Here is a 144,179-nt window from a genome sequence, read left to right as displayed (position 1 = left end):
ATTATTGCTTGTGCTGATGTCGTTATCACGTTTAATATACAATTATTGTTTATGGAAGCTAAACCAAGTTTTTTTAAATTTTAATTTATGCCTTTTTTGCCTTATTTATTTATAAGAAACATACTGAGTGCTTTGAAGAGAAGTTTGTTAACGTAGTAGTATGTATGTGGACTGGTAAAGGAAACAGGAACTAACCTACAACCTTCTGGCTGGTATGTATGCGGCACTGTGCTCACACAGTCCGGGCCTGAGTCCATACACAATATGGTATAGACTTAAAAGGTTGCACTTGATGTGGATGTGTGTTTTTTTTCAACTGAACTTACTGGGGGTCATTTATAAAGTTCATGCAGTGCATATTTATTTGCAAATTGTTCTATTGCCCATGTTTTTCCTAAATGCTAAAATATTGCATTGCTGTGCCCGTCTTTCCAGTTTTTTGCGAATTTGCATTGAGAATAAATTTTCCCAAATGGCTCGCAAATGAGACAGGTGTTTGCGTGAGTGCGCCCACTGGGTTAGGTTGTTGTGCATGAAAATAGCGTGGACAGTAACTTAAATTTGCAATTTGTGAAATTGTTTTGAGAATATTGTTGTGGCGTAATTCAAACGCAGAGTGTGCACGTAATATTCGCAATGCAATTTTTGTCATATTTAAAAAGCTCTTATAGACATTGGCAGTGTGAAAAAAAATTTGCACACGCTTATTCCACTTTATAAATGTAACCATGTGCAGGGCAAATATATTCACTGTGCAAACCAAACTGCCCTGAGCAGGCTGACACCATGAATGATCAGAAAAACAGAACGTGAAAAGGAACTATGGCTTCTCTGCCCTTCCTTAACTGCCAATGCACCATGCACTCAGTGTCGGACGGGGCTGCCAGGTGCCCACCAGAAAACCTTAGGCTGAAGGCCCACTTTCCAAACTATTATACCTCCTCTCCTCACTCAACCACTTTATTCTCCTAGTCTCTTTTCTCTAAATCCTACACTCTATTCTTCAATTTAAGCCTCTTTGTTCCCATAAAGAAATAGGGAATGACCATGAAATAGGCCAAATGGCTAGAAGTAAGAGGCCCACTGACACCTGGGCCCACCTGAAGTTTTCCTGGTATCCCGGTGGGCCAGTCCGGCACTGCGTGTTCTAAAACCAGCCTATTTCCATAATACAAAGAGATCAGTCAGGATCATTTGCCCTTGTCTGGCCCTCCAGTCATGAAACATGTTTAACCCAAACCTGCATCAGCCTTGGCTTTCCCTCCTTTATCTGCAGTCATAGAACATGCTAAACATTTTTCTCACATATTGGTAGAAACATTAACAATACATTGATAAACCTTTAAAAGTATAGATAATAAAGAAATTACCTTATCACCTGTGACTATGGGATTCCATTGTAACTGCACCCTTGTCTCTTCCACCCTGTGATAACGACCATGCATGTTTGGGCAATCAATAAAGGAGAATCCCATTGTGATTAATTGTTCATCACAAACTAATATATGTCACTAAATAGGTAAGGTGTCTGAGATATCAGAAATAATGTTATTAGGTATTATTAGGTATCTCCTAATGCAGGGAAGGATAAAACAAAAGCTTCACAGATCCATTGACAGATTGGTGTCATTTTAGCAATGGGTTTGTGATTAATTCCATGGGTTCATTTAGATATTCTGGGAAATGTTGCATAGGAAAAAAGTAGCGTAGTGCTCAGACCTGCAATCAAAAAATAACCTAATAGATGTTATCACACTATTTGCTTCTGAAGTGGAGGGTTATGGCTACCACGGTCCCCAGACTTATGGTCCACTCATATAACTATACTCCCAGTATGCATAACAATAAGGGAATTGGGGGTGGGAGGTTTACCATCAGCAAACTTCTGAAACTATTTAAAATTTAGAACCTTGCATGCAGGGCTGCCATCAGAAAACACGGGGCCCCGTACAACAAAATATTCTGGGCCCCCTTGTCCCCGCCCCAGCATGACCCAAAGCCCCACCCCAGATCCCACCCACATCACATTAAAAAAAGCCACACATTCATCATAGCTAAAATACCCCCCCTAAACAAGTTATAAAAAACAAGTTATAAAAAGCCATTTGTGGTTAGCATGTCCCTACAAGTTAAAAAAAAAATTGGTGGCTAGCCCCCCTTCCACAAGTAAAGAGAAAAAGTGGCCAGTGCCCCCTATAAGTTAAAAAAAAAAACATTGCTGGCCAGGGCCCCCCTTAAGTTTAAAAAAAAACATTGGTGTCCATGGTGCCTCATAAAAGTAACACAAAAAACATTGGTGGTTAGGGGTTAAAAAAAAAAAAAAGACCTGTTTTAAGATGACTGCTAGCAGTGACGTTCCCTCACTAGCATTCGACCTGTCATTGACGAGGAGGCACGGGATCAAACGGAGAAACTATCCAATAAGCGCCTGGTTGAGTAAGCAAGTGGGAAGAGGCAGGTTTGTGACACACCTCCGCTGCTATTGGTCAGTGTGCCGTCTCACACAGGCAGGCAGAAATGCTGTGAGACCTGTGCTGCAGAGATGGCAGCGGAGTCGTGCCTGTTAACTCTTTTCCGGCTGCTTCTTTTGAAGGGCCCTGCAATCCAGGTAGTGTAGAGCGGCCGGGCCCCCCTTCACACTTTCAAGACTGCCGGGCCCGGTACAGCTGTACCCGCTGTGCCCCCCTGATGGCGGCCCTGCTTGCATGTAACGTGTGGTGTTTTGCTTTTGAATACATTAAATTGGATCTCCATCCAAAACTAGAAAATTCAAACAAAACTTTTATTAAAGATTTTGAATTATTTTCACATTATTAGTCAATGTAATTGCTATTAAAAGCAGTATTTTCTGGAGCTTTCATAAACTTCACAGGAGTCAATTCTCCTCAAGGTCTTTTAATCAGCTGACTTGCAACATTGTTTCAGGATCCAGACATGCTGAGTCTGTAACCAGTTAAACATTTTATCAAAGGTAGTGATGGGCGCATTTCGCCAAAATATATTAAAGTCTATGGGCGTAAATTTTTTGTTTGACGCGCAACAATTATTTTTCCCCCATAGACTCATAGACTGGAGTCTATGGGTGTCATTTTTGCATCGAAACTCTGCGAAAAATTTCGCTCATCACTAATCAAGGGTTAACTCATGCAGGGTGCAATAGTTCAGCAGCATCATTTTATTTAGAAAGCATCTAATCTCATCTCCAGCTCTAAAGGGTTAGTGACCCAGTTAATACAAGAAAATACTCCAATGAGCATTGCACCTGACCTGTGTAAATATGGCTGCATGTTTTTGGTTCCTGTAATTGGAGTTGGACGTTTTTCTAGAACCAAACAACTATTTAAACCAGCAATGTGAATTACAGTCTGATATTGGGAAACCAACATTTTGAGCTATCTCTGTATATTAGAGAACAGCAAGATGATTGACTGCATGCTCACATCTGTACTTAAGTTTGGCTACTATTTAGAGCTAGGGGACACAGTGGGAAAAATTTTAAAGGGTTTAGATGCCCTTTCATTTTTAAGTGCCAAGCGCATAAGTAACACTATGTTGCCCTCTAGCAGGATGTTTGTAGAGTTTCCTCTTGATGGTGCTGATGGTTTACTGACTTCACTTTGTGATTTACCGTGTAACAGTAAACATCCATGTGCTGGGCTAAACTGGTGGGCCCAGGTGTCAGTGGGCCTCTTGCTTCTAACTATTTGGCCTATTTCATGGTCATTCCCTATTTCTTAGGCTTAATAATGGAAGAATAGAGTATAGTAAGTAGATATATAAGACTAGAGGAATAAAGAGGTTAAGTGAGGAGAGGAAAAATAATAGTTTGGAAAGTGGGCCCATGGTCTAAGGTTTTCTGGTGGGCCACTGGCATCCCAGTCCGACACTGGGCTCAAGGTCCTTGAGCTCGAAACATGTGTTGGTAATAAAACACGGTTGTAGCAGCTAGTACTGCTTCAGTGGCTTTTCTCTCAGTAACTCCATATTATTTGCCTAATTGATGCACGTGAAGTGGGGGAATAGACTGAGATTGAGAGGCTAATAATTATCTCCAGAAGCGCAGTCACCTTCATAGTGCGGTACTTTTTTGTTATTTTGTAATTTTACCTGCACCCAGGCATGCTGTGTTTTTGTTTGGTGAGTGCTCCTCCATGTTCCATATATATAAAGCCTTTTTATAAAAAATAGATTTACATAGTGTGTCATTGGATAATCCCACATTCAAGCACTGCCATTTTGAGTACTGTAGTCCACCCTTACAGGAGTCACTTTGCTCACACACAAAGCAAGGGCATACATACATTCTAGGTTACATCAGCCAATGAATGAACAGAGCTATGTCTTGTACTCCCACACTTCCTACTACAGTTAGAACCTGCATTATATCCTGTCAGGTGTTCAGCGAGTGAAACACACAGTGGGGCTCATTTATAAACACTGGGCAAATTCGCACCTGGGCAGTAACTCCTAGCAACCAATCAGTGATAAGCTTTTTTTGAACACTGGAAGCAATCACCTGATTGGTTGCCATGGGTTACTATCCAGGTGAAAATATGTCCAGTGTTTAGAAATAACCCCCAGTTATATCACAAAATGGCAGCTCAAAGTAAAAATTGGCACACAATAGGATATAGATTATACTTTGTTTTCATTGAAATGTGCATATTTTGGTTGAATAATGATAGCAGGTGGTTTGCATCCAAGTGATTGGCAGGAGGCGCAACATGCACCATTAGCCTTTAAGTTCTGCTTTTGAACAATGGCTGATACAGTGTTCCTGTTCAGTTATACTTCCTATACCCTCTAGTGCTTACCTTTTTCCCTGCCCCTTTTCTCAGAGACTATGTGAGTGGCATGTGGGAATCTGTGGGAAACATCAACCAATGAGTGGAAACATTAGGAAAACAGCGACTGAACGTGATGGACTGTTAGTGAACCGAATAATGGTGCAGATTATGTATCTCCACGAGTGTTCCCTTTCTAGCAGGGTTTATGTGATTTGTATCTGATTTGTACATGGAAGCAGAACACTTTCTAGTGCAGTGTTCCCTAGCAAAACAAAAATGACACAGCAGCTTGTTTTGGCGCTCACCCATCAATACTAATTATGCCAATTAAGCAATCCCTGTGAGAAGTACTGTATTTTTAAAAAGCTCCTGTTCCCAAAACAATACTAATGCAATGAGCTTTTCACTATGTAAAAAAACAACAGTATCACAGCTATTATTTTGCATTCTTAACCAACCCCACTATTGCTGAACTGCAAACTCTTGCACCTTCTATTACACCTTGAGAATTTTGTTTTGTAAATATGCATATATATTTATGAAACAAAGAACACAAGACCTCGGGCCAAGTGCTTTTAGACAGGACTTTTTAGGTGACTTCTAAAACTCTCCTATTTTGAAGTAGAATAGGTGTATTGTTTCTAACGTATATAGTTTGTCATATCACATAAGTGACATCACAATTCCTGACTGATGACATAAATAAGCCAGAACTTTTTGGTAGGGAATCATGCTTTTATACAGGTCATGGAACTCAGAGGTGACTTCTGATATTGTGATATTTTACAACAAGGGGTACATTATTTTTTATAATACATTGGTTTCAGTGAATCAAGTGGCACAGATTACATTATTATGTACTGATAATAAAAGTACCGTTTATCATCTGCAGGATACTCATGGCTTTTGTCTATTATATAGTGAATAATGTAACCCCTATTTTAAAATATAAGGATATTATAAGTTACAGAAAAGTTCACAACCATATAAAGGCTGAGTATAATTTCTCCCAATATAGCATCTTCAGATATCCTGGAGGTGCTGCTCTGATAATATTAGTTCCTATTGTCTATTGACCATAAAAATCATGTGGTACACTTGCTATATTAACAGTGACATGTTTACTTGTTTTAGAACTCATTTACCAGGACCACCTACATCCTAAGGCTTAAGGTCAATGGCAACAGTTATACAAGACCTGAGCAGTACAATTTGCTTCAAGGTTGCCCAGCTGCATTTAAGGACAATAAGGTCTGCAAGTCGGAAAACACATTATCAAGAGTTACTGTCACCATCCTTCCCTACTATAACTCACACCCTTATTCTTACACCACTAAAGTAAATAGAGCAACACCTTTAAAATCAACAATGTTAATACATTAACAGAATTTCTGTTATAAATGTTCCAACTGTAACATTTAAAAAATAGTTTTGACTTTGTGTAATGTCAAGTATCATGGTTAAACATGTGTTGTTATTTGAGGAGTATACCAGATCTCTCTTATGGCGAGACCACACAGATTTCCTACATCCTGGATCAGTTATCTTAAAAGCACTTAGGCTATTACGTGCATGTACAACGACTGATTGTATCTATACAGTATTTGCTACAATAGGGGCATTTTGTGCATTGTGTGTGCATACCTCCCAACTATCCCATTTTCAGAGGGACAGTCCCTCTTTTGATAGCTCAACCAGCAGTCCCTCGTTTATACTGGAAAGTTCCTATTTTCTCTGCACTGAACAGCCAGAAAAAGAAACAATGTTTCTAACTTAATTGGCTTTTGGCAGAGAGCCCAGAACAGCCACATCAGCAGGTAAGATACTTTTGTAACAATTTAGTGATAATTGGCTTTGCTAAGACACTTCGGGGGTTATTTATTAAAATCCAAATGCCAAAACCCCAAAAAATAAATTTACCATAAAATCCAAATTTTTTGTGAAAAAAACCCTCAAATATTTCGGCATTTATTATACCCTGAGGATAGAAAATAAAAATCTGAAAATCCGGGATCTCAGACCTGCCAAGGTTGTTTATTAGTCAAATAGAGAAGTCCCGAAGATATCTGTGTCTTGTGCAAAAATCCAAAGATTTTGGGTTTTTTTGGGCAAAAATCCGAAAAAACCCCCAATTTTTCAGGTGGAAAATCAGAAAAATTTGTACGATTCCAATTTTCAGATGATTTTCATGATTTGTTTGAGTTTTTCCCGAACTGGAAATTTTCAGGAAAATGTATTGATAAATAAGGGGAAATAACCCATGATTTGGTCAGAGTTTATTCCAGAAAACAATGAGATAAATTTGTATTCTGATAAATAACCCCTATGTGTGATTTTGCAGAGGCAATTCTCACTATTGTTTATGGCAGGGTATTTTGTAGCCACAAAAAGTAGCTGCTACTTTTAGCTCTGTTTTAGCTCTGTTTTTTATAATTATACCAAATGTAGTATTAGAATATTATTAGTTACATGGAATGATAACATATTGATTAATACTTAAATATGAATTATTATTAAATACTTGCTAGCCTTATTTCAATAGATTACCTGATCTCTCCAATGGTGAGACCACACAGACAACCTATATCCTTGCTCTGTTATCTTAAAAACACTTCGGCCATTGCATGCATACACAATAATTGATTGCATATGTTTGAATAGGGGTGCCTACATTGTGGTTGTCTGGGATGATAACTATTGCCCATTCTTTTCCCTGCAATTATATATGTGTTACTTAGGAACTTAAAAATGCTGCTACATGCCCCAGATCACTTTAGCTCTAAAGATCTAAACCATGTTATCTGACAACTTTCATTATCACCTGAGCCATTTTGGGGGTTCATTCTAAAAGGCAGTTAGGGTAAGGTGTTGGATGACTTCTTATTCCGAAAGACTTTTGTAAGTCCAACCTGATGGTCAGTTAGGGTCAGATTATGCAGAATGCATATAAGAATTATTTGTTGCCCTGTATAATTTTGACAACAATTAGCTCTGATTGAAGTTTGGCTGATCACCTTGCCCTACCGAACAAGCAGAGAAAAGTGGCATTCTTATGCTGGAGTTGTCTGCCAAGGTCTCATCTCAATGGGTTGGGACAATGGCAAGGTCATAATTAAGCGGGACACAGATTTCTTTCACATACACTTATTTGACATATGAGCATTTGGACCATCCTTGTGGATCCCCTTGGACAATAACTGTAGAAAAACGGTTGTGCTAAAATTCCTCACATGCTATAAGCCATATAAGCAAATATTAATAGAGGTGTCTACTTAATAAACCTATTGTATTTTTACCTCGTTATTCTGTTCCAGACACGTAAGACCAAAGATGATGAGCAAACAAGTTTTTGTGCTCTCAGAATGAATGTAAATTTACAAAATCAATATTGCCTTGTCAAACTTCTTGCAAGGTTCACATTCCAGGGATGTTATCTCTAAGTAGTATAAATCAACAGTTAATCCAGATATATTATAGTTCAGACATGGTGTTATAGAAGTTTGTATGCTTAGCAGGAAATAGATAAATCTAGATAAGTCTGGATAAGGGCCATCTCAAGTGCTAAAACTCCATGCGCTTAGAGGTCTGGCTCCCTTACAACACACCAATTATTTACTGTAAGCCAGCTCCCATACAATATCTGCAAGTGCCACTTTAATATAGTCAAATAATTTATACGAGAATAAAGTACTTTAAATTGGTTTTTATTTAAGTGTTTCACATTTTCACTACAGTAGTTTAATTAGATATTATTTTGAAAGCTTGAACAAAGAGAAGGAGAGGTAAGAATGTAATTATAGTGCTTAAAATTGCACTTAAGGGCATTCAATCAGATATTTGCTTTCAGATAGAAGGCCTGTTCTGTATTGTTGATTGGCACCTAAAAGCCAGAAGAAATCCTGGTTGGCCCTTCAGGTGATTTGTGGCAACGGTAACCAACGGGTGAGGCAGTCTGGTGCAGCCAGGAAGATGGGCCCTTGGATTGAGTTTTTACCAGTTGGCCTCAGGTAACCCAGTCCAATCCTGCCAACAAGGCACAGGCATATGGGACTAGGTCTCTTCTTTCTCCTTCTGCATTTAACTGTAGTTGCCCTGGATGGAGGGATAGGATAGGCATAGCCATTATAGCAGGTGGAAATGGCCACTGTAAGGTATGATACAAACAGTACCACTTTCAGCAGTGCACAGGCCTGGACTGGCAATATGTAAGTTCTGGCAAATGCCAGAGGGACTGCTGATTCCATGTTTCGGCCTATGTCTACTTGAAATGTCAGAGCCTATTTTGAATCCCAGTCCAGAAGTGCTAATGCCATACATGCAGCCCCTACAGTTGCAGCTCAAATACTACTTAAAGAACCTGCCTACAGCTTTAAACACTAAAACTCAATTTAAAAGTAAAAAAAAATACATTAGTCTCTGCCCTTGCAGATATATAATTAGACAAAATGTGATGTCATTTGGGATGAACATGACACACAACCTCATGACATGCCTCCTTCCCAAGAGATAACAATGCAGTAAAGAAACACATAAGAAGCAAATGCTAAGGCAAAATAAAAGGGTAGTTTGAAGAACAATGGCCCTGGCTGGTCAATACTCAATTCCAAACACTGAATTCCCACAGGTAGGGATCATGTCTCCTAATTCTGTGGCTGTTGCAGTCCTATGGGCATGTTATGGGCATGTTATTTGTCAGATACTTATTAGTGAGTCCACATAATGCACAATAGGGAAAACTTGAAGCACAAGGTTATAAAGGCTTATTCCTGCAGAAGGGAATGGGCAGGTGCAGGTGTGTGCCCTTTCCACCATACACATATCACAATAAGGAATAATAATAGCCAAGACTTAATAATAATAAAAATAATATTCCCATTTTACATTCAAATGCTTGGAAACAAAATGGCAGTCTGTGTTTTCTAAATACATTGTTTTGCTATGTTACCAGCATGATCCATTTCTGCATTCACTCATAGCAGTGTACAGGGACTTTTCCAGTGCACATGTTCCAGGAGTTCCCAACCTGTCTAAAGAGTTTTTATGTCAGCCTATGAATTCGCAGTAGGCAATAAAAGATGAAATGTCACAAGTTTCATACCGCCCTTCAGTAGTTTGAGAGGCAATGTCAGAAAATTATTTTCATGGATTGGAAAGTGATAGGAAAATCAGTGCTTGGTGATTTGTGTATTGCTGTGTGTATGGAGTATGTAATGTGTGGGAATTGTAGGGCAAATGAGCATTTGTTTGTGGGTCATAAAATATAAAGTACTTTCCTGCAAAAATAAATGCAAGCAGGGACAAAAATAACAGTTATTGGGTCCCACAGAAAAACTTTTTTTAGGCCCCCCTAACGTTAGGTAATGCTTATCTGTCAGTGACCCACTGAGCTACCTGCACCTAGTGGGCCCCCAGCAGTTACAGGGTCTGCTTCCTCTATAGTTACACCCATGACGGCAGAATTGCAGATTATTGGCAGTGTAACAACAGGATGCTGCGTGTGAAACAATGGTGGAATGTTTTTGCATGTAAAATGAAAAAAACAGTTTGAAGCCATGGAGCTGCCAACTCCTGATAGGATATTCATGAAGACAACTGAGAAGAGGAAGGTTCTAAAACTGGAAACGCTACATGAGGGGTACCTGGGAGTTTCATAAGCATTTTAGAATCAGTTAGTTATAATTAGTGATGAGTGCAATTTTTAGGCAGGTTTCACCACAAAAAGATGCCCATAAACTTCAATGCATTTGGCAAGTTTTTCGCAGTTTAAAGTGGAAAGGGTTAGATTCGCCCATCAGTATTCAGCTAAGAAGCAGTAAACCTGGGCAAATTATATGTCTTTATTATATTACCAAAGAGATTAATAGAACATTAATTAAACCAATGATCCCCAACCAGTGGCTTGTATGCAACATGTTGCTCACCAACCTCTTGGATGTTGCTTCCAGTGGCCCCAAAGCAGGTGCTTATTTTTGAATTCCTGGTTTGGAGGCAAGTTTTGGTTGCAAAACAGAGCCTCCTGTAGACTGCCAGTCCACATAGGGGCTACCAAATGGCCAATCACAACTTTTATTTGGCACCCCCATTAACATTTTCCAAGCTTGTCTTGCTTCCCATCAATTTTTACATATGAATGTTGTATTCAGGTAAAAAAGGGTTAGGGACAGATTTATACTATAAGGAGTATTTAGCTAAACCAGTAATAGAAGAATTTAGGTTGATTTCTTTTCAGTCCTCCACACAAAGCGTCATTGCAAAACCTTTGTTACTATTGATTAGATGTTTGCCAACTTCTTCAGCGCTAGCCAACGAGAACATGGAGTTTGTGAGCCTGGGATCAAATAAAAACTGGTTCTGTCTTGACACTGACAGAAACTAATAGTGTCTTTGCAAATGACCCTCCCAGTGGTCCAAGTGGAATGTTTTTAACTGAAAACATTGTGTGTTTAGTTAATCGCTAATTAAACTTGTCATTATCTGGAGCTGTAGTCTGGTGTCAAATATACAATATGTTATTTATAGTACACTGGTCCCAATCTGATCCTTCTCAACCCAATCCAACCCAGGCCCCTGAGAAAGGCCTTGACGAGCCCAATCAGGGACAGGAAACCCAGCCAAGTACATAGGTACTGGGCCATGCTGACCCTCACCCAACCTGAATCCAAAGTTTAATACCAATGTTTCATAAATAGTACATTTATACATACTGATGAAATCACTGTGACAGCATATATAAGAATTAGTGCTCTTATTAGCAAAAATATAACTACAACTAACTATTCCTTAGGAGAGTCACTGGCCATCCAGCTGTGGTATAACTGATCACTGATTCTAATTGCTAATCAAATAAAATATCAAATGAATGCAAATTGGACATAATTAATCATATGTTAATACAATTAAGTAAACATATTCAGGGCAGATGGTTTATTTCTCTTAAATATCTTACAAAACAAGTAAAAAGGAAGACATGATTTAAAAGAAATCTAATATCAGTAAGAAAAAAATATTGCATAAGTAAAAAATGTAACGTTTGTGTAAAAACACAAATCTGAGTGCATCAAATTTTACATACATTAAGGCACAACAAAGGTCACAGAAGAAGACACATAAAATCAATCTATAAGATTGACTGGCATAATGAATGAATGATTGTCACACAAACTAACACTAACTATTACTTGGAGCTGAGTTCTGTCAACAATCCAATTTTGCAAAAAATTGAATTATTTGGATGATCTAAAAAAAAAAGTCACCATTTTTTCCAGTTTGTTTTATGAAATTCAGTACTCTAGAGCAAGTGAATTCCATTATTTATTGTGGAAGGCTAAATGAATTCTCCGGTCTAGGGGGGCTGGTAATATAATTATGGTAAATAAAAGCCACGGAGAACCTGTAAAATATATATGTAATAATGTATCCACTGAATATAAGAAGTCACCATGGAGTTCCATGACCATATAAAGGTACAAAGTCACAGCCCAAGTGCTTTTATACAGATCATGGAATTCCAATGTTCCTTCTAACCTCATATTTAACAACAGATAATAAATTATATATCCAACTGTCATTTATAAGACTAGTAGGAGTCTTGCAGTTCAGTGACTTCTAATAACCTTTTATCTGTAAATTAAAATGTGCCACAGTATGCTTTCTATTCTATACAAATACAATGAATCCGTGGATAAACTGTAAAATACATTCTTTATATTCTATACAAATGGCAGCCGTGGATAAATTGTAAAATGTATTCTTACATGATGCGTTGTAATATTATCGGCTATAATAAACACAATATTGCTAGTCATGCAAATCACTGAAACATGTTTCTAGAAACTATATATATATATATATATATATATATATATATATATATATATATATATATATATATATATATATATATATATATATATATATATATATATATTGATAGAACTTGGTTATTTGTCCTGTTAACATAAGTGGATAACCCATTGGTCTATGAATGTATTTCAGAACTCACCCTGGATTTCCCTGACTTGCATAGCCTAGGCTGCAGTTTTTACCCACGGAATTCCTCCAAGGCTTCTAATATTCTTATAATTTACAGTAGGGGGTACATTATCCCTTATAATACATGAGTGATACTCAGAGTTCCGTGTATAACTCAGCCTGCAATCTTATGTCTTTATATGGTCACAGAACTCCTCAGTGACATCTAATATCCTTCTTATTTACAGTAGAGGTACATTATCCCTATATAATTTACAATACTGCATACACATACCCCTATATAAATTACTGAAGTTTTCTATATATTCATGTTTAGAAAAAACTAAACACAAGTTAACAGAAGTTAAACTGATTTTATGTAGTATATTGTGGAAAAAAATATTATATAAAATATATTAACATGAAAGGGGAAGTGCACCTTCCCTAAAAATGATGGTGACAATTGTATGAAACTAAGAAAAGTCAAGCATGAATAGAATAGTCAGTGGAGAATCTTTTTGCATTGATTAGAAGAAACATTGACATGTAATGTATATCTCCCCTTTAAGTTCTGCAATTTTTGTTAGTGAGACCCACATTCAGCTTTTCGCTTTTTTACCCTAAATGCACTATTAGGGATTATATTTTGCTATAAATGTTTAGCCATACAGGAAACCTTATCACTTGGAACTACCATGGCCAGCCCACACCAAATTCTGGTCATAGTTTTGCTTGGCTCAACAACCAGTAAATTTCCAGTGAATAATCTCCCACACCTGGAAAGGTTCCTGTTTAACCCAGCAGGAAAGTCTGTAAAGTCTGTATTATTTAGTGTATCCATGATTTCTTTAACATTTGTTAATAAATGTTTGCACTGCTGTACATTCAGAGAGGAGATTTGTTCTTCTCCGCCCAATTCGTTCAAAATCTACTCCTGTCACATTATTCAAGTTAAATTAGTGTTCAAATTGCATTATGTCTAATCTAGCAGTCATAGACGTAGGCCATGTCCAACAGTAATCCACTTGTACAACCCAACCCAAACTGGCACACTTGTCTTTCTTGGCTATGTCACTGCACATTCTTCAAGTATATCAAGTCACAGGAAGCAAAGTTTCATAAAGTGTCTTATCCATCTCTGGTTATATCCAGATATGCTTCATGGCTTAAGTAAGAGGAGTAATAATACGGCTGAAACCATGATGATGGAGTAAGAGGTGGATCTACAAGCATCAGATTTTCTATATGAATTCATGACACTAAATATGGCATTGGTGTGATTCGTTGGAACCTCCACATTGCAGATCGCCCCTTCACAGCAGGACACACATTCCTATGGATAAACAAAATGTTAGTGATTGGGTGGAAATGTGTTCGCTTTATTGCTTGCCAATATCTATGAGGGTTTTAAATGCTAAATTGTGTTGCTTTGCCAGATATTTGCAAAAATACACAAGCCTTTAGGTCAAAAATAGATCCTATGGTAATCAATTCATCAATTTCTGGGGTACCTAACCCTCAATTTCTCATTAAAAAGGGCCAGATATAGTCAGGCAGCTGATTCCAGACCATAATTCTGTAGAACTGTAGACACTATGCCCCAACTGCCCTTGAACAGCATTGACTTATTGAAGCCCATATGCTGGGCCACACAGTGCCTTAGTCAAGAGCCACCATTCAAAGAGGCAAACTAAACTACTGTGCACAGGGGTGCTTCGCCAATGAGGCGAGTTGAGGCTGTCGCCTCAGGCAGCAGCGCCCCACTAGGTACCAGGGGCCGCAAAAATGCTGCTCCTGGTACTTTAAGAGCGAATTTCCGGGGGAGGGGGGGCAGCAGTAACTGCTGCTGCCTCAGGCGGCAGAGGGGCCAGGATCGCCCCTGACTGTGCATCAGGGTTATCAGGGAAGACGACTAGAAGAAAGCCAACATCTTACATCTAAAGGTGGCCATACATCGGCAGATTAAAGCTGCTATCAGTCCTTTAGACTGATCCCCTGATCGATATCAGGCCAAAAATTGGCCAGATATCAATCGAGGACCGTCTCAGATAGCTGTCCTAGGGCCGAACGTTTGGATTAACCACGATATCGCCCTGCCGTTAGTTGTCATATCGGGTTAAAATACGCTTGTTTGATGAATGTATGGCTTTACTAGGAGAACACACTACTGTATTTCAGATACTCACCTGAACTACAAATATGCTGGAGATGGAGCTCAACATGCCAAGAACATGAATGAATGGCCATCAAAATAAAAGGGAAAGTAAATAGTGGCCACTTTAACTCAAGTACCTTAATGACATATGTGATATGGCAAATAGTCTGAGCAGTCAGTTACTTAACCCAACAGACAAACCTCAAAAGCTTTTTTAAACAATTAATAATATGCAGGTACTGGACATGGGTATTTCTAACAATATAAACAACATACAGTAGTGTTTGTCTTACTGCCACCCCTTTTATTTATTTTTCCTGCAAAATATTTACTGCCAGTGACAACAAAATCAATTCATTTTTTTTAAAGGGATACATATATTCTATTTATAACTAGAGTTTACTAGAAGAGTGCAGCTATTTGTGCACATAGTACATTTTTTATCTGCATACTTTCATTTATATATGAATTGCAGCTCCCCTATGTCCATAGGTAAAAGTGATAGTTGACAACTTTAATAACCCCATAGAAATGAATAGACAAATCTCTTACTGTATGCCCTGAATCCATGCGATGGTGACACCCCAGACTGTGGCATTCTTCCTTCATGGCACATTTTTTAGTCACAGACATGCTCTTTCCGTGGCTGTTAAAGTGGTGCACAGTCTTGCAGAAATGAGTGTCTAAAAAAAAACAAGGTTTTTTGACTGTAATTTCCATATTTATTTGTAGGAATCATTTTGGTGTTAGAATCAGCTGAGAACAAAAAAATTAAATACATCAGGGTGGTACATCACCATAGTGCAAATGGCCCAGTACTCCAAGGTAGTGATGTGTGAGCCAACCCAAAGCCCGCGGGACCTGCAGGTTTACCCGCAGGTTGGGTGAAAGTTGAGTTTTTCTCAATACACACATCACTACTCCAAGGCACATTTACAATTATAGATCTGGGTATGAATGTTACATGGGGAGGGCATATTAAGGGAGAGTAAATATTGAGGGAGAGATCAGGGTAATACCTAAACCAGAATAAGGCTGTGGTCTAAACTTCCCCCTGTCCCCAGGATTTTTATATTCACTGTGGGAGGAAAGGTAATCAATGCTTATTAATGACCACATGGACAGATAAAGAAAGCTGTATATTGTAAAGTATAACAAAACCAGCATAATCAATAAGGTGAAGTTTATTATTCATAAGGAACTGGAAAAAGACATTACTCATCATCATTAATAATGAGAAGTGAATGTCTAAATCAGTAAGATTAATCTTGCACATACATCTGTATTGTCCTATTAATGTAAATTAAGAATTATTTTTAACATGTATTTATAGAGCTCCAACATATTGGGCATTGCTGTATCACCTACTAAACAAATAACTATTGAGACTATAATATAAAAAAAAAGCCAGACTGTGAGGATATTTGTTTAGTGTTTATTTCTGAGAATATATTTCATACATACGTTGTGGGCACCATTTGTCTTCTGCCCAGCGGTTGCAGTGATAATTATCTTTAGCTTTCTCACAGGTGAAACACTTAAAGCTGTTCGGGAATGGTGTGGCTGGAATTAGATATACATGTTTATGGAACAGATGCCAATCATAAGCCAATAGATGACACTGAACATATACAGTATACTTTAAACAGTTGGTACAACCAATGACTTGATATACATTTTTCTTTATGATACGCTTCTTGCAATAAGAAAAATAGAAGGAAAAAATTTACGTACGATCTAAAGAATGTCTGACTTGATCATGGTTGACATTCTTGGCAAATACTCTGCTTCTGACCAGAATGAAGATCAGGAAAACGCACACCACAACCAACTGGGATACCAGCATGCTTGAACCTATGGAAGGAAAATAATAAGCTTTGGATTAGGCAGGCTAGCATGTTCCACATATTACTATAATACATTATTGAAGTGTTAGTTAAAGCGTGATTAAAATTGAAGATCAGACCCAGTTTGGCAAGCCAAAAATTCTAGCAAATGCCAGACGCTGCTATAGATCAGTGCTTTATACTGGGCCTGTGTTTGGCCCTCAGATGAGCTGATGAGGCTTGCTGTTGTGTCTGTGTGTGTGCAATACTACATCTGCAGCCTTCAGCAGGCATGTTGGTCATCATTGACAATCGACTGAAAATGTCTATCATTTTTTATCTCCTAAAGTTCCCCTCTGATGCTGCAGGCTGAAGATAAATGCCTTTTCTGCTCTATTGCAAATTGTAGCCACACAATTAGTCTGATCACTGGTTCCCCAGCTGGTTGACTCTTGAAACCAAAGGTGCCCAAAATCCTGGCACATAAATTATAGATTAAATTATCGATTTATAGATTTCTATAAATTATTCTTTCTGTACCGTGAAAGATCTGCTTTTTCACACCAGAACACCAGATGGGTATATCTTCTCCCTTTGCTTGATCAACCAGTGCAAAGGCTGATATGAATGTCTGGCCCTTGGGCCAATGAATGCATCACATTGCAAAAGTTATTGGTCACTGACTGCATTCGCAGCCCTGGGCTGATGGGATTTTTCATTTTGTAAAAAGAGAATAAGCCTTGATCAAATAGGGATTATCATGGGACCATACATGGACTAAGTTGCAGCTCCTACAGTGCAACTCACCACTTACTATCTGCCCATATGAGGGTACATTTACACACCTAATAAAAGCCTGCATCAAGGCTAGTAACCCAGGGTAACCAGTTAAATGTTTGTTTTAAATAGGTGACCAATAGGTGCTTCCAACTGACTGCTATAGGCTAGAAGACCTGGGGCAAACTTTGCAGTTATTCTACATAACCCTACTCAGCCCCATGCATTAACTAATTAGCTATACCCTATTCCACATTCACTGTTCTGGTCCTTGAAGGAAAACATTATCCTCTATTGTTCTGAGGTGTCTTCATACAAAATTTTTTGGCAAAGAAAACAAACATCCAAAAATTGATTTGACCTTTGGGAGCTAGTGTGTGTTCCCTGTGTAGGATTAAGCACACTTATTCAGTTATGTAAATACCTGGTATATTCATGGCCAAGACCTGAGGTCTTGTGCTTTTATACAGAATTACTGGGAAAGCTTTGCTGCCTCTAGGCGCTGGGTGAGAAATGCACAGGGACTGAAGAAATCTTCCAAAAGAATATTTTCGGAACACTTTCAGGTTTGGCAAACTCGTGAGAATATACTCAATCTGTAGATTAGAATCATATGCACAAACTTCTTGTATTTTTATCTATACAAGATATTTATGGTGTCTTTGATTGGTGATCACCCGGTAACTTCCATATTTCCATTAGATAAGGGGTTCCCTTTCTGTCTCTATGGGAAACAGGGTGGAACTGTTGAAAAATGTAACATTAACTATTGTGTGTACTTCATTGGTTAAGCCTTATGGTGTTTTGGAAAAAAATATAGATAAATAAGGGGGTAACAATTATGAATAAGCAAATATTGTCAGTGGGATTAATCTTTGGCAAGTAAAAAAAAAGAAAAAGAAAATACAAAGCACCTGGAAACAAGAAGATATATGTTTTTTTAAAAGTGAACGACTCCTTTAACTCGAAAACTACTCCCACTGGACTCCCAAGAAGAAAGCGGTAGAGGATCGCTCCGTGGTGCTCACTGGTATAACCCCAGGCCGGTGCAGTTTTATGCTGATAGGAGCACCGGCCCGGGGTTTCAAGTAAGACAATACAGTCACTTGGGGGTGCCTAACATTTGGCAACCCTAAGTGCAGGATGTCTTTCCTTCTCCTTAAAGTGTCAGGACTAGACTAATGTTTCAAAAGGTAGAATCTAAAATTCAGGCAGTGTCGGACTGGGATGCCAGGGGCCCACCTTAAAATGAGGGACCACTTTCCAAACCATTATACTTCTTCTCCTCACTCAACGTCTTTATTCTCCTAGTCTTTTTTCTCTACATACTATACTCTATTCTTCCATTATTAAACCTCTTTGTTCCCATAAAGAAATAGGAAATGACCATGAAATAGGCCAAATGGTTAGAAGCAAGAGGTCCACTGACACCTGGGCCCCCCGGGAGTTTTCCTGGTATCCAGATGGGCCAGTCCGACACTGAATTCAGGGATGGAATTCCAGTGTTAAGGCACACCAAGATATAAAGGTTTAAGACAAAAGGAGGCAGTGGGTATGGATGGTGTGAAAAGAAGGTGGCTCTGAGAGGAGTGGAGGAGACGGCCAGGAAAGTACAAGTGAAGAAATGTAGTGATGAGCAGAGCAGCGAAGGGCTTGAATGTAGCATAAAGATTTTATATCTTATTCTTGGCTTTACAGGCAGCCATGATAGGACTTTTACATGGGGTTGAACAGGTTCTCTATTAGGAGAGAGCAGAGATCCTAGCAGCTAGGGTTGCCACCTTTTCCGGAAAAAAGCTACTGCTAGTTGATACCCCTCCATGGTTCAGGGGAACCATCAGGATAAGAAACAATGCTCAGAACCACCTTGTGTGCCACTGCCTTTAGGAGAAGTCAAACAAATTAAACTTTGTCCAGTACAGCAGGCTCGGACTGGCAATCTGTGGGTTCTGGCAAATGCCAGAGGGGCTGCTATAAGGTCCCATAGAAAGTCAGTATTTAGTGGGCTGGTGGGGACTGTTTGGGCCTCTATGTGGGCTTATTGGGCCTCTGTGTCCCTGAAATGCCAGGGCATATTTTAATTCTCAGTCTGGACCTACTGTGCAGTGATGTTTATTTCTTCTCATCTCACCTGGAAGTGTTAATGCCAGCTTGCTAACAATGTTTTTCCATTCTAGATAATGAGCTGTAGGCCCCTATTAGCAGAATGATGCCCATGGCTGCAATTAGCCTTCCTGATATATAGTCCAGTTTCTGCTGATGACTAAGGTCAAAGTTTTTTTTTTGAGGGGGTAATATTTCCCATCTTGATAACACTCACTTGGAACAAAAAAGAATAGTGAAGTGAAGCATAGCCGCTACTGCTTGGATTCTGTTGGAGTGGAAATCGAAACCATTAGGAAGGCTGGCGTGGCTTATATCTTATCTTCAGATTGAAGGGGAGGACATTAGCTTCACAAAGGGGGGAAAGAAAGGAGCCGCTCGCCACAAAGGGTCTAGCGAGCAGGACATCAAAGTATTTCAACAGCAGAGAATTTATTAAAGGCAAGTCCAGAGTTAAGGATATTACTATTCATTCCTCAAATATCTCTCGGTCCCCCCTGCGAGCCTTTTTTGTACCAATGACCATTATGTACTGTACGGCAGCCCTACTACTGTCTTTCATTTTCTCATAGAAGGTGGGCTGGTGGAAGCAATTCCCCAAAACTCAGGTTTTTTTTACATTTTCTAGTAATCAGTAATATGCCCCCGCCCCATTAATAACATTGCCATTGTCTCATTTTCTTATTTGTTCCAGTTAAAATACTAGTTGACAACATTATACACAGGTGCAAACAACAAATAAACTGTTAAAAAAGTGAAAGCACTAACCTTTGGGCAATTTGAAAGCTGCACTTACAGGTTATGATTGGCTCTGGTCAATTTAACTGATAAGGCTCATGGCACATGGGGCATTAAAGTAATTTATAAATGTATGCCTTCTCAAAAGGACGCAATGGAGAGCACATATTAATGCAAAACATTAAAGTACTTATGTCCAAACTCGCTCTTGCACTTCTACCTGGTTGATATGTATGGTCAGCTTAAAGGGAATGTCAACCCAAAAATTCATTTTTTGCCTAATGAAAGAAAACATACTTTGCAATATACATCAAAGTGTACATAAAAAATATACAATTCAGTGTAAAAATAAAAACTGGGTTAACAAATAGGCTGTGCAAAATAAAAAATGTTTCTAATATAGTTAGTTGGCCAAAAATATCATTTATAAAGGCTGGAGTGAGCGGATGTCTAACATAACACTGCTTTTCAGCTCACTAAGAGTTAGTCAGCGACTTTAAGGGAGGCCACACGGGACATAACTGTTTCAGTGAGTTTGTAATTGATCCTTAGCATGCAAGTCAGATTCAAAAGCAACAGATATGACCCATGTAGTGTTGTGGCTGTTATGTTAGACATCCAGTCACTCTGGCCTTTATACATAACATTTATGTCTTATTAACAATATTAAAAAAATTTTTTTTTATTTTGCACATCCATTCTGTTTTTCCCAGTTTTTATTTTTATACTGAACAATTCCTTTAATTACAAATTTTCTTTGGTTTTCAAGTTATTTGTATATGTATTGCTATTGAAAGCAGTGCTTATTCTTTTTTATTCTCTGCCCTGATGCGTCAAACTGTTGAAACAATGTAAAGACAAGGCAGCTGATCGACAGACCTGTCTGGGGAACCAAGACTTTTGCAACATTGTTTAAAAATTAACAAGCAGGAGTCAAGGAAATGCTGCTTTCAATCGCAAGTGTTTTTACAAGTAACTTCAAAAGCACTGATCATGTGTAATAACCGTATATATGAACGTTGTTTAGAATTATATTTTCTTTTAGTAGGCAAATTTTTATTTTATGGTTGACTTGCCCTTTAAGTGATGCCCAGACACAATTATGCCCCAAAACTTCAACTTCAAAGGCTATGCCATGGCTTGCATTTCACTGTTGCTCACCAAAGGAATAATTGGAAATACCCTAGCTATGGAATCAGGCATGAGCTCAGAGAATGCAACCTGTAACTAATCCCACTGTTGTTAAACTACAGCTTTCATCCCTTGTAGTTACAACAACAGCTGGAGGATGCTGACGTTGACATTTGTGAGGCAAACTTATAAAAAAAGTATTTATGCTTCCAGTCCAACTCCATATTAGAACTGATGTGACCGTTGTATGCACAGCTGTACTCAGTGGTAGAGTTGTTGCCTTGCCAAGATGTAATGTGAATATACATGTGTGTAACTATCCCAGCAGGTGTCAGGGAACAATCAGCTACTGTGTGTCCCTCCACACAAATCCACAGGAAGCATTAAACTTTATTACAGGAACAGAACTATAAAATAGGCTATCAGGGCCTCATCTCTCTTTCATTGTCTTTGCCCGACTATAAAAAGACCCACTTTCAAGTAAAATAATGGTGGAACATCTGCATCCAAAACAATATATTTTTATTTATTTCTTCCCAAGCAAATGCAATGTTCATAGCAAGGTAGAGGTAAAAAATAACCCCATTACTCCAATATACATTCAATTTACTTTGCCAGTGGTTTTAAAGCTATTTGTAAATATCATTGCTATGGAAAGCAGTATCAGACTGGTTATGGTTCAATTGTTCTTTGGACTTCTTAAAAGTAACACAGTAGCATAGATAGTAAGTTAGGTTGAAAGAAGACACACGTCCATCAAATTCAACCTATTAAGCAGAAGCCAGCTCTTTAGAAGACCTGGAGAACTGACTTCTGCTACAATGTTTCCAAAGTCAGAACCAGAGAACAGAAAAATGAATACTGCTTTCATTAGCAATTACATTTACAAGTCAGGCTTGACCTGTGAATTCCTATAGGAAATCACCTGGAATCTCAGCAGCTTTCTGGCCATACACCCGAGAGCGGGGAAAGATTTACAGAGAATTGACTAGCAATATGAGAGGGCCATAAATCTGCAGAAGTCTGCTGTGTGTGACATGCGGTCTTCCCACAGGTCACCGGTAAATTAATACAATGGAGTGATGGAGGCTTGTGCCTTGTGGCCTCTTGATCTGCAGACTAAAGAGCCCTAAAGCATCTGTGTTGTGTGTACTGGGGACCACCTGATACTCCAAATATATTGCCACTAGCTCAGGGCTGGGACTGGAATCACGATTAATTGAAGAGAGGCCAAAGGTTAATAGTTTAGCACATTTAGGAAAGGGTGGGCACCCAAGGTTATCTGCCCTGCAATCTGTGTGAGCAGAACAAATTCACTGTACACGTATAACAAGTAAAAAAAAAAAAAGACAGCATTAAAAGGACATTATATAGAAAACAATAAACACTTTGCAAGGCTTCTCTTTCCAGTAACATGTCTCTAAGATCCTATGTTCTAAGGCAGTGATACCCCAACCAGTGGCCCATAAGGAACATGTTTCTCTCCAACCCTTTGGATGTTGCTCCAGGTTGCCTCAAAGTAGGTGCTTATTTTTGAATTCCTGGTTTGGTTTGCATAAAAACCATTTGTACTGCCTCCAGTAGGATGCCAGTCCAAATAAGGGCTACCAATAGCCAATTACAGTCCATATTTGGCACCCCCAGGAACTTTTTGCATGCTTGTGTTGCTCTCCAACATTATTCACATTTGAATGTGGCTCATGGGTATAATAAAAAAGGTTGTGGACCCTGTTCTAAGGTAATTCCTTTATAAGTATCTTCCACCATCCATAAAGATGTCTCTCAATACAGTCTTTGCATAAAGTCTATACGTAGTTTAATGTGTGCCATTAGCCTTAAGGTGGCCATACACGGGCCGATAAAAGCTGCCGACAGACCGTGTCGGCAGCTTATTGGCCCGTATATGGGGCCCCCGACAGGCTTCACCGATCAAGATCTGGCCGAAAGTCAGGCAGATCTCGATCGGATGGGCCGAAAAATCCCTTCGGATCGCGGCCGCATCTATTCGTTGATGCGGTCCCGCGATCCGACCACCCGTTTCCCATGCGTTAGGATCCGATCGTTGGGCCCTAGAGCCCACGATCGGATCAGCCCGATATTGCCCACCTCAAGGTGGGCATATCGGGGAGAGATCCGTTCGTTTGACAAAATCGCCAAACGATCGGATCTCTCAGTGTATGGCCACCTTTAGCAGTGCAGTGGTTGCAGGAAAGGTCACGAATGTAATTCTATTGTGTCTGATCAGAATCAGTTTTCCAGAGCTCTTGCATAGCTCATGAGCATATTAAATAAGATAACAACAAAGAAAGCCTTTAGTCCAAACACTTTTTAGCAAGATAAGTGAGTGACAAATCATGGGTCAACACAAAAATCTGTAGCCTTCACACTTTATCAGAGGAATGTCAGGGGCTGAGTGTCAAAACACAATCAGATCAATCTTGTCAGGGGCACAGAACAACACCGGCAAACGTGTCACTTACTGCTTGTTATCTCATCACTGGGTTTGCTCTAAAAACACTGCTACGGGGAGGCACAAAGCAAAATAAGTGGCGGTTGGGAGAATTCGGAGATTGGGGTAGCTGTGGGAAGGAGGGGAGAAAGTGCACAGTCATGCAGGGAGGACAGGGTGAGGGCACAACATTGAGGGATTAAACATAGAGTGCAAAGTGTATTGCGGGAAGGCAAGTTTTGAGGCAATGGCTCATCAACAGCAATTGACAGTCTCACCGGTGGCTTTGATTAGTGACAATATTGTATATACAGATAGGTATACAGACATAAGCCATAGATCTGGGTACAGCTTCCTGAAATGTCTGCTCTCCCTTCCTTTCCATATAAGTGAAGAACATCCATGCACCAGAGGACCTGTCCCCACTTAACCTAGGTTTTCCCTGACACTCCATTCACAGGCAGCGAATACAGTTTGCGAGGGCTCCTATAACATCATTACAACAAGAGGTAGAAACGGGGTCACCTTAATGAGCGGGCTGATTACATCTGCTGGTTTCCACTGGAAAATTGGTTAAGCCACCAAGCATTCAGTGGCCATTTCTTAGTCTTCCCCTGAACAAATGCAGCCTTTGTGCACACCTGACAGAATCTGAGACTCTTTCATTCTGTTGGTAATATGCTCAGAAGAAACAGTCTCAGGTATCAGCGCTTGGAGCATTCCTTTTTGGGAACCCTGGGACTTGCTGACTACGATGTCACTCTGCCAAGTGCATTCAGGCTTGTCTCTATTGACGTTCATTACTAACAGCATAACCAGCGCCGCTACTTTTACTGAGCCGCGAATGAGCTTCCAATAAAGTGGGAGTCTTGCTACAACACCAAAAGGAAAGTACAGTTAGGCCTAATTAACTTCACAAAATGGTTAGTCTCTCCTGTCACTACCAGGCTTGAAATTGGTCCAGATTTTATCAGCCTCAAAAAGTCACTGGTAAAATGAGAGCAAAGAATCATACCTGCAAACAGTCTATAAAGGAATGGCGTTACTCCATTTAATTTTTGGCAAGGTTTTTGTTGCTTCAGATTTCATGTTAGTGTATTATAAAAGTTCTGTGGTTTTCTTTACTCTGCCTTAGTTATGCCTTATCTCTTTCACAGTTTGCAGATAATTGTGTCACAGATATCCCCAGAACACAGTGATTACAAGCAGTGTCGGACTGGGACACCAGGGGCCCACCAAAAATACCTTAGATCAGGGCCCACACTTAGTACTATTTTTCTTCCGCTCCTCACTCAACCGCTATTGTCCTATTCTCTTTAATTTACATACTGAAATCTATTATTCCATCTATTTAGCCTCTTTGTTATCATGGAAATAGAAAATGGCCATGAAATAGGCCAAATGTTTAGAAGCAGGAGGACCAACCAACACCTGGATCCACCGGGAGTTTTGCTGGTAGTCCGACACTGATTACATGCATGTTGCCACTAAATCTTGAAAGCCTAGACCTTTGTGGCATTCTCACAAATGTGGGCCTATCATTGGGTATGCTCGGAGGACAACTAGGTTACTTCTGAGTCAACCAAATGCTATGCTACTACCTGGTCAATAGTTGTTCAATACAAGAAACTGTAAGCCTGGCCACCTATTGTGCCCTATATCCAACAGAATCCAACAGTAAGTGGCTGCGTCTCAAGTGTAAAATACCCGATTCCCTGACTGTGTGGGAACCATGTGGGTGTCCCTTTGGAAACCCAAGTAAAATATGGGCTCTAATCTGGAATTTGTTCACCCACTCCCTCCCATGCGCAGGCAGAACCTGCAAGCCCAATCAATTACACCTTCAGAATATCTTGGGAATAATATGCTGCACTTATCCATTGAGGACAAATAGAAAAGGGGAATTTAGTGGCCCTGTGAAAGCAAATTCCAGAAACCTTATTTGCCTGCTTGAGCGAGCAGATATAAAATCCAAACATTTAACTCTCAGAACAAAAACAGGTTTTCCCTTCGCGAACAGTTGGTCCATTCACATCCTCGCACACCTGAGAGGGATTAAATTGTACATTTGAATGAAGATGAATTATTCATTATATAAAGAATGTTCCCTGCAAGGTGAGAGATCGCTTGCACAACAGAAGTTGGATACAGTTTTCATTCCTCCCAACACAGTGGCTGTCATGTTTACAGATGCAGTCGATTTGAATTTTTGACCCCTCAAGTTATTCGCGGTACAAGGATCGATGCCAAAAATTCAAGCTGAATGAAGCAGTCACACTTACAAGGGCCCCACGTATTTTGTTTCCAGCCTGATTAATACTTTCCTAAGAAGCACTTTCTTTTGTCATCGTTACAGCTGGGAAACTGATGCAGAGGAACAGTCCATAGTGCCTTGCTGTATCGTTCTACAAAGGTATTTATCCCATAGCTTGTTTTGATAGAGAGGAGACATTTTCAGACCCAGGTTACCCCTTGAAATTCTCCTCTGGGGTGTTAAACACATACCACTGCCTCAATGCTATATAAGTGTAAATGTAAACATTATACATATATAATCCCCATTTTAAACAACTGGCCAAGTTGCTGTCTTCTTTGGACAGAGAACATGATGTCCAGGACTACAAGTAATAGCATAATTAATTGATTTTCTCCATACTGCAGTATGTATAATTAAGCAGGGCTCTTGGTGCATTGAGGTCCAAGATTTAGACCAATCAAGGGCACTGAATATATATATATTAGTATATATAATAAAAATTAGCCAAGCAAAGCGAAGTTACGCTAGTGATGCTTAATTTGCATACGGCGCCAAATTAAAGTTACAATGAAGGTATATGTAGCAGCACTACACAAGCCTGGGAAACCTTCAAAACAGCAAATAAAATTTTTATTTTGCCCTACACATGTGCCCACTGTATGGTTAAGGTGCCATGAGTTAGGAAATATAGGGGGAAGGAGGGTAGCCCCAAAAAATTTTATGATCTTTTTCAGCCTATCACCCATAAAAAAAGAAAAAACACCACCGTTTTTTGGGACTTAGAAAAATTTTTAACTTTTTTTGAAGCAATCCCTACCTACTCTATTGCACTTCGTCTGGTCTGAGGTGGCAAAGGAAGTCTGGCGTAAAAGGTAGCGTTCAGAAAAATGCGCACGTCAGTGAATTTGCGTAGTTACGTCCATTGCGCAAATTCGCCAGGCGTAAGGGTGCGAAGTAAAACCGTTAGTGTCCGTTAGTGAATCTGCAAATTAACGTAAATGCGATACGCTAGCGAATTAACGCTAGCGTTAGGCGCTTCGTCCTTTAGTGAATTTGCCCCAATCAATCATAGCTAAGAGGAAAGACTGGCCAAGTTGGGGTTGTTCACGCTGGAGAAGAGGCGCTTAAGGGGTGATATGATAACTATGTATAAATATATAAGGGGATCATATAATAATCTCTCTAATGCTTTATTTACCAGTAGATCTTTCCAGCTGACACAAGGTCACCCATTCTCATTAGAAGAAAGGAGATTCTGCATAAATATTCGGAAGGGGTTTTTTACAGTGAGAGCTGTGAAGATTAGGAATTCTCTCTGAATCAGTTGTACAGGCTGATACATTAGATAGCTTTAAGGGCTATTCCACACGGGGAGATAGCCACGCGTTTGCGGTCGCGGCGACAAAGCGCCGCGCCAGACGCCGCGACCGGCGCAGCCGACAGTTTTGTATGGGCGCCTATGTAAAAACGCCTGTGCTAACCACACGAGGCGATGCGCTTTTCAACAGTCGCCTGAAAATGCCTCGCCAGGCGCTTTGTCGCCGCGACCGCAAATGCGTGGCTATCTCCCCGTGTGAAATAGCCCTAAGAAGGGGTTGGATGGCTTTTTAGCAAGTGAGGGAATACAGGGTTATGGGAGATAGCTCATAGTACAAGTTGATCCAGGGACTAGTCTGATTGCCATCTTGGAGTCAGGAAGGAATTTCTTCCCCTCTGAGGCAAATCGGATAGACTTCAAATGGTTTTTTTTTGCCTTCCTCTGGATCAACTAGTAGTTAGGCAGGTTATATAAAGACTTAAAAGGTTGAACTTGTGGACATATGTCTTTTTTCAACCTAACTTACTATGTTACTATGCTTGTTACTACTATGATGACTGCTTTTTTAAAATATGATGGCTTGCAGGGAGATTAGTCGGCGGACTGGCTATGCATGTAAATATGTCAGTAAGGAACATCATATAGTTACATAGTTACATAGTTAAATTGGGTTGAAAAAAGACAAAGTCCATCAAGTTCAACCCCTCCAAATGAAAACCCAGCATCCATACACACACCCCTCCCTACTTTTAATTAAATTCTAAATACCCATACCTATACTAACTATAGAGCTTAGTATCACAATAGCCTTTGATATTATGTCTGTCCAAAAAATCATCCAAGCCATTCTTAAAGGCATTAACTGAATCAGCCATCACATCATCACCCGGCAGTGCATTCCACAACCTCACTGTCCTGACTGTGAAGAACCCCCTACGTTGCTTCAAATGAAAGTTCTTTTCTTCTAGTCTAAAGGGGTGGCCTCTGGTACGGTGATCCTCTTTATGGGTAAAAAGGTCCCCTGCCATTTGTCTATAATGTCCTCTAATGTACTTGTAAAGTGTAATCATGTCCCCTCGCAAGCGCCTTTTTTCCAGAGAAAACAACCCCAACCTTTACAGTCTACCCTCATAATTTAAGTCTTCCGTCCCTGCACGTCTCTGCACTCTCTCCAGCTCATTTATATCCCTCTTAAGGACTGGAGTCCAAAACTGAACTGCATACTCCAGATGAGGCCTAGATGAGGCCTTACCAGGGACCTATAAAGAGGCATAATTATGTTTTCATCCCTTGAGTTAATGCCCTTTTTTATGCAAGACAGAACTTTATTTGCTTTAGTAGCCACAGAATGACACTGCCCAGAATTAGACAACGTGTTATCTACAAAGACCCCTAGATCCTTTTCATTTAAGGAAACTCCCAACACATTGCCATTTAGTGTATAACTTGCATTTATATTATTTTTGCCAAAGTGCATAACCTTGCATTTATCAACATTGAACCTCATTTTCCAGTTTGCTGCCCAGTTTTCCAGTTTAGACAAATCACTTTGCAAAGTGGCAGCATCCTGCGCATGGAACCTATAGTTCTGCACAATTTAGTATCATCTGCAAAAATAGAAACAGTACTTTCAATGCCCACCTCCAGGTCATTAATAAACAAGTTGTAAAGCAAGGGACCTAGTACAGAGCCCTGCGGTACTCCACTAACAACACTGGTCCAATTAGAAAATGTTCCATTTACCACCACTCTTTGTAGTCTATCTTTTAGCCAGTTCTCTATCCAGGTACAAATACTATGTTCCAGGCCAACATTCCTTAATTTAACCAGTAACCTTTTGTGTGGCACTGTATCAAATGCTTTAGCAAAGTCTAAGTAAATCACATCCACTGCCATCCCAGAATCGAGGTCTCTACTTACATTATCGTAAAAAGAAATTAAGTTAGTCTGGCAAGATCTATTACGCATAAAACCATGCTGGCACAAACTCATAGTATTATGATTTGCTATGAAGTCAAGTATCTTATCCTTTATTAACCCTTCGAAAAGCTTTCCTACCACTGACGTCAGACTAACTGGCCTATAGTTTTGAGGCTGAGAACGGGATCCTTTTTTGAATAGAGGCACCACATTAGCAATTCGCCAGTCTCTCGGCACTATGCCAGATCTCAATGAATCCTGAAAAATTAAGTAAAGAGGTTTGGCAATCACAGAGCTAAGCTTGCTAATTACCCTGGGATGAATACCATCTGGCCCTGGACCTTTGTTAATCTTAACATGTTCAAGTCTCTTTTGAATTTCTTCATGTGTGAACCATGCATCATTAGTTGTATTACTAGAATTGGGACTGTTAAGAAGGAAACCTTCACTTACTGGTTCCTCATTTGTGTAGACAGATGAAAAATATGAGTTCAGAATCTGCGCTTTTATTTTGTTTTCATCAACCAGCTGACCCCCCTCTGATAGTAAGGGTCCCACCCCTTCCTGCTTCATTTTTTTACTATTAACATATATAAAAAATAATTTTGGATTTTTTTTACTGCTTGCTGCAATATCCTTTTCTATAGCAATTTTAGCTTGCCTTATAGCTTCTTTGCATGATTTATTGGCCTCCTTGTACCTTATAAATGTTTCGGCTGTACCAGCTAACTTGAAAGCCTTAAAAGCACGTCTTTTCTTACCCACCTCAACACCAACGCTTCTATTGAACCAAAAAGGTTTTGCTTTGCAACGACGTTCCTTGCTTACAAGTGGAATATACTGACAAGTATATTTATTAAGCAGCATTTTAAAGACTTCCCATTTTTGTTCTGTGTTTAACCCTGTGAAAAGCATTTCCCACTTAATATGTTGCAGAGATGCCCTTATACTGTCAAAGTTTGCACGTCTGAAATTTAGTGTTTTAGTTACTCCCTTACTCTGCAACAGAATCTCAAAGGAGACCATGTTATGATCACTATTCCCTAAATGCTCACCCACACAAATGTTAGAGATGAGTTCAGTATTGTTAGTTATTACAAGCTCCAAAAGAGAGTTATTCCTAGTAGGTTCTTGAACGAGCTGGAATAAAAAGTTGTCATTCAGCATATTTACAAACCTACTAGCTTTTTCTGTCTTAGCAACCCCATTACCCCAGTCAATGTCTGGATAATTGAAGTCACCCATAGCAACAACTTGACCCAGCTGTGAAGCCGCTTGTATCTGCAAGAGCAGCTGGGCTTCATACTCGACACTTATACGAGGTGGTTTATAGCATACACCAATGATAATTCTTTTTGTTACCTTTTGCCCAGTCAAAATCTCTACCCAGAGTGATTCTACACCCTCACCAGTGCCAGCTATTGGTATTTCTTTAGCGCATAGCTTTAATTCAGGCTTTACATACAAACACACTCCTCCCCCCTTTTTAATCCCTCTGTCCCTCCTAAGAAGGGTGTAACCATTTAAATTCACAATCCAGTCACATGTTTCATCCCACCAGGTCTCAGTGATACCAATTATATCATAATTTTTAGAGCATGCAATTAATTCTAGGTCTCCCATTTTACCTGACAAACTCCGTGCATTTGCCAGCATACAGCGGAGGTTACTACTTTTACTTTTGAAATGTGCATTACTTAGTGAAGAATTATACGTTAAGTTAGTATTATTCTGTTTTCCTTGTAACAAAGGGACCTCCTTAGCTGGTAAACTGTATGCCCCCCTCACTCCTCCCCCATGACCCCTTACTAACCCCACTGCCCCGTCTACACTAGCTTCCCCATAATCCTTTATATCACCCACCCCCCCCTTGCCTAGTTTAAACACTCCTCCAACCTCTTAGCCATTCTTTCCCCTAGCACCGCGGACCCCCTTCCATTGAGGTGCAAACCGTCACGGCTGTATAGGTTGTACCCCAACGAAAAGTCAGCCCAGTGCTCTAGGAACCCAAACCCTTCCTTCCTGCACCAAGACTTTAGCCACGCATTTAGCTCCCTAAACTCCCGCTGTTTTCCTAAACTTGCACGTGGCACAGGCAAAATTTCAGAAAAGATTACATTGGAAGACCTTTCCTTGATCTTAGAGCCTAGATCCCTGAAATCATTCTTTAAGGTCTTCCATCTACCATTTATTTTGTCATTAGTACCGATATGCACTAAGACAGCTGGGTCATGCCCAGCCCCACCCAATAATTTGTTGTCCTTATTGTTTAATCAACATCATCAATATGCCATATTCCTCCTGTATCTCTCTTTTACACTTGTTTTTTTTTTATTTCTTGAACTGTTATTTCCCCTTGTCTGTACTACGTCCTAATCCTCTGCAAAAAGTGCTGCACATTTTTAAGTACCAATAAAAATAAAGAGATATAGTAGTTTTGGGAAAGGTTAGATCTCAGTCAGGAAAAGCCACTCTAATTTATTATTTAATTGTGTTGACATTGGAAAGTATTACTTTCAAGAAGGTAACTTATAAAAACTGAAAGCTCTGGTGCATTAAGCAAATACAGAAGGGGGAGAAAGCAAACCCAGCTTTATTCTCCTGGCTGTTTATCTGGGTTGTTTTACCCACAAAAGAAACCTTTTCATGATTTAATTATACCAATGTTTACTAAGAGAGTTTTCCCATAAATCTAAGGGTAAATAGGAAAGAAATTACTATGAAACGTGGGACTCTGAGTTGTGGCTTTGGTGGGGGAGGAGGGTGCTCCAAATAAATTCCTGTCAATAGGAACAGAAGGGAAAAAGTATTTTTATTAATATGGCCTACAATTAGGCAAGGCATTGGCATACTGTATGTTATTCCTTTAAATATTTGAATTTTGTTGCCAAAGTTACAATACGACATGACTTTAAAGCAATGCCATATGCATTTGTGCAGGTGTACATACATCAATACCATAAAATAAGACCTATAAGAGGATGCCATATTGCTTTTTTGCAGAGCAAGAATAAGGTATCAGCCACAGACTCCAGTAAGGAAAATGCCATATTATGATGAAAATAAATAAATAAAAAATGACTTAGGGGCCGATTCACTAAGAGTTTAATATCGAGGGTTAATTAACCCTCGATATTCGACTAGGAATTAAAATCCTTCGACTTCGAATATCGAAGTCGAAGGATTTAGCGCAGATAGTTCGATCGAAGGATAATTCCTTCGACCGAACGATTAAATCCTTCGAAACGAACGATTCGAAGGATTTAAATCCAACGATCGAAGGAATATCCTTCGATCAAAAAAAGTTAGCCAAGCCTATGGGGACCTTCCCCATAGGCTAAAATTGACTTCGGTAGCTTTTAGATGGCGAACTAAGGGGTCGAAGTTTTTTTTAAAGAGACAGTACTTCGACTATCGAATGGTCGAATAGTCGAACGTTTTTCACTTCGAATCCTTCGATTCGAAGTCGTAGTCATAGTCGAAGTAGCCCATTCGATGGTCGAAGTAGCCCAAAAAAAACTTCGAAATTCGAAGTTTTTTAACTTCGAATCCTTCACTCGAAGTTAGTGAATCGGCCCCGTAGAGTCCCCCTAACCGTTGGGAAGAAGATTTTTTTCATTAACAAATATTAAACTTGATTGTCAATTTGGCTTTCATACTTCTAGGCACCCTACAGGCACCATGTCTGTTCTCTTTATAAGGCAAAATACGGCAAAATGAAATTATTAATCTGCTGGTTCCAGGAACATCCCACACATCAGTTTGTTACAATAGAGTAGAAACCTCACTTGCTCTGGTTTAGTTTGTGTAACTGAATCTCATCGTTCCGAATGGGTGTCCTCATCTAGGCCAGGGTTTGGGTGTGACCAAATAGCATAGAAGGGAAAGCAAGAAAATACTTGATGGGAGACTGAAATTCCATGGGTATTGCATGGCTGATTCATCATCTATGCACCCAAAAAAGACATTTATGGCTGGTTCAACTGAAGTGCTGAAAATACAGATCTGCCAACAACATACATATACTGGTGTAGCCAACTGTAAAAAAGTACAATTTGTCCCAGGGGCCTTTGAGTTTGCTTTCCAAAAAGCTAAATTGTGGTCTTTATGTGCAACCAGCATTGCACTGACCCATCTAAGTCAGGGGTTTCCAAAATATGAGGCTGGTATCACTAGGCTTGAAATAGAGGATAGGGTCTGAATCTGAAGGTCAATTAGGCAGGGTTTTGGGTGAAGATGCTAATTGGTAGTCTCAACTAAACTGCACATGCATCAACTTGATGGGCAACTCAAATATTGCACCTGAAAGAACAACTAGAGGATTCTGAAAACCCCTGGTCTGTTTAAAGAACCCTAAAATGAAACCTAATGTGTTAGTGACACCATCAAAGCCATGGCTATTTGCCAGTTTGTTCTTCTATAAATCCCCCTGTTAACATGATCAGTCATCCGTTACCCTGTGACTTCCTCTCTTTGATATATGCTATGTTCAGGTAGCAGTTGATGACCTTACTAAGGGGAAAGGTGACCAGTCGGTTAAGAACATAATGAGGAAATGTGAGCCTCACATGACAGACAAAGTAAGAATATTATACAGTAATATTGGAATGTTAAATAAAAGCTACATGAAAAAAAATATATTTATGATAGAGCCTGGATATAACCCATGGAACTGATTGCCAGGGCATTATGGCATGTCATTAACTAAACTAGTTTTATTCACAAAACCAGAGCAGAACCAGATAACAGAGGTTTGAATATTTGTCAATGTTAATGAATTCAGTTTATTTAGAGGCAACTTATGTCTGTGGCATAAAGGACAGTATATAGGCAAGACAGGGTGTACTTTTCCATAGCCTTCAACTTTGTGCACAAAAAAAGAGCATTACACACAAAAAATTTTATACTTACTGCCTGTACAAATCTACTTATATTGCAATGCCTAAGCACAAACAGGAGCAATATAAATGAAACATTGAAAATAAACAATAATAATATTGAAAATAAATACATAATTTCTATATAAAGTTCAGTAAACATTTTAAATGAGGTCCCTGCACTTCAGAGCACTGCACCTTGATCTACAAAACCTGGGCCAACAGGTGCACTGGCACAAATAAAGACACATATACGCACATTCAAGTGCTTTCTTTGTATTTAACATTTTAGAGGGGTTTTCGCCATATTTTGGTGTGCACAGCTGTTTAAAAATATAGAAAATTAGTATTACCCCCCTCCCCATTTATTCCAGCAACCACTTGAAAACATTAGCTAAAGAATTTTCAAGCAATAATTGCCTGTGCCAAAAATGCGACTAGGGTGTAAGCGATTCCCATAGAAATGAATGTGGTCAATTCTGAAAAAAGTCTAAAAAAACGTCTGAATATAACTAGCTTTCTGAGAGACTGATCTGAAATTTCAAGCAAATTCTCTTGAAAAAAAAACTTCTAAAGTTGAAAGTGCTCATAATTTCTTTCAATGAGTCCTTTGACATCATTTGAACAAAACCTTTTCTTCGTCCCACATAAGAATTCCCAGCTTAAATTACATCCAAGCTGGGACCTTTACCGTTGCCATATATACAGCAGCCGCGGGAAGTATTTTATGACATGGCTACTGTATAGAATGGAACTGAATTTCAACAAAGGTGTCAATTCTATTAAGAGGAAGTAGGAAATGGTATATGTGTGACTAGACGGTCCCCATGAATAACTGAAAGAATGTGAGAAATATTTGCTTAATTGCATGAGTAACAGGGCTGTCATTGGCTGGGGAGAGACCTTCAGTTAACAATCGATGCTGGAAGTTGCACTTCAACATAAATTCAGGGCCACAGGTTGGGAACCCTGACTAAAAGGAAAATTCAGCAGCAGAGCAACACATGTCACATGGTACAGGACCACAGTTATTGGAGACAAAAGGTGGCTATACACTTGAAGATTAAAGCTGCCCTTTAGACCAATTTGGCAACTTATCCGCCAGTGTATGGGGGCTTCCAAGGGGTCTCACTGATCAGTATCTGGCCAAGATCTCAATCGGGGAGGTTTGAGTTTTTTGGCGATCGAGGACCACATCGGCTTGTTGATGCGGTCCTCATCCCGTCGGCACCCAGTCTCTTCATTGTGATCTGATCGTTCAGCCCTAAAGCCAAACATTCGAATATCGCCCTGCCGTTGGTGGGCATATCGGGGAAAGATCCGCTCGTTTGGTGTCCTCGACAAACGAACATTGCCACCTTAAGAGTTTTATTTATTATGCTGTGTAAAATGAAATTTGCCATAAACAACAGTCTAAAAAGTTGTGTAAAATAAATGGCAAATCGATCAAGGTGTGTTTCCCTTTATGGAATACGAACGCCAGATTTCCAGAAGTTACTTAGAGAAAATTTGCATAAAAAATTACGCCATTTTTACGCAGCCGTGTCTGGAGATGTGTGGTGAATTATTCCACTGTTTTTTACACCGCATAATAAATCTGCCCCTAAAGCTGCTCAGTATCACCTCTACCTTAGCGAGGGGTTATGTCCCAAAATATTATGCATGTTTAGTCTCTTATAACTGTACCCATATGCCATGACACTTTAGGATTTTAGGGCACCGGTTTATATAAACGGCATAGGTGACATATTTGCCTGCTCATGTGCTCTATGACTGGTAAAAGTATGACTGTAAAAATGACCATGTTGTGATATTGTTGCCACCATGACTCCTTTCCTATATTCTACCTACCTACACCAGCTCCTTTGAGATTTGTCACCTAATGTGGCACCCCAAAAGGTCACTCATTTTACACCCTCTAAAAGCAACTCTGAGTGGTTGGGATAGAGTTTGAGAGAGATTACAGGCAATTGACAGCAGATGGGGGGGATTACAATCAACTATAGAAGGGGGGCAACAGTCAATTGTATATGGGTGTTTATTTAAGATAGTGGGTCACAACAATAAATGAATCTAAACTAAAGGCAGGTGAGTAAAAGCAGAATGTTTACAAGCGTTTGTAAGTCATTGCAGTGCAGGTAATTAGTTGTCAGAGCAACCACGAGACTTTGTGCAGAAAAGACCTCCCTATTGTTTGCACTGCTTTCTCTCCAAGGCTCTGATAAATGGTTTAACTAAGTTGACGTTTTAAAAAGAGCTGCAAGATAACAAAATCATGAGAGGTCAAGAGGGGATAGGTACACATATAGGGAGGCAATATCTGTAGTAAGAAGAAGCTTTAAATTTAGATTCACTATTTCATTAAATGGCAATGGCTGCTCCATCTCCTCACTTTGGTGTGCATTGGCCTCACTATTGGTGGCTTGGTGAGCATTCACTTTCACTCACTAATGACTAATGGGTCATGTGAGTTTCACTTTAATTAGTTACAATCACACAAGAGGGGGCGTATCGGTGTAGGTCAGATCTCAAACAAGGGCAAATACTAGAAATCATGTAGCATCTGTTACATTAAAAGGCCACTGGCACTGAAAATGATGGTGTAGCCCTTTAGTGAGGCATAACTATATAACCCCATGTACAGACTGTCTCTTATTTTTACCAAATTTCAATATGCCCAGTATTTAAAGTCAAATTCTTTCTTAGTTTCACAATCCAACAAAGTACTCATCTTTTCTACACTATTCAACACATTTTCATCTCCAATATCACTTTGCTCTGGATTCTCTCTGCCTTTAATACTCCTTTGGCTCATTCTAGCCTTAGCAGAACAAACAGACCCTGAACAGCGAGCAAACACACAAGTCATGACTACAAACACATCGAAGTTGGAATTTTCAAACTGGGCGCAATACGTTACATGTAATTGTTCTGTATACATCTCCACAAAAAAAACACCTGTGTGAACACTTCTGTCTTTTGTCCATTCTTTCAACACTTCCATAATCATTGATTTTTTCCTTTCAGCAGTGATATATATCCAATAATCGTAAGCATCTCCCAGTGTTAACAGTACAGGCACTTAGTCCGTTATAAAGAAGAACTGCTGGTGTTGAAATTCTTGGATAAGCACACAGGGGTATTAACACTTCACACAAACCATTTTGTACCTGAAATCCCTTAGGGCAGGGGCACACGGGCAGATTCGGGGAGATTTAGTCGCCTGTTGACTAATCGCCTCTTCTTCGGGGGAACAATCTCCCCAAACTGCCGTCCCCCTGCTAAAATAAAAAATTGACTGCGCCAATGCACTTGTGGCACTTCGATTTCCGAAGTCGCCCCCAAGTTTCCTCGTGAGGCAACTTCAGGCAACTTTGGAAATCGAAGTGCAAGGAGTGCCATTGCGCTGTCGTTTTCTCATTATAGCAGGCAGAGGGCAGTTCGGGGAGATTGTCGCCCCGAAGAAGAAGCGATTAGTCGCCAGGCGACTAAATCTCCGTGAATCTGCCTGTGTGCCCCTGCCCTTAATGTCAAATGGTCTGACTTTTCTTAGGTCCGAGGGTAAAGTGTTGTCCAAAACTGGAAACATTTAAATAACCTTTAAAAGGATAAATAGATAGATTAGGATAGGGTTGGATTGTTTTTATGCAATTGGGAATCATTTTTGCCTGCCCTGTGCAGTGTTTACTGTCAAGCAGCAACACATGGGATGGCCACCTTTTTTGGCAATTTTTGGTCATGCCCATTTTTGTGGCCACACCCCATAATTACCATGTCAATTTTACAACATTTGGCAGGTTATGAAACTTTCAACGCATTTCTGTGATTTTTATGTGTTATCACAGATTTGCTAATGAAGGTAAATTGCAAATGCAAGTCACAGTTTCCCCAATAGACCTGCTTACCTTAAATTGTTTCTTTGCTTATCTAAAATTGTTGCTAAAGTATCTAAGTGCACCTGCCACGTATTCTGGGCTCTTGGCCAAAAGCCAATTAAGTTTTAGAAAATTTGTATCTTTTTCTGGCTGTTCAGTGCAGGAGATCAAAGAGAAAGTGAGGAAATTTCAGTAGCAATCCGGGACTGCGGGTTGAGCTGTCAAAATCGGGACTGTCCAGTGAAAAACGGAACAGTTGGGAGTTATGCAGGGGTTTTTTTTTTATTATAAAAGGATCCTGTACTTTCAGTCAAAAGTAAGTTGCCATTCAACTTACTTTTTTTGCCATTACTTTTTCTCATTCTTAAATTTAAATATGCATTCATTGAACCTTGTTTTACTACCAAGAACACTTACATATAAATCCATTTGTTTTAGCCTTGTCTGTACTTGCAGGGCTAATTCTTATGCAGATTCAGATGAAGCAACTTGCCCAAGGCCACAAACAGGGTTTTTATGAGCCATGGATTTAGTTCATAGTGGCATTCTCTGTGCTTCCAAAACACAAGAGGAGTTATTTGCTATGACCCTAGATAGTGCTAAAAGTTAGTGTGCCCATTAGTTAGTGCTCATTTAACAAAGCACATGTATCTGATATCTGGCTGCGCTCTGCACCTACCACCAGACTGGAAATCTGACACAAGCAGCACATGTTGCAGAGAACAGAACACATGTTAAGAGGACATGTAATAGAATTTACCTATAAAATGATTGAGTTACTGACTCAGCTTGGAGTTTCTTGTCTAAGCTTCCACTGTCTTCTACTGTCTAGTCAAACGCTCCCTTGTCACCTCCTATAGGCAGCCTATTGTGTTATATTACTTATAACTCACTGACAAGAAGCATGGAACAGCCCCCAAACGTTTTCCCCTGTACTAAGCAGAATTCTGCAGAAACAGTTTGTGAAGTACATGTTCCACTACTAGATATGAAACAGGAAACAATGGGGCACAAGTGGGGGATTCTGGTACCTTTCCGCCAGTAGAACATAAATTAGAAACATTATGGAGACCCACTTGCTCGAAAAAAGTGTGTGTTTATTCCATAAGGTTCAGCATGATACCAAATGACACACCATACACTACTAGATACCAATAACTATGTCAGGTACTGGCCTGGAGAAGGCTGAATTCTGCATGGAAACAAGGCTACACCTTAAAGGAACAATTCAATGTAAAAATAAAAACTGTGTAAATAGATAAGGCTGTGCAAAATAAAAAATGTTTCTAATATAGTTAGTTAGCCAAAAATGTAATGTATAAAGGCTGGAGTGGCTGAATGTCTAACATAATAGCCAGAACACAACTTCTTGCTTTGCAGCTCTCTAACTCTGAGTTAGTCAGTGACTTGAAGGGGGGCCACATGGGACATAAATGTTCAGTGAGTTTGCAATTGATCCTCAGCATTCAGCTCAGATTCAAAAGCAACAGTTATGACCCATGTGCCCCCCCTCACGTCACTCACTGGTTACTGCCTGGTAACCAATCAGTGGAAACTCAACTATTGAATTATAAAAAAGAAGTTGTTAGCCCAGTAAAAGTATTTAAAGTCCCACACACTCCCAACTCTTGGCTGTTAATAATACAGGCAAACATGTTCTATAATTTGCCCAATAATTATGACTTTTAAGGTTTCCGTCTGATACTGCAAATAACCCTGCTAACTAATCAATGCAGTTGAATACCAGAGGGGTTTTTATATGTGCCTGTTGTTTGAAGTGGAGTGGTAATAAAAATAGCAAGTTCATATGATGTTAAAACATCATCCAAGCCACACTGCTAAACCAGACACAACAAGACAACCAGAAACATTCCACAATGAAAGCCAGAGGCCAAGCCAGGTACAACCACATTTCTCTAGTCTATCAATGATATTTCCCCAGGGGGTCAGGTGTTTGAGGTTTCTGTGATGGACAGGATTTATCTGACAAACAGTGAGTGCAAGAAACATGTCAAAAATATTGAAAAAAAAAAAATAACTTGTGACCTCCAACTAGGGGGTCCCAAATGTGCTGCAATTCAACAGAATTTAACCCCATAAACAAGAGCTGCACCTAGCCACAGAAAAAAAATAAAATAAAGGATATTAGCAACTATTTTGTAAAAAATGGTAAACTATGTATACATGATATTTAAATCTGGTAATTATATATATATATATACACCATGTCTTTATTTGTTGTATTAGCTCTATAAATGAAATCCTGATCATGCAATAGAAGGGTAGCCATTACAGGGGTCGTGAGGATCTATTTTGTAACAGTGGGCAAATTTGCTCTGGCACAGCAACGCATAGCAACCAATCAGCAATTAGCTTTTGATCAATCTACTGCAAGGAGAATCTTGAAAGCAAAATTGGTTATTAGATTAAGGGGTTCATTTTGATTGCCTCTACTTCAGTTGTGGCCCTAACCCGTAATATGAATGTACATGGGGTCAATACCAAATAAGGTTTATGTATGTGCATCTCTGTTGTACAGGAGTATACTGAACAACTGTGTGTCCACGGAGGAGGGTTTGTAATATAGTGAAATAGCCCATCTTCTCATATTAAGTAGATAACACAATGCCACAAAGCTGAATAAACCACTGTGTGAATTGAGTATTTCAGGGCAGATTTTCCCTTGAGAAGGGATCGAATTAGACCATGTAAATTCATTTCAGCGAAGCAGGCGAGTTAAGTATAAACAACAATAAGTAGGTTCATTTCATTCTAGTCACTTAGCAGAGCCCATGGAGAAATGAGCATACATAATGGATGGATAATCAAGTACAATCAGGACTATGACCCTGGATATGGAGGTGATTATGCAGAGCGGGTTGATAATAGGACTCTCTCCCTGGCATCTGACACTGGGCTCTCTTTCTGGGTTAAAAGCAGTTTGGCACATTCATTCCATGCATCGTATTACAGATCCCCTCAGCAGATCTGCCAAGGCTCCAAACAATTTGCTCTTCAGTAAAGGAACATGTTATAATATTGGCAGAAAATTATTTTAAAATGTATCATTGCTCGATACAAAGTCAAATAAACTACATTTTCTATAATGGTCTTTATGGGAGCCATTGCCTTCTTACTCACCTTTATGTTTTATCCTGTAGAATGTGTAAACCCCCCCCCCCCCGGGTTTATGGGGAAAATAGTAATCTCTAGAAAAGTAAGTTTAATGACAGACTGGGCATGGTTGTGCATGCCTGTTCCATTTAATGTTCGCAATACAGAATGGAGCCCAGCCGCCCCCTCTTCCCTGCTATCAGCATCCTCTTTCATGTATGGAAAATTTATGTTGTGCTTTCATCCCAAGACAATGACCAAATACAGTAATTGTGGGGTTTTTAAACCTTTGAGCTCTCATTTAATGGCACCGCAACTTCATTTGGTCGTGTAGAAAATACCCTACAAGGAGCATGGCTAATGTATAGTATATATAGGAGCTCATTATAAAACTGACTTCTTAATATATAATTTTTTTTTCTAATATATAGGCACCCGAGGGCCATCCCCCAAAAGCTGTCACCCTAGGCACTGCCGCTCAGAAATACAGCCCTGCATAGGACTGGTGTCTTTAGGGAGCAGACAGTGCCTTAGCCTGATGGCACAGGGGGTGTTTTCTCAGCTGGTAAATCACCTAAAACCAGCCCTGACATCCCCCATTCACTTGAATTGGAAATAGAGCATCTTCGGGCTGATTACAACCCATACCTGAGCAATGGTTTTTCATTCAAGGAAACACTTTACCTCTAATATCTACCCCTTTGTCCTTTTAATCCCACCCGGAATTCTAATTTTATTTTCCTGTATGCATAAGCTTTCTGCTGAAACCCAGAATGATTCACAGAAAGAGCACCTCTGTGCTCCAGATAAATGCAGGGACTTGGTTAAACTACAACTCTCAGCATCAACCCATGAGCTAAAGGCTGAGAGGTGTATGAGCCAAGCAACCCGCAAAGAACAGCAAGAAATCCCCTGAATCCACTGGTTCCTTTTCTATTGCATACCTATTTGTGTAGGTATAATCCTGCAGGAAAAACTGTGTTCCAGCCCATCCCCAAATGCCCCAGAGAAAATGCTCTCAGCAAACAAACAAATGTGAAGAAAAGGAAACAAAATGACCATTTCTGGGATAATAATGTCTTTAAATATATGTTACCATTCTTTCAAGTGCAGGACTGAGAGGCCACGGCCGTCTCTTGTGACGGATTGAGAGGAGCCACTATCTTGTGTCTGAGGGCTGAGCCACTACACAGTGTAATTGCATACTACAATTCAGTTATAGCTGTACAGTACATAAAATAGCGGAGCCAAACATGTCAGTTCACATGAAACCCTTGCCTTTTAAAGTCCAAACTGTGGCAGCCTTAAACAGTGAGCAGGCTTTAAAGCTAATATTGATATGTTGGGTGAGCGCTTCTTTAAGTTATTAGAATTTCCCAGAAGCCCTGACTGAAGTCCAATTAGACACAGCTTTGGGGTGAATATGTATTATCTTTTCTAAGTATTCTAGACCAAGAAGAAGGTTAACTGGTAATTTATTATCAAAAGCCCTGAGTTGGTTTAACAACAATTTTGTATAGGGAATGTGTCCTAGGCCAAGGGACAAGAAGAAGCTTTTTTTTCTCATGTGGCTTTGGAAGGTCAGGGGCCATTGACTGAACCAGTTCCTTCTGAGCTTGTGCTTAATCAGACTGGGCCTCAGACCCAGAGATTAGATTGCAAGTTCTATGGAGACAGACTCACTCTATCTGAGATTCATTAGCTAATATAATGCATGTATTAGTACTATAACCCCTCAACAGACAGCTAAGTAAAAAACATGGATCATTGGGTCACACCTCACTACCCATTACACATGTGGTAAGAGCTGTCATATTGCTTGCTCTGAATTGGTCATAGACAGCAAACCAACTAGTGGCCATAAAGAGATGTGCCCTTAAAGGAACAATTGAGTGTATACATAAAAAATGGGTAAATAGGCTGTGCAAAATACAAAATGTTTCTAATACAGTTAGTTAGCTAAAATTATAAAGAATGGAGTGACTGGATGTCTAACATAACAGAACAGAACCCAACTTCCTGCTTTTCAGCTCTCTAACTCTGAGTTAGTCAGTGATTATAAGGGGGGGGGTCACCTGGGACATAACTGTTCAGTGAGTTTGCAACTGATCCTCAGCATTCAGCTCAGATTCAAAAGCAACAGTTATGACCCATGTGGCCTCCCCTCAAGTCACTGATTGGTTACTGCCTGGCAACCAATCAGTGGAAAACAAGAGACTGGAAAGCAGGAAGTAGTGTTCTGGCTATTATGTTACACATCCAGTCACTCCAGCCTTTATACATTACATTTTTGCCTAACTATAACTAACTATATTGAAAACATTTTTTATTTTACACAGCCTATCTATTTACCCAGTTTTTATTTTTACACTGAACTGTTCCTTTAAACTGGTACCTAAGCACTAAGGATGCCCCGTGCACACAATACACCATGCCCTTATACTATACTGTGTATGCAAGTGGAAATAAAGGGCAAATAAGGCCTCCATGTTATTAAGAGTTACATTAGTATTACAATTTCATTACTGCAATCTGGAGATTTTCCGAAGATCTTTACAGAACAGAAGGTATGCGTAAAAAGTACAGACAAACGTGTGCAATCCCTTGCCAGAATAGCCTACAATCTAAAGCAGCAGTTTAAGGCTTTTGGGTTCAGGTTCCCCTTTGCTGTTCAACAGCAAACTATCCTTGGGCTCCAGGGGGAATATGCATGAATTTACATTTATTCTCAGATGTTACCCGAACTGGCATTCAGGGCGGTCACCTTTGTTTTAGCCCTGCCTAAAGGGTCCAACACCATAGTTTGGGTAATCTAAAGGTTTACATTAGTCAACCAACCTGACATGCCATAACATATTCAACGAATTAATGCTCATGAGTTTAAATAAAGGTTTGTGAATGAAAGCAATTTAAAATATGCTGCAGCCTTAAAGAGACACACACAGTGTGTAACCCTATAATTTCCTAAAAATCAATTCTATACATTCTAACAGCAGTCCTGAAAGATAAATTTCAATAGTCTGAAGCATTAGCCGTGTGTGTTAAATGCACACCTCTGGCGCTGACATAAAAAAAAGGACAAATTACAATAAGAAATAAATATTATTGATGAGTTCTTTAGCATGAAACACAAACCCACCCACATGAGCTCACACAGAATATCCCGGCTGCAAGGTCACCGATTAGCCAAGTGCCAAACTGATGTTTAGCAAAAGGGAGTGTCACTCACAAAGGGCACATTTGATCTCTTAAATGGGCTGCGGTAGCAAAACCCAAACGCAGAAGTGACAATGAACCCATTGCCAGCTGGGGAAATAGATTACTGATGCCTTGGGGAAGGTAGAGCAGGAGGAAATTCTCTGTATGTACGAGTCATTAAAAAAGATTTCTAGGCGCTTACTCATTAAACTGATATAAATTAACCCTGAAATGTTAATAGGAGGAAATATATTTACAAGTCTGCACTTTCACTTTTTTTTTTGCATTTTCATTTATTAAACATATTCCCTTGGACTTCGGGGCAAAAGTGATTCTGCTGCACAGGTAGCCCTTTTTTATATCGGAGCTGCCATACCGCCAAGATAAAGTACTCTATACTTTACCAACTCTAAAAATCACAGTGACAAATTTTTAGGAGAATAGTGCAATGCTTTCTTGGCTATAGCAATATTTATAGACCAAAACTATCCAAACCCCGGGAATGCAGACTGCCCCCCACCTGCTGTATATCTAAAAAATGGGAGAGTAGAATACCATGTATTGCAACAGGGATTTGAACTTTTTCACACAGACCATATGCTGGCTTTTTAACTTTATGATCATAAGGGTAACTAAAAACCCCTGTTTTGTAAACACATGCACTTGCATTTATACTGAATTACTTATGAGACAGGGGACCAGGAAAGTGCATTGTAAGTAGCACTTCGATTATACTTAAATATACTTTCATTTAGCCTTTAGAGTACATATGCTGGATTTGCCCTGGAATAAAGAGGGTTAAATGAAGTCAAGTATGAGAATAAAGGAAATACTGACTGGTGGCTCGACTGCAAGTACAACATCTACAGTTACAGTGTAACACAAGAATGTCCAGCCCTGCAGCTGTTGCTTTACTAACAACTCCCGGAATCCCTCCCTGGGAGTAGTAGTTCAACAGCAGCTACCTGACTGAGGCAAGTAAACTAGCAAGGGTGCAGTATAGCATAATGTGAAATAAACACAATATGAGTGGGATAGGGATTCCCTGTCTGTTGGTACAAATCTGTATGATGATGCCTTACTCATTACATCCTTTATTTATGTATCACAGGCATATTCTCGGCGGCGTAACTACAGCTAACCGGGCCCCCCTGCAAAAAAATCTTCAGGGGCCCTGGCTTAGCTGCACGCAGTTACCTGCATGCGCATACACGCATCCGCTTTAGCGCTCGCACATCTCCTGTCCTCTCCTCCGATCCGCCCCGCCGCTCTGCCGTTAAATTACTTGTGGCGGTCGCCGCACACAGTGTTAAAGGAATTTCCGTTCAGCAGACCCCTTTAAGTTGAAAATGTTTTTATTGTTTTCCACGTTAAACAAGCAGGAATTTTAACAAAAGATCAAAGCAGAACAATGAGCAGCAGACCCCTTGGTCCGGGCCCCTCTGTCCCCCGGGCCCCCCCGCAACCGCGGGGTCTGCTGTATTATAGTTACGCCACTGCATATTCTGCAGAGCATTACACTGGTTATATATCATCTCTCTTCAGGGTGTTTCCATCTGGGGCAGTACAATGCGAATGGGCCTATTATCAAAACAATTAATGCAAGTAGATCTAATATATGTTTTCATTTGCACCAGCCAAGTTACCCAGGCGACCAATCAGAGCTTTGCTTTTATTATCTAACTTGGATTATCCAGAATAAATCTATTCAGGGATTGGTCAATAGCTGCACTTTATGCCATTGTGAACTGGTTGGTACCACTGTCCGATGTCATAATCCGTAATTCAGACAGCCAATCAAAGGACTGCCCAAGCACATCACTATCCTTAGCTGTGTACTTTAAAAGAAGTTCTGCAGCAGCAACAGCCCCTTAGGGAGAAGACCCTTGCAGCTCTACCTATAAAAGGAGTGCGGATAGAAGAGCAGCTGCTGCCCAGAAATAACCTGTGTGACTGCCCTCTGGGGCTTCCCAGCATTACCCTGACTGCTACTCAGTGCCCTCCAGTGCCTGTAACAGACATGATGGAGAGAGAGAGGGGGAAGTGGTACCTACATTCACAGCAACACGTGCGGGGCTGTCACTGCCTCGGGGCTGCATATGAGCCTCTCCAGTCTGCTCGATGCCACAAGCTCAGAGTCTGATACGGCCACACGGGGAGAAATCGCTCAGCTCTGACTTCAGCCGCAGCTCTGTCCCTCTGCCCTCGCCGGCTCTGCTACACACAAGGACAGGGGCTGGGCTCTTACATAGCCACGCCCACTGACTAATTCCAAACTGGGAAGGGCAATTATATGGAACTTCAGCTGGAGGGGTAAAAGAATCCAAATAAGTAGGACAAATGCCATTGAGATATTTCGCGGAATCAGATCTGTGTGGTGTCTAGACTAGCGCTTTCATAACGCTAAAAATAATATTGTGTATTATATTTATATATCAGTATATTATATATAATAATAATGTTTAGTCAGGGGCAATACACTGTACTGTGCTTTGCTTTAACAACCATCCAAGAATTCAAATAGACTGCAAGCTCTTGGGTTCACGGATCCTCCTCAAAGCTGTTGCAGGTATTGAAAGCAGAGCAGAAAGTGACATTACCCCCAGTATATACTTTATAGAAGATCTACTGATTGCTTGCTACTAAGCTACTAACCATTAGATCTGGTGGTGTTGCTGCTTATAAGCCCAGTGTGCTTCCTGAGATTTCATGTGCACTGCAGGTTACCCACAAGTAACACTGAGAAGGCCCATCAAGTAAAAGTCATTTAGGTACAGTGGGTATCGTGCTTCCTAGAGGGGAGCTATCCATAAGCCTGGGGTGCTATCATGCTTACGCTAAAATCATAGGGCCCCTAAATTTTGGGAACAAATTACTGTTGCTGCTTAAATCAAAGTCGCACCAGTTGCGGGGTCTGTTTACACCCCTGTTACAGCCCTGCTTTTCAGTAAAATGATCTGTGAGTTTGTATCATACTAGCTATGGTTAACTTTAAAATTTGAATCCTAAGAAAACCTACCTGCTAGCTAGTAGTCAGGTGTGTAACTTTAGAGGAAGCAGACCCTGCGGCTGCAGGGGGGTATAGGGGCCACATGAGGTCCTAATTGATTCATATACAATTTATGAAATATTGGTAAAACTGGTCAACCTGGGGGCCTGAAAAAGAATCTGCTGTGTGGCCCAGTAATATCTAGTTACACCACTACCAGCACAGGTGCATGAGAGAGTCTGGCATGGGGAGTGAGCGGATTGGGGCTAGGTAGGGATTTTTTTTTACACTCCTGTGTAGTTTTTGGGGAAAGTTACCTTGTAACTTGAGTTTTTCGTGATCTTTACATTTGCATGAAGCCATTGTGCAGCGTGTCTGTCACTTGGCGGACTGATATAACTGCAGGCTTCTGCAGGTGAAGAGCTTCTGGCTACCTTCATAGAAACTCTATACCCCTTTCTCTTGTGATGTTGACTGTTAAAGGGACAGTAAGACTTACAGAGCTGGTGTTCCTTTAAGTGCTGCTGTCAAATGTTGGCATAGCCTTAATGTAGATTCTGGGAAAGTTAGACTTGTAGAAGGAAAAAGAAAAAAAATTCAAAACCTGAAGGTCATGTAATAAGAAAGGGCAATAAGAGATTAAGAGAAAAGGGAAGAACATAACAATGGCTGGCTAAAGCTAAATGCTATTGATTAGGTCAATGTAGCAAGTATTAGAATTAAAACAAAAAGGGAAACAAAATAGTGATTCCAGAGACAGAAGAAAAGACACAATGGCAAAAGAATAAAAAAGAGACAAATACAACTAAATATGTAGAAGTGACAGTTAGCGTCTGTGCACGAGTCACAGTTATTGTCATAGCCCCGTGGAAATGACAAGTGAAAATACTGGTTTGTTCAGTCGTCCATCCCTTGGGCTTTATTATGTTTGTTTAGTGTTTCTGTATCACAGTCATTCAATTGCCTTGTCAGGTGTCTTGTCAATAACTCATTTGTCACAAGTGTAACAGAAATGGGGGCCCATAATTAACTTGACATAATTGGTCTGAGTGATTTTTACCTTATTTCATGCAAAAAAAAAACTATAATAATCCTGGGATATAATAAATGTGCAATAACAGGGTCCATGCCTCTAATATTACATATTCAAACAGATTGATGGGTAAGTGGTGGTGTCTGTAACTGGTGGCTATACACTATTTCAGCCATATAGCTGTACTGGCTATTCACTGTGAATGTTCTATGTAGAATACTGGTGAAACAAGAGTTCTATACACAGACGTGTCATGCAATGCAGACAAACAGAAGGCTACAATACCTGCAATACATTAAAACAAACAAATGGCTCATTTAGTTTCATAATCAGAGCTGTCATCAGCAGGGTGCAAATAGAGGTGAATGCTCAGGATCATTGCACATACCAAGGCTCAACTGAACATTGTACTAGAAAGTGTGAAGGGGCAGCAGGTGTAGAAAGGTCGGTGGCTATAGTAGGGCAAGATGACATCAATCAGAGTTTATATAAGTGTTAACCTTCAGCACCCTTGATAGTCTAGGGTTTTTTTACATCTTTAAATTAACCAGCGTAGGACAGGGCAGTCTGGTCATAGTCTGGCCTGACAGTTCACTATTCCGAGGCAAGTTCGCTGTCAATTGAATCCAGGTATTCCATATCTTTTTAAAGGTATCTAATTTGCCCTTGGCTATACAAGTGACTCTCTCCGTCACTAGGTGCTGTAGTTATCAAGCCAGGTTTTGACTCGTTGAAGGTCAAGGGAATGTGTTTTCCAGGCCTTTGCTATGGTCTATTTTAGTGCTGAGAATGTGTCTAATAAGCATTCTAACATATTTATTCCCATCTACCACTCTCCCATGGAGGAAAGCTTCTGAGGGGGATTAGCCCAGTGACACTCGAGATTATTATATAGGTTCTAGACCAAAGTCTAGTTGCTTTAGGGCAGTGCCACCATATATTTGACCACAGCCCCTAAATCATTTTTGGGGAGTAGATGGGTACCATTTTGATAACCTTTCAGGTACTAAGTACTGATTAGTCATGACCTTCTGGGACTTTTCTTGTATCAGAATACTAGGAGAGCATTTAACCATATCAAGAACATATCAAGCCAAATGTTTTCCTCTAAACATATATGTAGATCTGTCTATATAGGGAGGGAGTGTAAACATTACCTTTCATAAAGCTTACGATTGGGCAGATCCATAGTTTATTCCCCATTATTGATAAAAAAAATAGTGCCATATCTGGGCATACCGAAAGGTTTCAGTATTGTGCATATGATGTTTTTCAGTTAAAGCTTGATTAGAGATAAGCACATTATCCAGAGTTAACCGGTAAAGTAACATAGTAACATAGTAACATAGTAACATAGTAACATAGTAAGTAAGGTTGAAAAAAGACACATGTCCATCGAGTTCAACTTTTTTTTTTTTTTTTTAACTACCTATCTGCCAGTTGATCCAGAGGAAGGCAAAAAACCCATCTGAAGCCTCTCCAATTTGCCTTAGAGGGGGAAAAATTCCTTCCAGACTCCAAAATGGCAATCGGACTAGTCCCTGGATCAACTTGGACTATGAGCTATCTCCCATAACCCTGTATTCCCTCACTTGCTAAAAAGCCATCCAACCCCTTCTTAAAGCTATCTAATGTATCAGCCTGTACAACTGATTCAGGGAGAATTCCACATCTTTCACAGCTCTCACTGTAAAAAACCCCTCCCGAATATTTAGGCGGAACCTCTTTTCTTCTAATCGGAATGGGTGACCTTGTGTCAGCTGGAAAGACCTACTGGTAAGTAAAGCATTAGAGAGATTATTATATGATCCCCTTATATATTTATACATAGTTATCATATCACCCCTTAAGCGCCTCTTCTCCAGCGTGAACATCCCCAATTTGGCCAGTCTTTCCTCATAGCTAAGATTTTCAATACCTTTTACCAGCTTAGTTGCTCTTCTCTGTACCCTCTCTAATTCAATAGTGTCCTGTTTGAGTGATGGAGACCAAAACTGTACGGTATATTCTAGATGGGGCCTTACAAGTGGTCTATACAGTGGAAGAATGACCCCCTCCTCCCTTGACTCTATGACCCTTTTAATACAGCTCAAGACCTTATTTGCCCTTGATGCTGCTGACTGGCATTGCTTGCTACAGCCAAGTTTATCATCTACAATGACTCCAAGGTCCTTTTCCATAATGGATTTGCCTAGTGCAGTCCCATTAAGGGTATAAGTGGCTTGGATATTTTTACATCCCAGGTGCATGACTTTACATTTATCAACATTGAATCTCATTTGCCACTTAGCTGCCCAGATTGCCAGTTTGTCAAGATCATGTTGCAAGGATGCCACATCATGGATGGAATTAATTGGGCTGGATAATTTTGTGTCATCTGCAAACACTGATACATTACTTACAACACCCTCCCCTAAGTCATTAATGAAAGTATAAATGTTGTTTTGTCACTACCAAGAACTAGTTCCCCTTTCCCGACCTTGGGGGAACTCTGGATTATTCAACAGAGATAGTTCTGGTTGATGGAGTGATATTAAAGGGTATTTATCACGGTTTGGAGGGAATAAGTGGGATGTGGGGAAGCACCGATCCATAATAAATTACTGAGAAGGTGTTTCCCACTGAGAATTGCTCTAGTTGTGTCCAAAGTGGGGAAATTTCTAAAATGTGCCATACCACCATCTTGGCTAATTGGGCAGCTGTAGAAAAGGCTAGAAGGTCTTGGATTCCTTGGCCCCCTCTATATCTGCTAGGATAGGCTATATTTGCTTTCAGTCTGGATCACTTTCCTCCCCACACACATTTCAAGCATTGAGATTGTAATTTGTATAAGGTGCTCATTGGGGGATTAACTGGTAGTGTGCAGAATAATTATAATAGGTGTGTGGGATGTACAGCTGGAGTTTTATTTCAAAGCCACTTATAGCAGCCCTATAGCAGAAATGATACAGGCCTTTAAAGTTGACCACAGCAGCTCTCCATTTTGGATCTTGTTTGGCCATACTGTGTGGGTCAGTGACACTCACATGCTCAGTGAGCTCTGGGCAGCTGTTGAGAGGCTAAGCTTAGGGGCTGTCTGAAATCATCAACCAAAAAGTGAGGTTACATCTGTCATAGAAGATGATGCTAATCAAATGTGGTATAGAATGCATTGGTTTCTCTGCTGCCGTGTAATGAGAACTGATTACTAATCAGCCTTGTATTGTCAATGTAATATTGTGCATGTGCCGTGAATCAGCAGAAAAGATGGGGATCTACTATTGGATCTTCAGAGGCACAGATCTTTACTGCTAAAAGGTTGCCTTGGGCTGGTACAGAAATCCAAAACATAATGTGCAGCATTTCTGTCCTAATTCCTTTTTGAGGTTTAGTTCTCCATTTAATCTGTATCCTCAAGCTCCAGTGTACTTTCTCCAGTTATTACAGATAAAACTTATTTTTATAGATTTCTAGTTGTCTTGAATAACTCTGAGAATTATGAGGGGAGCAGAAACTTCATAAGAGAAACCAGGACCATGGTGTAAAGTGTAATTCATTTTTATTTCTCACTTTGACAGTTTCAGATAAAACATCATGCAATCTGCCAGTGTATCCGGATCTAAAGTTGAAAATGTTCCCTAGGGGAAGATTCTCACTGAATAATCCCAAATTGTATGTAGGGGCTGTCTGGAAATGTATCAGTTGCAGACAAGCCCCTCCTGTCCACAACCAAAACAAATTCATAATAAATAAAAAAAAATTGTACATTTCTGGAGTTTCTTAATAAATGTGATTATCCTTTTCTGTTTTTTTTGGGAGCTCCTGCTGGAGACACATTGCTAGAGCAAATGACAGAAGGTAACACCAAAAAATGAAAGTACCCTATAGTAATGTAAATATAATGTACTGTTTGCTTCAGAAACACACTATATTTTATATAAACATGCAGGCATTCAGAGCCATAAAAGGAAACAAGGCACAGGATACACAGCGGATATCAGTTAAGCTCTGTAGTATACAATGGGATTCTTCAGAACTTATCTGTCCTGTGCTTGGATGGCTGCCCCCATGGCTACACAGCAGCTTGTTTATATAAACTATAGTTGTTTTTTTGAAGCACACTAGTTTTTACAGTTCAGGGCACAAGTACATTATATTGTCTTTCCTTAAACGTAATTTTTTGGTGTTACTGTCCCTTTAATTGCAGAATCAAGTCGTTAATTTAATTTAATAATGCGAAATCGAACAAAAATCATGAGTGGGGTGCCTTCTTGCTCTTCGGGGTGGAGACTTGTTTAATTAATTTAATTACAGCAAAATCTGGCTAAATGTTCCATTTGTAGAGCCTATCGTTAGAACAGAATGTTGCTTTTTTGTTTACCATTTTTTCTTATCAATGGGATCTGCCATACTGCTAAAGTAAAGAATACAGGGGCTGATATAAGCTGCAGATAGACCAAGTCTGCAACTTATTGGTCAGTGTATGGGGTCCCCAATCGATATGAGGCCAAATAAAATCCTGTCGGATCGATGACCACATCAGTTCATTGATGCTGTACTCGATCCAACCACCTGTATTTTCAGTGTTTTGATCCATTTGTTGGGCCCAAGAGCCCACAATTAGATCAGTCTGATATCTCCAACCTCAAGGTGGACAGATCAGGGACAGATCGCATTGTTTGGCGACATTGCATGTAAGTCACTATAAACAGTTACAGCACCAATCAAAGGACAAGATAAGTTATCATTGATAGTGAAAGGGCATCAGTAGTGAAGCACAACAAACAATCGTTCCCCCAAAGTTCTATATCTGGATATGAGATTTTGTGCCTTATGAGATGGCTAAAATGGTGGCCGATACATTGGTACACTTACATTTGTCTATATTTCCTTGTCCTTTAAAAACCACTGTTGCAGTATATAAAGAACACTTTATCCAGGGGTGTTGCTAGGCCTAAAGTTCTGGGGTGCCTTGTATCTCCTTAACCACCTTCAAATAAAGGTGTTCTGTCTGCCCTTTAACTGAATTCAGCCTCAATGGGAGTACAAAAGAAGAAATGCCTTAGGTTAGTACAGGGCGGCCCAGTTTTAACTCATAACTCAACAGTAGTCATTTGCCCCTGGACTTAATGCCACCTGGCAACATCTGTAAACCGGCTGCAACATGACAGCTCCCTTCTATACATAGAGAGACAAATATGGCACAAAGGAATATTCTGTACATAGTTATTCCTAAATACTGTGTGTGCAGAACATGTAATTATTGGTGATACTGACAACACTGAGACTGAAGGGGCAATAGCAGAAAGCAGCCATGTCACCATACATTATCCACATATAGGGGAATAACTAGAGAGGAATCAGACTCTGCAGATGCCGATCGGGCAGGGTAAAAAATCCCATTGGATGTTTTCGTTGATGTGGTCCCGTGATCCGCCCGCCTGTTTGGCCTCCAATGTGGATCAGCCAAATATCGCCCACTTCAATGTGGGCATATCAGGGAGAGATCCGCTCGTTTGGCGACATTGCCAAATGAGCGGATCTCCCTGTGTATGGCCACCTTAAAACAGGATACAACAAATATGCATCTCCAGCTGTTGTGAACTGCAATATCAGCACCCTCAGGTAGCTGTTGTAATTCCCAACACCCTCAGCCAGCCAACCCTGGGAAATGCTCTTCACAGTAGCTATAGGTCCAGAAGTGACATAACAATAGAGATGTTATCATAAAAGCTGCAGATACAGATGTGATGCAACAATGGAGACATTATAACAGTTATCCAGAGGTGACCCAACAATGAAGACATTATTGTATGCCATTACAAACTCCATTCACTAATAGTAGACAAAAACACCCATGATCCTTAGCAAACACGGTAGCCTATTTAACCTGTAATTAACCATCCTTGACTTTGTCTGTGAAAGGTACACACATTCCTTTTTTTGGTATGTACATAATAAATAAAAAAGTATTGTACAAAAAAAATCTTAAATAAAATCACAAAACAATAAATAGCTAAATTATTCTTTAAAAAATCCCTCCCAGACAAGTGCAACCAAAATGTAATACATGAGTCCTTTAAAAGTTTTTTCTTCCCTGTAGCGTCTGGTCTGTAAAATAAATACCATTTTGTACATTGTTTTAGGACTACATCACACAGATCATACACTGGCAGTTTTGTGAGGAAAACCTCTGACTGGCACATAGGGTTCTAAAAAAGGCATAAAGTCATGTTTGTCAATGTAATGAAGCGAGATTAAGGTGGGCACAGCCAGCTTGGCAAGCGACGGCATGAAAGGGTGGTTTGTACATTCATTTATCATTGGAATGTGCTTCTGACCTCTCTCCTAACCTAATTCTGATACGGTAGATTCATACATCTGCGGCAGTCAATAACATTGCAGCATGTTGAATTATTCCTTTTAACTTTCACCTAGGACCAGTGCTGTCTAACTTTGTCCATACAGTTGACCAATTGTCTCAAATATTTAAGCGCCTGTTTATATGAAAATAAAGATGTCATGTAATGAAGTCTAAGAGGGCTGTTAAAAAATGCCAAACCAAAAGTGCAGGATAATAGACCCTGTACTCTGTTTGGGGGAAACAGAAATTTGTTTTGTTTAAAAATTGCCCCCTGCCATCCGCAGCGGTGGGAGCTCCAGGTATAAGCAGTCATGTTGAGTGCTGCAACATGCTCATTATGCACATGCCTGTGAAGTCAAAAGTGTATTTGCGCATGTGCTTTGACTGACATGGCCGCTCACATCTGGAGCTCCCTTTCCGGGGCTTGTTTCCATGTTTTTTTTTTAATAAAAAACTACTGTTACCCCCAACTGGAGTTCAGGCTCTGTTAGCCCTCACTTTTGGTTGGGGATAATATTTTTGCCCAACAGGTGCCCGTTAAGGGAACTTGAGCAACTTCTCCTCCTGAGGACACATTATCCACATTATCTCATAGCAGAAACACACCAAGATGAGACTTCATGTGAAATGTATAAACATTTGGGATCTCCTAGAGCTCCACAGTATAGCTGAAGGACAGGAGGTGTCTTAGGGCAGGGGCATACGGGCAGATTCGGGGAGATTTAGTCGCCTGACGACTAATTGTCTCTTCTATGGGGCGACAATCTCCACGAACTGCCTTCCGCCTGCCATAATGAGAAAACACCAGCGGAATGGCACTCGCGGCTCTTCGATTTCCAAAGTCGCCCGAAGTTGCCTCACAAGGAAACTTCAGACGACTTCAGAAATGGAACACAGCGAGTGCATTGGCGCAGGCATTTTTTCATTTTAGCAGGCATGGGGAAGGCACTTTGAGGAGATTGTCGCCCGAAGAAGAGGCGATTAGCCGCCAGGCGTCTTTGTGCCCCTGCCCTTACAAACCCATTTAAGTTCCATTTGGGCTAATGATGTTTACATTGCTTAAAAAAAGGCAAGTGAACAGGGCCCTATCTTGCCTGGGTGATACTCATCACATCCTAGCAGGGGTTCTATACCTATTATTTTGAGAAACCGTTCATCTGGCATGAAATCAAGGACAGGCTTCATTTAAAACAAGCATGGCTGCCAACACGCTCATGGAAACAGCACATTTCAGAGCTCTCCCCTTCATTTCACTTTAAAGAAGGGGATGCGATGAGACAGGAAAGGCCTCAGGAAGGTTAGTGCCCATACTACAGAAAATGACCCTGCAACTGTTGTTAAACTACAACTCCCTGCATTGTTGGATAGGTTGTTTGGTGGAATAGTAGGAGTTGTTGTTCAACAGGCTGGACACTCCAGAAGGATATTTGTATCATTTTCTGGCCAAGTCTTTTTTTTATTACATTTCTAAGTACTACTTCCCATTGATTCCTAAATGTTTCCTATATAATGACTATGAAAAAACTTTCCATTTGGGAATTTTGATCTTTTTTTTTTTTTGTTAAAACTATAAAATGCCTGAAAGTGGGAGAGCAGCGCTATTCCTTCATTCCGTAAATATATAAAATAATATACAGTTGTGACACGCACACTCTCCTGTTACATTCATTATGCTTAGTCTGCCAGGGAGGCTATGACATCACAACAAAGTATGGAGGTGTCTCATATATATGATGGTGCCTACAAAAAGGGGGAAGGAGCGCTTTGTAGCACCCATTCGAGAGTGGCAGAGCTTGTGCGGTTACACTGATGGCTATGCGTGGTTACATCACACAGGCGGAGAGAAGGGTGCGTCTATACTTGATGCTGTGATCTTGGGAGACGTCTAATGATTGTAGAGAGCGCAGGAAGGATAAGGTGAGAGCTACACGTGTAAGGTTGGCAAGATGGCGACAATGATGGCAGTACCTTCACACGCTGAGCAATGCTCTTCTCTGTTGGGAAGAAAGATAAATAAAAGGTATTAAAATTAAACGTCTGCGTTTGATTAAAATGTTCCTGCTGGACTGTGCTTAGGGCATTCCCTATGCTGTCACAGTATTATGGTTTCTCTCTGTACAGTCTTTTATAAAACATGTCCATGACCCTTTCTGCCCTGGTGATGCCCATTATGTTAAAACCCTGACTACGATCTGGCAAAAAACTTTCCCCACAAGCTCCATTCCATTAATGACCCAAGAATCACACATTTATCCTGTGGCCTCTGACTGGAGTAACTCCTGCGCTTTAAATTGGTTAACTGGTGATCCTTCAAATGTTGTTGAATTAAGACTGCTAGCATCCCACCAAGAGATGCTGCCAGTTATGCTCTGTGAGCAAAATCATTCATATAATTCAGCTGATTCCCCAGGCAAAGAAAGCCAACTGGCCTCACTTTGACCAACTCCATATTTACACAACATGTCTTCAGCTCTGGCAGAAAAGAAGGGAAGTACTTTTGTCTCATCCCCAGCCGACCATGCAAATATCTCAGCCCATCCCTGACAGGAGTTATTGTTTGAGAGAGAAATAGTTTATCCTGCAAGGCTGCACTAGAATTTAACAATGAATCTTCATTTCTGTGGAAACCAGCTGCTGGAGTAAAGAAACCAGCCAGGACAATGATTCACTCCAAATCTGCTGCTATTGTAATGTTATTATTCACGTTAAGCTCAAGCAAAAATATTATTTTTATAGACAACAAATCCGCCTGTTCTGCTTTGACTACACGACTTACTGTATAAATAGAACAATAATGTTAAAGGGATACTGTAATTATCTATTAGCCAATTTCTTAATTTTATCTGACAGTGACCCAAAATTAAAAATCATAACAACGATTTATGTTATAAAAATACACTCTTAATAACAGAGTTTATTCAGGCTATATAGGGAATAATGTACCTCCTACTGTAAATTATAAGTTCTGTGACCATATAAAGGTACAAGGCTGCAGGATGAGTTATAAAGGGAACTCTGAGTATCACTCATGTATTATAAGGGATAACGCACCCCCTACTGTAAATTATAAGGATATTATCATGTATTATAAGAGATAATGAATTTGCCCTTTAATTCCATTGCAGGTTCTCAAAACTTTGAATAAGTAAATGCTAATATAGAGAAGGGGAGAAAATGATTTGCACAAGTGAAATATTGTTCACAGTGTACAAGAGTTACATGTCTGAGACGTTGCAATAATAATTACAAGTCTAGCTGTCTAGCAATGCCCTCTACTGGGAACATATTATATTGCAATACCCTACTAATTCCAACTCCTGTCAGGTCCACCTCTGTGCTATACAGACTGACTTTGAGTGGGGAAGTTGCCAGGGTTTTTTGGCATCTCACATCTTTTTATCCAGAACTGTCACTATAAAGAAACTAAGGCTAAATTTACCCACACTAAAGGATAGTAATTAGGCACCTCTGATTGTGTAGGCCCATCTCTGCCAGGCCCTTAAACTGTTAACTTCTAGGAAAATGCCGTATGAGGTGCAACGTTTGCTATTGATCTTGTAACTAATCTGCAGATTGTATTAAATGCTCAACTGTTTGGAAAAAAAAACATCTGATTGACTGCTAAGGGTTACTAGACTAAGGCAACTTTGTATTCGGACACAAACAGAGCTACATGACTTACTTCTCATTTATTTTGTGTGGTGGTGGTAGTAGGAAGAATGGGCTGATCCACTTCCCCCTCGGATAGAATGAACTGCAGTTGGAGAGGATGCTTGGTAATGTCCAGGGCGCACAGGCTTGGCTAAGAACAAGACATAACAAATACATATTTTTAAGGGGTCACAATACAGTTATGATCAGTTTTACAGGACACATTCAAGGACATAACAAAGTAGAAAGATTAAAGCTTCACAGTTTTCCAATACTCACCAATCTGGGCAGAGGGTGCTCTCCTTGCCATGTTCTTTGCTCTTACTGCCTCCTTGATGCGGTCCACCTCCTGCTGGTATCTCTTGCGGTCCCTCATTGCATTCTCTTTGGCTTCTTTCAATGCACCCTCCAGGGCCTTAACTCGCTCAGCTGTAGCACGAAGGCGTTTCTCCAGCTTTGGAAGCTCACAACGCAGATCTGCATTATCCCGTACAAGCTGGAACACACACAAATAGAATGTTTTGTCTGCAGTACAAATCTACTGCGGCACTGTTCTAATGCAACCCTATGGAAAACTGGAGGTGCTGGATCTGGCGATAAATGGTACTGCAACGAATATTCTTTTAATTTATTTTACACTAATTTGTAACTGCAGTATGTGTGAATAGAGCTCATATATTGCATCTTGCAATGAGAATTTTGGATAATAAAGTCACTTATATACTCTTGTGAGCAAATACAATGGCTACAAATTGCACAATAATGAAAAATAAATAAAAAAACAAACAAATACAAAAAGTATTGTAGAAGTGATACCTATATTGGCTAACAATAAAAAAAATACATTGAAAGCTTTCGGAGCACCAAGGCCCCTTCGTCAGGCAAAATTCAAATGAAAGCTAGAAAGGCACAATAACGAAGCAACAGCAATATCTAGTGGTCACTCAGTAAATTAATTTCCACCTGTTTGTGCACTTTAGTGAGCTGCTCGAGGTTGTTTTCAAGAAAGGAGATTTTCTGCTTGTGGGCAGCGCTGCCCCCTCCGTTATCACTGTCCAGTTCCACGCGCTGAAATGGAAAAGAGAAAATAACATTTCTAGATCATGCATATGCACAATGCACAAAGAAAAACACTGTTGTTTCCCTTTGTTCATTAGCAGATATAAAGTAAATGGCTTCTTTGCACCTTGCCATGCTGTGCCCTGCTCTTTACACATATATGTTGGTGCTATAGCCAGGGTCTGGGACGTACCTTCTGTACTCGGAGGGCAAGATCTTGAATGAAATGTTTGCGCAGGTTGTGCAGAGTCTGGAGTTCCTGGGCCTGAGAATACAACACAGATAAATATAAATCCCCTGAAAGAGGGCTTCTATAAACTGAGACCATAAAAATACATTTAAACATATGATTTCAATTATTATAAAATCTAAGCAAAGAATCAAATAAAAAAACAAAACATAAAAAGGTTTTAGAAAAATCATGCTTTATTTATAAAGGCATATAAAATATAAAAATGTAATTTATCTTATGTCACTTAGGGGGTTATGTAATAAAAGGCACTAAGTTTGCCCAGGAGCAGTTATCCATAGCAACCAATCAGCAGGTAGCTTTTACTGGTCACCTGTTTAGAAGAAAACATCTTATTGGTCGCTATGGGTTACTGCTCCTGGGCTAACTTAGTGCCTTTTATTACATATGGGGGTTAGTGTGAAAGTAAAAACCAAATGTGTTTGCCCATGAAGACTTTTTAGAATGGGCTGGTAGCGTTAATGGTACTATAGCAGCTCCCACATGTGAAATCCAATAAGGAAGAGAAGGAATATTTTCTTCAAAATTGAAGATAAATATTGTATTACGTACCACGGTTTCTTCCAGGCCTTTAAGGTCTTCACGTGACTGTTCCTTTTTCTCATTCAGAAGCCTGAGGTACAGAAGTTCAAAGATCAGTAAAATAGTTATTTTTCCCCAATTGGCATCACCGTGAATATCCAAATGCCTTTGGTGATGTCAACAGGTATATTGTATCTCCTCTAACAACATCTTCCCTTATACCATTCCTATTTCTGATGTCAATTGAGGGGTGCATTTCTATAAATTCAGAGAAGCCAACAGGCCAGTTAAGGCACTGGTCACATAGGAGCTGGTTTAGGGCATGTATTGATCTGCCATTCATTAGTTGGTGCCATTGATGCATGTATAAGATAAACAGCTAAATCTACAAAGAGGCTCAGCAACTTGGTTTTATCAGATTGGGGCTTCTACTGACCACTTTGGTAACCAGTCCATGTAACCAACATGGTCATATTTCCCCTGCTTAAGGCAGGTGCTCATTTAACTTACCCAGTAGCCCCAGAAATATATCTGCAATATAATATACTTTGTGTAGCCACCTGTCCATTATTCTATGTGCATATGTGAGACTGGATCGATAATCAACTTTGGAAATCCTGGTCAGAAATCTAATGTTCCACTAAAAGCAACTTTGACATGACCTCCATCACTCAAACTGTCTGGGGTGTACAGCGCTACTTAATATGTTGGTGCTCCAGTTCCCCAACTCAGTATTCACAGTTATTGAGATCACTCACACAAGCTTCTGCAAGTCTTGTTCCTTCTGCTCCTCTTCTGTCTTCAGCTTCTCATAGTCAGACGTCAGTTTGTCCAACTGGAGCTGAAGCTTCTGGTTCAAACTTCATGGCAGAAAGAGAAGAACCAGGGAAAGGTTTAGAAGGTAAGTAATTCAATATACATACAGAAACCACAGCACACTGCACTTATATGATGATCTAGTGCTCAGCTGTTTAGGAAGAAAGCCAACTGCAACATGGGCAAGAAAGCTTCAACTATAAGTTCAACTTACTCTTTCAAGTCATCAATCATCTTCTGCTTCTCCTCAATCTCATCACGTAGGCGAGAGAGCTGCTTCTGGTGGGCTTCCCGGTGGCTTTCCATTTGCTGCTCCAAAGTGTTCTGATGACAGAGAAGACAAAAAAGCATATACCCATTCTCTCCCTGTATCCTAGAAATATCAGAATAACACATCCTGCTGCTTGGTGCATGGGAGATGCCTGCAATTTTAAAGTGATTGCTCTTTGAAAGGTTGTTTCCTCTCTCCAGCAGACATGGAAATGTCCAGTAAAATTGTTCTTACTACGTGTAAAGTCTGTTCTGCCCTAGATTCTTCTGTGTAGTCGATAAACAAACTTTTGTTTATGTCAATGAACTCTTTCTGTACAGGTTATAAGAAAAATGTCATAGTGGTCCCTGCTTTAGCAAGTGCCATTTCTGTCCCCATTTGATTTGCCTTGACAATTTTGCTTACTACTTATAATTGACTTATAACAAAATAGTCGGTATATGAGAGAAACAAGAGAGTTTGTAGCCAGAAACCAAGAGAGAAAGGCAATCAGGCAAAACTACAAATGCAAGTTGACTTAGTAGCACCCAGGCTTGGACCAGAGGATCTGCCAGCAAGCCCCAGCCAAGGACAATACCCATCAGCCTTTTCTTACTTCCACCATAGACCTACATTGAATATGCAATATATTACATATGGCACTGTCTTAATATAACTGATTTATGAGTTGGCCCTTAATGTCAAGTTCTCTGATTGGCCTTTGGAGGCCCAGTCCAACAGTAGCAGCACCTTCATAGGAGCTTGGGTGACTGTGTACAGATGTAGCTCTTAATATTCCCAAAAGGAAAAGACTATTTATTCTCTACCTTAATTTCTTCAGCATCCTGAAGTCTCGTCAGATGTTCTTTTTCTTTGTCCTGAAATGATACCTTGTGCATTTTTTCTATGAAAAAAGATGTAAAGAAGCCATAAAACATACAGTATGTAATATAGGAAACCTGAAATGAACCTTTCGACAATTCATTCACAGCTACATGTTTATCTTAATCCCCCAGAAACATCTTCAAAAAAAATAGATACCATTTCGGCAGTCAGACTTGCCAGTCTTTGATTCCCTGCTTCAGTCCTGTGTTAGGACTTGTAGCATGGGAATTCACCGGTGACTTGGGAACTGTCTGGTGCTGATCACTTTCTTTGTTGTGGGTGAGACCCAGTTTAGGTTTAGGTTTAGGAATGATTTTTGCTCTCCGATAATCTGGTTATTGGTTAATTCATTCACTATGTATATTCTATAACTGTATAGGGGAAACATTCACTAAAGAAGATCAAGATGACCCACCCCAGTCTGCATGGGAACCTAGCTTTACGTCTCAAACCGTAAGCAAATAATAAAAATCGAATGTTTGCATTTAAAAAGTTAACCAGTATAACCACTGAGTAAAATAAATAAGGCATTTATCAAGGTGTGTTTTTATTTTATGCTGGCCAATAACTGGATCTGACACCTTTATATAGCACCACTGTAGCCTGTAGTGTAATTTATTAAAGGAAAAATTTTAATAGGCCCCTAAATGTACCAGCTTTCTGGATAAGGGGATATGAAGGCAAGAATAAAGAATCAAGCAGCTTTGAGATTATACATAGAGGGATTCTGGGCTGTTTCACAAACTAAAAGTACAATGTGAGACTAGTAAATATATGCTACAGAACAGGTTTTTTTAAATCTAATTACGGGACCCTCCCAGGTATCATGGCTGAAAGACAGTGCTTCTATTTCATTCACAAGCAGGAAGATCATTAACAAAAAAAAAAGATGGTATTGTGGGTAATACAGTTCAACCAACCAGAGGCTTACATTCTTTATACTTCCAGCAGTGCAACAAACAAAGCGTGTTGCTGATTGGCTGCTACAGGTTACTGCAGTCTAATGTGTGCCCATCCCAATGACAGGCTTTGCTGGTGGACTGGTACAATTTGTTGTTTGAGTTTTTCCCTTGTGCACATAATAAAAAGTTTATTGAGAAAATGTTGATCCAACATTGCAGTGTGGGCCTGAACATCCTACTGCGTCTACAGGGCTGAATAAGCACACAGCAGTAATTATAAAGAGCAACAATTTTCTGCTAATGAGCTGAAAGCACTATGTAATTAAACAACTAACCAGTAATAAGCAAGCAGCTGTACAGATACAGTATATATATATATATATATATATATATATATATATATATATATATATATATATATATATATATATATATATATATATATAAATAAATAAATCGCAAAAAGGGAATCAGCACTACTCAGGCCTTAAAAATTAAACAGAATGTATTTAGTGAAATAGGAGTCGGCCGAAATGTCAGTCTGCTGCTATTTTACTAAATAAATTCTGTTTAATTTTTAAGACCTGAGTAGTGCTGATCCCCTTTTTGCGATTGTATGGAGATGTTTGTTGATCGTGCACCCAGACAATTTACTGCATCTTATCGAGAGTGCCGGCATTATTTAATGATCATTCTGCACAGGGTAATGAGTAGTAATCAAACAGTGATAAAAGAATGTCTTGTTCTATAGATCAATGAGTGATATTTTCGATTTTTTCTTTTAGGACAGAGGGGAAGCGGGGATTAGACTCCTTAGAAAATGGGCCTCACAGCTCATTTTGAACTCAATTATTCAGTAGCTGGGCCAAAATGAATCTAAATGAACATCTGCTACTGCAGCAGACCAGAACCATTCACTGACTGACTAATAGGTTAATAACATAAGGCTAATTTATCAGAGCTGCAGTGCCAGCAGGCCAAATTCAACCAGAACAGAACAAGTACCTTGAGCGTGGAGTCTCGCCAGCTCCTCATTAAGCGAGTCTTGGGCTTCTTCCAGCTGCCTCCTCCGCTGCTCCACATTGTGCATGTAATCTGTTAGGGATTTAATCTTTGCTTCATGCTGGGAAAGGAAAAACATATTAAGTGAATTAACTGTACATATATTCCTAGAATACACAACAACTGCCAACTACAGTTAGTTTAGGGTAACCAACACCCTACTGGAACACTGGGAGTTTCTAGAAGTACAAATAAGAATTCACCCACATTGTCACCTAAATTGCCTTATGATGCCCTCCTACCCCAGTCCAGTCCTTTGAATCTAACTAAAGGTGCTTGTTACTTTCTACAGTATTCTACAGACTATTGAGACTGAACCTCCAGTTCTGGAACATCCTCTGTGCAGGGGGTTCTGTCAACAAGAACACATACAACTGATATGTGGTGTACAAGCCGGACGGGATTTATAGTGGATGGCAGATATGTATCGCTGGTTTTTAGGTTCTGAGTCATCCATTTAAGAATGTTCCCTTTAAGAAACACCAGAGGGTTAAGCAGCCAGAAGGTGGGCCGGACAGCCAAGGGGTGTTTAAAGGAGTCAGTTGCAGGTGTGCAGTGTGTGAGAGAAGGAGCTGCACAGGAGGGCTGGGCTGTATTGTTGGGACAGCTGGACTTTCAGAGACCTAGGGGGCCTGATAGCCAGGGGGATATTTTCTGGGTGTTTTCCCCCACAGACCAAGCCTGGATAGTACCTTGGGGTACTGAAAACTTAAAAATGCTGAAGTAAGCTATTTTGTGTATTGCTGGACTTTATGTTGCTGAATGAAGCTGTTTTTCTTTCTGTTGCATTTTGACTGCTGCTGGAAGCTCTTTGTGTTCAAAATAAACGGACTGTTTTTCTTTTCACCTTGGAGTGGCCTGCATTTATGCTAACAATCCCGCGGTGATCCCCCCAAACTTCACAATGGGTATCCTCTGACATGGCACATGCCTTCTCCAGAGTAGGAAGGTGTCCCACATCCCGGTGTTCCAATGGAGAGAAGCAGGACCCACCACATATGCACATATATGCAGTATATGAACCAGTCAAGAATGCCAAGACCATAAACAAGGCTTTCTTGATGAGTTTGGCCAAGAAATTCATTTAAAGGGCAAACACTGTATAAGTTTATAAAGTATAAATGCACGTACCTGGGAGCTAAGGAGCTGGCATGATGCAAGCTCTTTCTCACTGGCATTAATTTTCCTGTTTGCCTCAATCTGAGCGCTTTCCAGTTGCTTGCTGCGGTTCACCAATGACTTGACTTCTGACTTCATCTTGCTAATGTACAGACGAGCCATGGTGAATTCCTCTTCAATGACTCCATTCACATCCGCCAGCTACAACCAAAGGAACAAGATAAATAGGCTGACTGAGCAGAGATTCTGCAACCTGAGGGCAAATCATCTCCCAGTCTGAGATACAAACACAAGATCCTTCAATGACAAATCTGATTCCCCCAAACCACAAAAAAATAACTTATGAGAAAATCATGAGAAACACCCAGCAATTCAATAGCAAATCAGTGGCCTGGAGACATCTCTTTGAGTGCCAGACCTACACGACCCTGGTACACCAGCTCCTTCAGGTGGTGCACCTAAGACCTCCATCTACCTTGGTGAGTCTATCTGTGACATATCCTATATATGTTTTTACACTGATCACAAAAGTATGAATGCACGGAATCTGCCTGACATATCTTACTGTTTTGACATCATTGGTGCCGATAATCCCTCCGATTTCTCCAAGGTCCTTGAGCAGCAAGTTAAGGATTTCTGTAGCTCGTTTCTTCTGATGGTTGCTCAGCTCCTGAAGCTGATTTAGTTCACGTTGAGTGACAATCAAGCTGGTCTGTAAAGGGAGGAAACAAAGTGCAAATTATCTGTTTTCAAATCCTTGTTGATGGCTTCCATTGTGAATGGGGGTGAGTGATCAGGTGAGCAATGCAATTAATTATTCCTGTGACATCCAAGGCACATCTTTTCATGCATATCCTTAGGATACTAATAGAGTGGAAGGATCATGGGGGGTCAATATCTGCTTCTGACAGATGGAGCAGCACATTTTACATGGCAATTTCAAATCAAAACAACACCGGCAACTGAACATGTCAGCTGAACATGAGCTAAATTATCTTAAGTAGCATCTCAGAGCATTCCTCCCGTTCCACATGATTGCTCTTTGGTCCACACAATTGGTGCTTCCTCGTGTGTCTCTCAGGATCTTGATTTCAACTGGGCTTTATTTACAAGTAGTTTGTATGTTCTCCTCATGTCTTCATTGGTTTCCTTTTACACTCCAAAAACATTCAGGCAGGTCATTATCAGGCTCCTGAAACCGAATCTAGTGTGTGTGTGTGTGTGAGTTTGATTGTTACCTGAAACATCCACAAAGTGATTTCTTGGGGGATCTGCCTCGTTATCAAAAGGACTAATGTTTTTTTTACATAAGACAAATCAGAAAAATATATCATTGTCCTCCTTGTGTTTAGAAAAATCAAGATATTGATATGTCTTGAGAGACATCACTGGGAGAGAGTCATCTCCTTAGGCTCATAAGCTGTGTCTCCACTCTAAAATCTCTAATAATGGGATAAAAATAATCAACACCAGGATTTGGACTGACTTAGTAGACAAGTCTTTTGTTCTATTAGAGCAATACGATTGTTATATTGCTGTGACCTCCTTCTAGATCTCCTCATCCAAAGACAGAAGCAAAATCTGGCATTTTTTACTGATAGAAACAAGTGGAATATGGGACAAGTGATGGCAATAGACCCATCATGCTTTTGGTAAAAAACACCTTAAATGTCAGCCTTTGGTATGAATCATATGAAAGTCTCAGATATTAAGTACTTTATAAAGTTGTGGTAGGGCCTGGACAAATCAGAGTCTACAGGTCTTTTTAGGTTGAAAAAACCCATCTGAAGGCAAAAAAACCCATCTGAAGCCTCTCCAATTTGCCTCAGAGGGGGAAAAAATTCCTTCCTGACTCCAAAATCAGACTAGTCCCTGTACTATGAGCTATCTCCCATAACCCTGTATTCCCTCACTTGCTAAAAAGCCATCCAACCCCTTCTTAAAGCTATCTAATGTATCAGCCTGTACAACTGATTCAGGGAGATTGATTGATTGTAGATCAACAACCGGAGGTCCACAGTTTGAGCTGTTGTCATCTTCGCCGGATGTCAAAACCCAGCCCAACTGTTGCCATCTTGCTGTACTATAATAGCTATCCCCCCAATTTTATCAGTAAAACTTTCCATCTGTAAATGCCACTGTTCCTAAATACAGTCCTAGGAAATGCAGGTCTTATTATAGAGAAAGACTAACAAGCAATAGAAGTAATGTCATCAATAAAATTAAGAGTTAATAAATATAACACACTTATCTATAATTAACCAATCTCCTTCCACAAGTTACCTACCACATAACGATTTTTCCCAAGCACAACCCACACAGTTTAGAAGATATTTCAAATCATTTGTGCTCTTTATCACTAATGATCATAATAGCTACTTCAAAGGCCAATTACTTTGCATATATTAATGGGTTGTTATTATCTAGCAGCAGTTCTGGTGGGAACGAATTTCATTTTGCACCATTTAGAAATGACTGTTAACAACACTGGCTGAGAGCTGCATTATGCACAATTATGGAATCCCTCCGGTTTCACAGCTCAGCAATGTTTAATGGAACAGTAACACCAAAAATAAAAGGGCTTAGCTTGAACTGACCAGTTGCACTATTTTTATTCTGTGCATAATGTAAAATTGTCCTGTGTTATGGTCAGGAGATAAAACGAAGTACTAATGATCTCTTGTGTGAACAGACACTCAGTTCATACACATTCAGGAAATGCCCCACCAGAATTACTACCGTTAGATGCCATAGCCAGTCACTATTTATTGGGTGTGTGAATCAAAGTCCAGACCTGTTTGGCACCCAACAAAACCTAAAGAACAGTGACAGCTACATTTGTGAAGTCAACCATACTGGAGTGACAGTTGTCACTGAGGTGTGTAGTCAGATATCCCCCTGGGGGAGTTTGCCATGGACATCATATGCCATCAGAGATGACTGGTCAACTCTAATGAGACGTTAAGTACTGGAATCCTACACAGAAATGAATGGTCTAAAGAAATATGGATTGCTGTCACCAAAAATATTTTTTGGACTTACTGTTTTTTGGGCCAGTTCATCTGACAGTTGTTCATTGAGCTTTGTTTTGTCCTCCACTTCCTGAGATTTCTGGTCATAATTAACAGCTAACTCTTCCAAAGCCTGAAGCACCTCCTTCACCTCATCCTTGGCCGCATCATTCTCTATCTGAAGGCGCGTTAGCTCCTCTTGGATCTTCTCATAATCTCTTCTTGTCGAGGCCAACAGCTGGAAACCATAAGCACAACTGTTTGACCTCTCATCCCCAACTGCGACAACAATATACTCGGTTGAATAGACTACTATTTAAATCTAGAAATGGGTTAGCAATTGGGTTTAAGGACATATTCCCTGGTTCAGCACTACAGGGGCTCCTTTGACAAAAAATGTTGATACAAGCCTAAAGCACATATTGTTTTGTTTTTGTTAGATGTCTTTTTATACACACTTATTTATGGGATGTTCAACCTGCATTCCTTCAATTGTCACATTTAGGCTGTAGGGGTGTGTTGATTAGGGCCCAAGACACTTTGCAATGTCTGGGCTACGTCATCTATAACTCTGCTTGAACACACAAACCAGATATTTGCACGTGGAACCGCCGTGGAGTCAATAAACATGCGTTTGAAAGCTGCTCAACTGCTTAATGGATGGCAGACAAAGATTAAAATATACAGCTCTTGTCAACCACGAGCTTCCACCAAGAGCGATATTCAATTATTTACAATATCTAAAGGGGGCTAGGCATCTGTGGTCCATGAGTGGAAATGACATCTTCTATTACCTCTTCCTGATCCAGCATTTGTTGCTTTAGTTTCTCTACCAACTGGCTCTGCTGATTGATCTCATCATCCTAGGACAAGAAGAAACACTATTAATAACCCTGAAGAGGAATTAGAAACATTAGTACTGAGAGGCAGCAGTAATACAAATGTATATTGGTCTGTGCATTGTTGACATGCTTCCTTCAAAATATTGTTTTTTAAGCAGGCTGTGTGAACTGCAGGGGCACTTGGTGGCTGTTTGATATACTAAGGGTCAGTGCTGCATGTGTGATGGACAGCATGGCGTGCAAGCAAGGCGGTAGGAAGGTAGTGCAAGGCACTAGTGATGGGCGAATAAACTCGGCAGGTGCAAATTCGCAGCAAATTTCCACGTTTCACAGCTGGCGAATAATTTTGTGCAACTCCGCGAAAATTCGCAGTCGGCAATAAAAAATTTGACACGCGCTGGAAAAGTCGCTCTCGTCAAAACCGTTGTACGTCAACACTATTCGGACATCCATTGACTTTATCGCCGGCGTCAAAATTGACACGGGCGTCAAAATTTGAGTTTCACTAATTTTTCGGGAGAAATTCGCATCACTACAAGGCACTACTAGGGTGTCCGTGTTTTGTACTGAAAACAAAAGTCTTAAAGGGAAATGTAAACCCTCTAAACAAATGAATGTTGGAAGACAAAGAAGAAGTCTTCTGACATTGCTCTGCTTAAAGTTTTTTTGTGCTTGATTGATTTTTTAGTATAGTAATATAAATATAAAAACAACTATTTCTGATGTAAACTTAACAGAATAAATATCTGAATGAAAAGCATAAAACAGAAGGGTAATAGTAGTAGACAAGCTGTTTGTTGGGAGTGAGTTACTGCACTGGGGCATAGCTGTACCATTTCCATATACAGAAAGTAGTGCAAGGAGTTCAAACAACCTTATCATCCAGTTGTCCATACAAAGAAGCAATGTCATCATCATATTTCTTCTTCTCCTCGGATGAGATGTGGGCTGCATCAAGCAGTCCATTATCAATGACTGGGGTGTTGTCGCATGGTTCCAAGGTCTTCTGATCCTTAGCACTTATTTGCTCATCAAGCGGCACAGCTTCCCCTGTTGCACAGAGAAAGGCAAAAACTTTACACCACAAGGTACATTGTACTTACATAGGGAAATGCAGATGGGTTAGGAAACGTGTCTTTGAGGGCTTCCACCACACATAGAGCAGGCACTTCCCCACTTCAGAAGTCCAGATGGTAATTAGCAATATATAGATGCTTACTGCATGACTCCAAATAACACTGCCTCATGGTCTTAAATTAAATCCTAACTGGGCATGCATGATATGGATCTACAATTTTTCTGCTTGTCCCACAGGTGTATTTGTGCTGTGCCAACCTGTGCCCACCTTCCATTTCTTACAATAAGTACATCCCTGCTAGCTGTTTGCTGTACAGAAAAACACAATGTAGTCATGTAACACGGCACAGAATCCATAGACAAACGAAATTGCAGTCTCCATGGAGATTAAAAGAAAGTGAAGCTGCATGAAGTACAAGACCACTATACATTGTTTTCCCCCCTAGTTTTTTTCTAATGGACAAAACATATTTTGGCTTTATTTTTCCAAGGTTTGGTAAGGGTGTAACTAGTTACTCTTGCAGTTTTAGTCTTGCCGAAGCTGCTATTGTCTCTCAGGCAGCCCGGAAACCTCCCATAGGGTTTCAATTGTGTTATAATCCCATTTTTAACAAAAGGTGTATGGCCAGAAGCATAGTTAACATTGTGTTGTGGTCACTGAAACATGCCTGTAGATTAAGGACCTCCCATAAGCATATACAAATCTTTGCCAACATATAACACTCCCTTTATGCTAAGCACAATTTTGCAGTAATATTTGGGGTTATATGGGTCTTTATGTAACATCACTGTGGTGACTGAACACTTAGGGGGTTATGTAATAAAAGGCACTAAGCTTGAGCAGTAACCCATATGCAACCAATCAGCAGTTAGAATTTACCAAGCACATGTTTAAAAGCAAGTGTCGGTTACTATCGGTATCAGTTACTGCCCTTGGGCAAAGTTATCGCCTTTTATTACATATGGAGGTAAGAACTGCAAGTCCCCTGTGCAAAACCAGAGCATGAAATGTTAATGTGACAATAGAGATCAGAAAAGCCATTCCCTGAATTGCAGACCCATGCTGTGGCCTATACGGAAATCAGACTGTGTGAATAAAGCACAAGACTCAATTAGAATAAGCGTGTGTGTGGGAGTGTACCCCCTGCTGGTAAGTAACCACACTGCACAATGTGTCCAAGCACTTGCTTTCTATAGAACGGGGCGGGGGGGGGGGCACTTGCTTTCTATAGAATGGGGGGGGCATGAGGGGTGTATACACAGCTAATAAGTGCTGAATAGGATAAACCCTTGTAATTCAATTCACTCATCAGATGGATATCACATTCATGCTGCTAAATTAAAAAAATTCTCATGTCAGCACTGGATTAGCACTGGGAACAGCCTGAATATACATCACGAAGATGAGGTGGGGTCAGTATGCTGACAAAGGAAATGTCTCAGAACACACAGTGTGTTTGTTGGTGGGTGCACAACAAGGAAGAGACAATGAAGTGTCTGTGTGTAGCAGTTCCGTAGGATATCATTTCTAAATATGTATGAAAATGTCGTAGTCATAGATGTAGATGGAAATATATTGGTATTGTTTCAGATATGTGATATTACATTAGCATATTCTAGCAGGCTGGGTGAAGGGATACATGACTGCTTGTACAGACAACAGGTAACAAAACTGGCGTAATGGGGTTCTGTAACATGGATGGCCATAAACAGTATTATGCTGTAAGGGAGCTGGGTGCTGTATCAGCAGCCTGCCAGAAAGCATTTCTCTCCTAAACTGCAGGCGCAAGTCACATGACTTGGAGCAGCTGGGAAATTGACAATATGTCTAGCTCCATGTCAGATTTCAAAATTGAATATAAAAAAATCTGTTTGCTCTTTTGAGAAATGGATTTCAGTGCAGAATTCTGCTGGAGCAGCACTATTAACTGATTCATTTTGAAAAAAATATTTTTTCCATGACAGTATCCCTTTAAGTACAAATTTCTCCTACAGCCCCATCTTGTCCTACTGTAAACACCTTGTCCTACTGTTGTCATCTTGTCCTTCTGTTGTCACTTTATACTTTAGGGTGGTGGCACACAGGGAGATTTAGGTGCCTACGATAAATCTTTGCTACTGCGGGCGACTTATTTCCCTGAAATGCCTTCCCATCGGCAGGAATATGAATCGCCAGTGGGATGACATACATGCCGCTTCAGTTTTCCAAAGTCTCCCAACTTTCCTTATGAGGCAACTTCAGAAAATGCTTATGGCATTCCTCCGGTGATTCACACTCTTGCCGGTGGGAAAGCATTTCGGGGTGATTAGTTGCCCGCAGTAGTGAAGATTTATCTCAGGCAACTAAATCTCCCTGTCATTTTGTCCTACTGACAAAATCTTGCCCTAATAGCTTGTCCTATTGTCCCATCTTGCGCTGCTACTAACATCTTGTGCTAAAGTCACCATCTTGCCTTACTTTTGTCTTTTTTATCCCACAGTCCCATCTTGCCCTGCTGAAGTCCTAATGTCTTAATGTCGACATCTTGCATTTCTAAAGCCAATCCCATCTTGCCTTACTGATAAAACACTGTCCTAATGTTGCCATCTTGCCTTACTGTAATCTGTTTTATTTAGGGTTTCCCACAAAAAGTATTCCTGATTCCCCAGCCTCTCCAGTCAAATAGCGTGGTGTCCCGAAAAGAGGTCGGCACCTCTCCAATATACGTAGAGACGGAAAATTCACCAGACACTCAACAGCAAGTGAAGCGGGGCGGACCCCTGCGTGTTTATTCAAAAATAAATAAACACGCAGGGGTCCGCCCCGCTTCACTTGCTGTTGAGTGTCTGGTGAAATTTTCGTCTCCATTTAGGGTTTCCGCCTGGTTGTTAAAAAATCAAGTTTTATAACAATTCTATTATTAGGAAAGAAGGGAAAGATAACAGAACAGTTGTCAGCCATAGCCCACTCTTGCCCCACCTTTACTATATTTTTCAGCTGTGGACATTATGCCCTTCAATACCTGCTTCCCCCATCCCCCAGACTTACAACATGCTCTTAGGAGCATCCCTTATTTAATTTCACTTATTCTGGCCATAATCCGAGGGAAAACAAGAGTATTAGGGTCAGGAAAGGAACATGTATGAAAGCAAGACCAGAAATGGAACCTGCAGGAAAATGTGATGGAAAAATGCAGCCACTGAACCTGTAATTACATTTGGGAGTTATAATCTTGGCAATCTAAGAGCTGGCGGCAACCCGTCACCATGGCAACCTCCTCCTTCTAATCAAAAATACATTCATTGCCTTGCAGTCAGCACACACCCCTGGGACAGAGCTAAACGTAGAGCTGGGCTGCTCAATAGAGAACAAAGGACCGACAAGAGCCTGCTGATAAAGAAGGGAATCCTTTATTGCCAGTGTCAGTGGGATTAGGCATGTGGAACCTCAGTTTGCAGCTGCTCGCCCCCACGCTGCCATGCTTGTACTTTCCTGTATATTGCCATATTTGACAGAAGTCAAGTTAATATATATTCCTCATTTGATGTAGAAAAATAAGTTGTGGAAGAAATTGCTCAGTGGCTTTTTATCTTGGCCACGCTTCATAAATATACCCTCACCCACCCACATGTTTTAAGATTCACTAGGGCTGTCTTACCTTATTTCTACATTTCTACAGTCTTACTGTATAATGGCAAAAAGAGTGATAATGTATCCCTATTAAAAATATTAGCAGAAGTTACTGGGGAGCTATATAAAGGCACAAAGCCTCTGAGTATCACACATGTATTAAAAAGGAAAATGTACCCCCTATATTATATATTGAATTGACTACTGTAAAACATAAGCTTATATACCCCCTACTTTAATTATAAGGATATTACAAGTCGCTGAGGGCTTCTGTGACCATATAAAGGCACAAGGCTGCAGGATGAGTTATACTGGAAACACTGAGTATCACTCATGTATTATAAGGCATAATGTACCCCGGGTGTAAATTATAAGGATATTAGAGATCACTGAGGAGACTCCCCAACTATTTATCAGTCCTTACCTTAAAAAGTGTAATGGGACTAGGACATGGTGCTTTAAACATACATTATTTGAAAAATTGCAATCATTTTAAAGTTGTTTGTAGATGTAATTGCTATTGAAAGCAGTATTTATCAAATCGTTTGAATTCTCTACATTTTTGTAAGCAATGTGGCATGTGGAACCATTTTTACTATTGCTACGGAGAACAGAGTTCCCCTTTAAGTCTTCCCTTTTGAACGGGGGTGGTGTCAAGTCAAGTGAATTCTCTTAACAATTGCTGAAGGCTAAAGCTGGCCATAGACGCAAAGATCTGATCGTACGAATCAAGGATTCGTATGATTTTCGGACTGCGTGTGGAGAGTCCCGACATTTTTTGTCCGTCGGAGATCGGTCGTTTGGTCGATCAGACAGGTTAAAAGATTTCTGTCGGCTGCCGATAATATATCTGCATGTATTGCCGATCGTATGATTTTCAGTGGGAGACTGTCACCAGCTTTGGTCGGAGATAACTTACGTACGATTGCTGTCAGGGGCAGAACATCGGCTGATCTGTTCTTTTACTACTTTATTTGATCGGAATGGTTAGTGGCAGGTCTGGAGATGGGAAAGTCCGATCGTACGGTGATTCGGATGCGTCTATGGCCAGCTTAAGAAAATCATTGAATGTTAATGAGTGCCGGTTGCCATTGCCCTTACCTCTCCTCCATTTGTTCAGCTCCATCTCAAGATGCTGAATGATGTTCTTAAGAGATTTGCTTTTATCCTTCTCCTTCTCGTATTTCTTCTTCCATTCCTCTGCCGTCAGCTCCAGGTTGACAGACACGGTGTTCTTAATAGTCTTTGCCCTGCACCAGGTAAAAATGGCATTTTATCAAACTCCATATTTTTGTCTCCAAATGAAGATCTCTGGTAGAGTAAGAGCCTTACTGGTCTCATCCACCACCAACACTCAGCTCATACAAATTCTACATCACAAATGTCTACATAGATATCTATTCTATATCCGGTTTATAGCTACCGTGTTGGAGGGGTGGATCGTCTACTCAGATGATCTCACCTATAGTCAAAATCCTGTTGCTTTCCATTAGAACGTATATCTTCCAACCTAAAAGTGCCAAACTCCTTCCTGACACCCATGTGATCAGAGTTGTCTCCTACAGGTCATCGGGTCAGTGTGTAACTACATAGCATGCTCTTTAATCTGATACACCAATCTGACATCACCAGAATCAGCCAATGTAGCAGACTTTCTTACTTCAATTTATAGGTAATAAATGGAACATCTCCCTTGGCTATAATGGGAACTGTGGCTGGGGTGATGCTTAATCCTCCACTGTTAATATTCAGCCCCAAACTAGAGTTTAATATAATTATGAGATCAAATTTCATACATCTTCTCATGGGAATCACTCTTGTACCACCACTTATTTAGCTTTTGAGAAACAGGCCCCAAGACTGAGTATATATGTTTCCCCCCAAAGATGGTACAGGATGTTTGACACCCCCCCCCACACACACACACACTCTCTGAGGGGCATTATTAGAGACATATGCGGGGGAACCTACCTCTGCCCAAACATAAGGGTTGACTTTGTTTCTGCTTCATTGAAAATAGATGGTGAGCAGCAGATTATAATGGTGGTACGGCAGTTCCCACCAAGAGAATCCTGTAGAATCCGGGTCATTTTACTGTCTCTGTATGGGACATGGGATTTCTAGAAAGCAAATGATTATAAATTAAAGGCATTTGTAGAAGTAATCCCCTTGAAACAGTTGTGTCTGTGCAGGATTTTTCATTTACAAAGGGAGCTTGCCGCTAAATATGTACAGATGGATGAATTTAGGGCAGGGGAAAGAGGACATTTGACTGGACCTCCAGAATCACAAGGGCTTTTTATGCAGCTAAATAGTAAGTGCTAACCAAGTAAACAGGCAGGGGTGACTTTGGGAACTTCTTGTCTGTCTGAAATACAATGGCAGAGAACAATCCCTGTGGACAATCAGCCTAAAACTTATGAGAGTCCAAGGGAACACCAAACCAAGACTGGTGTATACATTGAGAAGGTTTGTGTATTTTGAAAATACCAATATAGACAATTTTTACAAATATTTTTTGTTATGGAAAAAATTGGTGGGCGAAGTACCTGAAACTGGTCTGTGTGCTATAGGCATTAGCCACATTTAATGGAATAAGTAGTGGACAGGTAAAACTGACAGAAAACAAAGCTCCAAAAGGGAGCAACTTTAAGTGCTCATTAACAGAACAGGAGTCTACAAGCTTGGCATATCTGGTGCAAACTGACTTCATTGGGTTAAACCTTTAAAAAGAGGAAAGCCGGCCTAAGGTCGACAAATGGGGACAGTTGTCCACATCCCCACACACTCCCAAATTTAGTGTGTAGCTCTGCAACATGGCAACATTGACAATAACACTGTAGTTGCTTAGAATTTACCATTCTATAACATGCTAAAAGTTTTAAGTTATTTAAGTAATATAACCCTTGATGGCTTTTAGTAAGTGTGACTAGGTCTGGGGGCACCATTAGGTCCATCAGGAGGACAAAATGGGAATCCTGTTCAAATTTTGTCAGGAGCCCATAACCCTCTAGTTACATCAGTGACACTTCTTCTGACAATTGTAGTAAACGCATTCAAAAAAGCACAATACAGTCAGAGTAAATTACAGAATGACCAATACAGAAAGAAACATTTACTATTGGTTCATTATTAATAAAATAAAAGGGGCATTGCTGACCATAAAAACAGCTCAGAAGCAGTTCAGTCTGGTTATTTTCTATTGACTTAATAAAGAGAAAAACACACCAGTCATCCATTACTTACAGTTGCTTCGGCTAAAGCGGAGATTACATTCCCCAAAGCAGATAGAGACTTATTGATGTTTTTCGCTTCATCCAACACAGCTCCCTCAGCTCCAGTCTTGCTGACCTGCCAGAGAGCACAGGATTGTCAGCAGTTAGTACTAACAAGCACACGTACCTCACACCCAACACAGTTGCACTGCACAAACAAAAGGCTATGGGACTTACCTTCTCACTCCCGGCCAAATCCACTAAGTAGAGCTTTCCACTAAGTTTTTTCTCCGTCTCAACATTCTCCTGTTTGATGTTTATTAAGAAAATACTGTGGCTTCTGGAGCTGTGCTCGTTCATATCTGAAAAGGAACGTAGACCAAAGAGATGAGCTACTATGGGCACAGAATTTTGTACAACCTGATAGTTCCATCATCACCTCCAGTCTCCCACTGACAAATGGTCCACCAGCATATATTAAAAAGTGTGTGAGTCCTTGGCTACTTACTTGTAACTGCAACATGTCTATTTGCCTTTCCTTCATCAATTACATCCATCACCTCATCTGGGCTGGATACAAATCTTTCTGTACAACCCTAAATAGAAAACATCACAGTAAGGAAAAGTTCAATCAAATCACTTCTTCTTCCATATTCTGCAGCAGATCCATCCCTAGGTGTTTAGATATTGGGCAGGCTTGTGAGCATAGCAACACTTGACTGATATGAAATTCTCTTTATAAACTGTTATCTTGTAATTCAAGCAGCTGCAATTTAGACACCCTGCTCTTCTACAATCTTGTGGCGCCAGCTTACATGAAACTCCCAGCATCTTTCTGTTAGATCAACTGGCGGTGAATGGAGGGAAGCATTTTTTTAGTCCCTCTAATCCCGTGATCCCCAACCAGTAGCTCGTGAGCAACATGTTACTCTCCAAACCCTTGGATGTTGCTCCCAGTGGCCTCAAAGCAGGTGCTTTTTCTGAATTCCAGGCTTGGAGGAAAGTTTTGGTTGTATAAACCAGACGCACTGCCAAACGGAGCCTTAATGTAGGTTGACAATTCACATAGGGGCTACTAAATGGCCAATCACGGCCCTTATTTGGCACCCCGGGAACATTTTTCATGCTAGTGTGGCATCCCAACTCCATAACTTCTGAATGTTGCTCACGGGTTCAAAAGGTTGGGGATCCCCGCTCTAATCCATATGCAGTGTCGTTTGGCATTACTAAATTTGAACCAAACAAGGGCAGAGCAATACAAGTAGAATATGTAAGAAAAACACAGTGGATAGAAGGAAAATACAGAAGTTATACTGGTTTTGAAAGGAATAAGTAGGAGTAAGAATGCACAGTAAGACAGAGAGGTATGAGACAAGAGTATGATGAAGGTAGACATAAGAACGAAGGACGAATGTAATCAAAGGAGCAGAAGGTGGGTAGGAGAGGACAGGAATTGGGGACCACATTTCATTTGCATTTACTGTTCCTTGAGTATTTATTTTAGATGCAATCCTGGTTATTGATATAGAAGATAGAAATAAAGATCTAATTCCACTTTACCTTGACAAATGGAACTCTGTTTTTATCTTCATGGACAGCAAGGTTTGTTTTGGACACTAAGGAAAGCAAGAGAGGATTTCATTGTAGTTTGTACGTTTATAAGCTTATTTATTAAAATCTGAGTTTGGGTAATGTTAGAGGTTTTTCTCTAATGTTTAAAAAAACTGAATGCTTATTAAATAATCCAAATAGAAAAAAAAATTATAAAAAAATGAGTCCAAAATTTTTAATAGTTTGAATATTTGCCCTATTTATAGTTTTCTATGGTTAAACTTGCATTTTAAAAAACACCTTAATATTGCCATAGACAGCTCCCACTGACTTCTACATGAACTGACAGCTTATAGATGGCAGCGTTTTCCGTTAAAACTTTACACATTTTTTGCACTTAAATATCGTAGTTTTTCAAAGCATAATACAAATTTGCAAATTTTATTGAAAAAAAATTTGATTCATTGCAAAAATTCAAAAGTTGAACACCCCATAAATGTGACCGTGACCCTGTGGCCAGAATAACTATTTTTCTTTTAAAGAACATAAAAGCAGATCTTCATAAAATCAGTCCAAAAAGAGATAGTGTGACAAAATTATATTTATCACCACAGTTACATTTATATAAAAGCTTAAATAGTGCTGCCTTTTTTTTGTCATGTAAGAAATCTGCTCCACCAAGTATCTATAACTTATCTCAGCAAAGAGTCTTTGGAAACGATGTGCTTCCTAGCAGGTAATTGCATTAACCCAACTAGAATCAGCTGCAAGCTCTATAGACCATGTTTGTTGGAGAATTCTGCATTCTAATAAGATATGATCCTTCTGTCCAAATCTCTTAGGACCCCCCTGGTTGCAGCAGTGTGCCCTGAGCTTGTCAAAGAGGGGGGAGAATCAGCAAAATTCATGAGTCATATGAGACATCTCTTCTGATTCAAGCAACGGTAGAAACACTTTTTTCCCTCACTGCCAGTAGTGCAATTACTCACTGCTGATTTATATATACAGTAGGTCACGAGTATCACAACTGACATCACAATGGCTTTGTGCTAAGAATACATGACTGGCATCACATGATGTTTTAATTAGATATAAGTTGCTGCTGTGTGTAAGCAGGGGCGCTTCGCCAATGAGGCGACTTGAGACTGTCACCTCAGGCTGCAGCACCCCACTAGGTACCAGGGGCGGCAAAAATTTTCAGTTAGGCTCTCTGCGCTAGTGCACTGGCCCTCTCTGCTGCCCTGGTGGACCCCCCAGACCCCCTCAGGCGCAAAAAGGTAAGCGCAAGAGGGGGGGCAGCAGCAACTGCTGCTGCCTCGGGCTGCGGAGGGGCCAGGATTGCTCGTGTATAAGCAACCAACCAAAACAATAAAGGAGAATGGTTTTGGGTAGTTGATAACATTACAGTATCTGTATTTTTTCTTATTAGGAGGCAGATTCTACTCCTCTACTAAATAACCTATATATGGCTTGCTGCAATTCTTTCCTACTTGCCCACCCACCTCTCCCACAGAACTGTCTCTGTGAGGGGCAATCCCTGCATAGAGATCTGAATCCATAAGTCAATCTTTTTGGGTGTAGGTACACAGAGCAAATAATGTTGGCTGGACAAAAAGATTAGATCAAAAACAATTTGATGTCAATTTATTGCTCCCAATTGGTTTGCTTACAGTCTTAATTAACTTAAAGGGGAACTAAAGTCTAAAATAGAATAATGCTAGAAATGCTGCATTTTTTATACTAAACATGAACTTAAAGATATACCAGAAGCCTAATTAAACAAATAATTTATGTTTTAAAAGTTGGCCGCAGGGGGCTGTCATCTTGTTACTATGTTAAACATCTTTACAAGACCAAGACTATGCACATGCTCAGTGTGGTCTGAGCTTCAGTTTGGAGGATAAATTTAGGGATTATCATAAATTATCAAAACAGCACAAGTCAAAAAATATATACAGCCAGGGCCGGACCAAGCCGGCCGGGTGCCCCAGGCAACCCGGCCGGCACCATCGCCCCCTCTGCACCCCGAGTGTACATGAGCATGCACACGAGCGCATGTATGTCACCGGTTGTATATGAGTGAGCTCATGTGCAGGCACGCAATCAATTTTCCAGACTTTGCAGATCGGACAGGGGGTAGGCAGCAGTGCCAGCTACGTGCCTGGCGCCCCCTAAGTTTTGCACCCTAGGCACATGCCTTCTCTGCCTACCCCTAGTTCCGGCCCTGTATACAGCAAGACTGTAATTAATCATCAAAAAATGCAGACTGCACTAGGTCTGCATATACAAATCTCTACACAGTCGCCGGCTGTTTTATAGGGAAACAAAAAAAAAAAGCTGCTCGAGGTCAGGGAAGTAAAAGGTGTGGGGCTCCCCCTTGCCATTTGAAAGTATGATCGTTTCCCTGCAGAGCATTTAGGGACCGTCTGAAGTTTCCTATCTGCAGCTGTCAGAGCAAGTAAAAGGAAGGGGGAATTTCACTGCATACAGTCAGGTTTGTTAAAAATGGTACATATTTTTTAATTAAAGTATATTGGAGATAGATCTCTTTTTCATTAAAGAAAGTAAAAATGGGATTTTATATGTTTGCCTTTACATTCCCTTTAAGTATAATTTCACCTTAATATGCAATACTCTGGCAGGTGGGGAAAGGCGTGGATCTCAAGTTACACCGTTGCCACATGAGAATAGAAAAATGAAGACCAATAAAAAAAACTAATATTAAAGTGAACTTCCCTCAAAAACATGTAATCAACCTTGGAAAAAAAAGCACATACAGGCCTTGTAAGTTGTAAAAAAGTGTTTTTATCCCAACGTTTCGGCTCCATGAGAAAGGCTCGAGTTTAGGAGCCGAAACGTCGGAATAAAAACACTTTTTTTGCACAACTTACAAGGCCTGTATGTGCGGTTTTTTCCAAGGTTGATTTTATATATATATATATATATATATATATATATATATATATATATATATATATATATATATATATTCGCAAGAACATATATATATATATATATATTTTCCAAGGTTGATTTTATATATATATATATATATATATATATATATATATATATATATATATATATATATTCGCAAGAACAGCGACACTCACAGGATTTTCTTTGCGGATGAAAGTATGTTTATTCCACTCAACGTTTCGATCCCTCAGTCAGGAGATTACAAACAATCTCCTGACGAAGATCCCTGTGAGGGATCGAAACGTTGAGTGGAATAAACATACTTTCATCCGCAAAGAAAATCCTGTGAGTGTCGCTGTTCTTGCGAATATCTATTTTCTGTTTGCTGGCACCCAGGCTGTTACGGAGTCAACGGTGTGCACCTTTGGACTTGGTATATATATATATATGTACACTGGGGTTCATATGGAGGGGTTAAAACCAGTTAGGATAACCTTGATCCCTCTGGATTTCCAAGGAAGCACCCGAGGGAGGTGGAAGTGAATATTAAACCAGATGACTGAATGGATTGTGTTTCACAGAATGGAGCATCCACTCCAAATCCAATGCCAGTTGGACGACCACGTTAGACTTCCTGTTAAAACTTAAATATAGACATGAATGCTGCTAAGCCATTTTATAATGCACAGAGTGTTCTCTTACCATCCAACAAGTCCCTGATTTTGTCCAAATAAATTTCAAAGTAGGACACCTGGACAAAAACAAAATATACATTGTAAAAATAACCATAATGTGCGTAGTGATAAAGACAGTTTTCTTGTACAGAATAATACTTTCTATTACCATCATCATGAAGCAATAGCAATAGAATTAAACATTATGATAACAAGAATAGCAGAAGTCAACTGTAAGGGTAGCATTATCTTAGTACTTTCAGTACTCACTAGTGTGAAGTCCATCTGAACTATTATGCAACCTGAAATTTATGCATCATTTTTAATCCGGAGTATACAAAGCCCTGAAAATAATTAAGTCAGATTTAAGAGCTTCTATGAAGGAGGATCCGGCAGAAGCAATTCTGTTTCTTTGATAGTTTTGGATTGAAGGGGTGGTTCATAGAATGGCTAATTCTGAGCAACTTTTCAATTGATCTTCATTCATTTTTTAAAATAGTTTTAGAATTATTTGCCTTCTTCTAACTCTTTTCAGTTTTCAAATGAGGATCACTGACTCCATCTAAAAACAATTGCTCTGTATGGCTACAAATGTATTGTTATTGCTGCTTTTTGATACTCATCTTTCTATTCTGGCCCTCTCCTATTTATATTCCAGTCTTTTTTTTCATATCAGTGCATGGTTGCTAGGGTCATTTGAACTCTAGCAACCAGATTGCTGGAATTGCAAATTGGAGAGTTGCTGGTGCCTGTAACACCACAAATTAAATGTAATTAACATGTAATATACTGTTGCTCTGCACTGTTAAAAGCTGTGTGTTTGCTTCAGAAACTCTATATAAAGAGCTACTGTGTAGGCATGGGATGCAGCCATTCAAGCCGGGGGAAAAAATGAGAAAAGACACAGATAAGCCTTGTCCAATACAATGGTTTTTATCTATTTATTTGTTCTGCTATGTAACCTGTGCCTTTTCTTCTTTTTTTAAAGCAGAATGGTTGCCCCCATGGCTACACAGCAGCTTATTTATATAAACTATAGTAGTCTTTCTAAAGAAAACACAATAGTTTTACCAGTGCAGAGCAACAGTACATTATATTTAAATTACTTTGATATACTTTCCGTTTTTGGTGTTACTGTTCCTTTAAAAACAGAGGACTTGGAGTCTGAGGTACTATAAACTGAGGAGTCCGACTCAAATGATTTATGTAACGACTCCACAGCTTTGGTTCCTATGGGTACAGTGCTGGAGCTAAGAGTATAGGCTCTTAGGGGTGTCAGTCTGTGCCCATAAATAGCCTCTCACATGATGACTCTCCTAAGACAAGAGAAGCTATGGATAATAAGTAAGCGTGTGTCTTTACAAATAAATTAAATTAGAGATACTTGTAAACTCAGATCTTCCCTATACAGGTAAGCATGATTTGCTGTACAAATAAAAAATCCATGTGCATAACTTTCTGACAAAGCCTTATCTGTACAGGTTGATGAATGGAAAGCGACAGAAAATGACAAATTCTGTATCCCTGGTGTGTCCACTCTTATATAACCTGCCACTTTATATTTACCTTGATGTGGAACTCGAGGTTTTCATCCATGGAATAGATGTGATCAAAGATGTCACGTGCAATTCTTGGAATTATTCCCATCAGCTGATGGTCGTGCAGCTTCCCCTGGGAGCACAAAGACAAACGGGAAACAACATAACTTGATGTTCTACATAGGCAAAGTCAATGCACTGATGAAGGACCCTGACAATAAAGATGGCAGGGAAACCCTGCCAAAGACAAAACTACATGAACTAATTCAATGTTTTCTTTCAATGTTCAGTAGACCTAGTAAATGCTGATTGGTTGAGTTGGGTTACTTTGGGCAAACTTTGCCTATTGTATTTTCACACTTACAGTCCTACCAGATTTGAATGAGCGATTGGACAGCTCCATACAACCTAAGTGAGCAACTAATTATGAACAATAAAGTTATTAGATACAGTATAGAGTTAACACCAATAACAAGCCTGGAAGTCTAGTTCCAAACCTTTCCTGGGGTTTTATTCTTGAAGTCCCACAATTTACTGTAGACTAGGGGTCAGCGCGGGCCTTGTGGAAGGGGGATATAGCCTGATTGTCTCTTTGACAATATGGGAGATGTCATGAGACAGGTTCTAAATAAAATTACTTGAATTCAAATCAGCTATGATCCCTAAAACAGAGCTTTCAGAAGCTAATTATTGTATAGATGGTTCCAACATTGAGGAGGCACAGTAAATACATAATGATAATGGCACAAACTGGGAATCTAACAATGACATCTATGATTTTAACAAATGTGTTTATATTAATTATCTTTGAGAAGTTCCAACCCCACTTAATAAAGAAGAAGGAAAGTCCTTTATACATGGGGGTGGCAAAAGGACCAGCCTTTGCTTACCCCCCCCCCCCTTATATATCAGTGTATCAGTTATGAAGTCATAGTTGCAAGTACATTTAGGATGCCAAATACATATTCACCTCAAATGTGATGCAAATGGGTGTATCTCAGAGAGACAATGACCATATTCCCAGTTCCCATATTCCAAGTTCTCAACTTTACAGGGCTTCAGGCTGAGCCCCCTTCCACTGTTCAAAGCCCCACCTATGGGGGCCAGTCCCACAGTTTGTTATCTCCTAGGTGCTGACCGCTATCCCATAGACAAATGGGCTAGTGCAAGAAGTCATTCCAATAACCACATGAACTAAGCAATTTCTATTTTATACATTATCATTATGCAAGGTGAATTTTCAGATATTTTCTTCAAGTTCTATTTTACAACAGTGAGATCTTCAATAATAACAGTGTATGCAACACGTCCTCCCTTTTAAACACCCTGACATTATACATAATATGCAAACTGCAGGGCTGCATTTAAACCATTAAAACTAAAGTGCAATTCACAACATAAAAAGAGCTGCAGGAAACATTCATATGTTAAGCTATCAGTAGCCTGTGAGAATTAACAACTGTCCTCATGAATAAAACATTTTCCTTTTATGCACATAATAATTGCTAAAATACATTACTCAGAGAAGCGCTGAGCCTTAAACGGCTAATAAGAGAATATCAGTTTGTGTTGTACTCAGCTAAAAATTAACCTTATGCAATACCCACTTTCATTAACTAATATACAGGGAATAATATGTCATCTTTTGTAAGATATATGTACATTAAAGGTGAAAAATAAGTTACCCTGATTATAGAAAGGCACGAGGCTAGAGGCTTTTATATAGGTCATAGGACAAGGTTTTTTTGTAATATACTCATATTTTATAATACAGAGTTCATTACAGGGGTCAGTGTGCAGGGCAGGGTTCAAACTGCAAACAAATAACTGTTGGCATCACCAAACCAACAGTTTATATTTCATAGGTTCTTTATAGGGTCTTTGTCACTCTTGTGTTTTAAATGTTTGTTATTGGTACAACCAGTATCTTCTGAAAGTGTCTAGCTGGGGACTAGACAGACTTTTAGCCCACTGGGTTGAAGACACTTTCAGAAGATACTGGTTATAGCAATAATAATATTCAAGTTACCAACTATCAGCATTCGGCTGTATGCGGTTGTCTCTTTAGCTCTTTGATAGCCTCCCATGAGATGTACTTATTCTGCAAAGGAAGAGGCATATTCTATTCATGGGTCATAGAAAGTAGTGTGTGTTATATTTATTCCAGCAGCCAGAAAAGGAAACATCTAGTATGCACAGTTAGTAGCCATCAGACAATTCATTTTTCATCTGCGGTTTTATTACATTAGCGTAGCATTTCCTTCTTGATTCTTATGCCAGTAAAATATTATAAATAGCACAGAAGGTAAATTAAATGATCTAGAATCTATTACATTCTTTAATTGGTTCCCTAGTGGTTGGGTTATTCTCTCAAGCACTTATTTTACCCTGTCACTAGTACAAAGGCTTTCTGTTTAGTAGCAATTCTACTAAAGATCTCTGTTTTCCATGATTTTACCCAACAGATTATTATCCAGGAGAACAGTGTCTTTATAGGGAACACAGTACTCAAAACAAAAAAAAACCATAGGTGAATGGGCCACGTACAATGAGTATGCAGCATTTAACAGTTTGTTACTTTGGGGTTCAAAAATATTTTTTCTACAAATACACTTTCTCCCCTCTTCAACATAATACATACATAGCATGTCATAACAGAATTCACCATTTGGCCTGAGAGCCAGGGGCCCAAAGATAGTTCTATAGCCTTAAGGTGGTGTGGGAATAAGAGCTGTACATTAAAAACATTTTATTTTGGCTTTTATATTAATTAATGTTAATATTGCCAGGTTCTTGATTCAGGATAGTGCTGCAATGACAGAAATGTAATTAGGTAGAATTACTGATAGCAGAGTGAGAAGAAGAAGTGTGGAAGAGCCAGAAATAACAGAGTAGAGATACCAGATAGAACCAGAGACAGAGTAGGAAGAAGGGCCTCGTGTTGCTGAGAAGGGAGAAGGTCTAAAGAATGCAGAATAAGGTCTATATACAACAGACTATGCAGAAGGACCAGGGTTGTAAAGTAGAGACTGAAGCACCAAAGAGAGCAGAGTAAAGAGAAGTTACCAGACATAGCAAGGTAAGAAGCAGGGGGGCAAAGAAACAGAGATAGAAGAAGAGGTTCCAGATAGATCCAGAGATAGAGTAGGAAGAATGGCTCTGCAGAGAATGAAGAAGGTAGAGAGAAAGCAGAATACGGCCCAAATACACAGACAAGAGAGAAAGAGCAGAGATAGCAGAGACAGCAGAGATAGCAAGTAAAATACATACCAGAGATAGCAGAGGAAGAAAGTGGAGGAAGAACCAGAGGTAACAGAATAGAGGTCAGATAGGACCAGAGACAGAGAAGAAGAATCCTAATGTTGCAGAGAAGGGAAATGGTAGTGAGAAAGCAGAATAAAGGCCAAATACAGCAGATGAGAAATAAGGACTATCGATAGCAAAGTAGAGGGGGATACCAGAAACAGCAGAGTAGAGAGAAGTACCAGAAATAGCAAGATAAGAAGACAGATGGGAAGAACCAGAGATAACAGAGTAGAAGTTACAAATAGGCTATGAGACAGAGTAGGAAGAAAGTCAGCACATTAGTAAGAAGGACATTATATAGCAAAGTAGGACAGAGGGCCAGATTGGGGAAGATGACCAAAGATAGTGGTTAATGGGGATAATTAAACTGTATTGTTGTTTTTGACACCAGCCCATAAAGGAGCAGTTTTCTGCTGATAGGAGCACCGGCCCGGGGTTTCAGGTAAGTCAGTACAATCACTTGGGGGTGCCAAACATTTGGCACCCCCAAGTGCACAAAGCCTTTCCTTCTCCTTTAAATGAATGAAGTATTGATGGCAAGACAAAATAGTCTCCACAAGTCCATTCAGGCATAACTAGGAGCTGGTTTGGGTAGTTAAGCAGAATGAGCACATAAATGAATTCATGAATGGCACATACAATGTCTGACTGAGAAGGTAAAGTGGGCTGGGCATGCCTTTCATTAGCAGAAATATAACAAGTCTGCTCTCTACTAAAAAGGTTCTTGATCAACAGGCTTCGGCCTTGAGTAGATATATAATAAGTAGTGCAGTGCAATGAGGCAACCCCTTTGCAATCATCTGTTTAAGTATAAATAAGATAATTGGTGATCAATGACTCTAGTTTCAACTGCTTTAGGGTTGTCACTTTTGTTTTTGTCCAACCCCCCTGTAAAAATAAAGAGAAAAGTTGGCTGGTGTTAAGCAATCATTACCTCCATGGTGTGTGTTTTCCCTGAGGAGGTTTGTCCATAGGCAAAGATAGTTCCATTATAACCGTCCAACACATCTGCAAGAGAAGAAGACAATTAAATACACATATTATTGAATGGAGGAATATGATTAATTCTTCATTTCTAGAGACGGTGTGCCAGAAGCACAAGGGCTCCAATGAGTCTGGTCTGCTTAGGGGACATAGACTTTTTAATCAGCCTTTCTTCAAACTTAGACATTACTCTGGAGCAAATTGCCTCCTTGTGGACAGAGGAGTGATTTTCATTCAGTTCCAGTGTAAGCAAAATGAACATTTATATTTACCTTAAAAATAGCACATAAGCCTTAAAGACCTGGTTGTAAGCCTAGAGTCACAAGGATGGGTATGGTAAACCAGCTGGCAATTTTTAGTCAAACTAGCCAAAGTCTGCCATGTGATTGCCTTGAAATTAACTTAAGGTGGCCTTACATGTGCAGATACAGTTTTTTGGAGAGGTTGGTGGATCTTGCACCAATAGGCCTACCTTGAGCGAGTGAGCGATATTGAGCTGACCTGATTGTGTCGTCATCTTGCTGATTTATGGCCAGATGTCAATCAGGGAAGTCCGTTGGAAAGCCCCATACACTGGCCAACATGCTGACGACTTGGTCAGTCGGCAGCTTTTATTGGCCCATGTATGGCCACCTTTAGTTCCATATGACCAAGGGTTGTATCAGCTCATTAGCATTACAGAAGGGGGTGAGGAAGATATAGAACAGTCAAAAAGCCCTTCCACGGGTATTGGAATGGCTGTGCTACACACTAATAAGCTAGTGGTTTTGTATACAAAGTTGATCACTGGGTCATAAAAGAGTAATTTGCAGTTCATCTCCCATGTTTTCTTGAGTTAAAACTTCTCATTTTAGTTGAGCAGTAAATATTTGGGAGGCAAGGTGTCAATTCATTTATGACAAATCCAATGTAAAGCTCTGCATAGAAAAGGGGATAAGGATTGGAAAGGACCTGCAACCCCCCACAGCTATAATGACCAAACACTGCCGCTCAGGTATTGATCAGCCTCTCATTACAAGTCCCCAGCTGAATCACTAATTCATTCAGAGGGCAAATGAATGAAAGGTGTTAACAATCCAAGCCACCAGTTACTTAGCAGCACTTCCCAGTAACCATGGCTTCTATGCACAAAAGACTTCATTGTAAGGGGGGGGGGGTCAGGGGAGTAGAAAATGCCCAGCAACCACATTTATAAAATAAAGCAGCATTTAAACACTGCCTGTAGATTTCTGAAGTCTAATTGGCTATAAAATTTCATATAACAAAATTGCATTCTAGCCAAAGCCATGGGATCTCTAATATGACTTAAAGGCAGCTCGCTCCTTAGTTATGATTATTCCTTAATCTCTGTACCATACTACATAGCATTATACAGTAATATACAGGGCATTGCCATGAGTCCTTGCTAGAACAGAGCTTACAATCAATACAGGCCTACCTCAGAAATATACATTAGGGTCAGTTTAACGGATCCTTTAAATCCAGAGAAGGGTGCCAAACACAAAAGCAGTGCCAGGAGGGCCAGATACAGACGCCAACTGTACGGACCTTTAATGGCCTTAATTAGCCATCTATATAAATAGATCTGCATAATGAGTACCTGACTCCCTACTTCCAATCAGACTATTACAGTGGAACCTCAATTTTACATTGTTGTTTTGTGGTCCCACCTATATATTATGCATAATATATTTCCCTGATTTTACATTTTCATGGATTTTACACTATTTTTTTCTGGTCCCCTGAACAATGTAAAATGAGGGTACTACTGTATTTTATTACACAGTGGGAAATTGCAATAAGTAAATATAAGCTTTACATTTTTGGGATCAAATTAAGCAAACATGGTGTTTTGCAACTGCAAGCGTTTGCATAATTTTCAATGAAATCTGCCACGTGCTTGCACCCGAGCAGATGCAATTGTTCCAGGTGCAGGCAAAGGCATACTTTTCTCAGACTAAGAGAAGCAGATCTGCTACCTGCTCCATCCCCGTTTGTTTGAATAAGATCCTTTTGTGCGCAGTCACACGCAGAGGAGTTTGGTCTGAAAATGCCTGCCTTCCCTCTGTTCTGCTGAGTGTGCATGAAGACAAATGGAACAGGATCTGTTGTATGGAGATCGGGCTAAGGAGCAGATCTGCTTCTCTCAGCCTCCTATGCAGGCTGAGGCTTCTATGCAGGTAGAGAGCATCAATATTCTTCAGCAATTTATAACATGTTGGACGTGCTAGGTAATGTAGTCCAGCATCAGTTGGGCAACCCTTGGATGAGCTGTTATGGAAGGTTGGGACAGAGAATATATGGGTATAGGCATGGTTCACCTTTGACGATCTGTTTGGCACAGGCACTGTACACGTGCTCCTGGGTAGTGTTGGAAGGGAACACCTTATCAAACACATAGGGCTTGGATGGCTGGAAGAAACACAGAATAGATTTATTAGATGCAGAAAAATAAGCAAAGGTGTATCTGCAAACAGCAATGCCAGAACAAAACAATGGGAAGATTCTGGGGCTTATCATGCAAACGACATGATCCATAGCACTTGAAGGAACAAAGAAGAGCCACCTGCTCCTAATGCAGCCACATTATACAGGCTTATAACCTGGAAAGGATTGCACACTCAATTAACAAAAACATATGTAATACAAAAGAAAAAAAGGGGGGTTAACCAAAATTACAAAATAATTGGTGAGCATGCTGGAACACATTTGTGTTCCAAACAAATACCCAGAGGGCATCCTTCTGCTCCTTCGATATTGGAGGAAGCGGAATGACATCAGACGCCCAATACTCGCCGCCGAGGGAATGAAACATCCATGGGTATAAAACCTCTTTTTCATTATTTATTATTTGTGCCCCTGAGGAAGTCCACTATGGTCGAAGCGCGTTGGGCTCACCAATTATTTTGTAATTTTTGTAATTTTGGATAACCCCACTTTTTTTCTAATGTATTAAATATTTTTTTGTTAATTGACTGTGCAATCCTTTCCGGGTTATTTGCATGTTAGATTTGGAGACCCTTATGGGGAGTCTCCTATGGATTAGCCCCTGGCAGTATAATTGTAAGGGTGTGCGCCTTCTTTCCCAATATTTTGAGACATTATACAGGCTTGTCTTGTATATCAGCTTCATTCAGCCCACTGTAAACTGGGATAGGCAACTGGCCATTCAGTGACTGATTTCACATGGAGTGCAAAGCAGAGACATATTTACCATATTGACACCCATGGGCCAAAGGAGTGCCAGCTTCAGCTTAAGGGGGGGGCACCAGAAAGGGGACTTTCTTCCACAAAAATGCTCTCTCTTGCCTGCTGTTAAAGCTCTATAGCAAGCCTGTAGTGGAGCTGAGTGAAGGGTGCCCTGGAGAACATCTTTGCTACTAGTCCAAACCTGTGTCTATGGCTATGGACAAGTTTGAACCCTACAGTGCTGGTTTCTGCTGTTTGATTAAATTTGATTAGCAAATAATTCTTAACTTATTAGAGCAGAGTTTTATTTCACAGCTCAGCTGTATATTCTGCTATACTCCTAAAGCTTGGCGGCTCCTGAGTAGGCAAACCATTGGGGGATTTCACAAAAGTTCTTATTTAGTTAGCCCTATTTATTTTTTAATTAAACCCTAGTTCTCCAAAAATTTGTCAAGCAACTGTTTTAAGAATCTACCTCTGTTTTAAGGAAAAAAAATGAGAAACCTCTACCTGTCACTAGCATAACACCATTTCAGCAAGCTGGCAATTTCTTTAATCTAATTAACGCTTGTGGTTTATAATCTTGTCTCTATAATTGGCTTGATCTTTCCCTTCACTGCCCAGCGCAAGCAGAGCAGTTATACCAACTACTGAGAAGAAATAAATAACACTGCACCCCCTGTGCATGTTCCATACCTCCCTGTATTTTTCAAATGACCAACCAATCTTCCCAGTAAACACCCCTGACCCCCCCCCCCCATCCTCAGCCAGGAGGTGTCGTGCCTAATTCACTGGTTATATACAGTAGGGATTGTATACATATAGCCCGGGTGCAGGTGTTCCTTAATGCTTATGAGGTCAGTCTTACCCGACCCCCCCTTTAGAGAGTTGTGCACTAATACAAAGAAAGCTCCAATTAAGGTCAATTGCAAAACCAGCGCTCTGCTGAGCTGTACCCAAAACTCATTGGGTCTTGAGAGAGAAGCAATAACCATAGAATGGCAGCTTGGTGCATGTGGGAAAAACACTGTGCAGTTTGCTCATCTGCCTTTGTACTATTAAATCTCATACTTCATCACAACCTCCTGAGAGCAGTTAAAAGTTTATTAGGAAAGGTAAAGAGCATTTACAAGAGCAAGGACTTTGCTTCCTACCCATAAACTGCCCTATGTCTGGGGCATTATGCCAACATTGTAAGAAATTGGTAACCGTCCTTCTTGCTCCAGTCTGTGGGCGCAATGGGTCCCTGACCAAGAATTGCATAAGACCCCATTTCCATAAGCCCAGAGCAACTCATGTGGGCTGTGCAACATCCAACCCATTCCTATTTTCCTACAATGCATAAAGGACAAGGAAAGGTTAAGGCGTAAATTGCCCAGTACTGAAAAAAAATGCTAACCACTACCCTGGGCTGTGTCTAGATAGTCAGCCTTGTTGACCAATCAGTCAATCTCTCATCAATGTGTGCAAAAATTCACTGGCTTGTTGGGAAATGTCACAAGGGAAATGTCACTGTGTTTTCAATGTATTTACCTCAGAGAAAAGAATATAAGAACAATCTGGTCATCCATTATTTATGACCAGTAAACACACATCCATATGTCCCACTGGCTGGGCTAATTCTCACTTGGTTCCATGGAAGCAATTTCCCAGCAAATAACTGCTGAAACAGTATCGTTATATAATGACTCTGAATTCAACCTTTACGGGCAACTGAAAAGCAAGGGCAAGTCAAGGAATCAGGACCCAGAAGTCCCTTATTGAGGGTTATGTATGTAGCATAGCAGCTTTATTTTCTATCTATAAACAGATCTTTGGTGAACCTCCTATGCATAACAAGGCTCCGCATTGCAAGAGGTTCTGCAGCTCCTGCTGTATTGCCTTCTTATATGTATTGGTAAGGCCCTTATTTACATTCCTCCACCTGAGCCAGCTCTTGTCCTAGAAGAAACCCCCCCTGTCTAAAAGGAAAAAAGGACGGGGATGGGGGTGGGATGTCAATCAGCTGGTTCTCTGCAGAAGGGAGGCTGAGCATTTACCACGGGTGATGTCATGGGATCAATGGTGGGGAGGCTGCAGCAGCCCAGAATCAGCCCGAATCTCTCCCCGGCTGCCAGAGAACCAGGGGCTGCTGATCTGCAGTGAGGGGGGAGGATAGATGTGCCCAAGGCTGGTGAATGAATGGCATCAGACTGGCAAGATTACATATCAATGTAACCAGTTATAATCCACCAGACAGTAACACCCCACAGCTGCCATCTGTGCCCCACCAGTGTTTGCACAATGGATGGATGCACAGCAGGAGGTCAAAGCATTAGCAGGGACATCTGTACTGTCCAGCTGGCACACAACTACATCTCCCATTTTGCATCATAGAACTGGATATCTGTGCTCCCATTGTAACTGTGTGTGTGTAGTGTGTGTGTGCATCCTATGCCAAGTGCAGGGAAGGGGTTTAGTGGTATCTAGAGGGTTAACTGTAAGAGTCTTATAAATACATTAAATACAGTTGTGATTTTCTTTGGGCTGCAGCAGCTGGGCCACTGGAACTCACCCACGGCTCTTGCCCTATAGGAGTCCCCAGAATGACATCACGGGGCCATTCAGATTCACATGGGGTGCAGATGTGTCCTGCCTCGGGGGCACCATATATAATCTTCTTGTGTCTGACTACAGCTCAGGGAAGCAGGGATGGAGCCCACCCAAGGACAGGCTATGGCCCATGCACAGGAATCCCTAATCATTCAAACCTGTGTGCTGAGTGACAGCAGGGAATTGCAGCTGCTAGTGATGCACAGGAATCACACCCTAAGCAGTCACATAGGATGCACAGGGGCAGCTCCAGGCTGATGGACACAACTGATGCACAGTCAGTGACAAATCAATGCAAATGGACGTGGGTTGGACTCCCAGTAAACAGCACGCGATGCACAGGCGTCACACAGTCCTAATGGCACAGCTGCTGCCCAGTCAGTGTATAAGTGATGCACAGGCTGCAGATGAGAGCGACGAATCAGCCCATTGTAGAGACATGACTGACACAGAGGGAACCCCCGCACATAAGAGAAAAGCACCACAGCCCAGCCCGCAGCCACGGAGCCCACTTACCCCGATCACGACGGTATCGTCTCCCTTAAACACCGGGATGAATTTATCTCCTCTCTGGATCTCCGCTTTGTTCAGTGGCCGGAACCGGCACATGACTTTAATGCTGCACTCGGCTGGATCTGCCATAGCGACTCCTTCCAAGGGCTCAGATAAGAAGCAGCTCCGATCCTCCCACCCCCAGTCTAAGGGGAAATCATCAATCCAGAGCTGGGCACAATCAGTAGCTCATCTCCCTGCCCCGGGCAGCATCACCCCCACTCCCTGGTACCATCCGAGCGGCAGCATCAATCACAGCTCAGCCATCCTGCATCAGCACCAGCCTTAGCAGCTTTGTACTGCATCAGCCTCCCGGCGCATGCGCGCTTCCACTGAAGGGGGAGAAGCAAGGCTTCATGGGAATTGTAGTCTTTAGGCTCAGCGAACGCATTTAAGGTGAGTGAGGAGAGAGGGGCGGAGATATCTGATGTAGAACTGTTGCAGCCATGGGATCTTTACTGAGTGCATAACATTCCTCTTAAATAAGGCCAGTGTATCTATATATTGCCAGCAATTCTGCCTTATAGATTGGTGCCCTTATTTCTCTATCTATAGATTCCTATCAGCGTGCCATTTAGCTATCATTAGCCTTTGTTCCGAGTTGGACTGGGACATCAGGGACCCACCCAAAAACCTTAGACCAGGGGCCCACCCAAAAACTTTAGAACATGGGGCCCACTCTATTTTTCTTCCTCTCCTCACTCAATCTCTATTCTCCTATTCTTTTTTCTTAACATACCATAATCTATTATTCCTTCAATTTAGCCTCTTTGTTCTCATAGAAATAGGGAATGGCCATGAAATAGGCCAAATGTTTAGAAGCAGGAGGGCCCACTGACACCTGGGCCCACCGGGAGTTTTCCTGGCCAGTCCGACGCTGCCTTTGTTTATATAGAAAAAACATAAATACCTCATTCCCATCACTCTCTGCCTCAGTGGAGCTTACAATCGAATGTCCCTATCAGAGTCACACACATTAGGTTCATGTAAAATGCAAGGCTGGTCCAATATCTATTCTGTGTAGTCCTATAATAACAATGCTCTCTAATCAAGAGCACGTAAGTAATGCGTCTCAGCAGTGATTTCAGTGTGCCTTCTACAATACCACACATACAAAGTTAAGTGGGCAGTAAACAGTGTGCATGCCCAATTAGCTTGCTTATATTTATGGCACCCCTCTCCACAGGCTATGAGCAATCCAACAGGACTGTTCCTGCTCAACTAGGTTTCATACAGGGGTCTAACTGTGCTGGCAGACGCTTGTGTTTTTAGTGTACAGGCTATGAGAAACCTTACAGAAATAGCATTGTTTAAAGGTGCAACTGGATATGCGCTATAAGAAAGCTTAGTGGACTGTTCCTGCTGAGCGAAACACTATCAGTATATGAATATATTGAGCATTTGGGGTGGATAATGCATGGGGTTTGGGCACAAAGGGACTGACTGGGGCTGATTGGAGGCATGGCCAAGTATATGGGTTAATTGGATAGTTTTATTTCCTTGGGTACAATTATACTTTTTTTTGTTTACCTCCCATGGTCACAGGCTAATAACCCAAGTCCACTGGTTGGAAGAGCCCTACTAATTAAGAAGAATGGTGCCCAGCTGTTACTAGATCACTTGCTGAGCTACACTGACTGCAAATTAAATGCAATACAATCAGACAGCCCTACTAGATCACAGCACAGCTACAGCCTGTTGTCTTCTGATGGCAAAATCCCAAGGAAATTGGCACAGTGATATTCTGGGCAGAGGAGGGTAATTATGCCATTGTTAGAGATAAGGTTATATGTACATGAATCTAGTGGGGAAATTGACTACAATGTAAGCAAATAAGATTACAGGCGCTTAATAAGAAAATAAATGCAGAAAAAGCTGCTCCATTCCCAACCCCCCACCTCATATTCATACATCAGTGGTTGTGTACATAGGAACATTTACATTCTATTCTCTGTTCCTAGTAAACTGAGCATAATACTGGGGGATACCAATTCCAGTTATCTGTCTTTCTGTAGCAGCTATTGGAAAACCTGAAGAGTTTTCTGACCCAGTTTGGATTCAGATGTCCCAGTTATGTCAGATAACTCCCATTCCACAGCTAGGCCATTCCCTCCTTGTGGCCTCTTGTTATAACACAATAGGAGAGTCATGGCATTGTAAGAAAGGTTGGGCCAACTAGCTGGAAACATTGGCAAGGCTAAAGCCACAGGATAAGTTGGTTATACCTTCACAGAAGTCAAGGGGTCCTATGACAGTGTAAGAAATCATTTAGGGAGTGAGTAATGCTCAATACCAGGCCTCTCCACATCCACTTGCAAGATTGATGGTCTCAGAAATTCTTTGGTGCATCTTATTTGCAGGGAGGCGAAAATCTTGTCATTGATATCACTCCAGTATAAAGAACAAGCAAACCATTTCGTGTCAAACAGGTCAAAAATCTTTATTGCTCCATATTCACATTTCAATCCACAGGGGATGGTCATTAGGATATTTAATCTATGGGTAGCACCAGGCCAGAGTTTTTTGATTGGTGAGTGCAGATGAATCCAAGAATATATTATAGATCAGTGGATTTATTTGCCACGGCTGATAATACAGGATAGGATTCTGAGGACCAGAATTTTTCTGGCATGTATGGTAGAGGCCCGATAATGGAAGCCAGTGTTAACCACTCCCCCTTTTAAACCACACCCATATCTCATGAACTTTTAAGACCATGTTCACATTAATGGTGGTAACTCACCAAAAAAAAGCACTCTTAAATCCACGTGGTCTCCTCCCACTGTGGATAACACAGCAAACCCCTTAGCACATTATTAAACACCTTAGGGGCCCCTAACAACAATTTCGGAATGCTAACAAATCCTACCAGGTTCACATCCCACAGGGTACAGATTAATACAGGCAGAGTATGGCGCGCACACATAGGGAGCATAGGTAGGCAGAGTATGGCACATACAAGGAGCATAGGGAAGGCAGAGAATGTCACACACAGGGAGCATAGGGCAGGCAGAACAGAGCAGGAGACAGGGAAACACACAGGGAGCATAGGGCAGGCAGAACAGAGCAGGAGACAGGGAAACCTATCAGGACAGTTTATACTGTGCTACATATAGTGACACCGTGCTGGTGCCCCTCCAGCGCTTTGTATGTGTGTGAACAGATAAACAATGTGGGCACTTTCAGTCTGGTCCGAGATATGACCAGTACAGGGGTGTGAACAATACAGTGTTACAGGTGTGAACAGCGCAGGGGGGGATTGCAGGTGTGAACAATGCTGGAGTTTACAGTCTGAATTTAAGGTGTGAACAATGCAGGGGCCAGTTAATCTCAGTTCTGATAACTTTTAAAGATAGGGATCACAGCAGGCAGACTTTCATGTGGGGGCCACACAAGGGGGAGGGACCAGCTGCCATTTGGACAGCCCTGCTCTATATAAATTGCCATAAGTACCGTGCTGTGTTCTTTTTCCATGTGCCAGATAAGAGCAGTTCTTCTCGATACAAAAAAAAAACCACAACAAGGGGTTAGTACCAAAAATTGACAGAACAATGAAAGCAGTCTCTGTTTTACAATCTATACAGCAAATGGAAACCAACAAGCAACCCCAATGCTCTTAAGGGCAGATCTTCACCTGTGTGAGCCTGTACATTTATGGGAATATTCTATGCAATTATTCTGGGCTGTATCAGAGCATCATCTTCTGCTCCCCTCTGGAAGAGAGAATTCCCAAAACATAAGGAAGTTACCTTTACTTAGAAATTCTTCTCCCACTGACCTGCCCCTTCTTGAAGAGACCAAGCTGAAACTAAAGCCAATTTCTATATGAAATGTGCCGATTTATGGGCCTGTGCCTTTGGTTTTTGCACCCATGGGGGCGTGAGGTTATTGTTTATTATAAGTTGTTCCATTTCCGGTGTTCTTCACTGGGATCCACTTCTTTCCAGCCTGAGAGATAAAGAAGACATTGGCGCCAGGATTCAGTGTTTTGATATGTATTTTATTTCCCTGCAGTTTTTCACTTATCAAGAACAAGTAACAGGGAAAGTTGTCTGGACTAGTGCATTAACGAACATTCTGAGAAACGGCACTGCACATATCTAATTTACACGAACAGTATAAAAAAATACAAAAAAAATGGTTAAAAAAAAAAGGTAACCAACGCTACTAAAGTGTCCAACGATTAGTCAGACTATTTCAGACCCGTTACTTGTCTTGCAGCTACAGGAAAAAGATCCAAATTGGTAAGACAACCATAGCAACTGACCCCCCAACCCTGTCCCCCCCTCCATTCACCAGGGATGGTTCGATATTAGACATCCAATAATTATTGCAATGGTATAGAATGCAATACAGAACTGGTAAAATACTCTTTGGGTGTTGGATAAAATATGCATTTTGTTCTGATAAAATGTAAAATGGCTGAAAAAAATCATTGTCTGCACAGACTGTTTGCCAGATGCATCTTCCCTCCCATAGACCAATATAAACTGGTTTTATAAATAGAAATATACATTCAAAATATATGGAAAAGTGAGTCAGTATGTACTTTTTTTTCTTTTTAATTATCGATCCATCCCTCCCCTTGCACAGTAATAGAAAATACTATTTTTGCCTTGAACTTCATATTCTGACAGTGAAATGCTGCTAAATTATTTACCAAAAAAGGTCTGTAATAAGTCAAATTGTGAAACAAAATGAACCGAGTGAAAACTTTACAATTTCCTTTAGAAAAGAATTACAAGAATTTCATTTTTTCCTAGCTATGAATCAGTTTTTTCGCTCTCTCTCTCGCGCGCGCGCTTCTGTAGACACAAAGTCGGATTTATTTGTACAAGATACAAAATGTAAACATGGCAAAATAAATAGTTAAAACAAGTGATATAGGATCCCACTTCATGCTCATGATCCCAGTAAAAGATTTCTTTTTTTTTTTTCATTTTGTTTTTCGTTTTAAATCCATTCAGTTGCAAATTCAAGTGCAAAAGCATGATGATGATGAATATCTACTATTCAAGTAACAGAAATAATATTGATGATACAAATAAACTATTTTACAAGGTAGTGATTTTTTTAATTTTTTTTTTACAAAATGTACACGGCGCATGGAAGGAATAGCCCGATACGCTGACAGTTCGTTTAGGTCCATATGAGCGCACTGTGATTCGCAGAGCATTATATATATATATATAATTTGCATTTTGTTGTAAAACAAACGCCTAAAAATATCAGGCCAAGTCCATGGATTGAGAGTTATGTTACTTCCATAGCCACTGTGGTGTCTGTAATTCCATTTAAACCCAATCTTTCTGGTTCGTGGTTTTCTCTAAAGGCAAGAGGGGAAAACACAAGATCAGTATATTTACTTGAGGCAAACACGTCTCCATCAATCAGCTTGTAACGTTTTGCTGATTCAAAGGCAAAAACATTCCCAGGCCAGTTGCCGATCTACCCAAGCCATAAGCAGCAATTCTGACTATATAGTCATCCTGCTAATGAGCTATAGGCAAGCCTATTGATATACATACCTTGCTATACTGCTCATGGCACTGCTAGGAGTAACCTTTGGCACTCGGTCCATGCTGGCAGCAACGGTGGCAAGTTTTAAGGCTGTTGGAGATGGTGCAGAAGTCCTTGTGTTGAGATGCACATTGACAGGGGACACAACACTGACATTGTTGAGGTGGACTGTGTTAGCTAGGCAAGAATTGCCCATAGTAAGGGTTTGAGGGTTGCTTGTGCACAATGTTGGAATTAAGTGGTTAGTGGTAGGATGGCCAACTGTCCTTACAAGCTGAACGGTGGAAATCCCTGGGCTGGATGATAAAGCCATATTTGTCGAGTACAGTGTTTTAGCAGTCCCTGGAAAATAAAAAAGAAATACCCCAAATGTTCAACCAAAGCAAAAATATAAGGCATACCCGATACACGTCTGTGTACTTGATACATGTGTAACAGCAGTGTATATATTGTATATCTCTACTTATGTCAACCTACTATCTACACGCCTCATGCTGGCATCACAAGTCCTCTCATAATAAAGGTTGCTCTTGGGTCTTATACAAGAGTTGACCATTAATAGTTGCAGACGCAGTCACAAAAATATTTTTACCTGGTGACAAAGACATGATTTTATTTTTCCCAGCAACTACTGTTTTGCCTCTTCTTTCACAAGAATGAATCACTTTCTGTAGGATTTCCTTCACCATAACCTTTACATTCTCATTGGAGCTGTTGAACAGCCTGGGAGCCATAAGTATTGCTTGGAGGGCCACATCTTGTCTGCAGGCCTCCAGTTGGACAGCTCTATCCCAAGTGTTAACACCACCCTTCCTTCCCAAGTGTAGCTTTTACCCAGACTGCACCTCTCCAGTCATTCTTCCCAGGCACAACAGCTTCCCCATTCTCTTTTGCAGCCCATAAATATCCAGGGTAAATTTAATTTAAGTTTCCATCCTTGTCAAGAAAGACCATTGGCTTGTGTGTATCCTAGCATTATATCTGCCTCTAAAGTTAAGTCTTTCCCAATACACCTGGTGTGACTCGTACATCCTGGTTGTTAAAATATTTAAATGAACTCAGTTATACTTAGAATGAGATGTGTCTTTTATTCTGTCTCATACCTGAAGGTTGTACAACACCATTCAGGTTGCTATGACCGGCATTTTGATCCTTGTTCACTTCACTGCGAACTGGAGCTGGGGAATTGACCACAGCAGATGCTGCAAAAAGGGCACTTGCTGAGTCAAGCGTCTTGGACATGCAGTCGGAACTGCCCCAGCCCTAGACAAGTGCAGGGGATAAAAAAAGAAGAATTGATTAGAGAAACAAAACAAACACATCTCTGTAAGAGTTTCTGCCACCCGGTTTTAAACTACAGTGACACCTCAAATTGACATCTGCTGATTGTAGGTTGTCCTTTATTCCCCATCTTTTTTTTTTTTGGTCAGACATCTATATAAACCCTATTTTTCACCATTTTTTCTAGTTTCCTGAAATAAAGATTTCTACTGTACTCAATTTTTTACAGTATTTCCAATCTGCAGCCCTCAAGTTGTGAATGAACTTCACCACCATGGGTCAGTAAAGACAGTAAAGAGGATGCTGGGCGATGCACTTTATTTACAACTACAAGGCTGCAGGTCACAGGGCCAAAAAGGTAAGATGTACCTTCTAATGAACTTGAAAGTATATTAGATGTCACCTTAGGGTTCTGCACCATCATATACAGCTTAACCACTGGCCTTGTGTCCCTCTATTCCAAGGAAGCTCAAGAGCAACATCTTTTAAAGGAACAGTTCAGTGTAAAAATAAAAACTGGGTAAATAAATAAAATAATGTTTCGAATATAGTTAGTTAGCAAAAATGGAATGTATAAAAGTGACTGGATGTCTAACATAACTGAACAGAACTTCCTGCTTTTCAGCTCTATAACTCTGAGTTACTCAGTGACTATAAGGGGGGCCCACATGGGACATAACTGTTCAGTGAGTTTGCAATTAATCCTCAGCATTCAGCTCAGATTTAACCTATCTGCCCCTCAAGTTACTGCCTAGTAACCAATCAGGGGAAACCAAGAGAGCTGCAAAGCAGGAAGTAATGTTCTGGCTATTATGTTACTCCAGCCTTTATAGCTTACATACTGTAACTATATTAGAAACATTTTTGCACATCTATTTACCTAGCTTTTATTTTTACACTGAACAATTCCTTTAATAATACGGATATAGAATACAGGGTGTTCCCATAAAAAAGAACATAAAAACGAAGAACTCTATTATACAACATATTTCCGTTGCAAAACCTTCACATTACAGATTTATTGCAGCTACAATATGGCGACAACTGTTTCTGCCAAATAATCAAGTAAGCAGAACAATTAATGTACCCATTACATGTTTGGCTGTGGATTTCCAGAGTGGAGCAGATTGGACATCAGGAGAATTGTTGGCATGGTTCAGCAGAATGGCTGCAGTTTGCTGCATTGAGATTTGTGCTAAGGACAATGTACCTGTGCTTTCGGGTGGCTCTGCTGCAAGGATTGCTGTGACTGCTGTTTTTGCTGGAGCTGCGCCAGCTGTTGCTTTTGCATCTGAACCAGCTGCTGTTGGTGTGTCTGGAATTGTTCCTCTGTGATGCCTCCTGTCACTACAAAAACACACAGAAAAAAATGCTATATAAATACACTCAAAGCTTTATGGCATCTTTCAGTACAGGCTTTAAGCAAACCTAGGATTATATCCCTACAAATTCTATTACACTTTTAATCCTGTTCTTCTAGCACCCTGGTGGGGACTAACAAAACAAAAGGGCCAGATGAAGATAATGGGGATTTAGTGAAGGCTGAAAGTACAAGCTGAGTCAGTAGCACGTTCACAGAAGTTAGGAAAATAATAAATAAAACCAAAATAAAATAACTGTATTCTACCCGGTATATTCCCATTAGACAAATACAAGGCAAAACAATGGGCTCTATGGCTGTTGTGCCTTACTAAGGGTAAAGTCAGAATTAATTTGCTCTTCTGGGCATAGGGTAACAATGTAGTTTGCATCTTGTGGTTAAATGAACAGGACCTGCCGATGCCAGCTGTATGCCAATATGTTTGCCCTTGTCATGGCTCAACAAGTTGTGGAATGTGCTTCACATGTTCACCAGTTCTAACATGTCACAGCTGAGTCAGTTATCACATCACAAAGTCAACCTTTTGCATATGGATTTCTGATCAGCTGCATGATAACTTTAAATCATTTAGTAAGGTGCTGGGTTCATATGGAGGCAGCAATGATTTCAAGTGGAAGAACAGATTGCAAATACCATTACCAAATACCTGCAATACACTTAATATTTGAATAAAGGGTTTGTTTACCTTCAAACAGTTTTTTTAGTTCAGTTGGTTTAAGATAGTTCACCAGAAATAAAGACCTTTTTCCAATCACTTTCTATTTGTGATAGTTTTTCTAATATTGAAGTGTACAGTTTAATTTTTCAGCTCTAGGAGGGGTTTGGTTGCAGACTCTTAACTGTTCTAGATTGATATATATAGTGGATACATTTGTCTCAACAAACCTCACTGTAGGGGTAATCAATAGCCATATGGAGCCTCATTGGTAGATTTGCTGATAGCTGCAGCTTATATAGGCATGCAGCAGTTTACTGAAGGCAGCTATACTACTGGGAATTAATGTCTGTAGATTTATAAGTTATAGAACATAAAAAATGGCTGCATTCATATACACAAAATAAGCATTTGCACATATGTATACCTGTTATGCCGTTCTTGCTGGTGTTTAATAAAGAGGAAGAGACTCTTTTCAAGTTCACAGCTTGCCCTAGCCTTGAGGTACATTCTTCTCTATCGCTGTCCTGTGTATGTAGTAGCCTTGGCTGAAAACACTGCAGTCGACAAGATTTAATATTGCTTAGGATCTCGGGAAGAGAAAGTCTGTTTTCACAATGTCTATCGGAAGCATTGGTCCGTGAAGGTGAGGAGGGGGGCTGTGCAATGTGGGAAGAGCTTGAAAAGCCAGACAACATTTCAGGGTCGATTTGCTTTAGAACCGAGTCGTGTTCTGTCGATAAACGGTCCATTATAACTCTAAAACAAGAAAAATGTAATAAATAAACACATATATATATATATATATATATATATATATATATATATATATATATAAACAAAGACTGTAAAACATATATAGAAATGTATTATTACCTTCCACCTCTGCCTAATCGCTTCCTTGCAAATCCTATACATCGCCTGGGGACTGTGAGGGTTGTGAGACAATGCCTATTCCGATGCCTAGCTAATCCTGATAAGTCTGTGGTTTCTGGCGTATCATTCATTTGGTCCAAATGAGGCTGTGAGCAGGGGGAAAAATAATTAATCTTTGCATTTCCTTATTAGATACATATCCAGGACTAAATCGGCAACCTTTATTGGTCAATGAATGGTAACCTTAACGGATAGGTGTCCAGGCCCTGACCCCATATAGGTTGGGTAGACTGTAATTTTTGCCTCATACAAGTACCATTAACCTGAAAATTCAGTAAGGAGCGCCAAGACAAAAGCAATATTAGAAATCAGTTTATGGTTTATGGGTAACGGCACACAGAGATTTGTCACCTGCATCTAAATCGGAGCTACCAGGGGCAACAAATCTCCCTGAAATGCTTTCCCACAAGCAATAAAGTAATCAGTCATTGGGAAAATATAAGTGGTACCTCGTTTTTCAAAAAAAGCAACTTCAAAAACTGAAGAGATCCATAGGTTATCAAACTGCCAATTTAATTTATTGCCAGAGGGAAGGAATTTTGGGGAGATTTTTAATATTTATATTTGGGAGGCTCCATTCTCTAAACACACTGTTACTTGTTCAGACTGCAAGGAAAGCTAGAAAGATGGAAAGAATGGACTCTATCACACTTACTGCATAATACTGGCATCCAGCTCTCCTTCTGAAAGCATACGATCCATCTGGGTCATTCTCTTCCTCAAGCTCTGACAATGGAGAGGGTACCTAGAATGGAAAGAACGTCACAGTCCAGCTAAAGCCAATACGAGAGCAGAGGTTTTTTTTTTAATTTTTTTTTTAAAAGCGAACCAAGCACAGAAACAATTAAGAGCACAGTTATATCAATATATACCTGTGGGAATTCGTCATCATCAGAGCTTTGGAAGTCATATTGTTTTATATCACTCCTGTTAATTACTGCCAATGGCTCTGAGTTGGCTTGGGGTAGAGGGGTTACAAGAATGTCTGCTTTTGGCTTCTTTGGATACTTCTTTTTCAGCCGTACAATTTCTAAGACTTCGTCTTTCACATTAAGGTGGTGAGTGTTCTAGGAAGAAAATTTTTTATTATTATTTCTGGAATTCCAAGACCATGCAGCAGTTAAGAAAAAATTAATGAAAGAGTCAGGAATGGATAAAGGAAATAGTTTTATCTGCAGTATTTAAAAGAACCATCATTATTACATCGTGGCCCCTCAAAGCTTGTGCTTGAAAGAGAGTCCTTCAAAAATCGACATTAACTGCCAATGTCCCTGCAGGTAAAACACAGTTTCCTGTCTTTCTACTAAATTAGCATACCTTGACTTTGCATTCTGGTACTTTGTGATGGTTTCCATTATGCAGAGATGGTGGGATGGCATAAATCTCCTTGTCAGCCTTTGGAATCTTTATTTCATTTAGTATTTCACCTCCAAAGTCACCCAAATTATACCTTGAATGGATAAAGCAACATTACATATTTCAGAAGGGGAAACAATGTATATTTCTTGCTCTTGGCCAAGTTGAGTTACCATAACAATACCATTCCCTTTTCATATCTTACCTTTTCTCCACCACTTCCAACGTTAAGTGCAACAACTCCCGTTTTGTCTTTTCTCTCCTTTTGATCATTTCCAAAATGGTTATGGCTCGGCTAAACTCCCTTCTTAGCTTTAACATTTTCTCATAAGAGGCTTCATCATTCTTTCGGTTCTACAGGAGAGGAGAACAAAATGAAGAATATCATTCAAAACTGTCTGCTTCACTTGTAACATATTTTGTCCATCAATGGTAGTGTGGTGGGGAATCCAAGGGAGGATAATTTTGTTGGGAAACTGCCTTGGAGAAAGCATAACAGTCCTATAACACTAGCAATGTTCTGCTGAAGTGCTTCAGGCCTCTGGCACACACAATATCTCTCTGCTGGAATATTTCAGGTGGCAGAGATACGCCTGATACATTAATGATATCATTGTACAAAAAAAGGTTTCTAATTAAAGGGGAGAATGCTGTTCAAGAGAAAAAGACTAACTGAACAGTAATAGAGGACATTTGGCATATAGGCATATAGGCTTAGCAGCCACATTGTACTGGTTAGATTTTTCTTCTTGTTAAAGGAGAACTATAGCAAACATGAAAATGTAATATAAGCTTTATTATACTGAAATAAGAAGCTTTCTAAATACAACCAATTACAAATTCTGCTCTTTTCATTCGGTCTTCGTGCAGCAGTTAGGTGTGAGATATTCGTTGACAATTAGAGCCAATACATCTTATAGGGGGCTTCCTTTCGTAGCAGATGAACAAAATAACTGCCTTTTGCACAAATTCTGCATGTAGAGAAACAGGATTTCTGGTGATTTAATAGCTTGAGCTCTAATACATCTTCTAGGCAAAAGGAGCCCCCCTATAAGATATATTGGATCTAACTGTCAATGATTATCTGTCACCCAACTGCTGCATGAAGACAGAATGAAGAGAAATAGATGCTGAAAGAGGGATAGTGAACATAAACTTTATTATTTCAAAAACGATGCAGAATATTTAGTTGATTGTATTTAGAATGTTTCTTATTTCAGTATGATGAAGCTTACATTAAATTTTAATTTTCATGATAGTTTCCCTTTAAGAAAAGTCAACCACCAAGTGTCATAGCTGCTATTCATTTGTGATTTTCTCCTTTACGGACAATTGTTTAGAAGTTGGCCTAAGGGCCAAACGATAGGATCAGCCCAATTCAACGTGGCCAAGCAAAATGCATGGATGTTTACATCTATGGGCAGCTTAACAGCTGCAGTGTTCAAAATATTACCTTTCGAGTTTGCATTTTCTCTGTTCTTCGTCGAAAAGCAACATATGGGTCATTATTTGTAGAACCATCTCTTTTTTCTTGCTTGACTTGAGGAATGAGGGAGGGCCCCCTGCAGTTCTTCCGCTTTCTTACCCAGTAGTCATATACAGATTTGATTAAGTAATCATCTTCATTTAGCAGCAGCTTAGCTTCCTGAAGACTAACAAGCTAAAAGGAAACAAGAATATATATATGATTAATGCAGTGAATTAATGCAGTCACAGCCCCCATAAAGGAAGCCTGGGACAGCTGCCACATATAAAACTATGTAAAAATGAAAAAGAACACCCTAAATAACAATGTAGATGAATGGCAAATCTGCTTTATATCGTGGAAGAATATGCTACCTTACAGAATAACAAATGGATTAATGGATATGTGGGAGTTTGGGTGGCAACATCCTTCCTTTTGTTGCCAGTATCCCTTGGTCCAGCTCTGATCAAGACATCTAGACTATGCAAATGTTACTTCTGAAAGCCTTTACTCTCAGCTATTTAAGTTAACACATTACAGAGTAAATTGGAAAGGTGTTAATTTTTTTTTCTCATTTAGATGAGGAGGGAGCGTCCTGTGGTAAAGAGAGATACATAATGAGATAATGAAGGATTTAATGATACCTATTTACTGTGCCATCGTTTTGCTACAATAAACTTTCTGGATGCCCTTCAGATATCCAGTCATTAAAAAAAAATTACACTAGAAAATACTTGGAATCCAAATCCCCCATTATAATTATTAGAGATGGGCCAGCAAGCCCAGGATGCTCTAATGAATAGTAACGGGTATGGTACCTGATTGGAGCTTGCCTTTTCCAGCCTGTCAATCATAATTTCAAATTGCAGTGGTTTGATTTCCATTTTCCGGTTCAGTCGGTTAAGCAATGTCTCGTCTTCAGAGTCCATATCATAATCCGGCTGCTCATAGTCCAGATTAAAAGCTACAAGAGGCACATTTGTTAATCAGTATGCGTTTATACATATGATGATTTCACAGAAACATTTTTTAGGCAATTCTTAGGACTCCTAAACTTTAGTATCACCAACTGGTTACCACTAGATGGCAGTGCAGAAATGTTATCTGGAGACTGGCTATGCTAACAATATGGTAGCTCCCTTGTAAAAACACATTAATACAAAATTTGCAGAAATTCATTCAACCAAATGCATCATGTTTGGAATTGACAAAGTGTTATAAAGTGTTTGGTGACAGGGTCGTTTTTCTGCTGCTGAATTCATGAATTCTACAGCAACAAAACCCTGAACTGATTCAAAAGGTATGGACAGGTACCAAACAGAATCCAAGTCATACTTTGAACAAAAAAAAAAAAAAAAAAAAAAAAAAAGGATTTTTTTGTTCAAAGATGACATGTTCATCTATTTGAATTGGTGGCCCCTTTAAATTATATGACACCAAGGGGCAGATTTATTAAGTGTCGAACAGTAAAATTCGAATTTTGCATTTTTTTTTTTTGGTGTTAAAATTCACTTTAAATTTAAAGTTTAATCCCCCTATTCGAATGTGAGACTGTTTTTGAAAATGGAAACAGTCCTAAATCCTGCTGAGTTCATGTACAAGTCAATGGCAGAAGTCAGGTGAGCCATTTGGAGGTGTTAATAGCCTTCCTGACATTTGAGGGTTTTTTCGGAGAATAAGATTCAAATTTTCGGGTCGGAATATTACACATTCAAATTTTTTCCTAAATAAACTTCCAGTCGAATTGTGAGTATATTTGAGTGAAAAAAAATCACATGGATTTGAAATTGGACCTTTGATAAATGGGCCTCCAAGAGTTTGGATTTGAGCTGAGAAAAAGCACTGTGATTCAATCAGATACTAAGATGGAATCCTGGATTTACATATTTTACAGTTATGAGACCTTTAGTATGAGGGAACAAAAAATAGGAAGTCACGTAAGAATATGAAGAGGTTACTAAAGAGTTTGTGTAAGGAGTGCTTTATAGCAGTTATTATCCAGAGCAATGGGCAAATCTTGGCTTCATGCTAGAGGGGGCAGGTGGCTTGGCCATTTACGATTAACAGATGCACGCTTGTTTGTTAATTGGAAGAGTGACAAGTATAGGGACAGCCAAGCTTTCAGGGAATAGAGCAACAACAGAGGATCTTACGTGTGATGTGAATGAACTGCTTGGGCTGTTTAAATTCCCCTTTGTACAGACGACTGTAGTAGTGTACATTGCTCTCAGCCTCAGGAACCGGAATGACCATGCACTCTTTCTTCTCTCTGAAAACTTGTTGTGCTGAGATTGCTCGCTGTAAGTGATGTTCCTGCAAGTCAATGGCATGACTTTAGTGACAAAACAAAATCCGTTTTATGGACATCAATGAAATGTACAGTTTGTCCATGATGTTGTTTTTACCTATGTGTAAAAAAATAACATCAGACTAGGACTATACAGAGCCCCATCTCTTAATCTGGGGTCGCTGAATGTGGCAAGTCATATTGGAGAATAGTAAAACTATCTGGAGTGGATTTTTACTACACTAGTGGGCTACTAAGGCCTAGGCTGCTAGTGAAATTTTTGATCCATGCTATTCAAAATAGCCATTGTATCATATGTCCAAGAAGTTTCCTTCATCGATTTGATTGTAAACTTTACAGATCAGGAAGCTCCTTGTTGTCATAACTGCATATATTTAATGCAGTGCATATTCAGCCTAGTGCTAGAAGAAGATATACATACAAACAACCTATAGAGCAGAATTCCCTTCATGTTATATACACAATGGAAGAACAAGGCTTTCCGGCTCAGGTACATAAATGGGTAGGGGGCTAGAATTAGCCAGCAACCTAATAACAAAGGGCCACACAGCTTTATACAGAGTAAGTAATGGCCTGTCTCTGAATCCATTTCAGATCTATGTGTGTGCATCTTCTTGTTTCCATGGCTACCAGCCCATTATACATACGGATTCTGCCATCACCACCAACCATGACAATCACTCTTGCTCAGTGTACCTGCGGGATGGCCATAATTAATCCGACTTCACTGCTCAAAATAAACGACAGGCTCCTGGGTAGTCTGGGAATTGTGGTTCCTTAGTAAACTGCTCTCGGCTACACTCAGTCAGTACTTTAGCACATGTGCATTAGTCTAATCTATTTTACAGGGCTAAGCTATTATTTTCTATTTATTATTCTAGTTACACCAAGTAACCACGCATGTGAATAAGGCAGGCATGGCCACAAGGCGGATGCATCAGAAATGACCAGCCTGCGAGTTGTAGTTTAACTACAAATAACAGAGCTCACAGTCCTCTCAGCAGAGCTAATAGAAAGAATGACAGTCCATGTATTAGTATATAGTAAACGAGATCTTAAAAAGCAATTACAGGTAGGGTTCTTGCTATCCATGGGGTTTTGCAGATAACGGATCTTTCTGTAATTTGGATCTTCATACCTTAAAGAGATACTGACACCAGAAATTGAACCTTTTTTTAAAATTGACTTTGCATGCTTCTTATATTTTTGCCATAAAGTATTTTCGCAATGCTTTTACATTACCTATTTGCCTCCCTGTGATAGTCTATGAGGGGGCTGCCATATTTGTGCAGCAGGAGTCCGTTAGCATTAGAAACTTTAACTGACAGGGGCAGTCAAGTTGGTAAAACAGTCAGGTTTAGGAACTTCAACTAACAATTAGTAAATTTACTAAGCAGCGAAAATTCGCCAGCGACAGCTTCGCAGCCATCACAACACTTCGCCAGGTGAAAATTTGCTCAGACTACGCTAATTTACTAAAATGCAAAGTTGTGTCCAGGGCACCGAACGCTGCCGAATTTTTGCTAGCGTTACTGCAGCAATCAAAGAGAAGATGCACTAGCGTTCAATTATGCCTAGTAAAACTTCGGTCGAGGTCTTCGCTCAGGTTAATTTGCATACGGTGGAAAATTATAAAGCTGATTGGATGTAAATGTTGCAGCAAATACATTACACAAGCCCAGGGAACCTGAATAAATAAAATAGTGTTGTTATAATGCCCTCTATGAACTATGAACCCACTGTATAGTTTATGTTCCATATGTTAGAAAATGTATGGGGAACCCGGTTACCTAAAAAAAACATTTTTAAGGACTTTTGCAGGCTATCACTCTGAAAAAAGGAAAAGACGGCAGCATTTTTTGGGACTTTTTTCCACTAAAAATATGATGTAAGTAACAGAAGATTGAGGACGATCTATGCACTTCTCCTGGTCTGAGCTGGTGAAGGCAAGTCTGGCAAAAGAGGTAACGTTCAGTAAGATCAGCATCTTATTGAATTTGCTGAGAAATGTCCATTCGCCAGATAGAAAATTCGCCTGTCGATAAGAGTGCGAATGACCTCTAGCGTCTGTCTCTAGCGAAGTTATGCCTGCGCCAGTTAGTAATTCTGAGAAGTGCCTGAAAGCGGTAACACTGGCGAATCGTGCCAGCGTTAAGGTGGCCATACACGGGCCGATAAAAGCTGCCGACAGACCGAGTCGGCAGCTTATTGGCCCGTGTATGGGGGCCCCCGACGGGCTTCCCCGATCGAGATCTGGCCGAAAGTCGGCCAGATCTCGATCGGATGGGATTAAAAATCCCGTCGGATCGCGGCCGCATCTGTTCGTTGATGCGGTCCCGCGATCCGACCGCCCGTTTGGCGAACGCTAGGATCCGATCGTTGGGCCCTAGGGCCCACGATCGGATCAGCCCGATATTGCCCACCTCAAGATGGTTTTGCTTATTACAGGAAAAAAAGGAAATGTTTTAAAAAAAATTGGATTCTTTTAATAAAATTGAGTCTATGGGAGATGACTTTTCCGTAATTCTTAGCTTTCTGGAAAACGGTTTCCAGATAACAGATCCCATACCTGTATCTGAATAGTGAGCTGTAATGCAATGGTGCTAACCTGCATAATATTTAAGATTAGATGCCCCTCACACAGAGTGACTATAGTGCATTACAGGAGTCAGATTTAGCCATGGGAAGACAGGCTCATATAAGAAATGGCAATCAGTTCTGTAAATAGCAATTCTGTATGTGAATTACAGGTCAACTATACCTTGCTTTCCATCCAAAATAGACACTTTTTTGCAGTTTCCAGAAAGTGGGACCAAGTGAATGTGCAAACACAACCACCACTCCAAATTAAATGGATTGTTCACCTTTACAAAAAGTATGATGCAGATCATAATATTCTAAGACAACTTGCAACTGGGTTTTTGATTGAATTTTATTTTCCAGCAGCTCTCTTGTTGCTAGCGTTTCATTAAACTGGCAACCACGTATAGGTTTGAAAGAGAATGAAAGATAGATAGAGGGTCTGAATAACAAGATAGGCGATAAAAAAAAAAAACAATTAAAATGTAGCCTTACACAGAAAATGTGTCTTGGCTGCAGGGGTCAGTGAACCCTGAAAAGCAGACAAATAATTCAAAGTTGAACAGGACATTTTATGACCCATAAAAAAAATTTAAAATATAAAAGGGCTAGTCCACACGAGGAGATTCGGTGAGATTTTGTCGCCTGGCGACTAATCGCCTCGTCTTTTGAGCGACTATCTCCCCGAACTGCCTCAGCGTTTTTCCCCATATGTTGCAATGAAAAGTCACCTGCACTAATGCACACGCGGCGATGCGTTTTCAATAGTCGCCCAAAGTTGCCCTTCAAGGTTATTGTGTGAGTAAACAAAAACTACAACCAACAATCTGTTCCTGCTAACCTCCCTTACATACAGCAAGTGGCTAAACAGTTTTTTTCCTCAGAAATCCAGTTTATTCCTGTGCATTCAGCAGGGAAAGGGTTACTATACTGACAATGTATAAAGACATCTCCTTTTCATGTTGAGTCACTATTTCCCTATAACAGCATGGGTGAACAGACAATGCAGAGAAATCCATACAATTAAGAGCACTGTGATGCTATAGAAGAGTCCACAGCAGCTGCTAACATGTGGCTTGATAATAATAACAATAAGTTATTGCTCTAGCATCACGTGTGCCATCAACATAATAGAAGCTGAAGGGGTGGGTATAAAAGTTGAAAGTGGATGCTTTAAATGCCTGTTTGTTATATAGTGAATAATGTACCCCCTACTGTAATTTATAAAGATATTATCAGTCACCGAGGAGTTATGTGACCATATAAAAGCACGAGGCCGCAGGCCGAGTGCTTTTATACAGGTCACATAACTCCGAGGTGCTTATAATATATTTATAAATTTTAAGTAGGGGGTACATTATTTATTATAATCTACAGTTTCTAAGTTCAATTTTTACATCCTGTCCTTGCTTTTTACAAAATGCATTACTTTTTTTGCTGTTGTCCCTCCTTGTTGATTTTTTTTTCCCCTGCATCCCTTTTGGTACCTGTATTACTTTTGCTTTCTTTAGATTTTGCAGGAGCTTGCTCTGTGTGATGACATTCTGCTGCACAGAGATGGGGGTGGGCCAAGGGAAGGAGAGGGAGTGAAACCTGATATAGTGATGGGAGGGGGGGGGAGCGAGACTTGCGATAATGGATGGGAGGGGGAGCGAGTTTTGAGATGATTGATGGGAGGGGGAGCGAGACTTTTTCTGTCAGCAATATGGTTAGAAATCGTAACTACTGATTCCTTTCTGTGTTTGCTCTCATTTTTTCTGCTGTTTTACTCAAAATTACCTCACAACAGTAAAGTCCTCACACAGGAAGTCACACCCCCTTCCCAGACATGCAATAGTTGGTGCGAGGGGGAGCGAGATTTGAGATGATGGATGGGAGGGGGGAGTGACTGCCATAGTGGACGCGACGGGCATTGAGAGTGGAGAGGAATCGTGTGAGGAAGGAAGCGACACTGTCCAGGGAGGCAGCTGCAGGTGACCTGGGAGGAAGGAATGTGCAGCGATAGATGGGAGGGAGGCAGTGAAACAGGTGGCGCGTGTTAAGTGCTGGCGAAGCAACGAAATGTGGCGCATGAAAGCCAAACTGCGGGAAACAAGGGTAGAGATGAGAGCAGCAGCTACAAGTGCTGTCCCTTTAAGTTTATAAACGGCGCGTTCTGACGCCAGAACGCGCCGTTTATAAGGATATAATTTAGAGTCTGGTCCCATAGGGAAATGACCAGACTGTAGATTATAGGCATATAATACACAAAAGCCATGAATATCTTGTAAATTATATCCTTATAAACGGTGAGTAGTGATGTCATCAGTTATAAACGGTGAGTAGTGATGTAATTTCTGTCACATGAGTCACTAAAATTTGTGTATTATAATAAATAAAGTACCCCCAGTTGTAAAATATGAGGATATTATAAGTTACCTCGGAGTTCCATGACCTGTATAAAAACACTCGGCCTTCGGCCTCGTGTTTTTATATGGTCATGAAACTCCTCGGTAACTTATAATATCCTTATATTTTACAAGAGGGGGTACTTTATTCACTATATAATGTCCCTTAGGCTGAATGGTGCTACCCTATTGTGCAACACACAGGCCTGTCTTCCTTCCTGGTAATCCTCTTTCCTTATTGACATCATATAAATGGGATCAGCAAAATTCACAAAACTGAATTATACTCCTGTAACATCCCCTGAAATTATTTGTCTATAAAAGCTGCACTGATCTAAAGATTATTAAGGGTTTGGTACAAGGGGGATAAATAATATTGAGGTCAGTGCACCTTTTATTCAACTTTTTGTGTTAAACTTTAGTATTACGTAGAGAGTAATATTCTGAGACAATTTGCAATTAGTTTCCTTTTTTTTTTATTATGTGTAGTTTTTGAGTTATTTAGCTTTTTATTGAGCAGCTATCTAGTTTGCGGTTTCAGCAATCGGGTTGCTAGGGTCCAAATTCTACTAGCAACCAGGCATTGATTTGAATAAGAACAAGAGAATTACAGAAGTAGCAATAACAATACATTTGTAGCCTTGCAGAGCATTTGTTTTTGGATGAGGGTCAGTGACCCCCATTTGAAAGCTGGAAAGAGTCAGAAGAAGAAGAAGAAAGGAAATAATGAAAAAACTTTACAAAATAAATAAAAAGTCCAGTTGAAAAGTTGCTAAGAATTGGTCACTGATACATACTACAAGTAAACTTAAAGGTAAACCACCCCTTTGATCAGATGCCATTAATACTCAAGGGTAAGCTAGATAGCCATACACTGTTCAACAGTCTGTTGTAATCAGACCAGCAGAAACAAAATTGGGATTGAAAAGATTTATCAACAAACTGATAAAAGTAATGACAATCACTCATTTTGGGCCTAACTGGTGAGAAATGTGATTGTTCGCCAATCATACTGACCGTCTGGACGTTCATCAGATATATGTTCTACTCTTGCCCAGGTTGTCCACTTACTGGCCTCTGTCTAGGGCAGTGGTCCCCAACCAGTAGCTCATGAACAACATGTTGCTCACCAACCCCTTGGATGTTGCTCTCAGTGGCCTCAAAAATAGATACTAATTATTGAATTTCTGTCTTGGAGGCAACGTTTGGTTGCATAGTACTGCCAAAAGCGCTTACTATAGATTGTCAGTCCATATAGGGGCTACCAAATAGCCAATCACAGACCTTATTTGGTATCTCGGAGATCTTTTTTTATGCTTCTGTTGCTCCCCAACTCTTTTAAACATGTGAATGGTAAAGAAAGGTTGAAGACCGCTGGTCTAGGGACTGACATGTTGAAGATGGTTGGCTAGATATCAATAAAGCCAACTGGAAAAATCGCACCGGGTAAAAATTGCAGCCACATCACAACATACTAATTTGCCAAACTAACTTACCCTGTGAGACAAAGATCCCTGCATGTATATCCATGTTAACAATGTGTCTATAGTGCCGCATAAATCTGCTAGCACAAAAGATAAATCCAGCTACAGGGGTCATTTTATGACCCAAGTTGCACCCAGTGTGGGGAGGCTTTAATGTCAAAGCTATAATACAGACTGGTTATTAAGTTTTTGATTGTGTGCTGTAATGTCATGTGGATAAAATGTGTACTTTGTTGTTTTTTATGTGAAATTGCTTTGTTCTCTCTAAAACACATTAACCATCCATCTGTTATTTGGAGCAATTTCTGGTCATAAATGCAGAATTGTATGCCTATAATTTCCCACTTGCTCAGGCTGCTTAGCAGGATATAAGAAAACTCACAAATAGTATTTTCTAGATGTATTTCTGGTTTGTAACGGTGAAGAATAACAGAGCTTTGCGTTGCCGAGACTGTATAAGGTCCCAGAATCATTATGCACATCATTCTTGCACCAGCCACAGGGGGACTATAATGGGTGGATTCCAGAGTGGCTGCCAGTACAGAACATCTTTTCAACACAATTTTCAATTTCTGTTGATTTAAACTGTTTGTTTGTGTTCCTTCTATTGGCCATTATCATATACCTAGAATATATAAATGTGAATACACAAAGCCCCTAGAAATCCTGCTGAAGGGGTCAGTCTCCTAGGACAAAAATAACGGCACAAGACAGTCCTATTCCTTTGTGTATGTGTCCTGAGGATATCACAACGCAATGCAAAACTACAGACTAAGCAGAGGACAATAAAAAGCCCTAAACACACACAACCAAAATGATTTGCTTTATGCAAATAGGCATGTTGCTATTTTAACAGTAATTTGGCCAATGTGTGGCTCCATACTGCTGCTGTCAAAGTATAAGATTTAATTCTGAACTGGCAGAGAAAGCTGAAAGTGAAGAATTATTTTGTATCCATTTAACAACGGAAAAGGAGAGAGAGTATCATAGAAATTGCATATCATACCTGCACAGCCGGTGTTATGAAAGGGCATTTTTTCCCCTTACTGTCAGGCAATTTACACTGCTGGCTTCAGCAAAATCCCATTTACATATATAGAATTAAAGGCACAGCTACACCAAAAAATGGAAGTGTTTTAAATGAATGATAATGTAAAGTACTGTTGCTCTGCACCACTAAAATGGATGTTTTTGCTTCAGAAACACTACTATAGCTTACATAAACAAGCTGTTGTGTAGCCATGGGGGCAGCCATTCAAGCACAGGATGCACAATAGATAAGCTCTGCAGTATATATTGGGATTCTTCAGAGCGTATCTGTTATCAACTGTGTATCCTGTGCCTTTTCTCCTTTTTCAGCTTTGAATAGCTGCCCCCATGACCACACAGCAGCTTCTTTATATAAACTATAGTAGTGTTTCTGAAGCAAACACAGCAGTTTTACTAGTGCAGGGCAACACTGCATTATATTTTTATTACTTTGAAACATTCTTTTTTGTTGGTACTGTTCCTTTAAAGAAACTAACACCAAGAAATGAAAGTGTTTAAATGAAAGACAATATAATATAGTGTTGCCCTGCACTGGTAAAACTGGTGTGTTTGCTTTTGAAGCAGAACTATAGTTTATACAAACAAGCTGCTGTGTAGCAATGGGAGCAGCCATTCAAGCTCAGGATACACAGTAGATAACAGATAAGTTCTGAACCCTACTGTATACTACAGAACTTATCTGTTATCTACTGTGTATCCTGTGCCTTTTTCCAGCTTGAATGGCTGCCCCCGTGGCTACACAGCAGCTTGTTTATCTAAACCAGGAGTGAACATACTTGATGTTGTCCCATTATGATCTACATCCATAAACGCATTGTTAGCATTCTGTTCCGTAGAAAATATTACTTATATATATTGATTTAAGAGAATTTATATTTCTATATTTAACAAACAACTATTTCTTATGTAACCTTAACATAATAAATATCTGAATGAAAAGCATGAAATAGGAGGATGATATAGACAAACTGTTTGTTGACAGTCTTGAAATCTACAGCTAAACATCTGCTGGTAGATCCTGATCTACTTTTTGGGACCCCCTGATCTTAACCACAGTTGTGTTTCTGAAGCAAACCCACCAGTTTTACTAGTCAAGCACAACACTGTTATATTTTCATTACTGTAAAACACTTTCACTTGTTGCACCCAGGATATTATATCCCTGTCTGAACAGCCACATTAGCACATAGTTGAGAGCCACCATATTAGAGACTTTTAATAGGGCCTTAAATAAGAACTAAATCCCCCATTGTGATAAGTCCCCACTGGCCCCCCTGAATTCTGACACCTATAGAAATAGCGATCGTACATGCAGAGTGAGCGCAGCAGAGCTCATGTGCGCCATCTTCTTCTCTTCGGTTATCTTCACAAAGTGATCGCATACTGGCGCATGAGCAGCTGGGACAATGTTCCGGTTCACAACAACTGCGAATGCGACAAAAGAGACGGAAATTGCCATAGGGGATGAAGAAGACAGGAAGATTACTGAAGAGAAGAAGATGGCGCCCGTGAGCTCCGCTGCACTCACTCTGCATGTGCTGTTGCTATTTCTAGAGGGGTCAGAATACAGGGGTAAGACTGTGCAGAGGGGAGGTAGAGAGGGGGGCCAGTGGGGACTTATCACAATGGGGGGGGGTTTAGTTCTCCTTTAAGATGGCCATAGATGCAACAATAATATTGCACAATATTTAATGCATGTATGGTGGGAGACAAACCAACTTATATAGGCAGAAGATATTGGTCAGCTCGTTGATCAGGCTGCTGGCAGGAACATTTTGACTGGGTGCCTTTCAGCCTCAGTTTAGTGCTATATAGTCAAATACAGGTAGAATTCTATTGTTCCTACCTGTATATCTGATGATTCAGCTCTAACATGTCTGGTTTGAAAAGAAATTATCTGTCCTGCGACCAACTTGAACTGCTACGTCTATGACCACCTTTAGACATTGAGGCCTCCAGGCGCTATGGCAGTCAATGGAGCCATTTCCTAACCAAGCATAACTTATATGTCAAGAGCAACATTAGGCTTATACTTGATAAAATCATACATGCACACTCATTTGAAGGGTAATACATTTTTATCACATAAAAGGGGTATATGTTGCCTTTAAAAGTACCCCTTAGAAAACTGCAACTAAAGAAGCATACGTTAGTGCATCAAAAATGTAAATAAACTGCATATGTAGAGGTCTGTGTAGTTGGATTATTGCAGCAGTAGAATGTAGCAGAGTTTATATCTATCCTGGGAATTGATCAGTGTGCCCTTTACAGTTCCTATTGGCAGAGACCCAGATGCACTACCCTCACATATTCCAGTAGATAGTATAGGCCAAAACCTAGAATTGCTAGACTATATCCCCTTCCGACTTCTTGGTAAAGTTCATATAAACATAACAGAACATATAAACAGAAGCCTTGTGGGAGAAGCTAAGAAAATGTTTGGTTGATTTTCCATTTAAAGGGGTTGTTCACGTTTGAGTTAACTTTTAGTATGATATTTTAGAGAGTGACAACCTGACACAATTTGCTATGGTGGTTTTTGCGTTATTAAGCGTTCTTAAATAATAACAACCAATTGAAAAGTTACTTAGAACTGCCAATTCTATAAGATGCTAAAATTAACTTAAAGGGCAACTAAAGTCTAAAATAGAATAATGTTAGAAATGGGGAAGTTGCGTGCAGGCGAGTGCAGGACTGGGTCGAGAAAAACTCAACCCGCACATCACTAGTGCTTAGACCAGGCGAAGGGTAATGTGACAGGGGACTATTGTTGGCACTTTGAGTAAGAGGGTGTAGGGTGGCCATGACTAATAATCTAACTAGTAATGATAGCTATTTTTTTAACTTAAAATAGGAATCCTTTTTGTATATATATAACGGGTTTAGGAAAAAAAGGAATCTGATGTTGCTGTTGGGAGCAAGAAAGTGGCGCATACTTTAATTTCAGAGAAACATTATGACTAGAAGAGTTGCAGAAAATGAAAGGATATTCTTAATGAGAATGTAGTCACTCTAAATTACATCATGTGTTCAGGATATCTAGGAAAGCAGCCAGATGCAGCAACCAAGGGACACATTTAGGATCTAAAGAATGGGACTGTGCCAAAGTGGTTAAGGAGTCTCAGCACTTAATATGAATGATGAATTAACGCAGGAAACAAAGAAAGGTAAGATTCAATAATATTGTGCAAAATGGAAACAATACAAAGGATCAGACCACTTCTTCTGTGGCATCACTGCAATATCTATGAAAACACGTGTGCATGTATGCCATTCAAGTCAATGGGAGTTGCAAGAGGAGGGCTCTTTTGAGCCAGATAAAATATGAATTGAGTCTCATGGATGTAGATCATGTTGCATCTGATTTCTGTAAATGGTAGTGATCAGAGCAGCAAGGCATTCAGTTTTATTATAATTATTGCTGGATAATGTACTGGGCAACCTGCAGCGCTTTCTAGTGACAACTGAATGCCACAGAATAAATGTTTATGTGGCAGCAGCATGCATTCAGCAAGAAGACTTTATGAGCTTTTGGTGTGTAAGCATATCATTGCAGAGGGACATTAGTATTCATTCACCCTCCGTGAGGAACAAAACAAGCTAATAGGAGATGATCACATTTGAGAAAAAGCAACAGATGCGAGGCGGAAACATAAACAATGATTTTTGCCTTAACTCCTGGCACCCTATAATTGTGTAATTAAAAGACAGACATTCCATGGCTCTGTGAAAGTAACCATGAGAAAAAAAAGGAGCCTCTTGCTTGCTGAAAAACCAAGTATTACGTAGTGTAACAAAGCACAGTCCTAAACAATGTTACATATCTATATAGAACATTGCAGTGGAAGATCACAAGCAATAGTGTATCTAAGGGGAAAGGTCACACATGGCGTTTTTACGTTGCGGTTTTAAAAACGTACAGCCAAGCGTAAATATGCATAAAATGAAGACCTATTGAAAATAATGGAATATGCACTATAGCCATTCCCACGGGGTGATTGTGAGCCAACATCCACCACACAACGCCAGTATGTGTTTTTAAGCACCAATACGTCAAGGAAATGCCATATTGTTGAACTCTATGGAATCCACAAGTTTGGAAATACATTGCGCATTTTCAACATGGCGGCCAAACTCTCGCTAGATGGATTTCGCATATATGTATTTACAGCATTGTGTGCTGGTGATGTAATTACACTGCGCATTGACAAGCAGTATGGCTACATTTAAATTGTTTTCCACTTGGCTTTTTTTTGCAAAACATTACTAAAAGTCTTCTGAGTGGAATTGTGGGGAATTAGAAAAAACAGAAATGCATGTTGGGAAAAGAAAACTACAGGCTGAAAATTCGAATTATCATGCATGTGTGGTTTCATTGGCGTATTTACACTTGACCGCGTTTTTAAAAACACAACATAAAAACGCCACGGACCATTCACCCAAAAAAATTATTCCAGATCCTATTTTATTATGTTAGTCAAGCAAAATGAACTAATTACACTATAAAATTATTTCAATCTTGTTTCCATCAGTCTGGGAACTAATTATAACAAGCAGGCAGGAGCCATTTTGTGGACACTGTTATTAAGACAAGCCTTGTATCATCTGAGAATCTTGTTTGTGCACAAGAATGGGGGACCTGATGTCCATCCCCATGCCCTGGTTACACAATTAAATGGTGAAGAGAACTTGGGGAATGTGTTGAGAGCAGGACATCTAGGAAGTGATGAATGGAAAGTGAAAGTAATTGCCTGCCCTGCCTCTATGCCTAAGGCATAGAGGAGGGGCAGGCAATATTTGATTGACAGCTGAGATTTTTAACAGCTACGAATGCTTTAATAAAAAAAAGAAATTGGATTTCATAATTAATTTGAAAAGGACTTATTATTATACAGATTTAGATTTTTATGTCTGGGTGACTGGTCTACTTTAAGAGTGTGCATAAATTAATAATGCAGGGGACTACTTTTATTGTCCCATTATGATCTATATCATAATGGAGGCTTTAGCATTTGAGTATTATGACCAGAGGTAAATAGTTCGGGACCTTTAGCCCAATACCTGGAAGGAATTCAAACTGGATCTAATGTTAATGATCCCGGTACTACCTGAGTGCTGCAACAGACAAGAGATTGGCTGGTAATAATGAACTGAAGCCCAAATAATCATGATTTCCCTCATATGTCTTCCCCCTTTCTTTCCTTCTGCTTCTTTTTTCCCCTCTTCCTCAGAGGTTCCCCCCTTTCTATCTTTCCGCCAGCTGCGAGATAGTAGCACTGGAACAGAACTTCCTGAGCGGTCACTGGAGATCACCAGTAACATAGGATCGTACTTATTAAATGTTATAAAATAACCAGACCAGGATAAACATGCAGCTGTATATATGTTATTACTTTTTGCTTTTATTGTTTGTTACAATGAAAACTAATAAAAAATTTAAATATTAAAAAAAAAAAAATAGTTCGGGACCGCCATATGGGTTTTAGCTTGACGTGGTATGGTGGCTTATCAATTTTATGATCATAATTTTGTAACTAAAAAACCCATCTATAAAATACATGCATCTGCATAAATGACTTATGTGACAGGGGACCAGGGAATGTGCATTGATCAATCTCTCTTCTTTTTCTCTATATCCATAAAAGCATTGTTAGCGTTATGCTCCATGAAACATATTGATGGAATATTATATTAATATTTGAGCAAAGTTATATTGCTATTTAACAAACAACTATTTCCTATGTAACCTTAATGTAATAAATATCTGAATGAAAAGCATAGAACAGGAGAGTGATTTATACAAGCTGTTTGTTTGACAGTGTCTCGAGATCTACCAATCACCAGCTAAGGGCAGGGACACACGGGCAACTAAATCTCCCCGAATCTGCACGTGTGCCCCTGCCCTAAAATTTTACTGGTAGATCCCCATCTACTGTGCACCCCTGGTGTATGTCATCCTTCCCCTCGCTACACAGCTTTTAGCAGTGCTGTTTCCATCACGTCAGGGTAAGAACAATAGAATACACTGAAACAATATACCCGATTTATAAAGTGATGTTTTCCCCTAAAATATTTCAGCATAAAGAGATATCTTAGTGTCCCTAGAGCATTCCATCCATCTGTATATTGGCATTCTTAAAGGACCAATAACATCAAAAAAAAAAAGTAAAAAATGTGTTACTATACAACGAAAAAAAAAACACGAAGAGCGCCCAAGTATGTGCTACATGATCCTAGTGGTATGGGAGCGAATCTGTGGTCCCCTGATGCCTTATCCACTTCCCTATCCCCAAGCTCCACCTCCTCTCCGGGGTAGATCGGGGCCTCAGGGAAACGAAGCGGCCACAGCCGGGTACTGTGAAGTGAGTGTGAGCAGCGCACAAGGGGCAGCGCGCACAGTCCTCTTCGCACAGTCATTCTCTTTCCCCTGTCACAGGAGAGGGTGGGCCAGAGCGGTTTATGCTATGGGTGGTGGAGTTGATGGGAGAAAAGCCAGGTTAAGGGGAAAGAAGTCACATCACTTGATCGTGTAGAAGATTTCCCAGCTACCAACATGAGCCGTGTAATACTACTCGCAGCCATAAGCTCTCCGGTGTGTGACAGCCGCTTGATATTAAGTTATCTCTGTGCCAGTCGCTGCGCTGTTCACATTCTCTTCACAGTACTGGGCTGTGGGCACTTCTTCTCCCCTGAAGCCCCAATCCATCCCGGAGAGGAGGGGGAGCTTGGGGATAGGGAAGCGGATAAGGCATCAGGGGACCACAGATTCGCTCCCATAACGCTAGGAGCATGTAGCACATACCCGGGCGCTCTCTTTGTGGCCCTATCTCTGCAGCTCAATGTGCTACTATTCTCAGCGGGCTTCACATTCCTTTCTTTATGTATAGCCATGCAGGCCAGCCACGGACCAACAAGGAGAAGAAGCGTGAGGAGGCAGGCGAGGCTGTGGGAGCGCTATTTCGGGGGCTTCCCAGCAACATGCTGTCAGTGAATAGCCAGGGAGGAGAAATCAAGCACCGCAGGATGGATGGTAGCCCTGTGGCCTTTTCTGAAGAGGAGCGGAAGTGGAGAGAATTTCTGTAAGTTATTTCTTAATAAAGGCTTTGCTAATTTAAAGTTTAATTTGTCTTGGTGTTTTTTTTTCGTTGTATAGTAATGAACTTTTTAAAAAAAATTTAAGTAATAAAAATATAATGCAGTGTTAACCTGTACTGGTAAAACTGATGTTTGCTTCAGAAACACTACTATTGTTTATATAAATAAGCTGCTGTGTAGCAATGGGGGCAGCCATTCAAAAGAAAATGGCTCAGATTACACAGCAGATAGCAGAAAAGCTCTGTAGAACATAATGGTGTTACCGGTTATCCACTGATTAAAAGGGTTGTTCACATTCAAAAAACTATTTGTTTTCAGATAGATCAGCAGAAATAACTTTTTCCAATACATTTCGGATCTTTGTCCTTACTGAGCAGAAGTAGCTGTTAGAATTGATACAATAGTTGCTAATACTCCAGAGATACAGCTGAGAAATGTATCAACTAAATGATGCAAAATTGCTCAGTATTTGCACCTGAATTACTGAGCTGCCAAACTCAAACACCACAGACATGGACATTCAACTTTAAACTTAGCTTTTGGAAAAACAGTAAAAAATAAATAATGGAAAGCAATTGAAAAAGAGTCTTTATTTCTGGGGAACAGTCTGTAAACAACTGAACTGAAAAAAAGTGTTTGGAAGGTGAACCACCCCTTTAACCTGTGCAAAATAGCCTTTTTTTCAATGTCTGCCATTGCTACACAACAGCATGTTTATATGAACAATAGCAGTGTTTCTGAAGCAAACAGATTTAGTTTAAACATTGCAGGGCAACAATACATTTACAGTACACTTTCATTTGTTGGTGTTACTGTTCCTTTATCAAAAAAGAGCTGACATATTGCTTACTTAACAGTATTCAGCACTGGTAACTGTAAAGGAAACCAGTTTAATAGGCAATAAAAAACCCTTTTGTTACAGAAGTGTATGGATCATACGTCATGTATAAAATGCTTTGGTCACAGCCGAGAGTAAATAATGCCATCATACTTTACTAGAGGTCAAAAGGTAGACCATGAGTTGGTGATTAATACATCACAAAAGCCTAATGCTACACAAACATATTTTACATTTCCTCAAAACTAAGCTGAATATTCATTTTACATTCACAGAACACAAAATAAGCCTGGACAGGATTTCTGCCAAACTGCCTCTTTAGTGCGATATACACGGTGTATGCTACCAGCAAGTAGCCAAAAGTGGGTCATACATGCCCTAAGCCAGAAATTCCCATTTACTATATTGGAAAGCAATCGATAACACGCCGCTAACATCCTACCCATATTTTACGGATGTACATAATAGAATGGTGTGAAACTTGTGGTGTTTCTTCTTTGTGCCCTTTTCTATGCAATTGTTCGTTGAAAGGAAACAAACATTCACAATCAAAGACGAGGTAAGTGTCTAATCTAACCCATCAGGTAACCAGCATCATTGCTGCCTGTTCTTTGTAATTCAGCAGTAGCAGAGAAAAGAAGAATCTGACATTCCATTCACACATGCAACACTGTTACACAGCCTTTGTTTGTCCTTTAAGCATGTGAAGCAGTTGTGCCCTTACAGTTGGGAGTAGCTTTCATGTGCCGATATTCCATTTATTTTTATGGATCAGCTGGGCTGGAAATATGCTGACAGAGTGTTAGTCACCATTTAATTACTCTGCCAAAACTGAATACTTTAATAGATTAAATGAGGAGGCCACAAAAATAGGTGGGCATGGTGATGCTGGCACAGAAAGGCATTAGAAATATTTCTCATAAAGTTGTGCATAATAACAGGATACCCACGAGCAAGAGCACACAAATGTAACCTGCTGAGACAATCCTGACATCTGTACATTTGTGGATAGAGTAATCACAAAAATACATATCTTTGGATAACATGTATATATATATATATATATATATATATATATATATATATATATATATATATATATATAAATATATAATATATAAATATATAATATATAAATATATAATATATATAATATATATATATATAATATATAAATATATAATATATATATATATATATATATATATATATATATATATATATATATATATATATATATACATATACACACACACATACACACACACATACATACATACATACACACTGTATATAATCACACACATATACTCTATAGCAGTGATCCCCAACCAGTAGCTCGTGAGCAACATGTTGCTCTCCAACCCCTTGGATGTTGCTCCCAGTGGCCTCAAAGCAGGAGCTTATTTTTGAATTCCAGGCTTGTTTTGGTTGTATAGAAACCAGCTGCACTGCCAAACAGAGTCTCAATGTAGGTTGACAATTCACACAGGGGCTACCAAATGGCCAATCACAGCACTTATTTTGCACCCCAAGAAAATTTTTCATGCTTGTGTTGCTCCCCAACTCCTTTTACGTTTGAATGTTGCTCACGGGTTCAAAAGGTTGGGGATCCCTGCTCTATAGATACACACACATGAATGTAATTTAATAAATACAAAATTAGTTCACTTGGTAGTTGTTTGAACACTATGCCATCTCCAGTTTAACATTGCATCAGTCCGTACTACACGGATTACCAAAATTCCCTAGGAGTGTAATTGCTCCTAATTATAGACAGTAGGGGTAATTTTTCAACACTGGGCAAATTTGCCCATGGGCAGTAACCCATGGCAACCAATCAGATTGCTGCATTCATGGCTGATTGGTTGCTATAGGTAACTGCCCCACTGTCTGATGCTAATTCCATATATACATTATTATAAACACCTGTGAAACCGTTCTTTTTACATAGAGATGGAACATCAACAGAGAGCTCCATCAGGACATGTTATGCCAATTTGTTTATTTTCTATTTCGAGGAACAGTACACGTTTTCAATCATATCAATGTGCCGCCACACAGACAACATCTTTAATGTCTGACAGGGCTCCCATGGTGATTTGGTGAACTTTGTAGGCCTTCTTAACACTCTAGTACTAACATTGACTTTAACCATGGAATGTGACAGATAAACCATCCCCCTTTTAGATGTTCAAGTAAGTAGTAAGGAGGGTCACTGGTCTACTATAGCATATAGTAAAATAAAAATAATAAAAAGACAACAACGCATTGCCGAGATTTGACAGCTCCTATCCAAAACATTTAGGGGTGATTTACCAATATTCCAGTTTATGCCAGTACTGAAAATTTGTACAGATGCTAATGAAAGAGAACTGGAAATAATCGACAATTAAAAGAGGTTTTTGATACAGGGATATGCTTTATCTGTTATAGAGACGACACTGGAATTGGCCCAGGCACATATGGCACAGGGGTATAACATTCATTTAAAAAACTAAGCCAAAAGATTTTTCCACTTTGATAGAGAATTTAACAGTAATGTACATTTGGTACAGAGAAGTGCATGCAAGAAATGTAAATCAATAGGGTATTTATTGGTACGGGTGGATCCTGCTTCAAAATATTCAGTGCCTAAATGTCTTGTAACAAAATTGGGGTATTAGAAGCGGTATAACTGTAAATGTTGCAGAGCAGTGATTGAAGGTAAATATTTCACACATTTGTATTCTGCCCATAAAGCCATGATTCAGAGACATTATGCCATACAACTTTTTTGTGTTTATATTATTTAATGCACATGTTCCCTTATATACTAATAGAATGTTAAGCCTGATACACTGAACACAAACCCCAGAACAACTATTGAAATGTATAATGAATGCAAACTAGTAGCAGCTACAAAATGCCAAGCAATACCTTGCCATAGATAATATGGAGAATCACCTCTGCTAAAGCACACAGTGTCTTACACAATTATCCCTATTGTCTATTTTGTAGCTGTGACAAGTAGCTGTTACTAGTAGCTCTGTGTCTTCACCCTTAGGGTCAGTCCACACTCTCAGATTCGGGGAGATGTAGTCGCCTGGAAAACGAAGCGCCACATGTGCTTTAGCGCAGGCGACTTTTCATTATATCGGACGGAAAGACACGCAAAGGCAGTTTGGGGAGATTGTCACCCAGAAGACGAGGCGATTAGTCGCCAGGCGACTAAATCTCCCTGAATTTGCTCGTGTGGACTGTCCCTTAGGGTCAGAGCACAATATCAGATTTGGGGCGATTAGTCGCCCAGCGACAAATCTCCTCTTCTTCAAGGCAACTAATCTCCCTCGAGTGGGAGGCAGTTGGGGGAGATTAGTCGCCGGGCGACTAATCTTCCCGAATCTGAGAGTGTGCCCTGACCCTTAAGGTGATGAGAAACCTCTGGCACTACAGCGTGCTTCGACAATGGTCATTGATCCTGCCCCAACTATTAAAAAGGGGTAGTAACCAGGCCTGGACTTGCAATCTGTGTGGATTCTGGCAAATGCCAGAGGGGCTGCCGATTAGGTCAAGACCAATTGCACAACGTAAAGGTCAACCAACATTTTAAGACATGAGTAAATAACCTTGAAGATGCATGGTGCAGTTTCAGGCCCTCTGAATTTTTTTAAGCAGCACCAAAGCAACCAAATTCTCCTCATTTATGCTGGCCTTAGACTGTGCATTTAAATCCCACAGAGGCGCACCGCGAGCGCCCTAAGTAACCGGCGTCTGAGGGGACACTGTGGAGCGGCGTGGCGGGCTTCCCCGCCGCACAACTAGACCACCAGGGAGGTGAGTTTTTACATCAGTATATTGATTTAGGACATTTATCTACTATACACGGCTCCACATTTCCACACCTTCCAACCAGATATCATGCACAAAGTTACTCCTACCAATAAACTGTGCTTCACTTATACGCAGAATAGAAGGAACTACACAATTAGTTCCAGAAAAGACTCAGGTTACACAGGAGATTACAGATAAGTTCTGTAGAACATAATGGTGTTATATATTATCCACTATTTAACCTGTGCCATATAGCCTTTTTTCAACTCCCACCAGTGCTACACGGCAGTTTGTTTATATGAACTATAGTAGTGTTCCTGAAGCAAACACATCAGTTTTACCAGTGCAGGGCAACACTACATGATATAGTCATTACTCATTTTTTGGTGTTACTGTTCCTTTAACAGATACACTATAGTAAATGTCAAAGCAGTTGAGTATGTAACTGAATAAAATGTCAGCTCAACAATGCCCTTTATGTATAAAGATTGGAATTAAAGAGGCAAGGTATGAACACAAGCTTGTTGCCTAGCAATGCAGTATTTTGCCCAATGCAGTTCTGTGGCCATAAACTTAAAACATTTATAGCTAAATCAAAGAACTGATTTTACAGGGGAAAAGAAAGCAAAATAAAGAGTTTGACAACTATGAAATAACTAGAAGGCCAGTTCCTTGTGGTTAAAGTATATTACAAATTACAGGTCTTCTGGTCTATCTATCTTCCAGCCCAGGGTATATTTAACGGATAACTGAAAGGGGAACTGCACAAAAACATAACTTTAGCTTTTTGAAAAGTAAACATAATTCCAAGCAACGTTGCAATATACATTAAAGAAATATGCAGACTTTATGATATTTAATGGTTTCTGACAGTTCCCTTAAGGCCCCCATAGACGCGACGATTCTTCTTTGCGAAACGACCGATTTCAGCGCAGCCCGACCGATTCGTCAAATTATCGTGCGGTTAGTGGGATTCAAACGATCGTACATCTTACGATTTTTCGTCCGACATCTGCCAGGAAATTGATCGGCCAGGTTAAAAAATCTTTGTCGGTCCCAGTACAATCTATGGATGTTTGCAGGGCCAAGCAGGCAGCTCCCCTTTGTTTTCCTGGTAAATTGGTCGTTTTAGTTGATGGACAGTTCGAACGTTCGTACGATGGTTCTCAGAAGATCTTGGTCTCACGATGTGGATTGGATCTGTTGAAAATCTGTACATCTATGGCCAGCTTAAGTCTGGCCCCCTGCTGATCTGTCTGACTACTTTTACTTTGTATATCGACAGGCAGCTGTCCTCAGCAGCATCCTACAAACCCCACGATTCCCTGCACACGTGATTTCAATAAGCAAAGAAACATCACAGTGCCATGCATTATGGGTTATGTAGTTCATGCAATGCTGTCTGTAAGCTGTGGAGAAGTTGTAACATAAGTGTTTATTTAGTCCTTCCTTCCCTGCCAGGACTTCAAATGATGCAGTTATGTTAACCAGCTGGATTTCGGCATAGAAAACGGCATTTATTCATACTTTTTGAAGAAACAGGTAACTGTGATGGGTATATTAGGGGTTTCTGTGTGATGTGGGCTTTAAGGTGTAACAATAGAGGTGTTACAAGTGTGAACAATGCAGGGGGGATTACATGTATGAACAAACAGGGGATTAGGGTAGAGACACGCTGCTATTTCTGGTGATTCGTTTTCTGCTACTAATCTCCCCAAACTGCCTTCCTTTTGGCTAGAATGTTAATTCGTCAGCTGGATGGCACTTGGATCGCTTCAGCTTTCCTCGTGAGGCAACTTTGGAAAACTAAGCATTCTGAGTGCCATCCTGCCAGGGATTTTGATTCTAGCCGGCGGGAAGCATGTGTCTCTATCCTAACAGTTTGAATTTGAGGTTTAAACAATGCAGGGGCCAGTTAATCTCTGTAGTGATAACTTAAAATTTACACATGTTAAGCAGACACAGCAGGCAGACTTTTATGTGGGGGGGGGGGTCTGCGACCACATGCAGCCTGCGGCCCGCCAGTTGGATAGCACTAATAAATAGATTAATCCAATCGTTTTTGGCCAGATATCGGTCTATCAAGCCCATCGGGGGGGGGGGGAGAGTCCCCATACATGGGCAGATAAATTGCTGATCAGAATAATAAAATCTGTAGCCAGATCATCCTTGGAGTTTGTGGTCTTATACAGCATTAGTTTAGCTCGATAAGATTGGAGTATATTCCCCTAAAGCCCATTATGTGACTGTGGGACCTTTAAGAGCCAATTCAACAGGGTCTACAGGGAAGCTAGCACTTCCAGTATGAATCATATCAAAGACTAACAGCTCTACCCCAGAAATATAACTAGGTGAGTGACTAGCTGCCAGCCATAAACCTTACATTTAGATACATGCAATAACCTTATCCCTGCATGCCTCCAGCAACAGCTTCACCCTAAGGCCAATACAATATATGCTACCAGTTAACTTATACAGTACAAACATAAATGGAAATATTATCAAAGTTATCTAAGCATAAAGAATAAACTCAAAATTTAGGTCTAAAATCTACAATCTGGTTATCATGAAGTCAGTCGATTCTGAGGCTTATTGTTATTTATTATTATTAATAAACACCTCTATGCACCAGATAGGCCTGCCAGGCTGTATGTTAGTTACAAAATTAAGAAAAATAGCAGATGTATTTTGCAGGCAAGAATAATCTAAGCTGCCTTATGACAGGGGTGCTGGGTGTGTAGACCAAAAACAGCTGGGGACTCATTCATTAGGAAGAAGACAAATCTTCTTAGAGAAAGAATTAAAGGCAAAATTAATAATTGCTAAACACATTCTCTATGCCATGTGCAACAATTTTGCAACATGCACGGACTGAAAATTCTCTACCATTTACAAAACTAATGCACTTGAATTGTGTTTGTTGGGCAGTTCATGCATATCCTTGCTCAAATTTAAAGATATAACAAACGGAGTATTTTGACTGGTGGATCTCAACAACAAGCAAAAAGAAAGTAGAGATTGCACACCTGATTCTACAGATGGCTGAATACATAATTTGTGTTTCTAAACGTAATCATATCATTCCCATTTTGTTTTTTAAGGTTTGTTTTTTTTTTTAATCCAGCAAAGAAGCCATGCAAGGATTACTTTGTCCCCAGTAGCATTTCATTTGTCCCAGTACAACGGAAGCAATGCAGTAACCAGCAAAAAACAATATCTTATCTTTTAAAGTTGCTCTTCCAATGGTGGGTTACACAGGCAAAAAGACAGAGAGCAAACGAAATGGCCATGATGGCTTATATTTCCCAAGATGGCTGGTTGCAAGTTCTATTATTTCCTACAGCTGTAAAATTGCATTATAGTGTCATTAAGTCTAAGTGGCAGCCCAGTAAGCCATGAATGGGATTACATATTCTGGTTGACATCCCAACCACGTCTCCAACCAGTGATGCCAAAGCTACAGAGCTATCCTAGAGAAGACTTTGAATGACTTATTTGATTAATTTCTATAGAGATTAACAGAAATTCAACAAACAAAATAATCACAAAACAGCCCTTGGGCAATACAACTTCATTATAAGGTAATGTAAGCTCATTGGTTTTCAATTTCTTGATTAACCTTATCTAAACCAATGGACAGAGAGAGGAATGCCCTCCTGTGTGTTGACCTATAAATGCTGCAGTAATGTTACCTTTAGTCTATCTTAGCAGTTCTTTACCTGTGTATGAACCGCTGAATGGAAAATTGTCAAAACATTACTAGTGTTTGTGCAAACACTGAATCATGGGGATTACACAAATATAAACACATACTGTGAAGTATACACATTTGTGATATGAGACTGTTAGTAGTGCAGGATGACCAACTGAATATTACTACAATAAAGCTGGCCATAGATGTTGAGATTTTTAAAAGATCCGATCCTCATTGTGAGACCATGATTTTCTCTGAACGATCGTACGAATTGACCATCAACTAAAAGACCAATTTGCCAGGAAAACAAAGGGGAGCTGCTTGGCCCTGCAAACATAGATAGATTGCACTGGGGCCGACAAAGATTTTTTGACCTGGCCGATCAATTTCCTGACAGATGTCGGCCGAAAAATCATAAGATGTACGATCATTCGAATCCCACTAACCGCACGATAATTTCGAAGGATTGGTTGGACTTCCCTAAAATCGGTCGTTCGACAAGACGAATCGTTGCGTATATGGGGAGCTTAAGACAAAGTGTGGAAGGACAATCATCTGATGGATTATTGCATGAGCTGCATCACTTGGTGGGAGTGCAGTTGTGCTAGGTCGATTAAAGGGTGGGCCACCTTTAAGTTAAATTTTAGTATGTTATAGGATGTCAAATTCTAAGCAACTTTTTAATTGACTTTCAAATTTTTTTTTTCTTTATTTTTTTTTTTATAGTTTTTGATTTATTTGCCTTCTTCTTCTCACTCTTTCCAGTCACTAACCCCATCTAAAAAACAAATATCTCTGTAAGGCTACAACTGTTTGGTTATTTCTTTTTTTTTCAAAGTTTTTATTTAACAGTTTTTTATTTAACAAACAAACATTTGCAATGTGTTTGGTTATTTCTACTTTATTACTCATCTTTCTATTCAGGCCCCCTATTTTTCATATTCCAGTAGCTTATTCAAATCAGTACATGGTTGCTAGGGTAATTTGGACCCTAGACAGCAGATTGCTGAAATTGCAAACTGGAGAGATGCTGAATAAAAAATAAATAATAAACACAATTCAAAGAAAAACTACATCAGACTAAATGTTCATTTAAAGTGGACCTGTCACCCAGACACAAAAATCTGTATAATAAAAGTCCTTTTAAAATTAAACATGAAATCCAATTTCTATTTTTTATTAAAGCATTCATAGCTGCTGTAAGCTCATTTAAAAATCTCCGCTGTCAATCAAATATTGTCTGCCCCTCCTCTATGCCAATGGCATAGAGGCGGGGCAGACAATTACTTTCACTTTCTATTCGGCACTTCCTAGATGTCACTGCTCTCCACACATTCCCCTGTTCTCTTAACCATTTAATTGTGTATCCAAGGCATGGAAATGGACATCGGGTCCCCCATTCTGGTGCACAAACAAGATTCTGAGATGACACAAGGCTTGCCTTAATAACAGTGTGCACAAAATGGCTCCTGCCTGCTATAATTTTGAAATCACAGACTGAAGGAAACAAGATTCAAATAATTTATATAGTGTAATTAAAGTTCATTTTGCTTGACTAATGTGATAAAATAGGATTTTGAATAATTTCTTTGGGTGATGGGTCCTCTTTAAAGCAGTGATCCCCAACCAGTAGCTTGTGAGAAACATGTTGTTCTCCAACCCCTTGGATTTTGCTCCCAGTGGCCTCAAAGCAGGTGTTTATTTTCAAATTCCAGGCAAGTTTTGGTTGCATAAAAACCAGGTGTACTGCCAAACAAAGTCTCAATGTAGGATAACATAGGGGCTACTAAATGACCAATCACAACTCTTATTTGGCACCCAGGAACATTTTTCACTCTAGTGTTGCTTCCCAACTACTTTTATTTCTGAATGTTGCTCATGGGTTGTAAAGGTTGGGGATCCCTGATTTAAAGGTAAACAACACCTTTCCGATTTGCCTCGTATCAATTAGCAATAAACAGACATATCCTAGTACTTGCTTGCTTCGTATTAGTGACTGTATCTGATAATGCTGTATGCTCGCTTTCAAGTAAACACAAGCTATAATACCCATGAACGGGAAGGCAGTTTAATGCCTTGGGTCAATATGTTGTGAAATTTCATTAAAGTGAAAAAATGTAAATCTGAAAGCCAAACTGTTCAATGACACAGTGCCTACAGTATTATAATGTTCATGGTACAAATATGAAAGTAGATTAGAGAACAAAACCAAAGTCCAGTCAGTTTCATTCTGATTCCATAATCTCAAAAACACTGGGACTCACCAGGGAAAGGATAGTAAAATCAGCAAGCACTAGCAGCCAGGCCTAACAATTATAGATATTAATGACAATACTATGCCTTGAATTGTGAACATAACTGAAACCCTGCTCTTTATATGGAGGATATACAATTTACACAGAGACCTTATTTCACTTATCATGAGAGTGCCTTTAAATGAATACTGCTAAAAAAGGAGGACAAACGTAATAAACAGAAATGGCTTCAGGCACTCTGCACCAACGGATGAATATCTTGGGCTGCTTTCAGTTTCATATTACGGCAACAACATTCAATTATTCAAGAAGCAAAATAAATCAAGCACCACTGCTAAATTTCACATCTCTGACAAACGCAATTTAAGAACATTTGCATTAAAACATTCTTCATTTTAGCTTAATTTTAACATTGATTGCCCAGCACTAAAACTTTATTTCCCAACGGTACACTGGCACTGTACTAGAACTTCAGACTTTGTGCAACACACAGACATATGAAAAAATCACACAATTTATATGTATGTACATAAAGCCAGCCCATCAAAATGTCCCAAATAAGCAAAGAGTAATAATAACAGTAATAATAAGTAGTGTGGCAGAGAAAAGACTACCATTTTTAACAGAGTGCAGTGACTAGGCTGCCACAGATTAAACATGGCCATACACGCACAAATATTATCATACAAAACATCATATTGTAAAATATTCTGTGCGTGCATGACGCGAGGCAAGACCACCGATATTGACAAAAGTGTATATACAACATATACATCTTGTCAATTTACCGAGATGGGACTTTTTTTTTCCCTTCCCAAAGGTGCCCAAACATCAACCAAGGGTTACTGCTGAATTGTCAGACAGCAGTAGAACTCTATTGATTTAACCTGTGTATTTGACGATTCAGTTCTTAACTTTGTAGAGAACCAATGGTCACAGGAAAGATCGTAATGGTAAAGTGTATGGCCATCTTAAAAGGCTTATATATAAATGAAAGTAAAAAGAGTTTTAAGTTATTTATAAATAATTGGTTATTGAAAGCACTGCCTGTCTGCCCCTTGTTATTCCCAGTCAAGAATTTTGCACTTTCTGTTTGGTAAATGAGCCCTTACATCTCTTGGCTGTTACGAAGGAAAAAATAGCTGTGTACTGCACAGTAGAGAGACAAAAACCAAAATGAAACAGTGTATTTAAAAAAACAAATACTTTATGTAAATGATGGAATATACACCAAATCACAAGCGTGATGATCACAAAGTTGCGATTTATTAGGAAGCCACTGGGTCAATGCAGCACAAGGAGATAAGTCAAGACAACCACAGCAGTCACTAAATGGAACTGCCCAGTACATATCATGATAGCGTACAAGCACACAAATCATAGATCAAATTGAAACAGTTTGCTGTGCAGATTTCTACAAACAAAATTTTTCCGTGCAAAAATTACGCCCATAGACTCCAATGGGTGAAAAAAAATGATGCACTTCAAAAAAAATTTTGTCGCCCATAGACTTCAATGCATTTCTGTGAATTTTAGCTGAAGTGAAACAGGTCAGATCCACCCAACACTAATCATGTGCAGTATGCAGCTCTATCATTTTTGTTGCATCGCACAAACTAAGTGTTAGAACATCCCCTTATCTGCTCACAATATATATCTTCTAGGCTCCAAGTGTAGCACCTGAACAATGTGGGCACAGAAGTACAGGTTGCCTAAGCAGATGGGCCTGTACAGTTAAGTTCAAAATGGACAGCAATACTACAGGTAATACTTTAGAAATGCATGTAAATAGGTTGACTGTAGGCAACTGACAGGTCTATGATACCTTCCACCCTACTTAGTTACATAGTTACATAGTTAAATTGGGTTGAAAAAAGACAAAGTCCATCAAGTTCAACCCCTCCAAATGAAAACCCAGCAAACATTCACCCACCCCTCCCTACTTTTAATTAAATTCTATATACCCATACTTATACTAACTATAGACCTTAGTATCACAATAGCCTTTGTTATTATGTCTGTCCAAATAATCATCCAAGCCATTCTTAAAGGCATTAACTGAATCAGCCATCACAACCTCACTGTCCTGACTGTGAAGAACCCCCTACGTTGCTTCAAATGAAAGCTCTTTTCTTCTAGTCTGAAGGGGTGGCCTCTGGTACGGTGATCCACTTTATGGGTAAAAAGGTCCCCTGCTATTTGTCTATAATGTCCTCTAATGTACTTGTAAAGTGTAATCATGTCCCCTCGCAAGCGCCTTGTTTTCCAAGAAAACAACCCCAACCTTGACAGTCTACCCTCATCCCTCTAACCAATTTAGTTGCACGTGTCTGCACTCTCTCCAGCTCATTTATATTCCTCTTAAGGACTGGAGTCCAAAACTGCACTGCATACTCCAGATGAGGCCTTACCAGGGACCTATAAAGAGGAACAATTATGTTTTCATCCCTTGAGTTAATGCCCTTTTTTATGCAAGACAGAACTTTATTTGCTTTAATAGCCACAGAATGACACTGCCCAGAATTAGACAACTTGTTATCTACAAAAAACCCTAGATCATTCTCATTTAAGGAAATTCCCCACAAAGCAATATAGTGTATAACTTGCATTTATATTATTTTTGCCAAAGTGCATAACCTTACATTTATCAACATTGAACCTCATTTTCCAGTTTGCTGCCCAGTTTTCCAACTTAGACAAATCACTCTGCAAAGTGGCAGCATCCTGCATGGAACCTATAGTTCTGCACAATTTAGTATCATCTGCAAAAATAGAAACAGTACTTTCAATGCCCACCTCCAGGTCATTAATAAACAAGTTGAAAAGCAAGGGACCTAGTACAGAGCCCTGTGGTACTCCACTAACAACACTGGTCCAATTAGAAAATGTTCCATTTACCACCACTCTTTGTAGTCTATCTTTTAGCCAGTTCTCTATCCAGGTACAAATACTATTTTCCAAGCCAACATTCCTTAATTTAACCAGTAACCTTTTGTGTGGCACTGTATCAAATGCTTTAGCAAAGTCTAAGTAAATCACATCCACTGCCATCCCAGAATCGAGGTCTCTACTTACCTTCTCATAAAAAGAAATTAAGTTAGTCTGGCAAGATCTATTACACATAAAACATGCTGGCACAAACTCATAGTATTATGATTTGCTGTGAAGTCCAGTATCTTATCCTTTATTAAAGAGATACTGACACCTGAAATTAAACCTTTTTTTACATCTATTATAATATTGGCTTTGCAAGCTACTTCTAACTTTGCCATAAAGTATTTGCATGATGCTTTTACATTACCTGTCTGATCCCCCATGTTCCTGTATGAGGGGGCTGCCATATTTGTGCAGCAGGAGTCCGTTAGCATTAGAAACTGTAACTAACAGGCTGAGATGGGACAGTCAGGTTGGCAAAGTCAGAGTGTCAGAGTGTCAGGCTTAGGAACTTCAACTAACAATTATATACAAAAACAAACCTCTCAGCAAAAAATGATCAACATGACCTACAGGTAACATTTAATGTACATTCATATGCTAAAATTCATTTTTTAGTGTCAGTATCACTTTAACACTTCGAAAAGCTTTCCTACCACCGACGTCAGACTAACTGGCCTATAGTTTTGAGGCTGAGAACGGGATCCTTTTTCGAATAGAGGAACTACATTAGCAATTCGCCAGTCTCTCGGCACTATGCCAGATCTCAATGAATCCTGAAAAATTAAGTTAAGAGGTTTGGCAATCACAGAGCTAAGCTCGCTAATTACCCTGGGATTTTGTTAATCTTAATAATCTGGCCCCGGAATTTTGTTAATCTTAATATGTTCTAGTCTCTTTTGAGTTTCCTCATGTGTGAACCATGCATCATTAGTTGAATTACTAGAATTGGGACTATTAAGAAGGAAACCTTCACTTACTGGTGTGTTTGTATAGACAGATGAAAAATATGAGTTCAGAATCTGCGCTTTTATTTTGTTTTCATCAACCAGCTGACCCCCCTCTGATAGTAAGGGTCCCAACCCTTCCTGCTTAATTTTTTTACTATTAACATATTTAAAAAATAATTTGGGATTTTTTTTTACTGCTTGCTGCAATATCCTTTTCTATATCAATTTTAGCTTGCCTTATAGCTTCTTTGCATGACTTATTGGCCTCCTTGTACCTTATAAATGTTTCGGCTGTCCCTGCTAACTTGAAAGCCTTAAAAGCTTGTCTTTTCTTACCCACCTTAACACCAACGCTTCTATTGAACCAAATAGGTTTTGCTTTGCAACGTCGTTCCTTGCTTACAAGTGGAATATACTGACAATTATATTTATTAAGCAGCATTTAAAAGACTTCCCATTTTTTTTCTGTGTTTAACCCTGTGAAAAGCTTTTCCCACTTAATATATTACAGAGATGCTCTTATAATGTCAAAGTTTGCACGTCTGAAATTTAGTGTTTTAGTTAGTCCCTTATAGAATTGCTTCTGCAACAGAATCTCAAAGGAGACCATGTTATGATCACTATTCCCTAAATGCTCACCCACACAAATGTTAGAGATGAGTTCAGTATTATTAGTTATTACAAGGTCCAAAAGAGAGTTATTCCTAGTAGGTTCTTGAACGAGCTGGAATAAAAAGTTGTCATTCAGCATATTTACAAACCTACTAGCTTTTTCTGTCTTAGCAACCAATTACCCCAGTCAATGTCTGGATAATTGAAGTCACCCATAGCAACAACTTGACCCAGCTGTAAATTTAAATAATGTCTCTGTTCAAAATCATTTACATATGAAAGGCTTTGGATATGGATCAAATCCAAACAAATCATATAATAAATCAATAAATGTAATTATTTACAAGGAAAAATAACTAATCTTAGGTTCAAGGAATATGGCACAAATTATCTGACAACAGATTAAATTAAAATGAGGAAATATCACAACATCACATTTGTGCCCTGTACCAGAGTACAGGATTGATTTTCTATTCATATTGCAAATGCAAAAACATAAATAAATAGATAGGCTGTGCAAAATAAAAATGTTTTCAATATACAGTAGTTAATTAGGCAAAAATGTAATCTGGATGTGTAAAATAACAGAACACTATTTCCTGCTTTGTAGCTCTCTTGGTTGGTCAGTAACCAACCAGTGACATGAGGGGGGGGACATGGGTCATAACTGTTGCTTTCTGAGCTCAATGCTGAGGATCAATTACAAACTCACTGAACAGTTATGTTCCAGGCGGCTTCCCTTCAAGTCACTGACTAACGCAGAGCTGAAAACAGGAAGTTCTGTTCTATTATGTTACACATCCAGTCACTCCAGCCTTTATAGATTACATTTTGGCAACATAGAAACATTTTTTGTTATCTTGCACGGCCTATTGATTTAGCAAGTTTTTATTTTTACACTGAGCTGTTCCTTTAAGTTCCTTTTTACTATTAAATGCAATGTCCTATTTGAATTAACCTTTCATTCAATCTTCATTTTATTTTTTTCAATTAAACGTTTGCTTTTCACTACTGCCTCTTTGCAACGGGGGTCACTGACCCAGGCTCTACAAGGCTACAATTTTATTGTTACTCCTTAATGTTTTGCTAGCAACAGCAAAAAATTCAAACTGGAGAGATGCTTCAAAAGCTAAATCATCAAACAAACAAAACATGAAAACCAAATGCAAATTGTTTAGGAATATCAGATGCTGAATTACTACAATGAGCAGCCACAATGAAGAAAGCTGGGATGTGTAATTCAAGCGCTGCAAACTGAACAACTTGATTCTGCTAAGGGTCGCAGGTTCAATAGCCCGAACACAATGTGGAATAAGGTAAAATACACTTAATGGTATATCGTAAACGGCCCAGATGCTGAACAGGGCCGATCGAACTGAGGATAAAATCGCTACAGAGTCAGGCTGAACACTCGCCAGTGCAGAGGAACGTGATTATCCAATCACCGCAGCTTGCGTCATACTGGGGCGGGACATCATTTGGCGCTAGCGGGAGCTTGTGACAGCAAGGATTAGGCGCATCCAATAGCAGCTTGCGAGGGGCGGGGTCCTGATCTCATTCTGAAACACAGCTCGCTCAGCTCTTACTATCACACACACGCGTGTAAAGCGGCTCCTCACGGATCACTGTACCCTGGGCCGCGTCTCCCGCCAGTACATTTCACTCAAGTAGCGTAAAACCACAAGTCATCAAGCGAACCGCAGGGGATGCTGAGAGATGAAGCATAAACGTGAGCTGCTGATGTTGGATAGTTACAGTAAAACCAGCTGAAAGTCACAACTGTAGCAGAAACTCTTGGATTCCTACTGACACCAGCCCTGGCAAAACCGGAGCTTTTACGCGACTCATTTAAAGGGCAACTAAACTAGGGCTTTCAACACAAGCGCTCACGACATCTGGCCTTGCTGACAGTTGTGGTCCAGCAGCATCTTTTCCTTAAGCTCAGCTACGATTGGCTAACAATGGATTGCAAAACACTCCTCATTTCATTGGTACATACAGAGCATAGAGTGTAAAGCAGCTCTATAACATTACACACAGTATCAGCATATTGTGTTATCAAGTATACGAAAGCAAGCCAAGTATATCAATGGGATCCAACTTAGAATGCCAAAAAAAAGAAACTCGTACTTCTCCTCCTCCAAACATATATAGTGAATAAAGTACCCCCTCTTGTAAATTTTAAGGATATAAGTTACCGAGAAGTTTCATGACCATATAAAAACACGCGGATGAAGGACGAGCGTTTTTATACAGGTCATGGAACTCCGAGGTAACTTCTAATATCCTCATATGTAAAATATGAGGATATTATAAGTTACCTCGGAGTTCCATGACCTGTAGAAAAACACTCGGCCTCCTGCTTTTATATGGTCATGAAACTCCTCGGTTTGTTGTAAAAACTGGGGATATTTTATTAACTGGATTTCAGTGTGTCATGTGACAGAAATGACATCAAAACTCACTGTTTATAAGTATAGAATTTACAAGATATTCATAGGTTTTGTGTGTGTGTGTGTGTATGTATAAATAAATATATATATATATATATATATATATATAGGTTAGTTTGCAAGGATCTGCACACCAATGTTTTCATCAAAATAAGTGTTTCATTTAGTACATAGATCCTAGGATCTATGTACTAAATAAAACACTTATTTTGATGAAAACATTGGTTTGCAAACTAACCTATATATGAATTTTTGGACCCTCCACCCACAACGTTTGACACAGATTATATATATATATCTATCTATCTATCTATCTATCTATCTATCTATCTATCCTTCCCCAAACTCCCAGCACTCACAATAAATATACTCTCATTGCCTGGGTGCATGCATCAAGACACTTCATACGAAGAAGCCGCACAACTCAGGACTTATTGTAAAGTAATAGATTTATTAAACACACTAACGTTTCGGCTGCAACATCAGCCTTTGTCAACATCACTTTGACAAAGGCTGATGTTGCAGCCGAAACGTTAGTGTGTTTAATAAATCTATTACTTTGCAATAAGTCCTGAGTTGTGCGGCTTCTTCTGGAGAGGATTATATATATATATATATATATATATATATATATATATATATATATATTTATTATAAGGATATAAGTTACAGAGGAGTTTCATGACCATACAAAAACAAGAGGCCGAAGGCCATGGAACTCTGAGGTTACTTCTAAAGAAGAAGATATCCAAATGAAGACGCACACCCTGGCCCTACCAAAGAAACGGAACCCTGGTGCTCAGCAAAATAGGTATTGGCAACCCATCAACAATATAGAGCAAAAAAGTTCACTGGCACACAGGTAATGCTGGCAGGGAGAAACCTTTGCTTTAAATTTATTTAGTGCGGCAAGGGTTTCTCCCTGCCAGCATTACCTGTGTGCCAGTGAACTTTTTTGCTTGTTACTTCTAATATCCTCATATTTTCCAACAAGGGATACTTTATTATAATACACAAGTTTCAGTGAGTCATGTGACAGAAATGACATCAGAACTCATCGTGTCATAACTGATGACATCAGAACTCACCGTTTCTCACATTAAGTGGCCAAACCTCTCAGATAAACTTGGCATTAACTACTCATCATATAAATTGCCAAAAGGTCTTCATGTTGTGTGCGAATAGACTTGCTACAGGAAGTGATACTAGTTGATATTATGTGCACAATGAAACATGAAGCGTGACTGCAGTTAGTGTTGCAAGAGCAGCAGGGCAGAAAGGGACAGATATTACTTTCCGCCAAAATGACATTCACAGCGAACGTTAAAGCCACAGAACACGATAAATTGGATGGAACGTGGTTAGAATTCTGCCATCAGTCATATGTTTATTTGTGGGTTTACATTCCCTTTAAATGATAACATCTTGACAATCAGTGAGCGACTAAAAATGACAGGAGGGAGCAGAGTGGCAAATAGGGAACAATAACAAAGTGAATAACAACGCTAGCTATCAAGTGTGAATAGCTATGTTTAAAGAAGACCTCCTTTAATACTACTGACAGCAATAACGGTCCCAAAAACAGCTCAAGCCGGCAAATGAACTGCAGCCGCTGCACTACGCTTTCCTAACGACACTTCCTATTCACAGCACCACTTACGCCTACGTCCCTGTCACCATCCCACTTTGACGTAGGGACCGCACGCAAAAACATGGCGGTTGCCGCCAACTACGCCTGCCAGTCTTACGCCAACCAACCCTGACGTAACTAGCAGGCAAAACAGCGCCCCTACGTATCCGTCCAGCGTAAGTGGCTTCCTGAATACCAATCTCCCATTTACAATGGAGGGAGGAGGGGGGATTAAAAAAAAATATATTACATACCGATTCCTCCTCCTTTTCCATCCCCGTCGGCATCTGTGGCACGGCCCGGTTGATAGAGACGCAGTCATTGAGGTCGGGCATGTCGTTGCCGCGGAAGATAGGTAGAGGTTTGGTGGCGTCTAGCGCCCGCGCTCGGAAGGAGAGTTTGCTCATTGTCTCACACAAACACCCGACGCGCAGGGGAGGGGGAGGAACAACAAAAAAAACACGTAAAATATCAGTCAGAAAGACCAGCCAGAGCCGCACGGTAACATCCCCTGTGGACTCATGGGGACTCCGGTGTGCGTGAAGGGGCGAAATGCGGCAGCTCGGGCGGCGCCTCCTCGTGCTTAGATCCGGGCTTTGTTGGCTCGATCCGCTCCCTGCGCCATGGCAAACATGGCGGACATTACCAAGGCGGCGAGCGATCCCGTCAGGCCCTGCGCGCGGCAGCACACATGGGAGGGGTGCGCGCCTAGTAGAGAGAGCGCGTGGGACGCGGGTGTGCGGTGCGGGGACGCGCCCTGCATTAAGTGTATTAGCATCTTGTACCTTCGACTACACATATTAAAAATGTACCCCCTGCTCCTGCTGCAATATAGGACATTAGAAGTCACACAAGACACGGACCAAAGTTTACATCGTGTGGTAAAATATGTTTACAACTCCCAAGTTTCATGCAGTAGTGTGCGGCGCAAGTGACGTCAATAAGCCATTATTATAAGAGAGGATGTCACTAAACACCGTTTATAAGGATATATAAAGGATACGGCAGTGGTACCCCTGGTGTTTACTATAAGTGACCCCCACTGTAACTTTTCCCTATGAATAA

General features: G+C 40.0%; 3 protein-coding genes across 5 annotated transcripts; all 3 read right to left on the bottom strand.

Annotated features, from left to right (window-relative positions):
* Nucleotides 1-12,723: 12,723 nt before the first annotated feature.
* Nucleotides 12,724-46,844, bottom strand: lypd6b.S (LY6/PLAUR domain containing 6B S homeolog). Of its 2 annotated transcripts, XM_018238771.2 has the most exons (6): nt 46,551-46,844; nt 45,694-45,832; nt 16,648-16,767; nt 16,378-16,476; nt 15,466-15,596; nt 12,724-14,091 (listed from the first exon to the last, which is right to left on the bottom strand). In XM_018238771.2, the coding sequence occupies exons 3-6, from the start codon at nt 16,757-16,759 to the stop codon at nt 13,918-13,920; spliced, it is 516 nt and encodes a 171-aa protein (XP_018094260.1). In that variant the 5' UTR covers nt 16,760-16,767; nt 45,694-45,832; nt 46,551-46,844; the 3' UTR covers nt 12,724-13,917. The 2 variants fall into 2 exon arrangements, with proteins under 2 accessions (XP_018094260.1, XP_018094261.1); XM_018238772.2 differs by lacking the exon at nt 45,694-45,832 and having other exon boundaries at nt 46,551-46,843.
* Nucleotides 46,845-56,377: 9,533 nt separating this feature from the next.
* On the bottom strand, nt 56,378-95,031 carry kif5c.S (kinesin family member 5C S homeolog). The gene is made up of 26 exons (XM_018238770.2): nt 94,402-95,031; nt 90,426-90,516; nt 88,055-88,128; nt 83,843-83,947; nt 82,305-82,353; nt 78,693-78,748; nt 77,641-77,728; nt 77,370-77,494; nt 77,164-77,268; nt 75,889-76,037; nt 75,019-75,167; nt 70,105-70,280; nt 69,183-69,251; nt 68,420-68,626; nt 65,943-66,089; nt 65,390-65,578; nt 64,202-64,319; nt 62,237-62,313; nt 61,374-61,483; nt 61,102-61,203; nt 60,374-60,434; nt 59,765-59,836; nt 59,476-59,580; nt 58,792-59,008; nt 58,544-58,663; nt 56,378-56,855 (listed from the first exon to the last, which is right to left on the bottom strand). Exons 1-25 carry the CDS (start codon nt 94,525-94,527, stop codon nt 58,551-58,553), a joined length of 2,880 nt encoding a protein of 959 aa, XP_018094259.1. The 5' UTR covers nt 94,528-95,031; the 3' UTR covers nt 56,378-56,855; nt 58,544-58,550.
* A 3,385-nt stretch (nt 95,032-98,416) lies between these two features.
* On the bottom strand, nt 98,417-143,787 carry epc2.S (enhancer of polycomb homolog 2 S homeolog). 2 transcript variants are annotated; one of them, NM_001094140.1, is given in 14 exon segments: nt 99,515-99,763; nt 99,966-100,299; nt 101,061-101,220; nt 102,449-102,585; nt 103,702-104,033; nt 104,151-104,296; nt 104,866-104,955; nt 105,083-105,277; nt 105,528-105,660; nt 105,772-105,920; nt 107,020-107,226; nt 107,850-107,995; nt 109,185-109,344; nt 143,369-143,787. In NM_001094140.1, coding segments are annotated over 14 exon segments (2,415 nt in total). In that variant the 5' UTR covers nt 143,522-143,787; the 3' UTR covers nt 99,515-99,690.
* Nucleotides 143,788-144,179: the final 392 nt, after the last annotated feature.

The sequence above is a fragment of the Xenopus laevis genome, chromosome 9_10S (genome assembly GCF_017654675.1).
Source record: "Xenopus laevis strain J_2021 chromosome 9_10S, Xenopus_laevis_v10.1, whole genome shotgun sequence".
In the NCBI taxonomy this organism is placed as follows: domain Eukaryota; kingdom Metazoa; phylum Chordata; class Amphibia; order Anura; family Pipidae; genus Xenopus; species Xenopus laevis.
Note: the sequence above shows the minus strand (reverse complement) of the source record. Positions and strands in the feature narration are given on the sequence as shown.

Coding starts and splice junctions, on each gene's coding strand:
- lypd6b.S (XM_018238771.2), bottom strand. CDS start 16,759: ATGCTGGTATCCCAGTTGGTTGTGGTGTGCGTTTTCCTGATCTTCATT. Junction 16,477..16,647: donor AGTCAGACATTCTTTAGATC/GTACGTAAATTT, acceptor ATCTAATTCCAG/CCACACCATTCCCGAACAGC. Junction 14,092..15,465: donor GCATGGATTCAGGGCATACA/GTAAGAGATTTG, acceptor GTTTATCCATAG/GAATGTGTGTCCTGCTGTGA.
- kif5c.S (XM_018238770.2), bottom strand. CDS start 94,527: ATGGCAGATCCAGCCGAGTGCAGCATTAAAGTCATGTGCCGGTTCCGG. Junction 66,090..68,419: donor ATGAACTGGCCCAAAAAACA/GTAAGTCCAAAA, acceptor CTCCCTTTACAG/ACCAGCTTGATTGTCACTCA. Junction 58,664..58,791: donor AGCACCCTCTGCCCAGATTG/GTGAGTATTGGA, acceptor TCTTGTTCTTAG/CCAAGCCTGTGCGCCCTGGA.
- epc2.S (XM_018237539.2), bottom strand. CDS start 107,960: ATGGACTCTGAAGACGAGACATTGCTTAACCGACTGAACCGGAAAATG. Junction 107,227..107,849: donor AAAAGGCAAGCTCCAATCAG/GTACCATACCCG, acceptor GTTTCCTTTTAG/CTTGTTAGTCTTCAGGAAGC. Junction 102,586..103,701: donor CAGCAAGAACGGCATAACAG/GTATACATATGT, acceptor GTGTTTTTGTAG/TGACAGGAGGCATCACAGAG.